Source organism: Falco biarmicus, chromosome 12, assembly GCF_023638135.1.
Source record: "Falco biarmicus isolate bFalBia1 chromosome 12, bFalBia1.pri, whole genome shotgun sequence".
Classification (NCBI taxonomy): Eukaryota; Metazoa; Chordata; class Aves; order Falconiformes; family Falconidae; genus Falco; species Falco biarmicus.
Genome location: NC_079299.1, coordinates 21,339,165 through 21,477,870, shown reverse-complemented (window position 1 = coordinate 21,477,870; position 138,706 = coordinate 21,339,165). Strand labels below are relative to the sequence as shown.

Below are 138,706 nucleotides of genomic sequence, written 5' to 3'. Positions count from 1 at the left end.
TCCAGGGCAAGAGATGTGCTTGCCCACAGCTGCCTGGCAGGGCTCAGCTCTGTGCTACGCAGCTAGCTGCCTGGAGCCCACCAGCCTCTGCCACAAGTGCTGCTGCCAATAATTTGAACTCCGCTCGTGGGGCAGGAGGAGGGAACGTGCCACGTCAAAGGCAGCACTGGGTGGGGTTTGGAAACACACTTTGCCGAGTTTCATCAGCTGCAGACTTCCCCTCCCTGACCAAGGGAGAGCGCCTTTCGGGCAGCAGATAATGATGCAAAGTGCAGCTGTATTCGCATGTGCCGTTTGCCCTTCTTTTCTGAACTACACCATCCTACTCACAGCCGTTGAGCTGCTCTCCTTCCAGCAAACAGCCTGTGCTGGGAAGGTCCTGCATTACTGTCAGTAGGGGTCTAATACTTGACAACACAGTTGTGACATTTCAGGAAGCACAAGCAGCTCATTCTGGTGCGTGCAGCTCTGCTGGTAAGCAGCAGAGGGAGGAATTACAGAGTCACTCCCATTAATGACAGTCCTCACGTTGCAAAGTGACAAAGTTTCCCAAGTCCTCACGCAAAGAGAAATAGCAACCAGTCTGGCAGGGTTGCCTTACGCTCCTGTGACAGTGGAACATCTGGTTTCCTAAGTGTCTGGCAACACTGGGCTCTACAGATGTCACTACCTGACACAAAACCATGTTGGTAACAGGCAAATCCCTTCAGTGACACAAGTCACCTCCACAGGGAAGCCTTTCTGCCTCTGCTTGTCCCAAGGGAACAACTTGTTCTCGTGGAGAGACGGCAGTTGTGAACCCCTTGGTAAGGTCAAAGCTATTATAAAAATAAACCACCAGTTAGATGCGTGCCCTAGAAAGCATCCCTTTAATTAGGCTCTGGGGGAATTTGTGGCTGAGGAGGCACTTGCCACAGCCTGTTCCGCCCACAACAGCCTGAAGTGCTGTGCTCAGGGTGACGTGGCTGCCTGTCACCCCAGGCTGCACACCCAGGCTTGCTCAGATAAGCTGGGAGAGCACAGTTGTAAACAGCAGCACGCGTGCATTCCTTCCACGCTACAGGGCAGTATTTATAGGGCTGAATGCAGGAAGCTTAGGAAGGGGTGAAGGGCAGCCATCTCCAACCATGACCCAGCTCCAAGGGCAGCAGGGCAAGAGCCCAACTCCACCCTCGCTCAGTGTACAATTCAGCCAGCGAGCTCAATAAAACATCTTTATTCTGTACATTTATATATAGATGCTTGGGGAATAGTGACAACCCCCAGCATTAGAAAAATTCAAGACAACAAAACAGCAATTATGAAGAGCATGGCACCAAGAACAGTCATGCCACAGATGGCAGGGATGAGGTGAGACCAGCCATCAGCTATTTCAGAGAAGGTCACAGCACCCATGCCCACTTTGGAGTAGAAAACATCAGGGCTGCTGCAAACAGCTGGAGTCCCCACCACACCCCAGGCAGCTTTCTTTGTGACCCACTAGCACCAAAGGGAAGAGCGTGCTGGCAGCTGGGGCTTGTCCTTCCTGCAGGCATGGGTGAAAGACCACGTCACCGTAACACCCAGACCACTGCCAGGATAGGAAAAGAAGAGGGATCCTGCTTGAGCAGTGACCCTGAGCCAGCAGCTCCTGTCTCACTGCTGGGCTGATGGGGGAGAAGCAGAAGAAGTCAGTGCTCCCCCCGAGGGACAGGCCACTCCTGTCACTACCAAGCTGCCTCTGAATCCCTTCATTGATATCACCATTTCACTGGTTTCCCCGTGCCTCAGCACGCTCTTTGCAGGGTGTAGCTGCCACCTCCCCACCTGCTAGAGCCCAGCCCAGCGGAGAGCACCACTTTGCGACATCCACAGATCAGCACGGGCCACGCAGCCCCGCAGGCACTGCCTGTGCCAGCAGCAGAACTTGCTCTCCCGGTAGTAGAACGGTTGTTTGGGTGCCCAAGTGCTATCACAGGCTCTCGCCCTTCTCTTCAGTCAGGGTTGGCAGGCCACCACACCATGCAACAGGGCTGGCTGAAGGCCTGTTGCTCACAGTAGACACATTTGGTCTAACAGTCAACAATAAAACCAAAAGCCTATGTACAGCCATACAGCCCCTGCTGCACCCTCCAGGCTACACAGCCGAGCTGCACAACAGCGAGTGGGAGACAAACGTGCTCCACTCTTTGTTCACAGAGTCCTTGCTGGCAACATCAGCTTTCTTCTGACAACAAACCCCAGTGGCAAGGGAAAGAAAAGAGTTCTTCCTCCAGGAGAAACAAATAAAATCACGCCACTGTCAAATCACATCTAAACAATACAAGTCACCTGATTTTGTGTTAGTGATGCAGCCTATCCTCCTCGCACATTAAGGCAAGCGTGTGAGGAGCAAGCTGGGCTGGGACCTGGAACAGCCACACCAGGAAGCCCACTGCAAACCACTGCTGCCAATGTGCAGATGACACCGTCAGCTGAACACCCATGGAAACAACCTGCACACGCCAGCACAGACCCAGGCCCCGCTCCGCTCCACAGAACGGCCTCCTGCCCAGCTGCTGCAAGGAACGGATGGAAGCGCAAACGCTGCCTTCACGACGTTACATCAGGAAGCTGCGCCACTCAGAGCAGCCACAGCTTCCCAGGAGTCAGAAAGTGGGATGCTGAAGGAGCATGTACATGTGAGTGGGGAACAGAACATTTGTCCAACACTAAGACACTCAGATTGGAGTAATGCAAAACCAACACACAAACGGACACACAGCAGATTAAAGCCAACCAAGATTAAAACGGTTAAAAAGTGTCCTGAATGCATTCTGAGAGGTTCAACCAAACCCCTGCTGTGGGTAGCAGGACCTCTTCCATCCCCTGCCCAGAAGGATGTGCTGCAGGATGATTCAAGAGAGGATTGTTGTCATCCCAGTGCTTCAGAGAGCAGAAATGGGACCAGAGATGGAAAACCATCTCTTTACTGCTAGTCTTCAAGGGTTCTGCTCCTCCCAACCAGTAATTTTCAAACAGTAAACAAAGCCACAACTTGCCTGCCCAGGTCTGCAGGTGCCTCTGATCTATTCTGAAGGAGGGCAGGGTCATGGAAGCTGCAGACAATGTGGAGAACATGCTTAACTTGCCCCATATACGGCACTGAATGCAAGAAACTCTCCCAGGCTCCATCTCACAGTGTGGAGGAGGGACACCCACACTAGAACGGGACAGCAGCAGCTCCAGGCATCACTCGGAGAACCACGGGAGCTTCCATCCTTCTCCCTGGGTGTTGGTGAGTGGAGATCTCTCTGACCTAGTGGTAGTCAGAAGCTCAGCTGTCCAGGCCCCAGGGACTCCTCCAGGCCATTTTCTTTGGTGATGATGGCTTGGAGGTCAGTGACATGCCCAATGCCTTTGGTGACTCCTTCACGGAAAAGCAGCTTGGCTCCAATCTTCAAGTATTCAGGATGCTTGATGAACCTGAAACGGACAACTGCCTTCTCTCCTGTCCGCAGCTTGTCCTGAAAAGAAAATGGAGAGAGCTGAGACCCATCCACCATACCAATGCACGCAGCAGAGGTGCATGTGGATGCTGAGAAGATAAGGCAAATGAGGAGGTTGCCTCCCTCAGACTGCAAGGTTTAAGCCCTTCCCATTATTGTATGCACAAGAGGACACAGGAAGACACAAGCTCTGGAGAACGGAGAGTTCACCTCTCTTCAGTCTTGCTGTAGTTCATTATGCTGCTTGTTTTGCAAGGAGGGAATTCTTTACCATGTTGGGAAGAAAAGCAACCAAATGGGCAGGAGAAGGGGACGGAGTGTGCTCCTAGGAAGGGACACAGCTACTCAAGATACCAGTAGCCCCTAGCCTTACTAGGGGGCCTGGTGGAATCCAAACAAACCCCACAGGGAAGTCCATCTTCCCTTTCCTCCCATGCCTACCTTTCCATGGATCTTCTCTACAATAGCAGTCTGTCGCACATTCCCCACGTGCACCGTCACCTGAAACCCTTTCCGGAAAGTCGTGGCATGGAACAACAGCACAATCTCAGCTTCAAACACGGAGCAGATGGTGGGGTTCATTTCTGGGCTCACCATGACCATGCCCTGCACAACAACCCAAAGCTCAGACCAGTTAGGACCAGTCCCCTTGCTTGGGAACAGCCCCCAGTGCCACAAACACATCACTCTGCAACCTGGGCTGCGCCCCATTCTCATCCTACTTTGTAGTCTGACCATTTCCTCCCCTTCCAGCAAGTTTCCTGCAAACATCTGTACTTCATTCCCACCCTACCAACGGGGGACCTACAGGGAAGCCTCCAGTCCTGCTCACTGGACCAGTGAGCAACCTGACAACAGCAGCACTCACCTTGCGCAGCAGGGAGCGGTCGAAGGGTCCAAGGGCCAGCGTGGCTGCCTGCCCAGCCCGCAGCACTCGGCAGGCAGAGCGGTTGCGCTGGATACTGCACACTTTCAGCCGGAGGAACTTTCCATCATCAGTGGGACCAACCACCAGGTTCTCCCCTTCTCGGCAGATCCCACTGCCCAGGGCAGAAGAGTAGGACAGAGCTCATCAGGAGACAAGGAAAAAAATTTACCCTCCAAGATCAATCCGCACAAACTCACCCAGGGCCAAGGAGGTGAGTGTCCTTAGACCCTTACCCTGGACCAACTAACAGGGAAGCAAAGCTGATGGGAACAGGGATTTCCTACAACATGAGCAGAAGCCACATTATCACTTCTAAGAATACCAGGTACAGACAGGGCCCATTCTGTCCCCAGCACTCCGCCACACTGCATTGTTTCTGCTGGAGAGACTGTAGCTGACACCTGTTCCGTGTGGATGCACTGGTGGCCTGCACCTGATCTGATCACTCCGAAACACTGAGGGCCAGCTGCCTTCTCACGGGGCAGCATGCAGATAACCTCTGCTGGGATCGGAGGAGTTGCCCTCTACATTTCCTCCCCCTGCTTGAGGAAGGAGGAAAGCGAGGCCTTGGGATCATGGCTAACCTCTGTCCACTCTGGGTCCCAGGATGCTTTTCTTCAGCATGCTACCGGTTACGTTCCTAATCCAGCAACTTTAGAGCAGACTCCTGCTTGCCACCACGGGACCAATGGTCTGCTCATGGCACCTCCCAGCACCCTGTAGGGCTTTACCCTCACTTGGCCCAGTCACCTGGCAGCAGTCAGGACTGAGCCTCGCGCTGCTTCCACATCTACAGCAGATGACTCTAACCTTGTGGGAACTTCAGCAACCATTCACACCCACACTGGTCTGTTTGGCCTCACTTACCTTGACAGAGTTCCTCCCACAACAGTCCCCACCTCTGGCACAGTATAAATTTCATCGACCTGCAGCAAGGCACAAGAATGAGCTCTCAGACAACTGAAATAGGTTCTCCAGAATGAGACAAGGTACCCACCCCTTGTGCGGAGGGAGGTGAGTTCTCTGCTGGTCATCAGACATCTCCCACTACCTCCCACTAGAGGAACCTCTGCCTTTGAAGCGGCAACCAGAGAAACAATCTTACCCCTGAGATGGGCATCCCTTGGTTAGGACAGAACCCTGCCTAACAGGCTTTTTTCAAGAACCAAGTCCTTTCTTTAATGTCTCCTAGTAGTCCAGGAGTTCACCAAGTCTCTGCCCATGGTGTCCAGATCCCCCAGATGTTTGTCACATGTCATAGCAAAGAGTGCAGTACCAGAACTAGAAACAAACCTCCCTTACACACCTGAAACTCTGTGAGTTGCTGCATTAGTTCTTCCTGCTCTTTACTGTTGGTCAGTGGAGGAAGGATGTTGAGGAAGACTTTTAGGAGATCCAGGTTCTCCCCAGAAACGCTGGACAGTGTGAAGATTGGGGTGATGCTGTCAGACACAAATAGGCAGGAATGAACAGAAGGCCAGAGTGCAGCTGAAGAAGATGGCTGGGATTCTGAATATCCTGAGTGCAGCAAGAGGACAGAGACTGCAAGCTAGAGCAGGAGGGCACACTGGCTAGGTACAACTCTGCAGTAAACCCCTGCCTCAGTGGTTGGTTGAGGTACCAGTCCCCTACACTTCTGTCATGGAGAAGTAACTCCAGTGAAGCCTCAGGCATCTTCTGCTCCCAGAGCCCAGAAAAAGGCCTGGGAGAAGAAAATGCCTTCTTGGAGAATGCAAAGGTAGGAAACTTGATGAGAAACCAAGATGTTCAAGATACAGTTGCCTCCCCTGTAGTTCCCCTTCCCCAGCTCCGCACAGCAGCCCAGTCTGAACTGCCTGCTCCCAGAAGAGAAAAGTAATGGTCCCTTACTTGGGAGACTGTGCAAACTGCTGCGCTGCTGTAACTGCATCATCATCTGAGTTCACAAGCAGCGGGAGCTTGTTGCAGCCTGGCTGCTTCAGGATTCGCTCCAGCTGCTTCACTGTCCGTTCCACGGTGGCCTTTGAACACAAGTCAACTTTGCTGATGACAATGAAGAAGGGGACCTTGAGGGCCATGGCCAAGCCTAAGTGCTCTCGTGTTGTGCCTGCTGCAGGAGACATGTGAGAGTGTAGGTACAGTAGCAGTCATCACTGTTGCTTGTTTACACGACGGCTGTGTCTCCTGGCTCTCCCACAGGCCCACTCTAGAGATTTCACCCTAACTGCTTAGTTCACCAGGCAATGAAAAAGCAAAATTATCTTTTAAATGAAACCAAACATCAGTCCAGAAAAATAAAAACCACCAAGAATTTTTGTGACTGATCTCTGTGCTTCAGAAAGATGCAGTAATTTTTATTCTTGGGCACGAGTTTGCCAGAAAACAGCCACAAAAATGTCAAGGAAAGATGTGGGAGAATTCCAGCTGCCTTTTTACAAGGCTTCAGCATTCAGCATCCCTAATATGTCAAAATTAGGGGGTTTTTCTGACAAACACAGCCTCAAATTCCAAACAAAGCATCTCTGTCCAGGGTACAGTTTAAGGCAGTCTAAGAGGATCCCAGCTCTGCTTCCACACTAGTATTTTTTTTTCTGACAGCTGTTCCCAGCTAACAAGGACCCACTGCCCCCATTCTCCATTTCTCTTCACACATTTCTGCCAGTCCATGCAGGCAGGGCAACACTCACCAATGCCAGTGTTGGCGCTAACCACCAGCATAGCAAAGTCCGGGCAGTAGCTGGTGAGACCAAAGATGGTTGTCTTAAGATACTTGTGGTGGCCAGCCAGGTCAATGAAAGTGATCATTTTGGAAGAACTCTCACAGATCTCTTCTGCTGTTCGGGAGTCACTGTAATTTACCACCTGAGGAACATAAGGACTTGGTAAGAGAAGGAGCCCCAGCAGGCAAATGAAGAAAACCCAGCTCTTCTATCCACTTTGACCTCAGAATTAGTGAGGAGAGATCATTCACCATGGGTGCAAGAAACAATGCCTGTTGCAAATGGACAAGTAGCACTCAGGTTCAGCTAAAGAGGCACAGAGCTGTGCCACTTCTCTCATGTCCCACTCACAGTTGTAACAGGAGGGTAGTCCTACTCTCCTCCAGCTTTCTGAGTTCAGCAGCCCACTCCCTCACCTCTCCTTTGCTGTTGAAACCGAGGATCTCAAAGCTGATGCTCGACGTTCTTCCTGACTGGATTTCATGGAGATGCCGGAAGAGGTTGAGGCGTGCTCTTCCCCGCCCGTTGTCCAGCTCTCCTTGTGTTAGGACACCCAACAGGGTTGATTTCCCTGAGTCCACATTCCCCAGCACAGCTACTCGCAGGTCTAGGAACTACAGGAAGAAGAACAGAGAAATCGGGAAACTCTGCTGCTGCTGTGCTGGGAGTGCATGAACATTACATGGCAGTGGAGATGTGCCTCAAAGAGCTTCTTTACATGATGGACACTGTGCAGTGTAATCTTGCTCATTCTGCTCTTGCTCCCAGCAAACTGCCCAGGAGTCCTGATACACTCCCTGGAGTTGTGATGTGACACATCAGGCTTTGACATCACAAAAAAGGCCGTCTGCTGCAGCAGGACCTCTAAATTTTTACTTGTTTGCACACTAGCCTGCACCAGAACTGTTGCCATAGAAGTGAAATAATTTTGCACCTCTGATCCTGGCAATCTCCCCTACTGGTATCTGCCTCAACCACAATCTTGGAGATTAAAAGTGTTATCAGGCCTCTCTCTGGAAGCTCTTCAAAGCATCTGCTATGGGCCAATCTATGACAAAGTGCCTCTAGGGTTTGGACTCCCATTCCAAAAGGAAGCTGCTTGTATGAAGCCTTTAAGTCTCCAGCAGGAGACAATGGTCAAGTCACAGGTCCCTACCTGCTGGTTATCAGGCACCTTTCGGACAAGGACCTCCGTTATCTTCCTTGGAACGTCGCTGTCATAATCGACCTCCCTCTCCCGCAGCACCGTAATGTCAGCCCCAACCCTGCCACAAACATGAAAGGAAGGACTGAGACACACTTGTACTTGGCAGCTCTTGCACCTCTAGAATCACAGCTGGCAAAGCAAATGGGATGGAAGCTGGGGATAGCAGGGAAGGAGCCTCAAGCTTCCAGTCAAAAGCCCCGTAACTGCCCTTGTATTTACAGAGCCTCATGATGAGGGAATTTCAGTCATACAGGGGCTTTGTAGAATGAAGCCACTGGCTCCTCAGGGGACTCCTGGGGCTGAGCCTCTCTACTGGAGGCTGTTTATGCCTGTGGGTCCTGCAGATGAAAGGGAACACTTACTTCTCTGCCATACGGCGCAGTGTCTTGAGTGAGGCACGCATCTCCTCCTCTGAGAGGCCCACCAGCAGCCCGTTGTCCTCCACACCAATCTGATAGACAGCCTCACCTCGGCCTTCCTGTAGTCGCCACTTCATCTGTGTCACCAGGTGCTCAAAGCGATATTGCGAGGGATTCACTAGCTTTAGCTGTTTAATGAAGGGGGTAGTTACAGTCACAGCCTGTATGCAGAGGGAATCCCAGTACCCAAGCCAGCAACTCCCTAACCCAACACCATGAAGGAATTCCCCCAGCTCTGACCCACCTCTAGAAAACACAACCCAAGTTAGTGTCTGCACAGAAGCCATAGGACAGATGAGAAAGGGTTTCATAAAGGTGTATACATATGGTAGAAGAACTTTCCTGCATCTTGCCAAAGGGATCTGTACCCTGCCTGCTGTGGGACTGATCTGTGACACAGGAGCCAGTAAGTGCAAATGGCAAAAAAGCCACAAGAAAGTGACAAATGATTTTCAGGGACACCTGCCGTTCTCTCTCAAAAGGAAGAAGATTTCAGGAAAAACACAGTGGCCCTCATCTCCTAAACCAGATTCCTCAAAATGAGTACTGGGATCAAATTCTTCCAGCTCAGCATACTGGGTATTGCTAGGCACAAATACAGAAGATGATTGATAGACCCTTAGTAGAGTGTCCACTTTTCTATCCTTTCCTTGGACATGTTTCCCATATGCTGTGTTTGGTAAAGTTACTCACTGCAAAATAACCCTCTGGGAGGAAGACCTCCTTCTGCAACTTCAAGAGGCTCACCTTGTACTCAATGTTCCCATCTTCTGCCTGGTCAGAGAATGAAACGAGACAGAAAGGTTAGATGCTGTGCCAGCAGGGACTTCTATAGGCATCAGATGCCCAGATACTCTGCAGCTCATGCTGACGGTTTCAGAGAGAGGGAAAGTGGCAGAAATATAGCGTTAGGTCATAGGCTCTTCTGCCATTCATTCCTACGCTCAACTGGAACTTACTTTAGGTTTGTTTCTGCTGTTTGCATCCCATATCATGGAAACCAGAGGACAAAACTAGAGAGGGACATGGGGGCTAATGCTGGTTTTGGGATATTTTTTTTACTGCCAGTGAAGAATAGGGCCGGTCTAACAGTCACAGAGAGAGAGTTCCAGTTTCAAAAAGGCACAGGCCAGCAGATGATTAAAAGTATTCTCCACCACCCATCCATGACCCACAATGCCACCCAGAGCATCCCACTCCCATCCTATCCAGCAGCTTCCATCCACCCAATGTGCACAGAAACAGGAGACTGGGAACAAAAGTCACTGCCTGCTCTCCTGCAGACTGATACCCTCCCTCACTAAATTAGTTTTTCACTGACTCCTTTCCATATCCTCGCATATCTTCTCTCTGCAAGAAAAAAAGGACTACATACATAAGGAAACAAGCTACTGAATTCTTTGCAGTACAGCCAGCTGGTCACTGGCCTGGCAGTTCTGGAGAACCAGAGCTGATTGGGACTGTCTGTCCACAACATGCTCAGAACTTTCCCAGGAAGGGCTGGAGCTGGACTGGGCTGTCACAGAAAGGCCCGGGTGCTCACCAAGCTCATTCCAACCACAACAGGCTCCAGTTTTACAAAGAGAACATTTAGCCAATATCAAAGTAATTTTCTTACTGATTCAGTCTAAGGACCGCTGAGAAGGTGCTGGAGCCCGCATGAAGCCAAGTACTGTGGCAGACTAAATGGGGCTGCCAACACTAAGCACTTCCTTTTCCTCTGGACACTGATTTGCATGTCAGGAGAGGCAAGAGCCCTCTCCTTGCCTTCTAGCTCAGTTCCTAACCACAGTGTTGTTTACAGTGGCAAAAGGCCAACAGAAGGAAGTTCTGAATTGTCAGCTCGGCTCTCGGGTAGCGGAGCTACGCAGTGAGAAAAGGGTACTTGCAGAAGGTCTTCCTCTCTTACCATCTACCAGCTTTCCAGCTCTAGGAAAAACACATTCACCTACTGTGCTGTCATCTAAATAAGGGGGTGGGTCTCCTTCAAGGCAGCTGAGACTAGGAAAGCAACAAGCCTAGACTTGCTGGGCCACATACTGCACAGGGTAGCCAGGGCCAGGAAGCTGTGCTGAAACCGCAGGGGGCTGTCCAGCCTCCAGCTCAAAAGACACAGAAACTAAACTGAGGCTGCAGGGGACAATCCTGCCCATGGAGAAGATCTAGCAGTAGCAAAGTGCTGTTTTCCTGTCTTGCCAAGAGTCACAGCCCTGCCTCCTGGAGGAATCGCTCCCTCCCAGCCAGCGCAGGCTCTTACAGATTTTACAGAAAGCTCACTGAGTAGGACCAAGCAGTTGACTCCAGGGCAATGTAATGCTCCCCACGGTGACAGTCCTATCAGCACGGTGCCAACTGCCTGAACTAACCAACATACTCACTACCAATGCCATTTTTTCCTGCTGCAAGAGGCAAGTGCCTCACACCGTCAGTACCATCTGCATCTCTGCGTAAGAAAAGTTGTCAAATTAGCCGTGAAGGGGAGTCACTAGAGCCTGCTGAGCAATGCCTATGAGTTTGGCAGCTGGAAAGGGACTTACACCCACCAGATTGGCTCTTGGGGAGAGATGCGAACAGGATGCTCGGGACTACGAGTTGAGCAAATCTTTATTTCTGAAGCTATTTAGTTCCCAGACGGCAAAGCACCCACAGACAGACACCAGGCAGCAAGATACTAATAACGGACAGGGCTTGGTGGGCCACGCAAGGAGCTTGCTGGCACCAGGGACACAAGCACAGTGTGCTGCCACGTCAAACCCCGGAGGAGAGAGCGGGGCAGGAGGGCACACCGCCCGCGGGCCCGGGGCTGCAGCACCGCCCGCAGGGCTGCCAGCCGACCCCGCACCGACCCCGCCGGGACCCCCGGCCGAGCCTCTCCAGAAGCAGCCCCCAACCTGACGAGCGACCAAACCCGCGACGGTGGGGGAGCTGCAGGCGCGGGTCGCACCGAGCTGCTCGGGGGGACACCCCACCCCTCCGCCCCCTCCAGCCCCGCAGCGGCGGCGCCCCCCGCCCCCGGGACCCGCCCGGCCCTGACAGGAGCGGCGCGGACCCCGCGACACCAGGCCTCGGGGCGGGGGGCGCCCCCTCCGCGGCTGACGGGACGCGGCGGCGGCCGCCGGCCCGGCCGGGGGAGCTCACCTCGGGCGGCAGGTACGGCGGGTTGTTGGCCTTCCCCCCCCGGCTCCGCCCGTTCTTCTTCTTCGCCTTCGAGCCGCTGCCGCCGCCGCCGGGCGCGGTACCCCCGCGCCCGCGCATCGCCCCGCCTGCCCCGCCGCCCGCCGGCCGGCAGCAGCCCCCGAACAGCTCCGACACCCGCGAGTCCATGGCAGCCGGCGCGGCCCCGCCGCCCCGGTGCGGCGCCCGCTCCCCCGCCCGGGCTCCCCGCCCCGGCCCCGCCGCCCCGGCGTCAGCAGCCGCCGCGCGGCGCCACGGGAAACAGAGTCCCGCTCGCCTACGGCTCCCAGAAGGCCCCGCGCCCCGCCCCCTCGGAACTGCAGCTCCCGGCGCGCCACGCGGCGCGCCCCCTCGCTCCCCTGTGGGCTCCCCCCGCGGGGGCGGATGGGAGCTGGAGTCCGAGAGAGGGCGCCGCCTGGCGGCCGCGGCGCACAACGCGAGGTGTGCTGCCGCTGCCCCGGGCCCGCCCGGCGGGACCCGCTCGTGCCCGCCGGTTTCCCCTCTCGCGGCTCACAGGCCTCGCGGCGGGGCGGGGCCTCGCTGAGCGACAACGGCCGACCGGCGCCCGCTTCTTACTGGCGTCGTTGGAACGTTACTGAGGGCGCTCGGCACAGGCGGTACCTCATCACCGCACAGCCCGGTCGCAGAGCTCCTGCCGCGGGGGGCGACAGCAAGACCCCCTTGCCGTGCTCCGCATCACCTCACCGAGCGTTTGGCCCGTCTCCCACCGCCGCCAAGCCTCGTTTTTCTCCACCGCATCCTCTGGCGAGGGCGGCGCCCGGTTAGTCTTTGCAACTTTAACACTCTTTGGGGCTTTTAGCATGCGCTGCCGCGGAGGAACCTCGCCCACCCTCCTCGCCGGGGAGCGGCTCCTCCCGCCCCCCGCCGGCAGCGACCGCCCTCGCCGCGCCGTGTCCTGGCGGCAGCACCCAATGGGGCTGCGGCCACGTTGTTTCCAAACACGGCGACTCCCACTCGCGGCACGCTCCCAGCCTCCCGGCCGCGGGAGGAGAGCCCGCCGCAGGCCAAAGGGAGTGCTGCCAGGGCCCGGAGCCAGCAAGGCTGCCAGGCCCCAGGGCGGCCAGCCTGGCTGGGCTCCAGCGCAGGGCGGGGGCCAAACCAGTCAGCCTGTTTCCCGGAGCCCCCCGGGCAGCCCTGCAAGGACGCAGCCGCACCTCACGGCGCCCGCGCCCGGGCACCCGGGCCTGCCGCAGCCGCCGCGGTGCCCCCTCAGCGCGGCGGCCGTTAGCCCCACCGAGCACTTCAGCAACGGCCCCTGGACCTGCTCCCCGCACAGCTACCAAGGCAGGAGAAGCGAGCCGGCCGGGTCAGCCCGCTCCGCTCCGCTGCCCGGGGCCGGGCTGGCCGCGGGCCCCCCTCCCGCCGGGCCGCGGCGAGCTGCGGGGCTGAAGGCGCGCCCGGCCCTGGCCGACATAACGCCAGCGCCGCCGCGGGCCGAGAGGGGCGAGTGCGCCGCCGCTCCCATGATGCCGTGCGGCGCACGCGGCCGTTCAAATCCCAGCTGGCCGTTCTCCGTTGGCCGGGAAATGGCGGCTCCTGGCGTTGCGGTGGCGCCTGTTCTCGCCCGAGCGGCCTCTTCGGCGTCCCCGCTTCTCATAGCTGAGGCGTTACCGGCCCTAGATCGTGGTGACGAGATGAGGACCCGGCAGAGCAGCCCTCCGGTCTCCTACCCCTCGGTATCCGTGGTGTTTCCGGGCGCTGTGAGCCGGGAGAGCTGCTGCCGCTTCGCCTGCGAACTGCTCAAGCACGTCCTGTACCAGCGGCACCAGCTCCCGCTGCCCTACGAGCAGCTCGCCCACTTCTGCTGGCGGGCGGCGCAGGTAAGGGACCCCCGGGCGGGACCCCTGGGTCTGGGGGCAGCCGTGCCACAGGGGCTGCGGCTTTTGGGGTTTTTCATGTCTGGTAACTGTTCTAGCTCAGGAAACTGTATTTTAATGTGCCAAACGCTTCTAAAATGAAGTGCGGTTGTACCTGTATCCTTAAGTGTTACCACAACTTCATTTAAAAAAAAAACAACCACCCACAAACAACGAAAAAACCCTTTAGGTTAGGTGGCTAAAGGTCTCAAAAAGTTGCTATTTGTCTCTTGTTGTTCCACTTTGTGCTCAAAGCATGCCACTGCTTTGTTTGTTACTCAAGCAACTTTAAGAAAAAAGCCTGGTAAGTGTTTTTGGAGTGATAGCTGATCTTTAAAAGATGGAGTTTGTAATTCTTGTGGGCGTTCCTCAGCAGCATGATTCAGATTTAAACTGAGTAGCTATAGGGCAGCCATTTGTGTTCATCTTGGATCTCCTGATTCTGTATGTGGGTATCTGTATCTCTTAAAAGGCACATAAACCCTTGAACCTTCCTTAACTTTCAGGGATGGGATGGGCCATGCTTTCTGAACCATGTGTTGGTACTAATGTTCCTAATAATGAAATGGGTTGATCTTTCTTCGCTTTGTTTTCCAGGGTGGAGAAGTGATGAAGAAGCCACCCTCCATGGACCTGGCAAGCAAGAAGTGCCAGCAGGTGCTGGTAGAACTGGAGGAAATGTTCCAGCACTTGGAAATAATGTTTAGTTTGACAGTGGTTCCTCGGGTTCTTATTCTGCTTGGAGGCAATGTCATGAGCCCCAAGGAGCTCTATGAGCTCAACTTTGAGGGTATCTGTGAGGGCAGCGCTGAGGAGAGCCTCAAAACTGGATCCTGTGTTCGCAAGCTCTTTCACTCACTCTTTGTTGCAGATGTCTTCAGTGAGCTGAAGGCTCTCCCTGTCATGGGCACTGTTGTTATGCTCCAGGGACACCGTGATTGTGGTGTTGATTGGTTCCGGCCCAAGCTCAACTATAAAGTGCCAACCCGAGGGAGGAAACTAACTGTTAACCTGTCCTGTGATGGAGACGTCAACGTAAATGCCTCGGCTCCTCAGCATGTGACTTCTGCTTGGGAGGACTATGTCTGGTTTCAAGCACCAGTGGCGCTGAAAGGCTTTCATGAATGACCTACACTCTGTAGAACTTTAATGGAATATTGAATAAAATTTGGTGTTGCTTTAAGTGATAACTTTATCAAATATAACCGTGTATTCTTGTCTGTCTGGATCCTTTTTTCAGGGCATCTACTAACTTCCTGTAGTTTAACTATGTCCCATCTGTTTTCATCTCCTGAATTGTTGAAAGCAAATACCCTTTAAGGCACAGCTGCACAAAGATACAGTGATTCTTTGGGGACCTGAGTTATGGTACAGGAGACTAACTGGTGTGTTGGGAGTAAAACTTTCCTGCTGTGTACCTGCTGAACTGGCAAATACTGGATAAATCTTTTCCCTCCTGAGTTTTAATGTGGCTGTTACTAAATTAGCTGATTGCTTGGGACTCTAGGTAATGTACATGACTATTAATACACTTGGCCTTTACTATAAAGGCTATAGCCATTCTTACCTGTAAAAGGAGACCTTTATAGTCTGATCAGGCTTGAGTGAGTACTCAAGTGTTTGCCTATCTATTTGATAAAATTAGACTTCTCCGTAACTCAATTTCAGTTACTTAATAATCCGAAGAGAGGGACTTCTGAGTAATTGGGAGGTCTTGTACTGGTGACAAAAAGAGGTTGATTGGTCCTGTGGAAGTGGGGAAGCAAGTCTTCCTATTTTTTACTAACCTTTAGTCCAACAGCCTTGACAATCAGATATACAGTTAAAACTAAAAGCAAGCAGTTTCTGCTCTAACCCTCTTCAGAGGAAGTTAGGACTCCTGTTCCAACATGCTAGCTTGTTCTCGCTTAAGACAACAATAAAAGTTAGTTTCTTGCTTGCTTTTACTTCTAAGTCTTAGAGTCTTAGACTCTTAAACGTTTATGAAATGTGAAGAGGCGGTGAGGCGAGTGTGATCAAGTTCAGCACTATCTTTACTTGTCAAATTCCTGTTCAAAGTCATAACGTGTTACTTGGGAGCAGAACTTGAGCCCTTTCTTCTGGCCTGGTGTCTAGTGCAGAATGGGAGAAGGAGGGAGGGTGAGCAACACTTAAGAGCTTTGAACAGTGTGTCAAAACTAGGTGTCTGCTGGACTTAACCTTCAGTCAGCTACTCAAGTATCTGTAATGTAATGAGCTAAACGGCTCTATCCCATTTGAAGAGAAACTCGAGCCTACTGGTAGCAAGGTTGCTTGCAGGTTCTTGCTAGCAAAAATTGCATGACGGTGTGATAATAATTTGAAATGAGAGTAAAGGTTGAAGTAACCTGCTACGCTTGGTGCATATTTTAACTTTACCATTTGGAATGGAATGATAAAGAACTAAGAGGAAATTAAGTTGATATTTTTGAGCTTGGAGCACGCTAGGAATGCTGTCTTTGCCTTATTATCCATTAAACATCTGTTTACATAGCGTGGTAATTGCTAAAGCTACCTATAGGGGAAAAACTGTTAGAATGAAGAAAGCTGCCTTATGTGCAGCTGCCCACTTGAATATGTAATTCCTGGTCTCTTGAATGAAATATAACTTGAATGTAGGACTGTTTGTGCTCAGGAGATCAAACCCCTTTACACTTCCACCAAAGCTGCTTGTAATGCATATTTAAGATGCTAGCACTCAAGTGTTTAAAGAAGTTTTTAAATAGAAGCCTTAGTTCTAAGGATCAAGGGGTTGGTTTCTTTCTACTTTCTTCCCCAGATGAGTGCAATGTTATTGCATTAAACTGTTCATATATTCTGTTATACTTGAACTATGAGTGCAGCAATGATATGGTGCCGGGAGTGAAAGAAGACTAGATGCTTATTTTTTGTTTTTTTCTTTTATTCTTTAGAAAAGCTTTAGAGCTTCATTAACAATTTTAGTACTGTAATGATTATCAAAATAAAGTGTTGTCTTCTCTATGTGACAACATTGGATTTATTTAATCCCTCAAAGTAAAGGTTCTGCTGGTGGCAGAACAACTTGCTTCTGTTCTATATATGTATATAAAGTGCATGTTCACAGCTGTTCCACCTTTCTGACAAAGTGCATGATGTCTTGTGCCAGAAGCTTTGGTTCCTCAAAGGCAGCAAAATGCCCTCCACGTGGCATGTAAGAGTAAGTGATGATGTTCTTGAAGACCTCCTTTGCCCAGACCCGTGGTGTATGTACTAGCTCCTGAGGAAAAGCTGCAATCCCTGTGGGAACATACACTGCAAACCTAGAAGACATTAATTAAGTGCATTTTTGAAAAAAAGTCCTGGGGAAATTGTATAAAAACCTCCTGACTAGTAATTGCCACAGTCAGCTGGCAGAGTTTCACCACAGCAACACATTTTGTGGTTTGTACTCTGCTGAAAAGCTTCGCTTGTATTTGGATCTCCTTGAGTATGAGAATATGATACCCAAAAATGTGAAGTAGAGCCAACTTCGCACACAGTTCAATCTTGAAATGTTTCATATTTTTAAACTTACCTTTTTTTATAGTTTTGCAATAAATGGCAAGACTCATCACCTCTTTGTGAAAGTCAGAAATGAGCATGCTCAAGTTTACTTTAGAATTTATAGTACCAGTGTAACAAATGGGTTGAGGAAAGTACAAAGAAAAAGACTCTTCTATTTGTTTGTATGACCAATCACATGGAATTCTGTTCTGCAGCATTTTCTGGTCAGCCTCTCTTATAGTCATCTTAAAGTCAGTGGCTGTTAGAAGGTGCTTTGTTTGTTAGAAGGTACTGCTCTCCAAATTGCTTCCCCAAGTCTGTGCTTAACACTTGTAGTCGTTAGTTTTATCCACCACTAAGCCATATCCTTCCTAATTCAGTTTAAACTTCTCTCTTTGAAATGCTCCTGATTTTCTGTTTTGTTTTAACTGAACTGAGCCACAGATCACAGTTGTTTGATGAATAAGACCTGTATTTTGAACACAAGACTGAATATACTTTGATAAGTCTGCTGCATCGTCTTGGCTACAAGCTACTTTGTGTGAATTACAGATTCAAAAGAAAAATGACTCAACTATTTTTATCAAAAGAAAATAAGAACTTGGATTGTTTTTTTTAACAAGTTAAGTTTGCTGTTGTAAGTGATCTAAATGTTTATACAGGCAAATGTGGTTCAATCTCATTTGCAAATCTTTCTTATGCCTACCACTTCCTTACCTGGCATCGCCTGTTAGACCAGGGTCCTTGGAGATGTTCTCCTTGTAGAATCGCATTGAGGACACAATGGAGGATGTCACCCAATAAATCATCACATTGGTCAAAAGCTCATCAAGAGTGTATTTGCTATTGATAGAAAAAGATGAAGACATTTCATTGGAAGCTGTTTCTCAATACGCTGTATTGGGCTCATGCCCTGAAGAACAGTTGTTCTTGTTCTCCACTTGTTTGCAAGCAGCAAATTAATTGGCACCCATGTGCCCAGAGCAAAACTGCCTGGTGCTGAAGCAGTAGCGTGCAGGCAGTCTGCTGTAAGTTTACACTAATGTGTCATCTTTCATGCTCAAAATTCAGCTTTGGCCAGTCTTTTACCTATCTCCTCATTAGTTACCATTGCTCATTTTTTTAATGAGTCCTCTCATGGAAGAGCACCTGTTTTCTTACCTTTCCAAGCCTCCATCATCTTTATGCAGAAATGATTTATCTGTCCAGGTAGAGAATTTTTCCAAAATATATGCAGCAAGCCCCACAGGGGAGTCATTCAGTCCACAACCTAATTCGGGAGAACAAGAGAACCATTGCAGTTGCCTGGCATTGCAAATACTTCAGTGGGAGTTAAACTGGACTTGCATCAGTTCTTCAGAGTTTTCTATGAGAATTCAGTAAAGAGTGCATTTTACTAGCCCTGGTAGTACTTTATTCTTGAAAAGTTCACCCCAATGGAATTTTGGCTATAACTGACAGCACTATAAAGTTGAGTAATTCCTATACAAAAGAAACCAGGAGTTAAGAAAATCCTCTGGGCTTCTTGGTAATGTGTGGCAGAAAGAGCAAATTCAGATGTAAAGGGATTACACTCTGAAAAGAAATTTCAGATAAACTGTTTGGGAGCACTGTCCTGCTTAGGATGGCTAACTGGGACCTGGAGTGCTGTTCACTTTCTATCTAATTTAAACAGTGGAGTGTTGTGTATCTGCTATCTGTTCCTGCCTTTGGGGAATGCTAACAAACATTATAAACACAGCATATTATATCTGTGGTTTAACCTGTAAAACGGGTAGGGATTACTTCAGCAGTGGTAGAGCTTGCCTTGGGAAAATTCTTGTACCACACTCTAGGCTGTAGTTTTACAGTATCCTTAGAATTGCCTACTCTCAAGTGTATTTTAGTGTGACTTTAGCACTGAATGACTTCGTAGAAGATGATGCACAATGTGATTTCAATTTAATAGTGGACATAGTTAATGCAAAGTAAGTTTGTGCAAGTTTCCCTGCGCTGTCAGGCCTAAAGTGATTTGCTACAAATCAAAGTCATGTAAATGCTTTGACCAGCAAAGGTAGGGCAGGCTAAAATGTGCCAGCTAGCATATGACCTGTCTGGAGGTGAGCATTTTCTGAGCTGAAAGCTGTCTCTGAATCACTGTATTCAACTTTCATGGATTGGATGCTCAGAAATACCAGTCTTGTTTGCAGCTTACTAATGATTCAACCTGTACACATCTTAGGTACCACAGCGTCTGGTGAGTGAAAATACTGTAGCTTTGCTTTAAACCTGCCTAATGAGAACTAAACTGATAATATAGATATTTTTTGAGACTAAGCAGGAAATATGTGGTTTTTCCCGCCTATTTATTTTCTACCTTTCACAATTTTAGTGTGCTACAAAATCCCTGCTCTTCTTTTTTTTCCAGGTTAAAGAGTCCTAGACTATGTACAGTGCTTGTATGGAAGTTGCTTGGTCACTTTAGGGTTCTTTTTCTCCCCTTCATGTATTCTTTTGATTATGAAATATATTAATGAAACAGGGGTGGAAGAGATTCTAAATATCATGGATTTAGTGTTTTATCTTACTCTCTTTTTGCTTTCTTTAAGAGTTTGTAAGATTCTCTTAAACTCTGAGCTGGCTGATGTTTCAAAGCACTGTCCTTGACTCTTGGATTCTCTTGCATAGCAGCAACCAAACTAGACCCCATTGGGATTTTCTTCCTCTGCTTAAATTGCTTTGGACTTTGTTGACATCAGTTTTTATCGGTCAGTTTAATCAACCAGTCACTTAACTGCAGAGAGTTACAAAAACATTTATCTTTAGATTAAACCAAACCCTGGATAGGTGTCAGATTTTCACTTAACCATTAACTTTTATCTGTAGGGAAACTAGGATCATACTGAAAGGTACAGGTGCCAGCACAGATTTTTGTGATACTCTCTCTCCCCTGGAACTTGCTTACTTATTTATATTCATGAATTCTCATGTTAACTGGTTATTAATCTATGAACTTAATCCTTTTCTTAATTCAGTTTAATGTCTTTAAGAACACTGGGGGAAGGAACCTCAACAAAACTTTTTTTTGAAATTAAATATGTTCCATTACTAGATCCACAGCTTCTTGATTCTGCCAGAGCTCTGATATTTGAAGCATGATTTCCCTGTGATATTATCACCTGTAAATCAATTCTCCTTTTAAAAACATTTCTGCTAGTTTTCTGATCAGACACTAGACATACTGGCCTTTGTTTTTCTGGGGGCTGTCTTCACTGTTTGGCTTTTGAAAAGAAAACCCAAAAAACCCCAACCTGGTATCTGGTTTGTCTCCTTTTATTTCTCTGATATTGCAATCAGTTCAAGCAACAGACTAGGCATTAGCTGACGTTTCACTTTGAGTTTCCTCTTTTCCAGTTAAATGCCAGGACGGGGTGCTATTCATTCTATGGTCTCCATACCTGATGCCAGTCTGAGACAGCTCTGCTGTCTTTCCTGATGAGGGTTTATTTCAATAAAGGCATACCCCATAATCTTTGATAATATTATAAAAATAAATCATTTAACTTTTCTGAGATGGCCATACCTTTCTTCAGACTCCTTATCTACTGGCCCCACTACATCATGCTTCTGGCTTCAGGTATTATGGCTGTGTCTACCTTTCTGCAAGTTTCACATTGCACTTGCTTATGGTATTTTTCTTGTTTTCACCCACATTTATTTCTAGAAGCTTCAATTTCAGGGTCCTGTGCTTTACTTTAAGGGGCTTTTTGCAAAAGGGTTCTTTGCCATAGAGAAGTGGTATGCCATTTAAAAGACCTTGAAAAGTGATATTTGTAGTCTCCATCTTTTTTTAAGCGGTTCCTTTTCACTTCCTTTTACACAGCTCTTGTCCCCATGTCTTGCATTCAGTCACCAGAATTCATTGCTTCTCAAACATGGTTGGCTTTTGTTCAACTATGTTTTTATACGCCTTAAGCAGTCAGTATACAAAGTTCATAGTGATATAGAGAAGGTTCATTACCTGCAGTGTCTGGTTTGGTGGCTTGGATGTGTAAGTATCCAGACTCTCGCAATAGTTCATGTATATTCTTCTGGATGAAAGGGTACATACGTCGAACATCTTCCCTAGTAAAGCCTACGAGCCATGGTATATAAGCCCCAAGCATCACAGAAATCATCCTTCTCAAACCTTGTCTGCCAGCGAAGATAAGATTCAGATGAAGCCCTTTCACAGATCTGAAATCAAGTTAATTAATAGAAGGTTAAATCAAGCAATTTTCTGTTTCCAAATTTTCTAGAAAATAAGTCTGACGGGAGCTGTAATAGAAGCATTTCACTGAGCCAATACATAAGATCTTCACATTTATCGTGATTTCAAAAAAAATTTAGGCGAGTTAAAAATGGTACAGCTGGTGCCATCTCCTTCCAGGAAAGTCCTATGCTTCATGGTACTGCTCAGTTGCTGAAAGGCTGAGCTCCTTCCTTTTCTCCCTGCCAATTTTAAATTTATCTCCTTCCTGATTTAGGATGATGATCCTTGAGGTCTCAAATCAAAATGCAGCAGAGCTTACTTCCACGCCTAGTGAAAGAGAAGCCAAACAGCACTCCATTTTTCTCTGTACAACTCTTCCCTAGATAAGGGAGGCCAACAGCATCCTGGCTTGTGTCAGAAATTGTGTGGCCAGCAGGACAAGGGCAGTGATGCTGTACCCAGCACTGGTGTGGCTGCACCTCGAATACTGTGTTCAGTTTTGGGCCTCTCACTACAAGAAAGATGTGTCCAAAGAAGAGCAACGGAGCTGGTGAAGGGTCTAGAGAACAAGTCCTGTGAGAAGCAGCTGAGGCAACTGGGCTTGTTTAGTCTGGAGGAAAGGGGGCTTGGGGGAGACCTTCTTGCTCTCTACAACTGCGTGAAAGGAGGTTTTAACAAGGTGGGTGTCGGTCACTTTTTCCCAGGTAACAAGTGATAGGATGAGAGGAAATGGCCTCAAGTTGTGCCAGGGGAGGTTTAGATGGGATATTAGGAAAAATTTCTTCACTAAAAGGGTTGTCAAGCATTGGAACAGGCTGCCCAGGGAAGTGGTTGAGGTATTTAAAAGATGTGTAGATGTGGCACTTAGGGACCTGGTTTAGCGGTGGACTTGGCAGTGTTAGGTTTATGGTTGGACTCAATGATCTTAAAGGTCTTTTCCAACCTAAATGCTTCTATGATTCTATGAAATTTAGAAAGCGTGAGAATGCAAATACCAGTATCAATGCAAAGCACATGAATATAACTGAATGCACAGGGGTGGGGATACCCCTGGAGAAAACAAAGCAGAAGGCGATGAGAGGCAGGGCAAACAGAAGGCAGGACCCAGACCATGGAGCAAGAAGGTAGGGTAAGAACTGGAGAAACCTTCTCTGCACTGATTCCCTTTGCTACTCACTGTGGCAGCATCTGGGCCATGTTTGTGGTAATATGAGATCCCCAGTCTCCTCCCTGTAGGTAGTATTCTTTGAAGCCCAATCTATTCATCAGCTTATGAAATATCCGAGCAGTTGCTTTGCTGTCAAAGCCTGTAGGTAAAGAGAAACAGAGGAAACCTGTTTGTCTTGGTGTATCATCCCCTGGCCAAAGATCATGGTCTGACAGAGGCACATGAGTATGCTGCTGTGTAAAGGCACAGTGTGCTATGCTGCTCTGCCTTGCTCCTTGGCAATACAGTGAACACAAGATAGAAATTCAGTGGAAAGTGGAGAAAGTGGAAAGCAGACCTGGTTTCCAGCTACCATTACCTTCCAGATCTCCACAGCCAGCCCCAGAGCCTCAGCCACGGGGGTGTTAGTGCAGAGCCAAGCATCTGCATTCACAAACTGCATTCCCTGGTGAGGGCCAGGGATGACTGAGGCTCCAAGAACCTAGCAATTCCAACTGCGCCTTTTCATCGCTCACCTTTCTGGTGTGGTGCCTCCGAGAAGCCATAGCCTGGGATGGACGGGCAGATGACCTCAAACACCATGTCACCCTCATTCAGGCCATGCTCAGCTGGCTCTGTGAGCAGAGGGATAATCTTGTAGAACTCGTAGAAGGAGCCAGGCCAGCCGTGGACCATCAGCAGAGGTTGAACAGCTCGACCGTGAGGGACATAGGAGGGCTTCACGTGGATAAAATGGATATCAATCCCTGCCACACATCCAAGACAGATAAATTAAAAAAAAAAAATCTGTTCTGAACTCTGAAGAAGGAGGGTGGCAAAACTGTGATTAGCATTCACAGCAGAAGGTACACAATCAACCCATGGCAAGAAGATGCCTAGCTGAAAGGACATGCCTGGTATTTTACCTGTGTCTCATCTTTTACTTACAGACAGAGGTATTGATCCCAGTCCCAGTTACTGGGGTCACAGGAGACTGAGCATCCACCTCCTGAGAAACTGGGTCTTACAGTATATAAGTACAGCTGCACTTCAGTGAATAGCATAATGCAGCTAAGACACGTGCAAAAACATGACTAAATTACAAAATGTGTGGGTGATAAAAAGAGAAACATGAAAAAAGTAAGTGCAGGATAGAAGTTTAACCTGCAGATCACTTATCTAAAGTCTGGCTAACCTCACCTGGCTAAACTGGGTGGGGGTGGTGGATATTCCAACCTCAGGGGCTGGGTAAATTTTACAGTTTTCAAAGGTGGCTTCAAGGCAATAGCAGAAGAAACCCTCATTGTTATTTAGTGCAGCTTCAGAGCCAGATGAAGCCCATCTTCAAGCAGATCTAACCTTATCACCACTGTGCAATAATCTTAATCTATAGAGGGTTATTAATAACATAGCCTCCACTACTGATCCTTCATTAAGCTGTTATGCATACTGTTGTCTTAAATATAGTAACCTCTTAAAGCCCCCCATTCTCTCTGTGCATTTCAGAGCGAGACCTGCTCAAGCCACAGAGACCCCCTCACCTTCAATGGTGGTTCGGAAATGGGGATATTTGTTCAGGATTTCCACTTGCTTGCGCCAGTCAAACTGGTTCCTCCAGTAGGCCACCACCTTCTGCAGGTAGCTGGAGTTGAAGCCGTAGTGGAAGGCAGCCCCTTCCAGCTGCGGTGTGTAGCGGGCCTGCTCCAGGCGGCGATGCAGGTCCTGCGGACAGGAGCTCTTGCAAGGCTGGCCAGATGCCTGCATGTGCCCTATGCTAAGGCAGGCATGAACAGGCCCTCCTGGCTCCACTGGCTTCTGTGTCTCTCTCTGGGACACCACAAGCCCCCCCTGAAGCAGTGCCATACTCTGTATAACTTCCTGAATCATTTATATGGGGAATATATTTTTCTACAGGTTAGCAGTTCCCCTAGGGCACCCAGGAGTAGCGGGTTCTACGCTTGCCTTACTGCTAACTCGCTTTAGGGGTTTTGGCACTAGGAACTTGCCAGCACTGCCAGCTGAGAGAAGAATAAGCAGCTCAGCCTGTGCTACCGACTGCTAGTTGGCCAGATAATTAGTGACAGGCTTGTAGGGACAGAAGGAAGAAGGACCCCATCCTTCTTCACCCTTCCAACCCTGTCCTCTGTGGAAGCCCCTCAGTCCTGCCTTACTGGTGCCATTGCTATCCCAGTGCCCTCCCACCCCATTCCACCACTGCAGACCTGCTGTCAAATTCTGCTGCTCAAAGCTTGGCCTTTCTGCAGGAGCAGCCCCAGGTTGCATGGAGAGTCTGTGGTCTCAGAAAGCATAAAGACATTGGAGTGAATCTGAGCTCAAATCCCATTCATAAAGGGCAGTGAGCCAGAGCATCATCTAATGGACCTGTACTGGCTATTGCCCCCAAGACATCACCTCGAAGCAGTAAGGTGGGTAATAAACCGGCTCCGCCTTGCAGCTTTCTGCCCCTCCTTACATCCCAGCCACGGGTACCTCAATTTCTTTGTCAGATGTTTCAATCTTGAAGGGACGGATACTTTCATCTTCTTTCCCTTTTAGAGGTCTTTCATCTGAGCCCCACCATCCATTGCCCATTTCAATAGTCTTGATCTTGTGTCTAGACCTCAGCCAGTAAACCAGCATCCCTCCAACCCCCAGAGCGGCCACAGGGACCAGGACTGCATTCCTCTGAGAACATTCAAATGACCTGGGGAGGCATAAAATTGTTTGTGCTCAACAGAAGTGTCAAGGGTAAAGGGACTATGCTGAGGCTTGTAGTCACATTTTTTGTGAGTAACAAACCCCATGTAGTCAGCAGGGGCTGGGCGTTTCTGTTATTTTTGAAGATTGCAGGCAGGATTTGTGGCAGGGTTACATCTACCGGTGTTTCTTAGGGACCTTAAGCCTTTGCTGATCAGGACTTGTTAATCACAAGGCTTCTCTGTCCCTCTCCTTATGAACCAGGTGTGCCCTGGGAGACAAGGATCAGTAGGATATGGATCTATCTGTTTTAAGGCAGGTACTGAAGTGAATGGGATAGTAGCACCTGGACAGCTTCAGGCATTAAAACTGCACAGAGTGGGCTGAGGAGCAGAGACAAGAGTTTTCAGCTGCTGGAGACAGCTGGATGTGCTAGACATGCCCCTTGACTGTGCTATATACATAGCTCCCCTACAGATTCAGTCATCTTTTAGGGCAACACTAGCCCTCCACCATAGCTTTCCATAGGTAAAGGTCTCAACTTGTCTGTCTGGTGCCTCTTTTTCTTACCTAGACAGCAAAGTTTCAGACTTTCTTGAGGTGTGGGAGCTAAGGCACCAGAGCTGGACTTAACAGACAGACAGCAATGTTTTAAAACTGTTCAAACCCTTCAGCAATCAGTCCTAAATGTAGTGTCCCTTCCCATCCCTCTGACCTGTGCCTCAAGCTCTCCAGCTTCCCTTGGGGATTAGCAGAGCTGTCTGGGGCTATTGCAGGGGGCTCAAAGAAGACTGTGAATGAAGATTTTTTGTCATACAGGGTATGGAAGGGACTATGCTGTGCCCCAACCAGGGTGCTAATGAAAAATGAACTCCTCAGCACAGAGCAGCTATTTCACTTACCTGATCCGGGACAAGATGCCATCCCTAGAAAATGGGGGGGGGAAAAAAAGATTCTTACAGTCTGATAGTGTTGTCTGAATGGTACCATCCCTTGGGGATGGTGCAAAGAACATCCCCTGCCAGCACCATTTACCGCGCAGCCATGGGATCACAAGCTGTTCAGCTATCTGGCAACAGAGACCGTGTTTCTGGGCTGTGTTTTAGCTAGATAGTTTGTCACCATAATATTCCCTCCTTCAGCACAATTTAGATAAAAGGCACTGAACAACTGGGTAGGTGTCCTTGCGGTGTTTCATCCTACAGAGGGCTGTGTTACTTCAGCCAAGTAAATAGTTTATTTAGGCAGCTGTGTAGCGATAGGTGCCCAGCCTTGGCAGGGGACTTCCAAGCTCAAGGGTTACTCTGCTGCCAGCCACGTGGTACTCATCCTGCCCAGGGCTGGCATGAGGAGCGGCTTGTGGGACCCTTCCCTGTTCAGGTTCAGTGAGCTGCTGTACCTTTGCTACTTCCAACTACTCCTGACTGGATACCAAGCTTTTACGTCTCATCTGCCCACAAGAAAAAGAAAACATCCTCCTTGGTTCTCTTTTAGCCTGGTAAATTCTCTTGCAAGAAAAGCAGAATCTAAAATCTACCAAAAACTTAGAAGCAACAGAGAAAGTCTTGTTACTCTGCCTTGTGGAAGGCAGCTAGATGAGGGAGCTGTTTGGTGTCATAATTACGATGCCTTGAGACAAAAAAAAATGAAAAGGACAGGAAACTCCATGAAAAACCAAGTCCACTGGGTGTTTCTTTTTGCCTAGTACCCTTTCCCACTGCTACCCGTGATGCAGAACACAGTGCCTGTACTGGACACCCCTGCAGTGGTGAAGGCAATTGGGTAATGATCTCTGAGACAGTCTATGTGATTTTTAAGGAAGTATCTCCTGAAACCACTCCCAGACAAAGAAGAACAAGAGCTCCTAAGAGTAAACAGTGTCAGCCCCCACCTCCCTGGAGGCTGAGTAGCTTATGCAACAAGTAATAACAACCTCCTGCACTTACATCCTGGAGTTTAGTGAGTCAGAGGCATGAAACCAGTTATCACGGCAACAGCACAAACTCGGCACTGCTAACAAAGCAAGCATGTCCCAGAAACAGCTCTCTGAGTGGCACAGAACAAGGCTCAGTCTTATAAAACCTCCTCCCTACCCATGCTCAGGAAAGCTCAGCTGCATGCTCCCACCCACCGATGGCCTGGTGGACCCCACAGGGGCTTTCTCCTGCCCCAACCCTGGGGACCCCTGTTTAGAGTCCCTCCTCCATGTGCCAAAGAGATCTCACCAGGTGTTTGGAAGCATCCTCTGCCACATATCTGCTCCTCCTTGCCTACCACAGCTCCCAGCGAAACAACCCAGGTGTCTCCTCTGCTGGCTTTCTCTTCCGCAGTGACGCTCTCTTGGTGACAATGCAAGCTACATCAACCGTGAGTGCCACCTATTGCCTAAATGTGCACTTGCAAATTAAGCTCAACAAGAGACAAATGCCAGGTCCTGCACGGGGAGGGAATAGCTCCGTGCATCAGCACAGGCTGGACGCCAAATGCATAGAAAGCAGCTCTGCAGAGCCTGGCCTGAGGTCCTCAGCTGAGCCTGAGTCCACAAGGTGCAGCAAAGGCCAGTGCGTACAGGGCTAGATAGCAAGCGTGTTAGCCAGCAGGCTGAGCGAGGTGATCCTTCGCTCTCTTCAGCACTTGTGGGACCACATCTGGAGTGCCATGTCCAGTTCTGGCCTTGCTGGCAGAGGAAAGACTGGAGTGAGCCTGCCCACCCTTGGTGGTCAGGGCCACCAGGCTGCTGGGGGGCTGGAGCCATGTGGTGTACAAGGAGAGACAGAGAGACCTGAGCTTGTTCAGCCTGAGAAGAGAAGGCAAAGGGTGGGGTCTTATTGCTGTCTACATCTACCTAGTGGAGAGTGTAGGAAAAATGGACCAAGAACAAAAGGCAATGGATGCAAATTGCAAGAAGGGAAATTCTGGTTAGATGTGAGGAAAAATTAGTTTACCATGGAGGTATCCAGACACTGGGACAGGGGCCCAGAGAGGATGTGGGATCTCCATCCTTAGAGGCAATCAAAATTTGACAGGAACAAGGCACTGAGCAACCTGATCTACCTGAACCTGCTCTGAGCAGAAGCTGCGATGAGCTGACCTCCATGTGCCCCTTCGGACCTGTGCATTGTGTGGCTCTATTCCATGTGCACCTGTGATCTGCAGCAGCCCAAACAAAAAGGAAAACTTGCTTTTCATTTTCCACAGAAATCAATGCTTTGTTTTAGCTCATTTTTAGACTTCATTTCCTTCATGGTTAGTAAAATCTTACTAGGTAAAGGCTCCTCTTTCCTAAATTGTGTCCTTGCTGTGCTTCAGTCCAGGAATAACTACATCTTACTGTCAGAGAAAATGATTCCTATCTCCATGCAATGCTCTAAGCAAAGTACCATCACCAGTGAGCTCTGTGATGGTTAGGTCTCATACTACTAATGTGACTTCATATGCAGCCACTATGCCATCAAAAAAGAGTCATCAGGAAGAAAAGCTTGTAAATCCTTCATTTGGTCAAAGTTCAGTTTATTGCTACACCACAGCTATTTCTGGTTACATCCGTCTGGGATTACTTAGCTTTAAGGTTCTATTTCCCAAACAAAACCAACTCTTTTGAGGCCTCTTGGAAGATGATATCCCTGATTGCAGAGGGACTATAGTCAGAAGACAAGAGAATTATTAACAACAAGGGGAAAGAACTGCAACCCATGTGGAAGGTAGCTGAGGGCCCTGTAAGGAGCCAGGTTGAGGTACTGCAGGCTGTGATGTCTTCAGTAGACAAAAGAGACCTCGAGGAAATTCTGTTTCTTACTTAGCACTGGGAAAAAACATAAAGGCTGGTGGAGGAAGGACTGGCTTAAACAGCTGTGAGTGAATTTATCTATACCAGGAATGTGGGAGAAGAGCCAGCAGAGCTAGTTAAAGCTACAAAGAAAAGACAGAAGTTGCTGCTCTCTGTGTAAAAGGCTTGGGAAAGTCAGAATGGCTTTTACTTAAGATGCAAGGTGACACACCAAGGCCACTAATACCCTGGGGCTAAAAGGCAACACCACACCACCACCTTCACCCCAGATAAATCTGAAACAGCTGGGATGCCAGGATCCCGTCTACTGACATGCAGGGTATGTGCAGGAGTTTTGTGTGGGTGCTGGTAGGCAGAGATCAAAGGGTTCCCAGAGGAAATTCCATCCTGGGATGCAGCAGCAGTGGAAAGCAAGGGTTTTTTCCCCTCCTCTCTTACAACCTCTAGAGGCCAAAATGCACAAATTCAGGCAGAAACTGCTTGCTGGAGACAGCAAGGCTGCCTCCCACGAGATTTTGATGCATGTCTCATAAATGGAAAGGGGAATCCCACAGGAAAGGACCTGCAAAAATGTCTCAGAGCATCTCCCTGCATTGGGGCAGGATCCCTTATTCTTAATGACAGACGTCTTAGCAAACCCATTTTTAAAAAGCCCCTTCGGAGCACTATTAGAAAAATTTCTGCCTCTGTCCCAGTGCTGTGATTTTGCTGGTTCAGCCGCTACTCTGGCATGGGAAAAAAAAAACCAAAAGGAGAGAGAATAAAATTTGATACGCTGTATCTTAGTATTGCATCTCTGTCTAAACTTCCAAATGCTGCCATCCCGCAGTCCCTGTGTGACAGGCATCATTTTATAAAGGGATTTCATATGTTCCCATTGCACAAATCACATACTATCAGAAAGCTTGTTTCCTACGCTTTTCTCTTGCTCTTGTCACTGATCTGCAGGATCACCCCTGCAGCAATGATAGAAAATACAGACATGGAAATGTTACCGTAATGTATTTTTTCAGTTGGTTTAACAGCTGGATACAAGCAGGAGGAGCGAAACACAACACAACCTGCCAGCTCTCCCAGACCCGTTCACTACTGCTGGTACAGTGTGACCTGCTGCTGGAGAAAGCACCCAAAGGCCAGGCAGTAGTTCTGCAAATACTGGGTGCCCTCTTGTGGGAAAGAGGAGCTCGCAGCACCCGTAATACCACTTTTTTTTCTATTTGGGCTTTTTTTCTCTTTTGGACTTTATGTGTTTCTCATTGCCAGTTTCACATAATCATAATCCAAGCCTCATCAATGCCATTAATACTGAAACCTGAAACACAGGGAGGAAAGCTGGTGACTTCTCATTATGAAATGGGCTATTGAACAGGGGTAAGAATGGAGCACAAAACCTTTGAAAGTAGCTCTTTTATAGCTTGAGATGCTGTGGCAACTTGGAAATGATTATTCTGACCTTTAGAGCCATTGCAAGGCCCTTGCTGGGATTTATGGCCCCAACTGTAATGCACTGCCATTCACAGAATCATAGATTCATAGAATTGTTGAGGTTGGAAAAGACCTTTTAAGATCATCAAGTCATCATCTTACAGTGTGAAGGCATTGCTGCATAATTTTCCTTTTGCATGCACAAAATCAGGTTCACTGTCTTAAGCATTACTAGAAAGCAAATGGTGCTCAGTAACAGGGGATCTTTGTGAATATGGTCTCCTGACTTATACCAGGGACCAGCTCTCTTCTTTTTTTCTGGTTGGTGGCCACTACCAGTAAGCTGCTGGCCAGTGATGTTGCAGGGCAGGGCAACTGGAAGCTTCAGATCTCTCCTGTGCTCTTCCAGGTTCCCGAAACCCTGCTTGCCCCATGGTATCACTCTGTCTTTGAACGTTATGTTCTTCCTTTGCTTTTAAGGAAGGTCCTTAAGGCTAACAAGGATTTCATTTGTTATGCTGGATCTTTGCTCCTACAGGCCAATGACACTGAATGCTGTATTTCCCTGCATGACTTCTAAAGGAAAATGGTCCACATGGTCCAACAGGTCCAAGCTGGGACTGTCCATGCACATGCAACTCTTTCCAACTGGTATTGTATGAAAAAAGCCATGCCCAGAGATGGGATTAGATGGGAAAAATTGGAGATCTTACCACGTGTGGCTGTGCCCTTGGGGTTAAGGAAAAGCCCCCAGCACATCACCTTACTTTCAATGGACAAGCAAAGTTTTCACCTTTCCAGTGAGGTCTCGGGACATTCAGCTGGTTGGTGGGAGATTTGTTTGGTACCAAAGTCTACTCTGGCACTGAATGGCAGGCTCTGTGCTCGGCCTCAATGATCACGTCCCTGGAGGAAACACTGAGCTCCTAAGCACCTCCAAGCTGTTAGTTCCTGAATCTTACTAATAAGAGCCAGCTCAAACATCTGAGAGCAGATGGCAGCAACACCTTGCTCCTGCCCTCACCAGTAGCCAGTCCATGAGGCCTCTGTGCTGCTCCATGGTATATTACATAAAAGTCGGATTGCAGGAGCAATGAACAGCTTGGGAGAGCCCAGGACAATCTCTCCAACCTCTGCCTCCCCCTCCACAAATGCTCCTTTCTTGCACAGAAAGCCCATCCTCATTTCTGCATATACCTTCCCCCTAACATCTCTTTAGTCCTCTGCTCTGCACTGTATGCTGAAGAAAAGTTACTGTTTTCCCAGCTGGAAATGGCCCCTTCTCTGTCTCCCTTATTGTCGGGAGACCTCACAAATGTTTCACTACTACCTCCAGCAAGGACTGGCCCCTTCTGTTGCTAATTAGGGAGCTAAGAGGTTCCTCCAGGCACTTCCCAGTGAAACTGAGCCCATTAAATGAATGGCAGGCAACATCTCTGGGGGTGGGGAGCAAAATTACACAACCGCTGCTTGGAAATAGGCAGTTTGTTACGTGTGCTGGTTTTAGAGACTCAGCAACATTAAAAACAAAAGCAACTTTCAAATCCAAAACAGTGTATTTAGGTCACTGATACCCCAGGGATAATCTTGGGGATATTGGTGATGGGAGGCAGGCAGCAGGCACTGGAAGCTTGTGCTCAGAGCCTGGATGCATGAAATGTGATAGTGCCTGCATGTGTGCCAGGCCATGGACTGAAAGTCGGGTGTACAAGACCTTTCTGTGCTCTAGGATATGGGTACTGCTGTGCTGCATGCTAGGAGTGTTAATCCTGGAACATAAAGTGAAGGATAGCCCTTTTGGGTTTGGACACATTGTGGAGTTTTGGTAGGTGAGTGTGGTGGAGGCTTGCAGACTTGGCTTAGCTAACCCAGGTGCCCAGCAGACATGAGGAATTTCTTATACAGAAGGGAACTTCATACAATCAGTACAGATATAACTTTAAACTCTGCTCAGTTATCCCATTTTTGTTGTTTTACAATCTTAGGATTGCATTGCATATCTCCTGCAACCATTGCTCCAAGCCATGTAAAATTACCATCTTGCAAAGAAAGCAAGAATCATTTTTTTAAAAAAAAGGATGCAGCTGACCAAAGGCACTTGAGAGAGGGACTAGTCTTAAGATTTGTAGGATAATATAGTTATAAATGTCTTATGGAAAAGAATATGCTGGGTGATTTGTCATTAATGTAGTGAAGAAACATTGGTGGCAGAAACAAAGGCCTTATCTTCAACAAAGGGTTGCATATAAATTAGTATGTGTAGAGGGTCTATACTCAATGATTTATTTAGTTTAACAAAAAAATCTCTAAAAAAGCAGTTAACAGCAAGTATTTGGCTGAGGCAGAAAGAAATGGTAAAGAACGATCTCCATCCTTCTCAATAACAATGATCGCTGCTGAGGATCCTGTAACAGTAGCTATTACGACAGGCCAGATCCCAAGTTGCTTTTCTCCATCCTTATCCTGGAAAACTCCTGTTCTTGCTTTCGGTGGGCATGAGTGCTCAGTGGCTGCGAGGGGTAGCTGTGTTGCAGAGTGGGGCAGGTTGTCTCTGTCCCACCGCTCTACTGTAGCTCTGCATAGCCACCTTCCTGAAACTAGCTCTTACAACGAAGGGCTTCGGAGGGAAAAGGAGAAGCCCAAATCTAAGCATGGGTTTTGCAGTGCCATCAGCTGAGCATTAGGCACTCACAGAGCTCCCACAGTCGGTATGGCAGGCAGCTGAAGGGCTGCTGGAGTGTGTGAGCTCCCCTTTGCAGGCCTGAAGAAACATGCAAGAAGAGATCTGGTTTGTGAGAGGTTGTATTCAGTTCACTGGAAATTTTGGAGAGTTTTCTGCTCTAATCCTGTGCGTTATTACCTTCCTTTTGGGGAACTGTGTTAGCTGTTTGGAAATATTTGTGGCCTCCTTTCCAAATTATTTATTTCTTTATGGTTTTTCCTACTGTCCATTATTAGTTGTTATGCCTACATTGTATAACAACAACAACAGTAATATGAGGAGACTCATCAGGTCCAGAGGCATTAAGAGAATGAAGACTGAATCAGCTGAACTTCTAACATAAGGATATGATTTTCATTTTTCATTAAAAACATCTAGTCTGGAAAACGAGTGATGTTTGAGTATAATGTAATAACAGCACTGCAGATATCTCACCTAAAGAAAGCAGCACTATGGACCTTAAGCATTATATCAGGACCCATAAATACAATTGGGAAAATAATTAGGTATTGTATTTTAAGATATTGGTCTGAATATGGTAAACAAGATTCTATCAACAAATCTGTAAGTGTAAATTTTTTTTCTCCTCCAGCTTTTCAGCATTCTTGGAAAGACTTCTTTAAGCAAAATCCCAGCATACGTAACTGACTGGCCCTTCCCAAAGGTACAAGGGTAAAGCCCTTTGCAAATGGCTATTAAGAAAACTGGGCAACAACAGCTGCAGGATTAATCCTTGCCAAAGATTAATAAGCAGTTCCAGTGTAACTAATGAAGCCTTGTTTCCTACACATATTTGCAAAATACAGCTACTATTTGGAAATACAAAGAATTTGTATTTTGCAAGTACAAACACAAAAACTATCTAACAACTGAATTGTTCTAAGATTTTGTTTCCTTTAGGTATGTTTATAAAATCCCCCCTGCACTTCCAAAGAAATCAGTTTTCATGAAATGTGTAGAAACACCTTTCAGAACTAATTTTGAAATGTCTGCTTGCCAAAGTTGGTGAAATCAGCAAACAGATCAAAAAGTTACTGAGAGGACACATCTATAGACATACCCAGTGATTGCACCAGCACTGGTTCTGCAGGAAGCAAGGAACAAAAATGAAGTTGTGAAAGAAAACATAGGAGAAAGCACCTATTTTTTAGCAGTGTTGCACTGAGAGGAGTTGCAATGCTCACAGAAGGAACATCCCCCATGATCAGTGCTGAGACATACGGTAGCCAAGAATGATCCAGTCCAGCTCGTTTGGTTTTAATGGTGAAATCTTCAGTGCCATTGACAAGACCACCGCTTGCTTTTGCACCACATCTAGAGGATGAAGTGTTTAGTGAGGCAGCCAAATCTATGTAAGATAGAGAACGACTGGGAAAAACTTCAAAAGGCCCTAGTAAAGGCTGCTGCTTTGAAATCTAATTCATGTTTTGGCATTTACATTCAGTGGGAGCAGGAAAGAACCAAAAGCTGGGTAAGTGGCACAAAGTGATTGCAGATGGAGCTCTCTGTATGTCAATATAAGTTAAGGGAAGCTGGAAAAAATATTTCACTGACCTAATATTTAAATGAAATATTTTGAGTTAGAGCTGATTTCAGGGAAAAACTCCAGGCACCTCTGTGGACAGCACAGTGCTGAGAGAGAAAACTCAGTGCAGAGCAAAGCAAAGCCAAAATAAGATGTCGTGTATTAAATAGGTCAGGAATGTATATATCACCATAATAATTCCAAAATAAATCAGCTATGCATCCCCACTTTGAAATCAGTGTTACGTATGGTCACTTCCATAACAAAGGGGCAGAGAGGAATAGAAAAGGCAGAAAAAAACTGGCACCATAATCACTGGGACAGTGGAGGCTGTAATGGGAGAAAGGAATGAGTAAGCAGGACAGTTTAGCTTTATGAAGAGTTGAGTCAGGGGAGAGACTATCATAATGAATATCTAATTTGACCTTTAATAAAGTCTCTTGTCACCTGCTGAACACCCTTCATGACTTGACATGGATTATAATCTGGGAGTTACACAACACCTGATGTAATAAAGAAAGGAAATGTAATTTTATGATGCATAGAATTCTGAGATAAAAAGAATTGCTGAAAAATGTCACCAAGGCAAGTAGCTGTAATCATAAAATTATTGTTAATAAAGTTGGTGATGGTGAAAATCTGTCAGTTCTTGTGCCTCTTGTTTTAGGATTTCCATTCAGCTTTGTGTGGCTCACTGAAGCTGAGATTATTCCTGCTGCTCTTTAAGCACAGCAGCATCCACATGGTGAAATACACTTTAAACACGGAGAGTTAGAGCTCAGGATGGAGAGCCAGAAAAAGCCAGTGTAATCCTGGTTTCTGTCACAAAGGCATCACTTAAAAGAGTGCAGTTATCCATGGCACAGCTCTCATGCAGTTACAAATCTCTGTCCTGAAGACACTGGAGTTTTTTTTTAAAGCTGCATCTTCTCTCTGGAGTAACCACCTGAGGGCAACATCACACACGCAACGGGACACACGGAGTTCCTGTGCCTGGAATATTGCGCTCACTTTGAGTAACATTACCAGAAAAATTGTGACGAATGGGAAACAGCTCAAAGAACAGCAACAAAGATGATTAGGAGGCTGGAGCTACTATGCAGAAAAAACATTACAAAAGCAAAATCTAGTTTGCCTAAGGGATGACTGATTAGGAGCAGGATCCTGGCCTCCAAATATGTGAAGAGTGAAGAGAAATTATTTAGCATAATAAAGGGAGATAAACTACCAGTAACTGGTGGAAATGAGGCAAGGAAAATGTGCCTGCTCTTCCTCTCACATTTTTCCTACCTGTGAGATACTGGGTTGTGAATTGGAAGTATTCATATTCTGACTCTCTAATGAAAGATCAGGGTGAGGACAGTACGAGCCAGGAACACAGATCCTTGGTCATGGAGATCAGCTCACAGTCTACGTGACAGTCAGGAGATGACTAGTGAGTAAAGCACACCACTGTTGTGTGGGCAGGAAGATAGGGATACCACGAAGTAAGAAATTCTTTACAAAAGAGAAGTCATTCCTTCAAGAAAGTCCCAAGAAATCCAAGCTGCTCTCTCCCATCCACAACTTTCAAAATACATATGGCCCCAAGAAGGATCTTTCTTCTTTGCCAGCCTGTGACATATTTGTGGGGGTGCTCTAGAGCAATACTGATTTCAGGACAGGGATACTTCACCTTCTCATGCCTTTCCAAGGAAGCAGGTGTTGGGGCCCTTGATCAGGCATGACAGTGGTTGGAGGCAGCCAGTGGAACACATCACCATATGCTCTGATTCTGGAGAATTATTTTTCTGGTGGAGAGGGTAGTGGAGGCATCCTGCCCTGTGCAAACACTGAGCTGGTGCCTAGAACATGGAGTGGAAGGGAGTGCTGAATTTATAGTATCGATGTGAAATGCCACCTATGTGTGCAGAGAGGTCTAGAGAGGAGACAGATAAGTCCTGCCTGCCCTGCAGTCCAGGTTTGGCTTCTTCACTGCATGGATTTGTGTACCATAGCACAACATTGGCAGAGCCTCATGGCAGTGGCTGATGAGGTGTCCAGGTGAACCAGAAGCGAGCTGTGGGCCGGAGGGACCCAAGGGGACTGGGAACTGGGCACTGTGCAGTGTGCACACAACTGAGCACCTCCAATGGTCCACAGGATGGCCATGATGGAAGTAGTCCAGCCTGGTCCCTCCTCAGGGGCAAGCAGCCCTCCCCAGCTGCCTGACCAGGTGGGAGGGAGGCACAAGGAGTCACAGTAAGGGGCTGAGAGGGATAAGACAGGGTGAGCTGGATGCACTGGGCAAGCTAGCAGAGCTGTGACACTGCAAGCCCTGGTGCTGCCTGAGCCTCTTCAAAGAGTGGATTTCGCAACCTGAGAACATACATAGTTGGCAGGATCATGCTGTGCCAGGGCTGAAGGCAGAGCTAAGCTGCAGAGCTAAAGCTGTGGCACTTGGGCATAGGTTAGTATCCATTCTTTGCTCAGGAAGGGAAAAGCTTAATGCAGCGTTCAGGGAGAGGGGAGGCTCTGAGTGTGCCTGTAAGCACAACATGAGAAAATGGTGCTAAGACAGAGGCATGACCCATCGTTTGGTAGGAGGTGCCAGCCTGCCCAGGTTAGCAGTGCTCAGTAAAGCAAGTGTTACAAACCAGGGCAGTGCAGGGGTGGCACCTCCTGTCTGCTTGTCCAAGCCCAGCCTGTACTTCTGCCATATCCTTCTGCCTTGTGGCACCAAGTGGGTGTTTTTGTGCAACCACCCCAGCTTTCCTGCTCTGTTCCCCTCTCAGTATCCCTTGCTGGTGAGGTCTGAGGGACACTGGTAGAGATGAGAGACATCTCTTCCCCTGCTTTTCCCTCTGCCAGCTGTCAATCACCCACCTGGCACTCAAATTCAAACCTCCCCATATCAGGCTCTCCTTTTCTTCCCTTTCTGTCTCTCCATCTACCTGCTTTAGCCAGTGATGGGACCACACTAGCCCCTGGAACATGCCAGCATGAAAATGAGCTTTTTGTGCAGAGCTCCCTGCGCGGGTTTGGGATTCATTTGCTTAAAAAGAACAGAGCCAAAAACTTCAGGGTGATCTGGGGCCACTGGAGAGCCCTGGAAAAGGAGCAATTCTGGACCTGTCCAGCATGTGGAGTGCCCTGTTATACATCAGGACTTTGCAGAAGGATCCACAAGATGTTTCTTATTTAAAATGCAATTGGTGAAGGGAATGCTACACCAGCAGACTCATCTAGCTCCAAGTCATTGGGATGCCAGCTGCAGTGAAGCTGCAGCAGTGTGGTCTAACAAGCTTGCTCAAGCCCCTGACTAGACTTGACTGGCCTTCCTGGAAGTCTGTCTTGCTGTTACTTCATCCTTGTTAAGAGTTTAAATACAGTTGCTACGCTGCAGTTAAACACTGATGCTGTGGTGGGCATGCCCTAAGTGTGATGGAGCCTGAAAATTTGGGAAGCAAATCAAGCTCAAGTAACTACTCCAAACAGAAAGCAGTAAAAGACAGCAACTCCTCCTTCCCTTCACAGATCCCCTACCTGAGAAAGAAAATCCTAATTCTTCTAACAGTCCCGTTATAGGACTGAACTGCACCAATGATGATAGGCCTTAAAAAAAAAAAAAAAAGAAAAAAAGATTGGCAAATCTATTGTCTCCTCTTAGAAGGCTTATTTGTAAATATGGCTAACCAGATCCTTTTCCTACAGTCTGCAGCAATATTTTTCCCTGAGATCGAGGAGTCAACACTCAAATACATCAGCCTATCTCAGACCCTGGAGGCAGACTAATGCACCATCTCTGCTAGAGCATTATCCCTACCATCCACTGTTTTCAGGTTCCTGTTAAAGATTAATAATCAAAGAGCAAACAGCTTTTGCTTTGACTAATTCTGATTCAAGCCTGGATCTCTGTTTAAGCAAAAGCAAACCAAGCGAGTGTTCATTTGTTTTGAGAACCACTGGTTCCCAGGAAAGAGGACAAATTTATCTTTCTGTCTTCTGGGTAGTTGGTGTGGGCAGCTCTGTGCCTCAAAGCTTTCCTGCCTCCATGGCACAGCAGCTGGGACCCGGTGGAGCACATAAACCCGTAAAACAGGTCCCTATTCTGCAAAGCGAGAAGATGTTAGGAAAAAAAAAAGACAAAGTGATTTTCCAATAGAGGGCACTAACTCGTGGCTTTTGTGGCAACATAAAGCCCTATCTGTTCTTTACCAGCACCCTCTGCAGGCTCCCAAATGGGGTATGTCTGAGCTGAGGATGAGAAGGGGAAAGGAGACCAGTACTGAAGTGCTTATTGCTCCGTGTTGGTTTCTAGTACCTTCTACTCATAGGTTCCACTGTTGCAAAGCAACATACAAAGGGTATCTGGCAACGCATTCAAGTACCTGACCTGTGCAGTGACATGAAGAGGGAGATGCAAACTATTTTGTTATGGAAGACATGGCAGAGGCTTCCCTAGCTGGAGGGGAAGTCACTGCTAGGAGACTTTTGTTTTTCCTGGCAGTTCCTTCCTGGCTTTGGTAGGGCCCTTGCCCATAGGCTGTTTTCCTGGGAGAAGCAGTCAGTGAGGTTCGTTTGATTTCATCATATCCTGTTTTCACTGGCTTCTGGAAAATAAAGCTGTTGTGAGGCTGAAAGGAAAAAAAGGATTGCGTCCTTGAACAGTGACCTGTGGAACAGCAATAGCTTCCACACCTATATGGGCTCCCCAGCCATAACAACCCCTCCCTGCTGCACAGACCATGAGGGAGGAAGTGTGAGAAAGTCCAGAATCCTCCCTCTAGCACAGAGATGGGGACAGGAAAAGGTGTCCAAATATCCGCTGGTGCATCACCAACAGGTCATGGCCATTGCTGGCTCCTGCCTCTTGGACCTCTGCTGGCAGCTCAGCCCCACACAGCTGCTCACTCTCCCGGCATCAGGATGGGAGAGAGAATTGGAAGAGTAAAAGTGAGAAAACCCGTGGGCTGATATAAAGACAGCTTAACAGGTAAAGCAAAAGCCACACACGCAGGCAAAGCAAATGGAGGAATTCATTCACCAGTTCCCGTCGCAGGCAGGTGTTCGGCCATCCCCAGGAAAGCCGGGCTCCATCACCCGTAATGGTTACTTGGGAAGATAAATGCCATAACTCCAAACATCCCCCCTTCCTTCTTCTTCCCCCAGCTTTACATGCTGAGCATGACGCCACATGGTATGTAGTGTCCCTCTGGCCAGTTGGGGTCAACTGTCCTGCCTGCGTCCCCCCCAGCTTCTTGTGCACTCCCAGCCTGCTCGCTGGTGGAGCAGTGTGAGGAGCGGAACAGCCCCTGACGCTGTGTAAGCCCTGATCAGCAGTAGCGAACACACCTCTGTATTTTCAACACTGTTTTCAGCACAAATACAAAACATAGCCCATGCTAGCTACTATAAAGAAAATTAACTCTATCCCAGCCAGAATCAGCACAGGAGGGCAGCAGCACAGCTTTCCAGGTGTTTTTTCACTCTTTTACTTTAGCTGCAGAGTGCTGTTATCCCACACTATCCCTTTTTGACTTCAAGAGGAGGAGAATGCGTCCACCAAAGCAAAGACACTTGCCAGTGTGAAATTATGTTGGTCTAGGAAATCTGAAAGAGCAGCCCCCTCTTAGGCTTGGAGGCCTCATGCTTCATTCATCCTCCCTTGCTCTGAGTTTTGGGAATATAGATCCAGCCAGCTTTGTCTTACAGCTGGACATGGAAAAGGGTCATTTCACAATCCTTTGGAGCTGCTCTGGGGTTGCTAGCCTCCAGTATCTGTCCCATTGTGTATTCCTGACATCCCTTTTCCATCTGAACTGCTCTTCCATGTGCAATATTGCCATCATTACTGCTCCTGAGTGCGGCATGCTGTCGTGCAGAAGCTGGTGCCTGACTGCTTCAGCTAAGTTCTGTTCTGTGTACGTTCCTCTTGCTGGTGATTTCCTGGATGACAGGCATTTGCACGGATCCTGGCCCTCATGTTTTGAAAGGCCCAGAGGTGGAAGACAATTAATACTATCCTCCTGTGCTTCCTGACCAGCAGGAGTTGCAGGACACCATCAAACACCGAGGCAGAAGGAAGTTATCTAGAGTTTCATACATTCTTTGGAGAGAAAAGCACCTCCCCTCCTGAAGTCTGTCTAAATCCTTTGTATCACAAGCCTTCACACTCCAGGCTGCTGCCCTGGATGCTGCTTTGTGAGTTCCTTCAGCAGGGGGTTAAATGGAGAAAGATGCCACAGAGTATCTGTGACTGCTTTTCTCAGCAGGAGAATGTCTTTGGCTCCCTTCCCAGGGTCACAGTGAACTTCTGGAGGCAGTGGTGGAAGCAAGACCTTTGTGGAAGACTGTTAGTATATTATTCCCCTCTTTCCATTTCTCCTAACACAATTGAGTATGTTCAATGCATAAGCATGAGGTTAAAAGTGTCAGTAGCTCCAGGCGAGCAGACCCTGCAGGTGCAGACACTAACTGCGTAATGGGGTGTGAGTGAAAGGAAGCCCTGGAGGTTGTCCTGACACGAACCCCTTGTAATCAAAACATCTGGAAGCGGTGACATGAAGGGGAACTGACTTACACAGTTCAGCCTCTTCCTCATGGGGTCTGGTAAGCCCTGGGACTCCTGCTGAATCTGGTGGGGCAGGAGGAGCTGGGCCATCAGGAACACACTTGAGTCTGTAGCCTGTGCTGTCTCCTGACGCATCCCAGCCTCTGAGAGCTCTTCACTCCCAGCAGCACTGCCTGCTGGAGGAACCACCGTCCAGGAGAGTGGCTGGGGATGTGCCAGAGCATGCAATTCATTTCATTACACACAAAAGTGCTACACCAAAACATAAAGGAACAAGAGATTAAAGGGGAACAGATGTTGGCTGATCTTGCCCACCCTGCTCCTGGGAGGCAGCCCTGTGCAGCTGCTGTCTGACTCAGGCTCTGCTAGCTCAGGGTAGCAAGGCTGGGATCTTTGCAGTCTTGCATTGCTCTTCAGAGGACAGTACTAAGTATGGCACTGCTGGTACCCTTTTCTGCTGTGGCAGCTTGTTTCATGGGGTCCCCTTTCTGTAAAAATTCATTTAAATGAATCCTTGTCATCATAAGGCATGAGCATTTAACTGTGGAATGCTGGGCCCTGCTGAGGTGAACCATCCAATCCATAATGAGAAAGGAGATCTGAACCACTGGATCATTAGTCCCAAACCAGGTTAAACCACCCGTGGTGCAAAGCTTTCCCATCAGAAAAGCCAGAATGGGTTACTGACACTGCCTGATTCTATACACAGTTCAGCTGCCAAAACTCATTTTTCTCACTTAGTGCATAAGCCACATTATTCCCCATTTTTGTATCTTTTTTCCTGCCTTCCTTTCATTGTCCATAACCTTCCTTTCAATACTCTCTCTATCCCTGCCTCCCTTACTCTGCACTCTGCTGTATCAAGCCACCACTTACTCATATAATGGCTGGACCCCCTCTCCTCATATCCTCCTTGCTCAGCCTCTCTTTTTTTCTGAATCTGCACAGAAACGCTGCCACCCACACTGACATCTCTAATAGATGTTTAAAGGTGCGTCAGTCAACTTCTGAGGAACTTATGCTCCTGTGTCACTTAGTACAAAAAGGCCCAGTCTTCAGTCATTTAAATTTCTTTCCCTAGAGGGATGAAAAAAAACACTAACCAAGAAGAAAGAGCCCAAATTGAACAGTTTATTCTTTTTTTAATATTCTCCCTCAATATTTCTAAGCCCTTTTCACTGTTTAGTGATTCCTTACTTCTGCCAGTACCCACCACTAGGAGCTATTGTCCACCTAATGCAGAGCAGAACATGCCAGCAAGCTCCAGCCAAATTCAAACGATTAATTGTAATGTGCCCACCACTACAGTATCTGCAAATAGCTGTGAAATCCCAGAGAATTAAGCTTGAAGACTTAATGGGTGAAACTGGCCTCTTGATTTTTATTTGCGTGTAATGGCTCACTCATACACGTTTGGTAACTGAGGAACTGCAGCTGTAACCGTGCAGTGGAGCTCATTGCCTTCCAGCTTTTTTTTTTTTTTTTCTCCTTAAATTGCCTTGCAGCTTTTCCTGCAAGTATGTCCTGTGTCCTCCCTTCCCCATCTCCTATATAATCAGAAACAGGAGAGGGGGTCAACCTTGCTGGTGCACCTCTTGGACTATCTGTCCCCTCTCCTTGCTGCACACTCCAGGCTTTTGCGCTCACAGGGCTATGCTGAAAGCCCAGCAACACGGCTACAGCTCTGAGATTGCACCGTGCCTCCCCTGCAGGGCCACCTTAATAGCTCACTGCGTACCCCTGCTCACAGCTGGGCCTTCCCCAGCACCCAACACCACCAACAGCACCTTTCTGTGTCTCTCCTGATACAACATCATATGCTACCTGATCCTTGCAAAAAAGAACATCTTTCTCAGCAGGTGTCCTGAGCCCCCCAGGAAGTGTTTGCTCTTTTCTGTTTGCAGATCTCTTCTCATTTATCAGGCCAGCCTGGTCACTCATCACCTCCTGATGTTAATGCTGGGAGATAGGGCCACTGAGTGCAAGAGTGGCAAAGCTGTCATGCTCCAGCTGGGCAGAAGTGGAGCCTCACTCAGTAAATATTGACACGTCTGCAAGCAAACAGAAGGCAGCTTTCAGCAAGCAGCTCTCTGGCTCCCTGAGCTGATGCTGGACCAGAGACACTTGGTGCTTTGTGGTTATGAGCTGCTGTTTACAGAGGGCAGGATACAGGAATGGATCTCCAGCAGCTGTGATGACAGTGGCAAATTGATGGGCTCACAGGAGCCACCAGCTGCGTGCCCACTGCCCACCTGCAACACAACAAGTAGCTGCAACCACTTCAGCCCGTGGAAAAACAAGCTGTCTTTTTCATTCCCCAGCAACTTCCAGATGGGATTTTTTCAAGAGGATATTCAGGACAATCTCCATTAAAAATAGATAGGATAGCACAAAACAGATTTTTGTTCCAAGTCTTTAGTTGTCTGGTTTTCCTGTTCTAAAACATTGTCCTTAGTATTTAGATGGTTATTGCACCTCCTGTAAGTTGTTAGATTTAGGCAAGTCACAGGTGCAAGTGAGTATAAACACAGAGATAATCTGATTGAGTCCTTCTTATGGGTCCATGGAATTGAGTAGCCAGCCATTAGCAGCATCAGTTCTTACAGAAATCCCAAAGTTTAGTTCTTATACCTTATTAAAACTAACTTGCATCCTAAAGTGGGAGATCTATGCCCCTTTCAGACAATTGCCTGGTAGCTAAGTGACCACATTCCCTACACAAGTAGAGTTCTTATGCAAAGAGATGGGATTGCAAGCGAGGGCTCATGATGGATTGGGTTCACTTCCTGGCCCACCCTCTCTATGACTTTGGGCAGGTTATTTGATCTCTTAATGCTCTAGTTCCTATCCATGAAAAGGAGGTGATAATGTTTTCCAGCTCTTTCTTTCATCTACTTAGACTAAAAGGGACTTTGCTTTTTCTGTGCTTCAGTGTTTTCTGTTTGTATTATTCCTAGAACAATTAGATTCTGATCCTCTGCAGAAGTTCCCTGGTACTGCAGTAAATGCAAGTAATTATCTGTTCTCATTTAGAGCCTGTGGGCACCATCAACAGCCAATAAACAAGAGGATGACTCAGATCCTTAACTGACACTGTGTGGGTCTTAGATAGAGAACTAAGGAGTGGGACAGTAATTTCAGCAGTAGATCCCACGAGTCACCATACCATTAGTCCCTAGTCCCTTTCACCTCCTTTTCTGAATGTCCAAGCTGTTTCTTTACATTTGTTTTCCACTCTTTGGTTTGTTTCTACTACCTGCCTCTCACTTGCAGAGTGAAGACAACAGTTAATCTCCATTTCCTTTCCCCTGCATCAAATAAACACTAAGTAATGTGCGTGCTTTGGAGACAGGGCAGATCCCTGCCATGAAGGACATCTCTCTTCTTCCCTGCTCTCTATTGCCATTTTTCATTTCTAAATCAGACTGACAGTTTCTTAGAGCAGGGACATTGTCTGTGTCAGGGCATAAGCACAGCATGCCTAACGCACTGCAGTATGCTTGACAGGCCGTTGGTGTAGACCGTGCTAGGAAGGGTTTCTTATGTATTAATTTCCTAGAGTAAATCAGTCACTGGAAGTTTTCTGTCAGACAGCTCCTTTGCTGAACCAGGTGTTGGGTGATGACAGGTACCAGAAGCGTGAAAGAGGATGGTGGGAACTGCAGCCTAGGGACAGTGGAAGAGCGACCAAGGATTTGGTTGGTGCAAGACCAAATGTCTCTGCTACAACTACAGCCCAAGCGCCATGCAGGGCCAGAAAGCACCTAGGCACTGCTTCAACAGCACTTGTCATCTGATCCAAACCTCAACTTGTACAAAGCAACTGTTTGATAGTAAATCATTTCAGCTGTTCCTCCCCTTCGGCCATCCCTGCTCTGTGGGGCCTCTGCAAAGCCCCATAAGGAAACCCACAGCTCTGGGATGGGGTCAGTTCTTTTGTCAAGATCACTGGAGATCATGCCAAAGCCAGTGCCAAAACTGCTGTGGGCCTCCAGCACTGGCAAGTCTACCAGTACAAATGAATTACAGGGAATGAACATAACAAGACACATTGATGGAGATCCAGGGGAGGGACAGAGAGAGGGGAGGGAAACACAGCAAAGGATGAAAAGAAAAAGAAGGGACATAGCAGACACAAAATGGACCTAAGGGTAAATGAGAAGGGCAAACTGGTGATACCTTTTGTTAAATATTCATTGAATAATGGTTTGCACAATTACAGCCAGAAGCAACATTAACAGCAGGCAGCGAAACTTCACTGTGCTGGCAAGCTGCATTCCTCTTCCAAAAGTCACTCATTCCAGCCACTGCAACAGTATCAGTGTAGAGCTGTCAGTACATGCGATGCCGAAAATTATCCCAGGCAAGTTTTTCCTACAAACTCCTTCCAGTATAAGAACATAGAGGTGGAGAAACTACACTGTATGTCACCTATGCATGGAAGACAAAATGAAGAATCCTGTTATTTGTGGCTGGTCTCCCCACTCAATGCTGGGAAAAGCTGGATTGGACTGCACCTCTGCCTTCCATGCTTAGAAGAGTATGAGCAGTAAATAACTTATCTGGAAGCTTTTTCTGGCACAGACAGATGTGTATAGACACAGAAAGGAAACACTGCTTGTTAGAAGGTCAGCATATATTGGTTATGAGCACGGGAATGTTCTCACAGGAAACACTGAAGGCTGTGCAGAAGTAAACATACCTCCAGTGTGGAGTGGCATGGTGATCCAGCTGAGACCCTCTCTGGGGACTAGATTCCCAGGGATGATGCACAAGGCCCTTGGGGTATTTACACAGCCTGTTCTCTAAAGACCAGCTGCCACTCAGAACAGTTTATCTTCTTTTCCTGATTATTCAGTCTGTGTTTTCTTTGCTCCTCCTGGCTGCTTTTTCCTCCAGTTCCTGGAACTGTGAGGAGCTCAGCCTCTATAGCACCTGTGTGTGCACGCCAGGCACAGCAGCTGCCGCATCCCCTGATGCTTAGTGCAGCCTGTCCACCACACACATTTCCACACCACTGAGCAATAGGCTACTTCCAGATCCTTCCCATGCAGGTTTGTTTCTACGACCAGAAACTTTGTATTTTCCTTGAGCACGAAAACTCTGATCTTAGCCCTAGGCACCTCTGCATTTTGTGTTTCATTAGATCAAGAGGGCACCCGAAAAGATCCACCTTCTTGCCGCCAAAATTAGGAGAGACAGTTCCAGCTTGTGACAAGCCTGGACGAACTCCAGTAGAGGCAGAGGGAATAAAAAGAGCGAGGGCCTCACTGGATTCCTGCATTTAGGTCCTGCAAAGGCTCCAAATTCCGAGAGCCTTTCAACAGAAATAGCATTTAAAGCGGACACAGTTCTAGTGCTTCTACAGAGGGTCAAAGCCCTTCTTTGTCTCTGCTGGCAAAGGCTTGTGTGTCCATATCTGCTAGATCTCCCTGCAGGGACACAAAAGATGCTCAGATACTTGTTGTGGTCTCCACTTGGGCTGGAGGAGCCCTGACTTCCACAGGATTTCCAAACACACAAAGATTAAGAAGGCCAGGCTAAACGGCTGGCATCTCTTCACATTTTGCTTACTTCTTGCAACAGCAAGGCTCAGAGGGGTGCATTATTCTTTGTGGAACAAAGAGGGCACTGTCTACCAAGCCTTTGCTGTATAAAATCAGTTCAGTTCAGCGAAATTCACATTTGCTGCTTGCGTGCTCCCTACTTCCACAGGCTTGCTGTCTCAACTGCCTTCATTAGTCCCATTATTTTTTGACCCAACTGCTGTAACAATAAAAAAATCAACATGAATTGGCCACAGAACACAATTCACATCTGTTTCTGGAACCCAGCACCTAAAAGGGAGATAGATTTCTTTATCCACCCAGGTCTTCTCTAGAGTCATAAGAAAAATGCACAGAAAGAATCCTTATAAAATATGATCTTCAAAAAGAGAAGTACTTACTAAATGTGCAAACAAAAGCTTCCCTTGCTACCTTCAAGTTCTATTAGCATCGAATATCTCCATTTAAAAACAGTGGAGGAGAGGAGAAATGATAATGTTACTATTCATGAGTTGTTCATAGCACCCAAGGATGTGCTGTTTAAACAGAAAAGAGATTTCTTGCATGCTGCCTTCTCCCGAACCAGTTCTTACAGGGTAGGAATGTGTGCCTTGATGTTCTTATTACTGAGGGACCAGGGGGGCTGCCTTGGTGGGTACGAAGTCTACGAATGTTTACAAGGTAGGATTTCTACAGCATATAAGGGAGCTAGTCATCAGCCAAGGTTACTTCTGGCTTAAGCAATCAGTTCAATGGACTTTAGCATTGTTATATAATTGTAACCAGAAGTCCTCTGGGAGTTTGAACCATGCTGTTGTGCTCTCACAACAAGTAATTTGTGAGGCATCTCTCCCCTTAGGAGTCCGTGTTAGTCAGTAATGTGAAGCAGCTGTGAGCTCTCTTTGGGAGAGAGGTACTCCCAATGACCAGAACCTAGGTCATACTCTCATCAACTCCATGATGTTATCTCACAGCTTTTCAACAAAGCATGTAGCCACCTCGTGACCACTTTAACTTTCTCATCAAGTTCATATTGTAGATTTATAATTTTGTTTCTCCACACAAAACATCCAGCATCATACCCAACTTTACCACAACTCTTTTACTGCCATTTCTGCTACTGCCGTTCCATTGGCTCCTCATTTGCGCTCTACAGATGAAATCCTGATCCAGCAAAATCAATGAAAGCTTTGCTACTGACTTCTGCCAGACCCAGCTTTCAACCAGTAGCCTCTGGCTGTCACAAAACCTGTATCTTAACCCAGATACTGTTTCTGATTTCAGATATTTTCACAGCACAATTCTTCTAACCACTCAGCAATACACACATCTAACAGCCCACCTGAGCTCCTATTTCTGCTTACATCAAGTAGATAATGTTTTGAAATAGGCTGCAGCTTTCACCTACCCTCAGCCAAGTTCATACAGCTGTGGCCCATCAGTTCAAAGATAAATGAACTCAAGCTGCCAAGATGTGATTCTGGGTTAACAGGGGCAAAAATAAAGCTATGGCCAAATGAAAAGGAAACATTAAGTTGTTTTGTATTTTGAAACTGATTAGGCATTTGTACAGACAGACCCACTTAAGTCCTAGAACTAGGCATCCAGATCAGTCAGTACTGACCCAAACAGCTTGCTCTCTCTCCCAAAATAATTACATCTTAACTCATCCCTGCTGGTAGTGTAAAAATAGCTGTAAAACAAACGGTGCTTGAGGTTGCCTCGTGGTGGTTCTCTGGGAAAGGAAATTTGGTTCACAAGCACCACCGTAGTCCAAGTCTGCATGTCTCAGGTGCTCAGAAGTTGGCAACAGCCCATCCCACAGCGATTCTATTGTGCCAGGTCAAGCTTTGCGATGTGTTATTAGTCTGAGGTGAACTGTAAGACACACTATGGCTGTCTAAACCAGCAGTACGCCACAACACCCACTCCCCTGCCCTCAGTCCCAGTTTTCTTTTGAATGGAAGGCTGGAAGCATGGCAGGGGAGAGAAGGCAGACCATTACACATCCAGGCTGCATCCTAACCAGGATGTGACTGCAGTGCGCATCTGGGCCTCTGAGCTGGAAAACGGACCCAGGACTCACAGTTCCGGTGTGCCTCTATGCCTCAAAGGTTGCTGTGAGCATGAAATTGCCCTGTGGCTGGCTATAAAGCCCGAACAACTGACTGTGTGAGACCCACCCCATTTTCCATTGGCATAGTGCTGTGCTGCTGCACTGACAAACTCACAGCGGGGGCTTGGGCATGTGATTTCTCCTATTGTTGTTGAGGAAACTTCCCAAGTTCAGATCTACAATGACCTCCAGCCCTTGCTGGACAAGCTCAAGGTTACTGTGTTGCAGGAAATTCAGAGATAGAGGCCAGCAGAACTAAAGGCACATCTAACAGCAGGAAAGCAAACTGGTAGTCATTATTATGTGTGACACCACTTGTATTCTCATACAGACTAAAGGCCACAAGTGAGACTGGGGGGAGGATTAATTCTCCTAGGTGCTGAACAAACCCAGAGTGACCCTCCACCCTTGCAGTTTACAGGTGTAAACCAGGCTTATGTAAAGGAAAATTTCTAAAGTTGCAGCATTTACTTGCTCGCTTTTTTTGCTCTAAATACTTTCACTTACTTAAAGACCAGAAAACTTGAAAAGAGATCAAACCAAGAAAGGCTGGAGTCTGCAAGGAACTGTGTGGCTCAAGCCTACAAATTATGATTTTATAGAGATAATCTGGTTTTGGGAGTGATGCAGACAATTATAAACAAATCAAGGCAAGAAGGAGAGAGGTAGGAAATAAATGTCAAAAGATCGTAACTTGGGTTATTAAGAGAAGTCTTCATGCATGCCCATGAAACCACAGACTGCATTCTCTCTTTAGATCAAGTAGGAGTCTCTAAGCAGACAAGAAAGAAAAATTTCTCCTACCGGAGCTCTGTCAATAAAGAAATGTCAATAAAGGTTCAGCTGATTAAAACAATTGCCCAACACAGAGGATAAAATAAATTCGACAGGGTGGTCTATTACTTCTTTCAGTGACAACCCTTCTCCTCTCAGTTACAAATAATTACTTAGCTTTTCATTAGCTATGTTGGAGACACGCATCCATTTAGTATTTGGAATTTTTCACATATAATTCCCTTCTGAATGAGCAGTGTGTGTTTAAGATTTTAATAAAGGAATAGGGACAAATTCTGCTCTTTGAAAATTTGATGTAAATCTGAAGTATCTGCCCTAATATAGACTTACGCTTGTCGTTAAATCAGAGTAAATGAGAGCACGCTTTGGCCTCATGATACCTAGCACAGGGCCAGGAATATAATACAAGAAAGGGTTACTTTCTAACTGCTTGTAAGATTTAAGTCAGATAAATAAATAATAATAGTAAGTCTTTGTTTCTGAAAGGAGATATTCAGTCTACCCAAAGCACCATCCAAGTCATTAAAGGATTCCCAGGTGCCAGTATTTGGAAAGGGTATTAGCTATTCAAACAGTTTAGGCAGAGGTCTCTGCTGTTCTCTCTCCTGGGTCATCTCAGATTTCCTCAGTCTCTGCCCAGAACTGAGTACAGGCAGCAAAGAAAGGCTGGAAATTTCAGAGGAGTAACATTTTCTCCAGAACTAGACAGAACATATTTTTCAGTCTTGCAGTAAAAAGGAGGAAACCCCTCCTTTTATTAGTGCTAAGCAACTGCAAGGCTGGCAGGGTGAGGACCATACAGTGCATATGGAGGGACAGACTCTGCAGCAGATGCTGTGCAGGGAGCCCTCTTTTCCTCCCCTTTTCAGATATAATTTACCTGGTTCCACTCTATTACTGGGAAAAGAAACCACATGAAAGTATCAGCATGATGCAGCTGGGTTGTTCAAACCAAGCAATTCAGCAGCAGATTGGAAGAGTGAATCCACACAAAGGCAAAAGGCTTGCTGAGGAGATGACTGAGCTCTGCTGACAAAAGTCAGTGCCTCAGAGACAGGGATGCAAACACAGCAGAGAGGTTTCTGCGTGTTTGATGCTTGAGGGTGCAGACAGTCATCTGAAGCCACCCACCCCACCTGAGTTGGTGTCTGGCTCCTGCACATTTTTAAAGATTAACAGTTCTAAGCAGGTGTCTGAGACTGAGCAGAAATTTCAGACTGGGAACTATTTTCCTGAGGAGAGAAAAAAAAAAGGTGTTGGAAATGGCAATCACTATAGAAAGTGACATGAGAAAAGGCCAGTGGTCTCTGACTATCTGGCAAAGGGAGAGATGCAGATATCTCCAACGGGAATAACCTCTGCCTAGATAAAAGCAAAGCTAACTAGAAGGAGCATGTTTTCTGAAAACGTCATCTTTAATTAATGAGATCTGCCTTGTTGATTACTCTGATCCCAGAGCTCCCCTGGATTCGCTTCCTTACTTCTGCTCTGGGCTCTCAGGCAGTAGGCCAGAAACACTTATCCCATCATCAGCTTGCTGCATGCTTTTCTCACGCATCACCCAGGTCTTTGTTGCCCCTGTGCTTAAATGGTTTACAGAGGTTCTGCCTGGAGCCATCTGCAAGCTGCAAACTTGTTGGGCTTTCTTCCAAGGACAAGTTGACTAAATGTTGTTATACCAAGACTGTGCTTACTGATGGCTGCCGATTCATTCCTCTCTGTCATAAGTAATCTTGGTCATGGCTCTGAAAAACCTAAATCATTCAGGTCCCTGCCACTATAAGTCATGCTCTTCCACCATTTTGCTGTAGCAACTGCAGCTTGTAGAGACAAGATGAGTGTCAGTCATAAAAACTGAACTTGCAAAGACCAGGGATCATTGTCAGCAAGCTGCTTCCAGGGAATCACTAAAACAATTTGGCAGTATTTCATGCAGTGCCTGTCCTTGCTTAGGATGTCTAAAACCCCCTTTATTATATTTGTGTATATATTAACTGCTAGTGCCAAGACACTAGGATGATGGGCAGCCTGAAATGCGGCTAATACCTATACCAATGCATTAAATCCTCTTGAAGCCTAATCACAGTCAGGACTACACTTACGTAGCAGTTTCTCACCGTCCTGTTTTGTCTTTCCCAGGGTTCCTCAACAGCATCCTCCTACTCAGACTGTTGGCAGTTTGACTGGCAGTATGGTGGCTGCAAGGTCAGAGGGCTGCATCTCACCCCTCTGGGTACCTGAAAAACACAGACGTGTGTGTGCAGCTGCCAGCTAGAAGAATCACAGCTGCTCATGTGATGCCTGGGCAAGATGATATAATCAGCACATTAGTACTTCTTACCCCAGTAAACTCTTTACCTGTCCCCTGTGCCAAGAGCAGTCAGGAAGACAGAGGCTATTAGGGGAATGATGAAAAATACGAAACGAACCTTAAAGACATAGAAAACTTATGTCACAAAATGACAAAGCTCTTTGGCTTTTGTGCCTTCTTCCTGAGTAGGGCAGTATAACCACTTTTTTGGACATAATGTCTGCCCAGGATTACGCCAAAGAGAATCTCCAGGGAAGACTTGTCACAGTCATCCCACAGGTTTCCTCTTTATCTCAGCACAGCTGTTCCCATCCTGACCTACTAGCCTGATTTCTTGCTGCCTTCTTACTGAGAATGCTACTGCAGGGATTCCAGATGTGGAGGAACAGCCCACAGCACACATTGTACCTTCACCCCTTCCTTTCCGAGTCTCCCAGTGACTGCACACAGCTAGCTCCGGTCTCAGTAATGGAGACAATGGCACTGGTCCCAGACAAGCCAAGTTTTTCTGTATTCAGTACGATCTCCAAGCCAGAGGAAAGCGTCTATATTATACCAGGTAGGGACATCCCTGGTCCCTTCCATTCCTGTTAAACTGTTACTTGGCTCCAGTTCCTTACTTCATGCTTAGCACAGCTCAAGGCTTCATTTTGCAGCTCTTAAAGTCTGTTCAACTGTCACCCACAATCTCCTCTCCTTCTGTCAAGCAGCCACCTATCATGCATTCCTTATTGAGAAAAACTGTACTTTTCTTTCTTGTTTCCTATCTTTTACTATCCTTACACAGTAATGACTTACACGCAGGAAAATGATTCAAAACCACACTGTTTTTGAAGCCAGACAGTCTGAACTTTTGAGATAACTGGAAGGAAAACCAGACCTTTTATTCAACACACCTGGGAGGAATAACCCCAATCTATCTCTTGGTGCATCAGAGCAAACTGCAGCCTGTCCCCACCACATTGAAGTGACCTGGATGATGGACAGCAGTGTAACTCGTGAGCAGTGTCAGTCTAATGGATGCCCAGGACAGTGAAACGTTTGTCCTGCAAGAGTATTTTGAGGGTAGCCTTCTTAATCTGTACCAGCAGAAATGGTGACATGGATTAATAACTATTTTTCTTTCTCTTGAGATGAGGTATACTAAAGAATGCAAAGGAAGGTGAGCTAGCTTCCTCCTAAATCACTGAAAGTTTTTTCAAATGTTTTATAAAGTTGTGCAAGCATACAGGAGTCACTGTGCACTCAGTAGTAACTTACAGGTACTTCAGGATTTTTAACTCTAATGCTGTAAACAGTTCTGTGAGCTTCAGTACCTTGCTCAAGATGAGCGGAAGGGAACCCGAGTTTGATTTCTCACCCAAAAGGATGCCAGCTCTAAAGGAGTGGAGCTGGGAGGAGCTAAAGCTGTTTGGCACACAGGTACACACATGTTCTGTGCAAAGGCAGGAGAGCTGTCCTCTGACTGGAGCTGCTGGGCACTGCTGGAGCGTGGCACCTTCCCTCCCTGAAGCAGGTGTCCACGCAAAGCCGCCTAGCCAGCAGCCGGCTGAATGATGCCTGGTGCCTCTCTCCCCTCCTGGCTGCCCTAGTGCTGCTCCAGCCTGGGATGGCAACCGATGGGAGAAACTGCTTTCAAACTGTTTAATAACAGTGATGGTAACCTTTGACCTTAGTGAATAGCAGCGCTTTTGACCTTTCATTTGTTAAATAATGCAACCACTTACTTCCCGATCCTTATCAGTGTTTAGTAATTGGGGTCAAGACAAAGCAAAGCAGAGTACAGTTACCCACCAGACTTCACTGAACCAGGAAGAATTTCCTTAAGCTATAGATTTCCTTTTTGATAATCTTCAGTCAGGACTGGCAAAAACTAGAGACTGGGTGGCTTAGAAGATCCGTAACAGGCTAAAGAGCCTCTCAGCTGTTAGCATCTGGTTTGACTCCAGCTGTGGTTGACAGTGGCAGAAATTCACTAGGATCTCAGGTTGACTCTGACTGGTTTGCAGTTCTGTTTACTAGCCAGATAGCCATAGCATATTAACATGTGATTCTAGAGACATCAGTGATTAAATGAGCTCACAAAGCCTGAAAATGCCTATTCCCATAGAGAAAATCAGACTATGGCACAGTGGTAGGTGACAGCATGGACAAAAAGTTTGCAGTCACTGCTGCAAGTTCTGCCTGATTCATGTCTAAGAGAGGTGGTTAATCTTCAGGAATCTGAGTTGCTTTTTGTGTGGCATACATAAAACTAATGGGTCAGATGGTGTGCTGCACAGCTCATTAAAGATTTCACGTGACAGATCAGCAGGTGACAATTGTTACAGGCAGCAGTTCCAGGATCACTGTTTTCCTTAGAAATGAACAGGAAACATATGAAAAAGAAACCCAAGAATTTATGATGTGACAATGGATTTAAATGTAAGTGCATACACATATATTTATTTATATACTGCACACATATAAAAGCTTAAACTTCCTGTAGATGTCAAACAAATTCTGTTTAAACAGCCACACAATCTCATTGTTTATTGCATTTTGTATTAAGTCAGATTGCAAGGGCAGGGACAGTTTCATGGCTGTCTGTATGGGATTCAGCAAAATGAGCCCCCAAAGAGTGACTTTCACAAAGAGTGAAAGCACAAAGAGTGCTGTCGTTTATAAACAAGACAATTGATTATAGATGTACACGAGCTAGATAAGAACTGTAAAAAAGACACTGCAAGTAGTGAGATTCAGAGGTTTGGAATTTTTTTTTTTTTTTGCTGCCGTTCATGTAACAAATGTGGAAGGTGGAGCCCTTTGTGGTATCCCAGCGAAGGTGCAGTGTAATTGTATGCCCTCCTACTTTTTGGACATACATTTGGATTTGGGCCTCTTGCAATGGAGGCCATTGACCTAGGCAGGGCAGCCACCCCACCTGCATTCCGAGCGGGCTGCTGCCCCTCAGGGCCGGGGCTGGCTCCCCACAGGCCCGGCGCAGCCTGCCCTGCCTGCCCAGGCTCGCCAGGGCCCTGCTTTCTCCGCCGTTGCCCCGAAGCCCGCGGTGCCCCAGGCCTGCGCACGGCCTCCGGCCCGCGGCCGCCCCGCTCCCCTCAGCCCCGCACCGCGCGGGAACGGCCGCCGCCTCCCGCCAGGCGCTGAGGTACACCGGGCCCTGAGCCCCGGCGCACCGGCCGCCTGCGCCCACCGGCGCCACCGGGGAGGTGGGACCCGCCGTTGCCGTGGCGGCGCCGTCCCCCCTCTCGTTACCAGGGCGCCGACACTGATTGACGCCCCGGGCCGCTCCCTCCGGCGGAAGCACGCTGTCACCTTTGACTCCAGCACCGCGGCAAGGCGCGGCGCCCGCACGCCCGACGGTTGCTTGGCAACGGCGACGCGGAGCCGCCATGGAGGCGGCGGCGCTGCCCGCCGCGCTGGAGCTGGTGGCCGGCGGCGGCGCGGGGCTGAGCCCGGAGAAGCGGGCGGTGCTGGGGGCCTCGCTGCTGCTCCTCCAGCGCGACTACCGCTTCGAGCGGGTCTGGTTCTGGGGCTGCATCCAGGGCGTGCGCGGCGCCTACTACATCGCCGAGGGGCTGGGCCCCGACCGCGCCGCGCCCCGCCGCCGCCTCTACAGGTGCGCAGGCCGGGCCTGGACGCCGCTCCCTGCGGGCGGGGGGGGGCACCGCTGCGGGGAGGTGGGACAGGGCAGGCCTGCACGACCTCGGGGGGCTGGTGTGAGGGCTGGGGAGAGAGGAGAGAGGACTGGGGACCCGGAGGGGGCTGCCCGGCTCTCCTGAAGGGAGCCTTGCTGCGCCCTGAGGGGCCAGGCTGGGCTGCACCGAGCCCTGTTCTTCAGCCGCTCGGGCCTGTGTCGTGCTTGTCGCTGGCAGCTTGAACTGCGTGGAATGGAGCCTCCTGCCACCAGCGACCCAGGAGGTGGTTGCCCAGGCTGAGCAGCTGAAGGGCCGCTTCCAGGGGGATCCTTCTTTTGAGTACGAGTATACCGAGATAAATACAGAAGATGCCAAAAGATTGTTTGGAGATGGTAAGGAGGTAAATACAGCAAAGCGCTTTTGAACTTTTTGCTACAGTTGTACACCTCAGGCTGGGCAGCTGGTAGCTCCTCCTCCTTTGTAGTAAGCAGCCTGAGCCTGTGCTCAGGCAGAGTATATACAATATCCTCGTTGCTGTCATTGCATAGAGACACCTTCTTGATTGAACTCATACTTCCATTGCTCCTGAAGTGAGACATGGCTCAGAAATACTGTATCTCCCTTACGGTTTACTTTGCCCCATTGGTACAGATCCTCATTGCAGTTTCTGAGGCTTTAATGGGAACCACAGGCACGATTCTCTATAAATGAATAGACAAGTCGTAAGTAACTTAATTGGGAGGGAGGAAAGGATGGATGATGGGAGAGATTGTTAGCTCTCTGGTGAGTCTAGACTGTTTGCTCCTAGCCACATTTTCTGTCATATCTTATGAAAAGAATGTCCGATTTGTGGTCGTCTTCTTAGTGCCGTTGGGCTCCAAGCTGATGAGTCCATTGTGGTTTCTACTGTCACCTCGAGTTTATTCCCAGAAATGACAAGGAAAGCCCTGCCTTTAACATTTGCCTATTTTTCTTTAAAGCCCATGATCAAGGAGGAGGCCCGCCTCGTAGCTACGATAGAACTGATAGACAGAGCAGTTGGTATCATCCCCCGGGGGGCATTTGTGAAGACTCCTCTTGGGTCTGTGCATGAAAACAGAAACTTTGAAGGTAAATTCTCATTGTCTTTATCAGGATCAACTGTGCTTTGATCATAAAGGCTGTAAATTAAGATTACTTTCTCTAGCTGATGTTTTGATTTCAGGTTTAGTTTTTCCTTGGCTAAGATGAACAGGGAGGAGAGAATCCAATGCCACTAATGTTCAGGTGCATGATTCAACTCTGGAAGGTGGGAGGAGAGTCAGTAATGGCTCTGAGTCATTAAACCTGTAGTTTCATTTGTCTGTACATAGTTTATATCAGTGGTTAGCACTTACAGCTGCAGTGAGTTCTCTAGATATAGGATGTAACCAAATGGGCACAGAGGGTTGGTCTCAACTCAGTGCCCATTGCTTATCTAGGACTGCAGTTAGTATGGCCTGCAAGGCACATCATTCATGACTGATGCCACCCATTTCCGGCAAGTCTTTGGTCTTCTGTGGAGTCCACTGAAGAAAGATTGTGATTCTTTCCTATGTTGTGGGCATTAGAGAAACTATATGATACTCTATGGTGTGACGAATGTTAGCCTAGCTCACTCTATTAATGGTCACCAATGGCTGTTTGCAGGTCTTTCTTTGATGGAGGCAAAAAAGTTAAGTTCCTATTTCCATTTCACTGAGCCTGTTAACCTGAAGAATAAAACCCTGCTGGAAAAGGCTGACCTGGACCCATCCACTGACTTTCTAGACTCTCTGGAGCATGATATCCCACAAGGTAAAGGTAGAAGAATCAACAGATGCAATGAAAGGGAAGGCAGTCTTGAGTAGTCTGGGAAATGCTGAGGTGACAGGATGCAGGTTACTATGGAGTTTGGTATGCTTGTGAGGAGCTCCTGCAAATCTGTAAAGGAATTGTATTCTTTACTAAATATTGTACTTAATTCCCTTCTTAAGCAAATCTAAATGCTTACAGTGGTAAGACGTAAGTGTACCAGAGCTGACACACACCAGCAGTTAACCCCTCTGCCTGAGTGGCATATTGTCTCTTGACTTCTGTAAAGCCTGTGACAGCTGGTGTCCCTACGGGGAGAGATAACTCCACCAGTGATAGAGGGAATATATGTGGTTTGAAGTATTGAAGAGACCTCTTGTCTCACCCAGTATTGCTGCTCTTTATCTAAATGGGCTCTCGTTAACACTAAGCTGGTATCTCTGAGAGGCTGAATTCAAACGTTCCTTTGATAAACTGTGTTAGAAATGCTGTAGTGTGGAATAATCTGTATTTTAGTAGGATTACACTGGAAGGAGAAAGGAAGATGTGCCTACTGGAATGTATTTTCAGTTCACATCTCTATTGTTCTGCTGGACAACTGTTAAGTATATTTAAAGCTTCTTCCTGTGGCAGGATATTTCTCTAAAGAGATGGGCATGATTTTTATTTGCTTCTAACTACCTTTTGCTGATTTGTTGCATTTTTTGGATTGGGACAAGTGTTTTCATGTCCTGCTGTCTAGAAAGAACAGAAAGAAAGATTCTTGGGTCATAGTCAGAACTTAAGTTTGCTATTCCTATCCTGGAGTAGCAGGATAGGATAGTAGGTGACCTGTGCCTGATGGATTTGGCTGGAAGGACAGTGAATTACCAGTGCTCTGACTTTCAGACTTTATGTGTGTGTGATTGGACAATATCTATCTATCTATCTATCTTGTCCAATCTTTCCTTTGACTGAGAAGGAACCTAGTGAGCTCCTTCCTGAATTCTGAACATTTCTGACTGTTCAGAGCATAAACAGTGCTAAAATGTAAACCATTGTTCAATTTACTGGGAGTGCCCTTGCTGCAGTCCTTTTACAAAGGTGTAGTCTGGAGGGACTGCACATTTTTATGTATGCTGGCCCATTGAGCTGGCCCTTTTGACTCAAAAAGGAGTATTGCAAGGGAGATTAGCTCCTAGATACCTCCTAAGAAAATTTTAGCTGCAGTTTTGTATGGTAGTTCAGGCATTGCTACTGTTTGCATTCCCTGCCCACCCTTTTTTTCCTAGGGTTTGTGGTAGGGAGACTTTTTAATTTTGTGAGGCCTGAAACCATAGAGCCACTGCAACAGGCGATAAATCTGGGGTGCTTTCTATGTTTCCACTAGAAAACAGGCACCAAGGGCTAAGAGCCTGGAGACTAATTTGCATCATAGAGCTGGTTTTAGCCACCTTCAGCTGTGATGAAGAATGGCACCTTTGAAAGATTACAGATATAATTCTGCAGTGTTTCACATCTAGTTCAAGGGACCAGGCAACTGGCAGGTCATGCTGTGTGTTAGACATGAAGATGGCGGTTTTATTGAAGTCTTTAAATCAAATTTGACTTGTAGTCAAATTTTACACAGTGGCAGATAGAAAGTGAGGCTCAGCTGTGCCACTGTCGTGTTTGTCTTCCTGTTGCAACCTGAGGTCTGAGTAAGTGTGAACCTTTGCCCCATTCCTGGGAGGTTGTTGCTGTTAGTGCAGATCTCTGTCTCCTCAAAAAAGTTATTTCTCAAAGACTACCTGAGCTCAAGTGCAGCTGAGTGCTTCTTAATGGAAGAAAAGAAGATTCATCATGGTGCCTGTGCAGCTCTGGCTGCTCTGTTCTGCTCCTTTTTGGACTGAACCTGAGGATTGATGGAATGAGCTTGTCAGGCGAAGGAAGTAAGACAGGAACTGGTTACAGGATCAGCAAGGCATGTAGCCTCTCTAATTGCACTCTATCACATGCAGATAGGAGCTCTGACATTAAAGAAAGATCAATCCACCCCCCTTTAACAAGCATTCAGGTTGCCCGAAGTACTGGTTGCTTGTGAAAATGTAGCGGAAAAAAAAGAACAGGAGGTAGACACGGGCTTTCTGCTGATTTTATCTGCACGGCTCTGCCGAAGTCCCTCACTCCAGGTTGCAAGGTACTCAAACTCTGGTTCTTGAATTACCCTCCTTCAATTCTGCTAGTTCATGTTGGTCCTGACCCAGCACAGACAGTGCCTTTTCTGTTTCCTGACATGTTGTTCGTAGCTCTGGCAAATCCCCTCATTTTGACCTGAAGCTTTTCTTGTCTTTCTTGGCTAGATCCACTTTTGAACAGTTATTGTCAGAGCAGAAGTAGGAATTCCCAAATATATTGACTCTAGAATTGTGACTGAAGCCAAAATCATCTCTGCTCTCAATAAATACACAAAAAATTGACCGGGTTGAGTAACATGTGAGTGATGCTCCCAGCATGCCTTAGAATTCTCCCTTAAAAGACCTAAAGAACAGGATTGAGAGATTAAGGGCTGATTTTAACCTGTCTAAAAGTAACAACTCTTTTGGAATAGTTTTCTTTATTAATTGGAAACTGAACATCTGTGATGGCTGTCAAGGGTGTAACTGTCATAAAATGTATGGGGTGTCATAATAGGAAAGCAGAGGTGTCTTACAGAATGGAAAATTGGAGGCAGAGAGAACATTTTATATGACAGCTGAGAGGTGGGAAGAAAGGAAGTTAAACCAGATTGAATAAAGGAAACAATGGTAAAAGCAGAGTTTAGTGCAAGATTGGAGAACCTGGAGTTTTGTAACAAAACTGTCTGCCACCCTTATCTTTATCAGTGATATCTCTGGTGATTGCAGGTTCCAGATTCTGTCTGTGTGTCTGTCTATTGGGTTATCTGTGCACTTTAAGAGTTCAGACTATGTTGCTGCTCCTCCCCTAATCATACTGTGAGTCTGTCTGTTTTTTCTTGGTGTCTCAGCTCCCAGAGACAAGTGACTGTGTAACTTAGATTTTACTTTAAAAATACATTTTTTAAATGATTGTAGAGAAAAGTGGGAGAATGCAAACCCTGTCTCAAAAGCAAATTCAATTGGCTTATCCCCTCTAAAGTCGCCAGCTCTCTGAGCCGAACTCATGAATTTGAGTGGCCCGACTCATGATTTTTGAACATGGAGGGGCTGTGATACTGATCTTCTGTCACCACAGTATCAGATCATGTAATGCTTCATTCTGATCCAAATGGCCAGCTGGCCATAATGTTGCATGCTGGGATCTGTAGGTTTTGCTGGCCATATGTCTGCATTAAAGATAAGCTTGTTTGCTCTAGTCTAAGCAGACAATCTGCTCAACTTTATGCACAATTAGATATAGCCTTTCAGCTGCTGGCAGATTGCCAGTGTGGTCCTTTCTGTTGCATGGAGTTTGGCACCCTGGGTGATAGCATCTCGGGAACTAGAGTTGTGGCAGTTTTACATGTGCTTGTAGGTAATGGAATGGTGAAATAAATAGCAGTAATTCCTAGCGTGCCTACAGCATTTTCACTTGATGACCTAATGTTGCATAGGTATGAAATAATAGTCACTTGTCAAGCATTGACATGATGGGAAAAGTGAAAATGGAGGGGGAAGGATGATTTTACTGTCACCATAGTATCAGATCAGGCTATGCTACATTCTGCAAGGACAAATGAAAGGGGATGGGAGAAAGCCTAAGGTACTAGCATAGACTGGAAAGCTTGGGAGGAAGTAAAACAGGGGATGCAGAATTCAGGTCTTTGGTGCTTTCAAAGTACAGTTCAGAAAAGCAATAAATCAACTCTGAGTTTTGTTACAGATTACTGACTCAGATCACTTTGATATGGAGATAAGGGACAGCAACAGCTTAAAAAACTGATGCAGTTAAAAACTGATGCGGGAGGGGAGGTATGTTGGAGGCAAAGGAAAAGAAAAATGTGGATAGGAAAAGATATGAGTGGAAATAGGATTTATAAAAGAAGACTTTATTCACAAGTCATGACTCCCAGTCAATAAAGAGCTGCTTCTGGCTGAAAGCCTACCACAGTTCACTGGTGGAATAAGGGTAGGAATTAGAATTAAAAAAGCAATATAAAAGGAAATACAGAAAGTTGGGAACAATTAATGATTGATATAAATTGGAATTTATATTGAGTAGAAAATGACAAGGAAGCCAGGATAACCTGCAGTAGTCCCTGACAACTATAAGGAGGACTTTTTCAACTATATTGATAGGAAAAGAAAGCATAGTAATGGTACTGGAAACTGTCACTAAATGGTGAAGGTAAAAAGGCTGATAAGAAATGTGGAAGAGCAGAAATGCTCAATTTTTTTTTTTCTGGTTTGTTTTGGGGAAGAATATGGACTCACATGAAATGAAGACAATAAAATACTCTTTCAGACAGTTTTCAGACTGTTTGCTATGGGAGGGTAGTTAGACAACCTTTACTGTGTGTCAAAAAATGAAAATGGCTGAGCTAGATAAGTTACTGCTGGAGACTTGTGGCATACTTACGATGCTAACCTTTAATAAATCCCAGCATTGCAGAAATATTCCCTAAACTTATCTTAATTAGTAGCTGTGATCGCTATGTGATCTGAATCACTGAATGGGCGTATTTCTGGAGAGGGTCAGAAGGGGATTCAGCTGGGACTAGTGCCAGTACCGATATTCTTCAACTTATTTATAAATGATCTAGAAGTAAAGAATTGGTGGAGAGGCAAATAATGACAAGGGCAGGACAGCTACAGAGATCTGGTAAACTGGGCTTGCTTAAAGAAAGTACATTTTGTTGTAGCTACTTGCAAAGTCACAGACCTAAGAGCAGGGACTGGAAACCAGACTTTGAGAGTTGTATTCTGGAAGCTGTGGCTCTGAAAGGAAGTCCAGGCACAACCCACTGAACATCAGCTCCCAGTCTGATCCTGAGACTTAAAAGGCTAATTTGATCTGTAGATGTATAAACAAGGGTGTAGCAAATAGGAACAGGGAGGTGATTTTTTTTCTGCTTATACTGTTAGTGGAATCAGGACTGGATTACTGCACATTGCAAAACTGGAGTTACAGAAAAGAGCCACAAAAGGATTCAAGGGCTGGTGAGAGACACAAACAGTTCAATCTGTTTATCTTGCAGGAAGGAACATGAGAATGACTTTATTACACTGTGTAAATACTCCATGGAGTTTAAGTATTGATTATTGAAGATCTGTTTAGTATAGCCGAGAAAGGCATAACAGGAATCAGCAGCTGAATATTATAGCCAGAAAAATGAAAATGAGAAACTAGGTACAAATTTTAACAGTAAAATTATTACTGGCTAACAAGGATAATGGAGGAATTTGTGTCTCTTGGTATCTTAGCATCATGCTGGATGTCTTCCTGGGAATTGTGTTTTAGCCAAAGGCAAATAGAAGTTGCTAGTCCCAGACATGAGTAACTGAGTTAAGTTTAATGTAGGAGTACAGAACAGGTGATTTCCTGATATGCCTGGCTGTAAACTTGATGACAGCCATGGAGGGTGATTTTTAGTTTGGGCTTCTTCATTGTCAGTGACATTAACGCAAAAGTGGCAATGTGTCCCTGAGACAGCAACTCTAAGCACAGGACTCTCAGTACAGCTGGCTTTACACTCTGAACTATGATGCATGAGGGCTCAAAAAGAGGACTTAGGAGATTCCTGACTTATTGCCATGCATTGTGTAGGGTAGACTGGGGAGCTGAGACCTCTCAGATGTAATTGCTGACTCCGTAATGCTGGGATTTCGTAGCGTCATTCTAAATGGGTATACAGTGGCAGGGTGGATCATAGTTGCTGTTTCATGATTCAGCCAGAGAAGTGCCTAGAGAGATCGTTTCAGCTCCTTTACCATTTTGACTGTGGAAGAAGTGACAGCCACTCAGTCTGTAGCTCCGTTTCTTCACCTGAAAGTGCAGTGATTTTGAGGCATTCCTTACACAGCGTTACAGGCAATGGGATTTGTGGCTGTTTCCTTGGCTGAATACTTTGGGCACTAGCCTTTTTGTAAACTTGCTGAACAGTAGCCTGGGTTAGAACACTCATAACCTCCTGTTCTCTGAGCTTCATTAGCACGCTTTTTACCAGTTTAGCAAAAGCTGGTGCTTAATGGGCCCTTGAAGATAGAGAGGCCGCATTTCTAAGTGGGAGATAATTTCCTTTGGCCACTCTCAAGGCCCATTTTGGTAGCTCCATCTTGGTTGCCCCAAAAGTCCAGGTGCTGGAAGTAAGGCGTCCAGGAGGCATGAACCTGCTTTATCTCCATGCATTAACACAGCTAATTAACTCCCTTTCGACCCACCCTCCAGGCGATTAATCCTCTATCAGCCTAGTCTCCAGCCATTTGAAGAGTCTGTGTCTGCAGAGGTATTTACAACCCCCAGCTAGCTAGCAGAGAGCAAGCCTGCCCGTTATCAGGGCTCTAAGACAAATGGCTATCTCCCCAGTGGCCCTGCAAAATCCAGCAGTGCTATGCTGTGCTGGCCACCTACTTTCACCCAGCCTCCCTTCTCCCCTAACATTTCACAGATGTGACCTGAGCCCTCCCCTTTCATTGCTTAACAATAAGCAGCACCTCCCCAGCTCTGTGAAAACTGAGAGCAAAAGCACTTTACTTCTTAGCCTGCCAAGAGCCACACGGGGACAAGGCTTTTCAAGCTGTCTTGCTGAAATTCAAACTAAAAGACCCATAATGAATGAGAGGGCAGGGCTTCATATTAGGGAGGATAAAAAGAGGTAGCCAAAACATAGACCAAAATACCTAGTGTGGCTCACAGCTATCCTCATTCCTGGTTAGGAGAGGTGATCTGTAGGTTTGGCAAATGTGTGAAACAGCTACAGCATCCCATGGAGTTACCTGACATTTATAGAAGTGTTTTTGACAAACTTCATCACACAGTAGTACAGAAGGAGTAAACAGATTAGCGTGCATCAGAACAGTCGGCTTTTGGATGTAAGAATCGAACCAAACAGTTAGGTCAGTGGGTTAATACTTAAAGCATTGGTACCTGAAGTTCTCTGTTAAAACTGAAGTCGTCCATCCCTAGAAATAGTTCCAGGCTGGCCGTAGCTGCGGCTTTCCAGCAGGGCGCACTGTGGTCCAGGCGTTGTCACTGCTGAGCACAGAAAAGGAGACTATAGAAAAGTAAAATGAGAAAGAAAAGCACCGAGAGCAGCATCAAATTGAGGAGAAGGTATGGCCTGAGTTTCCAGGCTGTGTGTGGTATATTGACCTTCTGAACTGTAGGTATGGAGAAGCTACTCTGTCCCTTCCAAGCTTAGGCAATTTCTGGAACGGTCCTGGGGCTTTTCAATAGCTTTCTTTGCATCCTTAGTGATTACAGGCATGCAATGGATGTACACAAATACATAAGCATGTCTCCTACATCCTTTAAAAGTAGAGACGCTCTTCATTTTTTTGGACTGAGGAGCCTTTAAAGGCTGTTAAGGCTACGCCTGCAGCCACCCAAGAGCATTGCCTGGGAGCAATACAAGATGTCCCTCTTACAAGCTGGGGTGCTGCCAGCTCAGGAGTTCAAGATCGGACTGGAACCTCTCCTGCTATGTTGCCACGTGAGGACTCCAGAGCGAGCTAGTATTATAGCTTTTGACTGGCTGGCTGTGGTCTGCTTTGATTTCTGGAAAGGAGTCTGTTTTCCTTGGGCTTTGTGTCTATGGGTAATAAAGCAGTGCATTCACTGCTTTTGGGTCCTAGGTCTATATCACCTCAGGGGTCTTGTTTAGTCAGAGGCATTGGATGAGTCTATACTGGAGCAGGGCTGCCCATCAACCGAGAGCTGTGGTGGAGTCCTTCACTCTCCTGACTGCTGCAGTGAAAGGAGGAGGACAGAAGCAGCGTCTTCGTAGCAACTTTCCAGGGATTGTATTTGAAGTTTTTTCGTTCTCAGTAAAAGAAATCATGGCCCACCCCTGTCTCCATTTCAGCTCCTGGTTCATTGGACATGAAAAGGAGATGAACTTCTTGCTGAACTGATGGGAAATGCGGGTGAAGCCTCTTAGAACCGGAAGTTGTAGTTTTATCACCACATCAGTCAGCCTTGGCCTAGCCCTTTCTCTAGGGAATGATGAAAAATTACTTGCAGGGGAAAGCCCAGGGCAGTCTGTATGTCACTGAAGTCACAACAAGGTCAGCTTTTGCTAGGAGTGATCTCTTTCTGAGTGGCAGCTCCTGCCTGCACAGCAGCTGGCATTGGTGCCAGCCCTGTTTATAGCTTTGCTTTGCTGTTTGCTGCCCCTTTGGCCATACAACTTTTGCAGGGGGGAAGTAATGGGCGTTGTCTTGCTTTACTGTACACAAATGTCATATAGATTGAAATTCTGCATGCTGAATGGGTGTGTGGCTGTGTGTAGAGGGAAAAGGATGAGACAGTTCATCTATGGATATATTTGTATGGCAGTTGTGCTGTGCAGGTTGTGCTGTGCAGAGACAGCTAAGATATCCCAGGCATTAGAAGATGCTTAGCCATCTTTAGTGTTCAGAATTAGCTTGAATATCAACACAACTGCACTGTGCTGTGTGGATATGCTCAGAGTGACAGTCTTCTCAGAAACTGGTAAGCTCTTCAGGTAATTCGGGCCAGAATTTAGTATCTAGTTTAGTATGAAAACATCAACAGTTAATAATCCATGCCATCTGTTCCTCACCCTAAGCCCTTTTAACTAGTCCTGCTAATTTGATGATGAGGTAAGAAGTACAACTTGGGGACTGACAGGGCTTGTAGCCTTGCCCCTCCTGCAGGAGAGCGAATTGGATGTCCTCTAAACATTCGATGGGTTTTGAATCCCAGCATCTGGGTTTTGAATCCCAGCATCGACTGCTTTGTGTTCTCTCAGAATTCAGAGATCAATGTGAGGTTCTTTGCCCCTAATCCAGCCCCTGTTCATCATTATCACCTCCTCAAAGTGGCCAGTGCTTTGTTATCAGGAGAGGCAAAATCTTACAAGGTGGCCATAATCTCCTCTGAGAGTCAGACAGATATTCTCCCGTGGGTAAGAAAGTGACAGTGACCGAAAGCTCTAGGGGGAAGCAGGCTAGAACAAAGCTGTCCATTGCATCCTTTCATCAAACTGTTAATCTTTCTTTCAAAGACATCACATTTGTTTGGTGACAAAAGCCCCAAAGAAGCTGAATTGAGCCTGAAATCCTGTAGCAAGATTTAGAGGAAGCGTCTTTCATTCAGAGCAGGGAGGGGCGAGAGACTCCTTCTTTTTCTTCCTTCCAACCAATGGGCTCACAGAAGCCCACGAAGGTGACGGATTAATGCAGGGGCTCCCCAGGTAGATGCTACGTGACTCCTGGCACGCTCCAAAAACGTTTCCACAGCGACCAGCTGAACAAGAAATATGGAGTGTGACAAGATCCAGCGTAAACTTGTGCTTTGGAAGGAGGGTGCTTTGCCTCTCTGAGAGATTTGTAAATTTACTACAGAAGACCCAAGATACAATGATCAGTATTACAGTTGTCAGAATCCAAATAGCACAGATTTTAACCAGTTTTTCTACTCCTAAGTTTTGATTGTATATTGTCTTGCTATTTCCTCTAGTGCACAGCCCCGTTCCAAATCTTTGTTCTGGATGCTTTCTGTGCAAAGTCTGCATCTTTTTCTCAAGAACAACAAATGTTAAAAGGATTCTAGCTCTATTCTAATTATCAGGTGGATTTAGGACTAAAGGGCAAACTAACTGGGCTATAAGGGAGGCTGTAATTTGATGTGTATTACTTCTGTGCTAGCTTTTTCAGTCTTTCCCATCCTTTGCTGCTCATTTATGTCTGTGTATTGTCCCTTCTTTTGTGTTGGCATTGCTGGCTGTGCAGCCAGATTCCAGCTGGAAAAATAACTTTATTTTTGGCTAAACTATTTTTCAGCCAGATCATTTCCCTGCCCTGGTTCACTGAGCAGTAAATAAACACTTTTGTGGTCTCTGTGATGGAAGAGTGATGAGGAGGGGAATAAGGGTTTGGGGGCAGAGGCTGCTTCAACTGGATTAAGCAGCACTGTTGTCAGATGTCTAAGTACGGCCTCATTTCAGCCAGTACTCGGAGGCACCTGAATACTGTGCTTCTGGGACAACACTGCAATCCCTGGGTCTTCCTTGTCAGCAGGAAACAGGTACTTTGTGCGTAAATGGAAGGCCCAGGGCTGTCTTAATCATTTGTGCTGCAGCGGCATCCCCTGTGGGAGAGGATAATGGAGAGAAAAACCCTCTGAAGCAAGATCATTTTACTTTGAGGTTTGGGCATAGTTATATTTGTGTCTCAAAGATGTGGCAGGCATTAGGACCACGCAAGAGCCACTTGGAAGCATCTGACTGTTTGTAAGCTGTGCTTTCCTGGCTCTGGAGGCTTTTAAAAATAGTACCGAACCTGCAACCAGTCTCTGTTTTTATTTAATTATTATTAAATAGTTATATGGGGAATTGGAAATATTGACAGCAGTGTTAACATATGGGGTGCAGGTGGTGTGTCAAGCAAATGAAAAAGATTTAGTTTGTAGCCAGTAAGTGGCATGAAGGAGTCTGAGCCCCACATATAAGAGCGTTTGGATGTGTGTCCTTATGGCTGGTAGGCTGTGCGTCAAATGTCCGTGCAGCAAAATTTCCTTACAGCTGCTCTGCTTTGCAGTTTGTCTTTGTTTCCTATCGACAGCAAATTAGAAGTAGGAAGCTCTTTGCAGTGCTGGATTTTCTGTTGGAGGGAAATGGAAGCTAAATCCCATGGGTGTAGTGTAGCTTTGTCAGAGCTAAGTGCCTGGGGTCACGCAGCCAAGCAGTGGCTGCTTTTGCAAAGGGAAACAGTTATGTTACCCCTCTCTGGGTGTTAATATTTGTGCTATAACTCCATACTTCACTCTCACTCAGAACTGAACTGCAGCAAGGTAGGTTATAACCTGCTCATGTGGCAGCATATTGCGTTAATGGTAAGTGCAACCATGCTGTAGCTGCTTTTCCCTTGAGACATTTCCTGCTTTGAAGAGGAATTGATAATGTCACTTTTATGACCCTCTGTGAGCTTTTGTGACATGGAGCCTCTCTATCAGGCTGTCTAGCTCTTAAAGCTGTTTCTTCTCAAGCTTGTACTGAAACGAGGCATTGCTGAATCACCTCCAAAGCAGCAATGTTATGAGAGGTCATACTGAAAGTGGACCAGTTACCACAGGAAAGTTCTGCAAACAGCCTTCTTAAAAGGTTTTTGTTTAAAAGCTAATGTCTCACGCACCCTATTGCCTCTGTGAATTAGAAGATCCAGCCCATAGCTGAGACACATGGGGGATGAGACAGTGATTTCTATTGGCGACTGGAAAGGAAGAAGAAGCTGAGAAGTAGGTTGACTTTTGAAATTCAGCTCTGGTGTCCTGGCAGCTGTTGAAGGGCCATAAAAAAGGCAGTGGTTTAACACTGGGTGAGCATCAGAATCTTCAAAGCACTTTCTTGTTTGGGAAAGATGTAAGGAACTCCTCAGAATTCCTGTCTGTGTTTGGAGGGGTGGAGGCTGCAGCCTGCTCTAAAGAGGGAATAGGAAGCTCCAGATCTTCATCCAGCGGATATTTTTCCCATGCTCTTTCCTCCCACACAGCAGCTCCCTCCCTTCCCTTCTGGAGCAGCAACAGGCAATAGTTTCAACACAGACAGTGCTTGGCTTCCTTAGGTTTGCTGGGTGCAGCTTCAGAATTAATTTGCTCTTTTAAAAAATGTATTTTGAAGAATGGAAATCTTACCAGAGCGGTGTTAGTTAGAAATCTCTGGCATGAGAGCAATGACCTCTGGTTCCCTGTACCTCAGCAAGCATGATGAGTGAAGTTAACTCTGCTGCCTGATTTAGGGATAACATAGGCTACAGCTCACACGTAGATGCAAGTAAAAATCAGTATTTAACTCTAGGAAAGCCAGCTTTTACTTGCTGTCTCTTAGTTCTATTTGTATTCCCTCCAATGCAAATAATAATTCGTAAATTTTTTTCCTGACAACTTTTATCTAGGAGTCTTGGTGTACCTTACAGACTGATGCTCTGAGTTTCTCAGCCTCCCAGCAAGAGACATGTTGTCTGACACAGGGGCAATGAACAGTACGGGGACTGCCATGGGGTATTCTGAGCCAATATTAGAAAGGATTTGAACCCAGCATCCCACTTATGCATTTTTATAGTAATAGAGACCTACAGCTACCTATGCAATGATTTTACTCCAAGAACCATTTGTAATAGCAGGGAGGTTTAAAAGAAAAGAAAAAGGATAAAAGCAAAAAAAAGAAGGATAAAAGCAGCATTTAATTTTCGCAGTCCTCAGCCCTTTTTATATTTTATTATGAAATGCATTTCTAAGGCATTTTCTTGAAGGAGGAAAGAAGGCATATTCATTTTAAGCTATTATTTCATGCTGTTCATTAGCTTCTGATTAAAGTACTTTTAGAGTGATTTATGACATCATTATTTCAAACTCCTACAAGAAAGGTGGGCCTGAAAAAGCATTTTTTATTAATATAGTGAGATTTGAGCTGTGATGGAAAACACAATTGTCTTGGAGCTTTCAAGGAGAATAACTTGCTCCATGTCTTATGAGTTCAAATAATTTTGTCTTCTGGACTATCTCCTCAAATGCTGCTAACATGGTGAGGTATGGGAAAAAACAGACTGAGATAATGGGCTCTAAAAGGACCAAAATAAGTGGTTAGGTTTCACAACTTTAATGCACTGCCTTCTTAGAAGGCAAACACCAGCACTGTGTATCAGTGCAGTTTCTGAATTGATTTTGTGTGTTGCAAAGGTCCAGCCTGGAAAAGTATACCCAATAAATCACCTTTGATTGCTGTGTTAGAAATATGTCCCCAGTGATCTGGTTAGTAAAAGGTAGAAGGTGGCACGGCTGCTGCTGTTTTGGCTCTGCAGAATAAAGAGCAGCTCTATGACTAATTCTTGGTGAAAACAGGATCTGAGTGAAAATGACATTACAGTTTCAGACAGTTTCATGTAATTTTTTTCCTGTCTTCAACCAGTGCTATGTCAGTCCTGGTGGGATTGCCCTGAAGTAACCTGCTTGTTTTGTTCAGGTCCTTATTTCACAGGAAGACTTATGCAGCATCAGCAAAACTTTATTGTCCCTATTTGCATAGAGTTAGATGCAGAATCAAGTATCAGAGAAGAGCTAGAAAGCTGTAACAATTTAATATTCCCCAAAGGTCTCACATTTGTGAAATGACAAATCTGAGCCCTTTGGGAGTTTGCAGCTTGGACAGACAGTAGGGAAATGAAACAGCTGCACATCACAGCCTTCAGAGATCAAGCATAAAAGTGAATGGAGCTGTCTTCAATTACATCTGTCCATTTCTGCCGGGTGTGAAGGTACATGGGAAGTTCCTTTGATCAGCAGAGTTAACTGCTGATGAATACTCTGCAGAGATAGATAAGCCTGTGTGACACTGGGGAAACGTTGTGAGGAGATCATGGATCCACGTACTGTATTGCCCCAGAGCATAGATAAGGGGATTAAATCAAGTTGAACTCTATTTACTCTACCTTCTCTGTGAATTTGTCCAGCAAAAAGAAGTCTGAATCCAGATACAGTTCATGAGAGCATTAACATACCTGTTTTCCTTCTTACCTTTCCCACTTGTCATGCTCCAGGCATTTCTTTTTGTTCTTTGTAAATAGTTTTGGGCAGAGGATTCATCTGTGTACATGAACATACACACACACACAAGCTATCACATGTACCCAGGCTGCTGGATGCTTCCAGTATGTTGGGAGACATTTACCAAACCAGATAATCCCTAGAGGCTCTCGCCAGCCAGCAAGGCAAGGCACAGTCCTATTCTTGACAGACTTGCTTCTCAGAGGACTGGTCCTAAATCAAAGACAATGAGAATTCCTCATTCCATTAGCTTTTTGTCAGAGAAACTCTCTCAAAAGTTTACAGTCCCCCCCTGCAAACCCATGTGTAAAGCTGCAGCAAGAACCACCAGTACGTGATAAAGGGCTTGCAGATCATTTCTGCAAGCGCAAGCTGCAAGAACTCTGCGCTGAAAGCAGAGTCGGTGTTCAAAGGAGAAATGGAAAAAGTTATTTGTCACATATTCAGACCTATTTGCTTGCTACTTGTTGCTCAACTCCCCTATGCATAGTCTAGCTACCGCCACCAGCAAATGGTGAAAATTTTTAGAGGCAAAGTTCAATAAACTGTTTGAAAGCTTGTCCTTTGACAGCAGATGGCTGTAGTGCTTCAGCCACTGGATGATCTGCCTCGTCATGAAATGTTCTTCACCTGGGTTTCCATGCTGTTCAAGTAGTGAAGTTTCTTAAGAACATGCAGATTTTGTCAGAGACCCAGTCAGTCAGAATTTGTAATCCCAGTGGTTGAACCATTAATATGTGGCTTTACTCCAGCTATGACCAAGGTCCAGTCCAGTTTGTGTCCATATGAGTAGCACTGGAGAGACTGCATGGGAGACTGGGGTTGCCTTGTCTGTGAAACCACTGTGTGTGAAGACACTAGCTCATGGTTTAACTAGGACGTGTGCAAGGAATGTTACAGTGCAAGGAAGATGGCACACACCTGTACTGATCCTGCTCTGTATTAAGTAGCGCTTTGCTTTACTGAGATTCCAGCTGTTTCTCTTTAGTGGCAACATGGAGCTGAGTGAGTCAGAAGTAAGATCTCCAGTATGGAAATCTCCCGAGTCCTTAAAGACTGTGAATGTCTCTTTTGTACTTCTATCCTGCAGCCAGAGTCACTTTGTTAGAAAGTTCAGTGACTGCCATGGAAGGCAGGTGTTGCTGTCCATTTAGTTCCATGTTTGCACGTAACTGAAGAGGGTACTTTGAAAGGTAACAGATCAAAGACGACACAGTGCATATTATGATAAAACCAACCTGTGGAACTTGCTGCTGAAGGAGACAGGGGAAACAGTGGTGTCCAAGAAACTTTTGAAAGTACAGAAATACAAAGAGAAGAGAGAGGAGGTAACAGGTGAGCGGCAGAACTCATGACACCTGGTTTTACAGGGCTTTGAATTGTGGTGTTCCTTTCTGATTCTGCAGCCACCATATATATTGTTTCCTCTCAACTTCCCCCCTCCATCAAGCCCTCAACTACTGCAGTTTGCCATGAACTGCTTAAGAGACTACAAGTGAGTGTGCAAGAGCCCAAAGCTACAAGCACTGATTGCCCAGATAGCTGCTGCTGGGCGAGCCAAACAGCCTGTGCTTCCTCACAGCTGCTGGCAGATAAACAAATAGCTTCAGGAGCTGCAGTCAACCCTTGGGCCATGTCCTGTGGAGACCTGTTGTAGGAACTTGTGGTGTTAAAACGCTTCAACCCTTTGTCGGATGTCACTAAAATTGGCCAAGAGTCAGAAGTGAGTGGGAAGGGGAGGACTGGCAGCTGACAGCAATCACAGAAGCCCTTCCCCAGGCTAACCATGACATGAGTAAGCATGAGTCACAGCATAAATTGATGAGCCTAAAATTATCTACAAGGATGAATACCGTCTAACTGGCCCAACACATTATGGGCTTTCTGCTTACTCTGGAATTGGCAGATTTTGACTTTGGGTGCAGCCAGCCTGACCACTTGACTCCAGGCCCGTAGTAGTATGACAGCTCCAACTGCACTTTTTTATTTGGGCCTGCTGCTTTTGCTTTTAGATGAAGATTTGGCAGGAACCTTCTTCCTTACATTGTAGCCTCTAGGTGTTACTGATTTGGTGCTGAAGCTGGTATTTTCTTCTTTTGGCAGTTCCTTGCCCTCTGGCATTGAATCCAAGCTGATGCTCCAGCCCCCTCCCCTCCTGTGTTGTTCCCAGGCTGTCGTGTCAGATGCAAAACAAACACTCAGTGGCTCAGAGCTCCTTGCATCCAGGAGAAATTGCATTTTCACACTGGCTCTGAACCTCCTCTGCAGAGCCAAAGCAAAATTAATGCGGAAACTAATCCCTTTGCCCCTACCACGCACATCCTCTTCAATGATGGAGCCAGGAAAGACTGAGGAGAATTAACCTTTTCTGCAAAATTCTCTGAGCTAAGAAATACCGTGCTTTTCATGCTGTCTTCTTCTTTCCCAGTTGCTGCATCAGGGAAACCAGTCTTCTCTGGAGCTGAAGTGTCTTCTTCTTCTCACTACTAATGCTACAAGTTTATTTTAAAAAGAAATTTCATACCTATGCAGGATTGCTATAGCTAGTCTTGGCTCTCTATAGCTAGCAGCTAGACCAAGTAGGTGGCAGCTTGGTAGAGTAACTGCTGCCCACTCAGAAGCATCCAAGAATAGCTCTAGCCTCTCCTAGGGATCAAGTATACAAGTCTGGAGCTCCAGGGGTCCCTTCCTGTGATGCATATGACGTTACTATCATAGCCATGGAATATGCTACTGTGTGAAGCTAGACACAGACATCTGGAATTGAGGGCAGCCTGTAATGCTGAACTGACAAAAGAAAAAAAGGTATCAAGGTTTCTGGTCTCCCTCACTTCCCTTTTCTCAGGTGTCACAAACTCCAGTGCAGCCTTGTGCACTGTTAACTGGTCAGGCAGAATGCACTGCAGTCCCCCTCTCAGCTTAGGGACAGCTTGCTCCGGGAATGCTGCCTTTTGCTCCTTTTCAGTGACTGTACTTGTGACATACTGACAAATGGCATTTTCTTGCACAGGCTCCTGGACTGTCCAGCTAGAGAAGGGAGGCACTGTGGTGGTGCTGCGGAGCCTGCTGTGGCTGGGACTGACGTTCTACCATGTCCCAATGACCAAGCAATACGGCTATGTCTACTTCGGCACTGGCGAGAAGAACTTGGATCTGCCCTTCATGCTGTGACTCTCCTGTCTGGGATGAGGACTCGAGAACATTTAGATTTTATATTTAGGAGACACTTGTTTACTGCTTGTTCTAATAAATGTGTGAAACCTCTGCACTTTGAGCAGGATTCTTTTGTGCCTGGATTCTGGCCCCAGTTCTTTTCTTAGGACTTTGCTGTGTGTGATCCTCCTTCAGCTCCAGGTTGAATTCCCTGTTATGTGTCACTGAAGATCCTTTAGATACTGACAAATGGCATTTTCTTCCACGATGGGTGAAGCCCCAGGTTAGAAATCAAACCTAGGCCATCTGGTTACACATGCTTATACAACCATGACACTTACTTGACACCATGCTTACACAAAAACTAATTTGGAGACAGCATGAATGAATGCCTACTATCACCCATGAATGACAAACAGAACAGGGCTGCACTCAGAGTAGAAAGCTCATGCATACTATAAGGGATCTGTACTAAACCCTGAACTCCAGAAAGGCATATTGAAGAAAGTATTTTGTTTTTCAAATGTTAGGTTTCATGAAAATTAGAGAGGTCTTTCCAGCTCGTGGCACTAAACTGTAGAAAACATTAACTGTGGGCATCACCTGGTCTTTTGCAAAATGTGCTCATTCAGGTTCATCTCAAGGCAGTGGTTTAATCCAGTGACTTTTCCATTAGTAAAGCTCACTGAGCAGAGCTACCTAGGCTAGAAGACATAGTAACTTGTGTACGCAGGAGAAGAAAGAAAAATCTTTTCCTTTCTGAAGGGCTGTAAGTTTCAAAGCTCCATAAAATAGATGGTCAGCCAGAGATTTTATCTCAGTATAGTTAATGAAGTCTTAGCTCTGCCTCCCAAAGCAAAAAAATCTTGGCCAGCTCAAGGGGCTGAATGTAGGGCTTCCATTTCACAAAGTAAGGCTAAGAAGAACCATTATAACTTGGTTTCCTGTGTAAAACGTGTTTATCCTTACTCTCTGTTCCTGTCCATGCTGACAGGTATTAGCAAAAGCAGTACAAGGTTAAGTGGCATAGTAGTATATAAATAAGCTGTGTTGATCTGTAGCCCCCAGACAAATATCAAAGAAACGTAGCCAAAGCCATAATGACCCTGATAAATGTAATGACCTTTTCATACCAGGCCCATAAGTAGCACATCTCGAGTAGCAGTGGTCAGCAGGTGGAAGGTACATGCATGTACTACTATACAAGGAGAGAAATGGTGCCACCTTTTAGTTAGAGCATGGAAAATTATGCGCATCTATCAGGCCCAAACTATCCCAGGAAGCAGCCATACCACCGATATGGAAGACTTAAGGCAAATGTATTTCCATGGGCAAAAAATCACAGGCCAAGTCATCAAGGATGTCAACATTCTGTATTTTCTAGATCCAGGAGTGAAGCACAAGCCAGAAATCCTTAAGGGGACGTGTAAGATACACATGTCTGTTTACCACTGCCATAGGTGTTCTGCTGCAAATTATGGATAGTACAGATAATTAAAAAAATTAATTTTGGTAGTCATAACAATTTCTGTTACTGCCAAGGAAATACAGTTCTGCAGGAGACTTTTACTTCCATTAGTGTCACAGGTATAAAAGCCCAAATGAGGCAGATCTGAGCTGAAACACAGGTTAATGGGGAATCACCATTCATTGTTGGAAAAAGTGGGAAACATGCTTTTCCAAACCCAGTCGTGAACCACGATGAAACAAAAGCCTTCAGATCCTTTCCAGCTTTGAGGTAAAAGTCTTTGCCCCTCCTTTCTCCAAATCATTCTGCACACTGAACTTTGCTTTGCTAAATCTTGTATTCTGCTAGAGGAGCAGGTTGCAGCTCATTCACTGGAGACAGTATAGAGTACTAATGAGAGTTTTGGCATAAGAAAACTGGGGATACTGACAACCTTGCAAAAAAAGCAGAACAGTGGGAAACAGCTGTGCTTACTGACTATGCCAGTTCTGTCCACTAGTGGTTTAAACAGAGAGGCTTGTGTGTATATTTGACATTATCCTTCAGCAAAGGGTGTCCCACTGGCAGAGGTTTTTTGCACCACTTAGGGCCCCTCTTCCAGATAGGCTTTGCAGATCTGACGGACCAGCGGGTCAGATACCTGTCAAAAAAACACAAATGCATTTCAGCTTGAGAGTGATCACAGAGAAGAGGTTCCAACTGAAGCAGGAGCAGGCACTGTAGCCTTTGCCTCCACACATGCCTCTTTATAAAAGGAATAACGATGAGCAGAGCCCCCTCAATTCAGAAAGGGCCACTGGAAAGGAATCTTTCTTTGTTTTGGAACTTCTAAGCTGCACCTCTGCACTGAACCCCCTGGCACCTGCTTGACTTCCAGTCTTACAAATCAGGTGTAGTCTCCAGGCTGCTGGCAAGTTGTCCACCTGTAGCGAAACTGGAGTGCCAAACCCCTTCATTGCAACTAAGTCCAAGACTGAATGCATCCAGCCTCTATGGGAGGTGTTATTTCAACAGCTGGCCTCAATAAGGTAAACAAATTACAAAGGCTAAACTCTGTGAGAAATAAAGTCTCTAAAAAGGGATTAGTTTACTTCTGGTGGATAATCGGTTATTTCTTCTGCATGTGATGGGTTTCTGTCCTAGTCTTGTATTTTCATACATCCAACTTTGCTTTAGTGTTCTCTGTACAATACTACTGCAGCTTGCTGGTGCAGGAAGTCAGAACCTACAGTGTAAGAGGTACTAGAATGGAATTATCATCACAAAACTACAAATCTCTGTGAAGAGCAACGTCTGGCAAATATGCTCTGTTTTTTACCATTTGAAGTTTTAGACTTGGCTTTGCAAACAGGCAGGGGATTTCAGATCCAGAATCAGTTACTGGAAATCTTACCCTGTGGCTGGGTGGCCTAGAGTTTTGTTAGGTTTTAAATCTTTTGCTACCAGTAGAGAGGGGAATAGAGGTCCTGAGAGAAAGAGGAGTCTTTTCAGACAATAAAGATCCAAAGTAAAACCCTAGCATAATCTGCACAAACAATGCTCTAACAAATTAGAATTTGGAACAGACTGATAAACTTTGTCCAGCGATGTTTGCATGCCTCTGGTTGAGTAATCCCATGGTCTTAATGTAACCTCAATCAGTCATCCTCTCCCCAGACAGCTTTGTTACCTTTTATTTTGCATCGTGCAAATTCGAGATATTAGGAACTTTGGACAGAGACCATGTAGTGCATTTGTTTGAAGGCATTTGGCACATTCCTGAGAACTACAAAGCAAGCTTGCTATGCCAGGCAGCCACAGACTATGTAACAGCAAGCCCGTTTTCCTAGCACTTTTCTTCCTCAGCAATCCTGAACAGCACAAATTGAAAAAAGAATCATATTTGGAAGTACCTGCTACTGAAACGAAGCCACTTCCAAAAGGCTTTTCTTTTGCTTTGAAAAGTTTATGTTAGTTAACTAAACACCTAGAAGCAACAGCAGGAGGGAATCTGGGAAAAGGTATCGAGCAAGATACAGCCACTTCTTCTCCTATGTATGCATTATATTAGTCTCTTTTGACCTTCAATGTTATGCTAGTGCATTAGTGGAATCCCTTACATAACAACATCAGGACAGGACTCTAATTTCTCTTGCCTTTCATTTCACATGCAAGGGGAGTTCAGTGAGACCAAACAGGTCCCCAGTTTGGAATCTGGCAAAGAACCATGGCAAGGCAGCTCCTTTGGGAGAAGCTGCAGGGGTATTAGATGGGCACATGGGGCTCGGCCCTTCTTTTCATATTCCCCTTGCTGCAGGGGGAGGTCTATAGCACAAGTTTTGGTATTGCAAGACTGCACTTACAGTGAAAGAGGAAAAAAAAAATCCCAAATTGTTTTAATGCATCAGCGTGCCAAGTGCAGTTCTGGTCACGTGTCCACATGCTTATGGGAAAGTGCTCCCGTGATAATAAATGATCTCACTGGGAGAGAAGTGAATGTGTGAATGTGAGACAGATACACATCAATGCTGTGTGCAGGTTTAGACAGACAGTAGCTTTTTAAGAAATCCCTCTGTTTCTGTGTGGGGGCTGGAAGTGCACACCCCAATTCTGCATAGGAAGGAGGATTTAGTAATGGCCTGATTTTAAAGCTTTTGTTGTTTCTCTTTTGAGCAGGTCTAATCCAGCCCTCTGGTCCAGGCTTTTGGCTTCCTTTGGGGACTGCAGGCTGGGGCTTTTCATTGTTAGCTGAAACAGACATTTGGACGCTTTCCCTTCCTGGAGCACATTTGCTTTTAGCGCTTTTAATACTTGCTTTGTCCCAAACTCAAACTTGTCCTATTTTGTTTGCTGCCTTTTTTTTTTTTTTTTTTTTTTTTTACCACCTTGATTCAGCAGTGGCAAAAGCCTGATGCCTGGGAGCAGTCAGTCTACAAAATTCCTTTTTCTCTTTGACTAACCCCAGTTCCTACTGTTTCACAGATATTTTTTTTTTTCTGAGACTAAAAACAATCCACAAAACTCACATATGAGAGCTTCAAAGCCCAGCACACAGGATGTTTCTGCAAACTCTGCTGTCCATTTAAGGTAGTGTACCCTCTTTTCCAGCCAAGTCACCCAACCTTCCATTGTATCCAACCACACGGTTTGCCTTGAGGAGTTTTTATAATAACCTACAAACACACACTGGCAGATGGTCTGAATTTTCTCAACCAGCCAAGGGTTGTCAGGACACAGCCTCCATGTGGATGCCAAATGCAGCTGGTCGGCAGCCTCCTAACCCGTTATCTCAGAGTGCAGAGCTCTCAGTATGGACAAAGGGGGGCAGAACTGCCAATCTTGGGGACTGGCTACTCACCTCAGGGCTCTGCTTGCCCCCTTCAGTATGGCAGGATCCTGGACAAAAAACAGAATCCCTAGACTCCAGCTGCATAAATGAGTAGTTTGGATAAAGCATGATGGGAATCTTGGTGGGATTTCCCTGATGGGAAAAGGCAAGATATAAAGAGGATGGAAACAACTGCGGTTAGTCACCTGCAGCCACTGCAATCACCTAAAATCTCTGTGGCATAAGGAGGCCTGTTTCCATGGATTTTACTCAGTCGGCAGGTGAGGCCCCAAAGCCTTCCCACTCAGAGGCTGCCACTTAACACCCAGGAGCAGGCAAAGGGCTTCCAGGTGCTGGGTAAGGGAAATGATCTACCCATGGGGCAAATGCAGTCCTGCACACAGCCCAAGCAAAGGCCACGTTGGTGCAGTTCAAGGCTGAACTTCTGAACCCTCACTGAACTTTTTCAATCTGGCTTTTGTTTGGATTAAGAGCAGAAGGCAGAGGGCTACAGACTGCAGGAAGCACTCGATCAAAGTGCTGGCAAGACTGCCTCCTCCCTGCCACATCCCTTCCCGTGACACCTCTTGGCTTTGCTCACCTGCAGCCACTCTGGCTCTTTGCTTTTGAATTCTCATGCTATGCACAGAAGAGTTTCCATGCAGATGAGAGAAACCACATGCTGCTGGAGTGAAATGCTGATAGCAGTGAAACCAGATTCTGCTCCCAGGGACGAGAGGTGTCCACAGAGCCCGAGAACTTTGTAATTCATGAGGAGTTCATATGGAACCTGCCTCTTTCCTACCACATAGCAACTTCTTCAGTTCAGGTGATGGAGGAAGGATTGACTTGGATATTATCTGTGCCAACTTCTGTTCTGCCAGTAGGAAGCTGAAAATGGAGTGGCAGCTGAGCACTCAAAATCAAGTACTCCCTCATCTACAGCATCTCTTGCTGACAAAGCCCAGCCTCAGGGAACCTGTGACATCCTTTAGTCCTTTTGGAATGGGAACAACTTCACAGTGTTGTACTTCAATCAGTATTTTGGACCTGCCAGAGGAAAATGAGTGCTATATTCTCATTAAGAGTGCATCTACACGCTGGCTTGAACTTCGTGACTGTTCTGGATAGAGTGTTAGTGCACACTATCCATGTAACAACCTCCATGCTGGAAAGAAAACTGCTGAGCTATTCAAGTTTCCATTCCTGAAACCAAGGACAGAAGTCTGACCTGCAGCTGTGTTTGACCATTTTCCAAACAGTTCTGGTGTGTGGTGGCCTGCGCTGACAAGACTCTGGAATACCAGAACAGTCAGTCACTCCATGCAGTGCTGGTGAAACTCCTGAGAACTTCCTTGGCTTCATGGGCTAGTGAAAATATTTTGTTTCTGCAGCATGCCAGGCTGGAGCCCAAATGGATGCAGAAATCACAGCAGGAAGTTATGAAAGTGAGAATTCAGGCAAAGGATGGGGGGACAATCCTTCGCTGCAAGACAAATTTGCTTGTGGAATCATCCCTTGGAAACAGTGAAAGCCCCAGACTAGGCCAAACATGAGAAAATGAACTACAGGGAGTAATTCTACATCGACAGGGGTAAACTTCATTGGTTTTACATGTCCGGGTTCTGCAGACAAATAATATGGAAGAGAAGGGGAAGGACAGTAGACTCAAGAGTTGATGATGTAGGTACTCCCATGGCTGTATTTCTTCAAAAGCACCCACTGCTAGTAAAGCAGTCAAGTGATAACGTTCATGAGCTTCTGCTGTCAAAAATAAATTAGGCAGAAAGCAGAAAGGCAAAGAACTGAAGTCCAAGGAATATGAAATATCATGGTAAGTCTCACCTGGACAGTGTCCCAACTGCAGTGGGTAGAAGAGAGCGCTGTGGAGCACTCCCCAGTTGAATTCTAACCACAAGGTGTTCTCCTACATCTCCTACCACACCCAGGACCACACAGCTTGGCTCAAACTGGCATTTCACTTTCACGTTATACCTTCTGCAGTTCCCAGTCTCCTCCTCTACATTATATTACATCCTGGATGGCTGATTGCATACTCTGTCAGAAAGTTGGCTAACCAAGAACAAGGCGGGATCTGCAAGCCGCTACTTCCCAAAGCATTCTGCTCTTCCTCTTGCATTCCAGTAGTAGAAACAAGGTTGGGAGATGGGGTGGGTAGGCAGAGGCCAGCTGCCAAGTGACCCAGTGCAAAGCAGGGAAATTCTCACCTCTCTGCAGAGAAAGCTGGGGCATGTAGGAGGGAATGTCCAAAGTTCGTACAACGGAGACAATAAAAACACTTCAGAAAATAGAGCAGGAATTCTGCTTTTTGGAGAACATCACTGAATAAGCACCAGAACACCTTCTGGAGAGGCAGAGCACGTAGAGGGGTTCTGGATGATAAATCCATACTTCACATGATTAGATCAACAGCAGGGAAGCACCCCTGACCCTTGTTAAAAGAAGACAGTTTGCCGATAGTTCCATACAGTGGCATGTTACATTTTAATCTCAGCTAGGTGCTAGCCAGTGCATGCCAGACACTTTGTATTTTAAGGGCGCTCATTTTATACAGGGTGACTGTGATATGGGCCAAACATTCTGGCCAAGATGGCCACAAGTGCAGCCAAGGAAAAGCTGAAGAGCAGCTTTTCTGGCACTCTCAAAAGTATACATTAACACAGCTCCTCAACCCTTTTTTATGTACTTCCTTAGCACCTTTGCCCAGGTGCCACAGGGTTTGTCCCATGCAGCTGGCCTGTATGTTGCCTCAGGGGCAAAGAGCAAGGCAAAGCAGTTTTTCATCAAGCTGGTCTGTCCCTCTTTCGGCAGCAGATGAAGCTGCTCTCAAAAATACTGACACAACCTTGGAAAAAGCCTGGCCAAAGGGAGCATCAACAAGAGCTTTGCAAGACTGGAGAGAAATGAAAGGGATTGCTCATCCAAATGAAGTAATCTGCCAGACTTCAGCCAGGCAGGGCTTGCTGCTCTGAGTCTACATGCAGTAAGTGAATGCTCAGGTCTGTATTATGGTAGAGGTGTTGGGTTCTGACTCCTGCTTCAAGTTACACTCCCCATCATGCATCTCCTTCAGTCTCAGGTGGTGTGAGTGACATCAGTCCCCAAGGTTATCTTAGGCTTTCATCTTGGTCCTGTCATTCTAGCAGCTGATGGTGCAAGTCTAATGTCAAGAGCCCTACCATCAGCAAAACATTCTTCAGCTCAGCGTAAGATTCTTCTGTCCCCAGACGGTAGGAATTCTCACAGAAGTATGTGGGGTAACATCTGGAGTAGCCAGTGACTTCTTGTAAGTCCCCTCTTCAAAAAAGTGAAAGATGTCTAAATTCAGAGTGAAGAGTTGGATTGATTACAGGGGTAATGAGAGGGAATTCAGAGCAGAAGGGATGAGCACACAAAAGTACAGATAAGACTCTGAGAGAAATGCTGTCCTTCATCAGGGCAAAGCTTATTGTCACAGTCTTGAGACAGACTATATGCCTTTACAGTGCTCTGTTCTTTTCACCTTGCACCTTCCTATTTTAAGACAGCAGGAACTGTCTTCTGTATACAAAGCTTTCTTCTATGTGCAATGCAAACTCCTGATGGCAAGAGAGTAAGTGCAGGTGAGCAAGCAGGAGTCAGCAGGAATGGAGGCCATGTGACTGGGAATGGACTAAAATCTCAGTATACTGGATACTATTAGCCACCTGTGTGAACTATCCATCTCAATTTGCAGCCTTGATACAAGTTTGTCTCTGTTCGCTGGCTTGTTGCTGCATGACTACTTTCTTCTGATCAAGGAGGACCAGATTCCTGCAGAGCCAAGAAAGTGATGCCTCTTTCACCTCTGCCAGCATCAGTGCACAGCAATGGGCAAGCTGCTGTGCCAGGATCCCTGGTTCCTTCACAGAACAGGTTAAAAGTCCCTCAAGGAGCTGATAGCAATTCAATAGTTCCAGCACCTGCAATATTGGCACTTCAGTCTGCTCCTGAAGTGTGGCTGGTCAGGGTTATTTTGGAGGGGATGGGGTACAGAAAAGCCTATTTCAACACCACACTCAGAGTTGACCCACTGGCAGAGCAAGGAAAAAGCCATCACTGCAGGCGGAGCTAGAGACCACAAGGACTGGTTAAACTGACATTAAGGAATGTACATTACCTGTGTTTCTGTCTTGGAAGAGCTTTTACAAGGGGCCCAAGCATATTATGAGGCACCTCAGTTTCTTCCTGTTGGCATTCCTAGGGCTACAGCAGCAGTGCAAAAAGGCACTATTACCTCTCATTTAAGCAGGGAGGTAAAAACAACTAGAGCAGTCAATACAGTGATCTCAAGAAGAGTTTAAGCTCAAGGATTTGAAAAATATATTACTTAACTGTGTAATGTACTGCCTGCTGTAATAGGCTCTACCTAGATCCTGTTGATCCCTTCTTGAACTAGCACTTACAAACACAGCAGACACAAACACAGTGAAGGAACAGATTAAGTTAGGTGTGCGGCCCTGACATTATACCAGACAGGATTAGAGGATGACCTGGTCATGTTCGCATGGCACTGAACAAGGCAGCTTGTTCCACTCAAAAGTCCCAGCCCAGTTCTGCCCCTGTCCTTCCCTGTCAGCTCACTTGCATCTGGCAGCACCACAGGCTGAGTGCTTCCCAAATTACTACAGACTTACAGAAAGCCTTAGAAACAAGTACAGACGCAAAGACAAGGTAAGATTAGACAATTCATTTATGTGGGAAACTTTTGATGAGGTGCTAGAGGAAGGAATAAATTTGTATCCCCTGCCTTATGTGGTTCCAGAGAGCCATGCAGGAGGTGCAGGCAGGGGTACACACAGTCAAAACTCTCACATAACCGCAATGGCAAAGATTTTGCAAGGGTCCAACATGAAGAGCTTTCCCCTTCCAGTATGCTGAGAAGACAGTATCATGAGAGACCAGGAGAGCACTTCTGAAGTGCCCCTGCACTCTATCCTGGCTCTGGGACTCATTTGTTTAGTTCCAGCCCCACCATCAAAATGCTCAATCCAATTTCTTGATCTCATTCTCCTGTCTCCACCCAGACTCCAAAGCCTGCCTGTTTCAATGCTGTTCCACCTCCTCAGCAACAGCTCTGCTCTCTTTTTCTAAACTCTGCTTCCACCCTGCTTGCTACGTTCCCTTGCTGGGACAAAAAAACCACAAGGGTGGTGTAGGGAAGGACTAGCAATGCAATAGGGAGGGCTTTGATACTAATCTCCAATTTAAATCTCTTAATTTTAGAGGTGCAGCACATCTACTTGCATGTAGAACGTATCCAGAGGTATCCATTCTTTGTTCTCACTATACCAGTCTATGGAACAATTCTAAGAGTCAGGGCATTAATCTGGAGTCCTGGTGTGATTCTAGCAAGATAAAGGATTTACCATTTCCTGTCTCAACCTGCTCTGCAGGGTTGCTATGTGAATGTGAACTAGATAATGTGCTCCACCCCACAGCTGCTAAATAGACACAGCCTCTAAAGAATCCCAAAGATTTGTAAGACACAGGAAAGAGGTTTTCAGAGTTGAAATATCTGATGGCTACAAGGCTACATCAAATGTGGAGTCCTCTTATTTGATCCTCACTGATACCCAGTACACAGCCTGCCAGCATCCAAGGGACATTTCCAAGAGCTTAAGACCTGAAATGTAGGAGTCTCCAGCCATCCCTAGCCCTGCAGCCTAAGCTCTCCCAGCAACAGCCCCATGGCCTCTGGTAACCCCACAGCTTGCTAATGCGAGGTTCATAAACCGCTCTGGCATTCCCATGGAAACAGAGTGTGAGGTCATAAACAGGGGATTAGCACCTCTGAGCGCCCAGCACCGAGCAGGAGGCAGCCACAGGCTTTCCCTTCGCCCACCAAAGGCCAGGGGCCATTCAGGCCAGGAAGGGGGACGAGACCCTGTTGCATAGCAAGGGCAGGCAAAGAGCAAATCACTGACTGGGGGAAGCAGGGATGGGGCAGAGGGGAACAGGCTTGTCATGGGACCCTGCTGGCTGCTCAGCCCCCTGCTCACTGCTGATACCGCTCCTGGGCACCCTCCTGCTGTCAGGGGCCAGACACCAAAAGCCTAAGAGAGAACAACTGTTCAGCCTGGAGAAAAGATGACTCAGAGGGGTCTTACCAATGTTCACAAATACTTCAAGGGAGGGTGTAAAGAAGCAGAGCCAGGCTCTTCCCAGTGGAGCCCAGTAACAGAATAAGAGGCAATGGGCACAAACTGAAACACAAGAAATTCTGTCTGAACATAAGGAAACTGTTTCACTATGAGGGTGGTTCTTCAGAACAAGCTGCCCAAAGAGACTGCAGAAGGTCCATCCTTGGAGATATTAAAAACCTGACTGGATGTAGACCTACGTAACCTGTTCTAGGTGATCCTGCTTGAGCAGGGGGCTTGGCCTAGACTATGTCCAGAGGCTCCTTCCAACCTCAACTACTCTGTGAGGCTGGGACTCCATCTCAGTGGCATCCTCCTGCAACTGCCTACTGAGTGTGAGTTATAAGGAGGGTGAGCACAGCTGAAGAAGGGAGGGCAGACTCTCAACACGTGTGGCAGTTTTAAGCCTGTGGGGATAAATGCTTTGAATGAGATGTGGTTTGTCCTTAAAAGACTGACAAGAGAATATCATGACAGACTCTCCTTCTCCGAAATACTGTGAGTACTCTTTATAAGCCCTGCTGCCTGAGGCATGTTTTACCTAGTTATAAGGAACTGCTTTTCCTCTTCCAATCTACTCCTGAAAAAAAAGATGTGGAAAGACAAGACTATTCACCTGTTCAACTTGTGTTTCTTGGGAATATGCCCTTCAGGAAGTGGAGGCCTGTGGTTTGGCAACAAACCTGAAACAAAAAAAAGAAAGGCGTGAGAATATTTTGCAGTGTCTCCTTGCCTCTACAGCATCTAGAAATTACATTACACTTCATAAGCCAGGCAACCCAGGTCCGTATTAGAAGAGCACAGCAAAAACTCAAAAAACTACAGTAGAAAGGGTATTTTATGTCATTGCTTGAACCTGCACTCCAGCCAAAGAGATGCTAGAAGGTTCTGCTGGGTACAGAGAGGAAATACACACCGAAGACACAGCCACTTGGGCTCAATGAAGAGGCTTTTTGAGATGGCACAGGCCACTGGTGTCCAATCAGATTCTATCTCCAGGATGAAAATCTGACCATTAAAATCCTCAGTCTATTTAACCTGGATACAACTCAGGTACCACACACAAAGATCAGCTCAACACTCCAACTATGTCAACCTTGGTCCCACTCCTAGGGTATAGCAAAAAAATTCTTCACATGGCAGATGGTAGACTGTGCATGTTATTAATGGGGTTGGTCAAGCTTACGCTAAATTGAGTGATTTCAGAAGCTGGTATTAATCATCAGTTACTAGAGACTGAGCCACTTCCCAGATCTTTCTGCAATGGCAGTGTCATCTAAAGGGATAAATGTCTGCTGCCAAGGCAGGAGCCAAGACACATAGAAAGCGGAAGGAGTAGCCTCTAGTCCATCATCCTGTCCCAGCACTTGGACTATAACAAGTTTGCTGGGTGACTGGACAATGACATCTCACTGAGCTATACCAATTGGGTTGGAGACCCCTCTCAAGGGGTTCTATAGGTACCCCACAGTAAGGGGTTGTCTCAGGAGGAGGCTAGGTACCTGCACGGTGAGCCATCTGCACACAGACAGCAATCTTCTTGTGCTCCTCCAAACAGAGGCCTGTGATCCTTCGTGGCAGCATCCCTCCATCAGAACGGATAAACTGACTCAGCAGCAAGACGTCCTGAAGGAGCAAGAGAAGGGCAAATCCATCAGTGCTATAGCTACTTTAGCTGCTGTGATTCTTAGGTGTTGGGCTGACCCTCGTGCTGTCTACAGAACTCAAAACAAAGCAAAACAAAACAATGACTCCTTCCTACGCATTTTGGCTGCAGCTTCACAACAAGGGGCTTTTGCTTGCTGTCACTATGCCTGCCAGCTTAGCGCAGTAAGGTCACTCAGATGGTCTGAGTCTTCCCTTGACTTCACTAGTGTAAACACATGATGTCAGCTGCAATCCCTGCTACTTTACTGTTGCTTGCTCCAAGATTCTAGCTAAGATAATGTGTCCTAGGTAGTCAGGCAGTTACACAAGACCTACAGATGGATAGTGTTTACACAACTTGAAATGCCGTCACAGCTGCTATCCTAAAGGTCACAGATCTGTTAGATCACCTCTGGCCCCCTCCTTGTTCCCTCAGAGCAGGACTGTTCTCTGCTATCTACTCCTCAAACTTTTATCCAGTTTCCCATGGTGGAACTTCTCTCATGTCTCTTTGGAGGGGTGGAGAGCAGGGAAATGATCCAAGATCTTGCATGAAGAAGCTTTTTGTATGAAAAGAATGTGTGCTGATGAGAAAGACCTAACAGGATAAATTGCTGCCTTCAGTTCTTCAACTGCATGCATTAGGTGGGGCTGTTACAGCCATGCTGGATGGAAGGAGCATTCAGAGCATGCCGAGGGTTTGTCTGTGGTTCAAGAATCATTGAAATTACACTGCTGTTGACCTTTCCAATGGTCACAGCTCTGGAAATGTAAAGCATTCTTAATAAAAACAATTAAAGGGACCTCTAGGATCAGATAGTATCACAGGCCTGGGATGAAAAATTTTTAAACACAGCAGCAACAGCTGTTGCACAAGTGTCCCATTAACTGTTAACAGTATAGCAGCGCAGTATTTTGATACATGCTCTCCATTTCCACATACAGCACCAGTGCAAAGCTACCCCTCAGGCCGATATAGACAGCTCCCCCTGACATGCTGACATCAGCATAAGTTGGCCCAAAAGGCCCCTGGAGACTCTGTGCTCGTTTCTTCCCCTACCTGTTGACAGACTTGTTGCTGGTAGAGTTTACTTCTCCGCTGCTGTTGTAAGCATGTTCAGCAAGCTGCCAGCAAGCACCCTGACAGAATGAGAATTCATACGAGGTACGACAGCACTTTACACACTCTCTGTCAACAGCAACAGGCAAGAACAAAGAGTACTTGTTGCTTTTCATGTTGGGTGACCCTGACTCTGCCTGTTACAGATTCACAGACCTACTCCCACCCCCATATGTTTGTTCTTTTATGAAGAGCTCCATGGACCACTCCTAGCTTCATCCTAGCCTTGCAAAATCAAACAATCACAAGTGGATATAAAATGAATCTAGCTATCTAGGAATTATACATCCACTTCCACTGCACAAGACCAGCTCAGCTCTGAAGGGGGCTGCTGGAATTCAACATGGCTTTCTGGTAATGACCGATTCTGACAGATGCTGTCTTACAAGTGCTGCAGTCAAAATTTAGAGGTTTTTTTGTTGGTTTGGGTTTTTCAGTTTTTTTGTCCCCCACCCCTCCCCACCTTCAATCCCACCCTCACTAATACCACAACACAATCAATAACACAATTTCCGTCTTCCCTTATCTGGCTTCCTTTCTACAACGGATGTGTTCAGACTGACTTTCAGATCCAGCTCCTTTGAAAACATGGCAGGTTAGGCAACTTCTCACTGATACAGAATGACTTATCAACCACCATACAGAGTGATGCTGTACCCGAAGAACAAGAAAAGCATAGCTGAGCAACTAGCAGCAAGTTCCTGAGAGGCCTTCTGTGGTTAAAACGGAAGCGAAGTGTCCTCAGCCCAGCTAATACATGGCCTTGCCAATGAGAACAGTAACCAGGGGAACAGTTGGTGCCAGCTGCATTGGAAACTGGACGGAGGCCAGCCAAACAGTCCAAGGGCACTGACTTTCAGCCCCTCCTGAAATGCACTGGACTGGATTCAGGAAGCCAGAGCAAGACTCCATCCCCCTTTTGCTGCTTCTTTAGCCATCCAGTTCTCCAAATCACCCACAGCTCAATTTGCCATTTAGCGCAAACATACCACTTCCTTAAGTGAAGAAGGGCTGTTTAGCTCCAAGTGCCTAGAAAGAGAAAAACTTACGAGACTTTTCTACTAGTCTGCTGCATTACTCTGTAGGGAAGAGGAAAAAGGGATCTGATGGCAAATTTGAGGCTGTTCCAGTCTTTGAATCTGTGAAAGTCTAAGCAGGCTACAGAATCTTGTGAAGGGTGTGTGTGGTCCAACTGATTTTTCATATTACCACCACGCCTCATGGAGTCACAGGCTTGTTATCAAGTGTTTCCATGCAAAGGGGGGTGGTGGGAAGCAAAGGGAGGTAGCCTTTCTTTTTCCCCTCTGTGGAAAAACATCAGGAAAATCTGCTCTCTGTTATCATCTCTGATCAACAGTGTCACCAACTGACCAACACCCTTGTGTGGCAGTCATTTCTTAACTGAAATCATCTATGTCCCAGCCGCTGCAGCTCCAGGTTATGCTCACACTGTTTGGCTTAAAATTCTGCATGCTTGACAGACGATTTGTCCATTTCTGAAGATCCCCACAGTTAACAGGCCAGGTGCCTCTCCCAGAATACTTGCACAGATGCATCTTACCACAGGGAGAAAGCAAACAGGTACAGCCAACTTTATGGGGCAGCTGTGGAGGGAAGCAAGTATGTAGAGCGGCCAAAGAAAAAAATATGCCTGGCAAGTTCTCATGGTGCCGTCATGTTCCATGAAATTCACATTTTGTGCTAGTGGACAGCCAAGCCTGTAACCACGGATTTGCTTTAATCACTGGACAGCTCCCATGAGGCTGGACCCAGAATCCCACCCCTGTAATCTGCAGCATTTGATGAAAACAACTTGGATTGAATTAATCTAGGGCAAAGCTTGCAGTTTGGTTTCCTCTCATTGCTGCCAAAGCAAGATGACATATTTACTGCCTACTCAGACTAATGATATTTGAAGTGGATAAGGGGGAAAACGAAAAACAAGTTTAGCCTTCACCTCTAAAAGGGCTGGATAAACTTGCTAAACGAAACACTATGTACAGCACGTTCCTGTGAATGGATGGCAACCAAAATGCAGATGCATCTCTGCATTTTAATATCTGCAGACACTCTGAAAAGCAGGATCCTTGACTGCTTACATGCGATTCATTAAAACCTTCATTTACCACAAGAAGAGTTCTGTCTGTGTAGCCAAATTACTACTGAGCTGTATCACGCAAGTCTGCCAGTCATTATTTCCAGTTATACAAGAGTCTAGTTTTTCTTTTCTCCCTTACTCCTGGGAGCTGTACACCATTCTCCAGGCATTTCATAACAGGACTGCAGGTTTCAATCCAGCTGCATCCTAACAATGACCAAAATAATTTTTTATCTCCAATGGATGTGAAAAAAATCAACTGAGGTCTCAGATTCAATGGACAGACACACACAGACCACAAACTGTGGGAATTTATACCTTAGGCTCTGTTATCCTGAGCCTCAGCAGAGACTAAGGACAGAACTGGCAAAGACAACTACAGCCCTCCACACCACAGCGGAGGCAGGTTGGAATCATGAACTGCTAGTGCTCACAATGCCTGTTCAGTTGATTAATAACTTTGGAGACATTGGTCCCCCAGTTCTCTGACAGCCAAAGTAACTCATTATGCCACTACTTTAGACTGTGCTAGCTGCACATGACAAAAGAAAAGTCCTGTGAGGTCATATTACTCAGCTCCCTCAGGGGCTAATTCAACACTTCCCTTTTCATAGGGCCTCATTCAGTCCAATTACAAGCCTCCCAAGCAAAAAAGCTCACACTTTCCCTTCTGTGCAACTGACTGATCTCAGCTTATCAATCTCAAAGGAATCACTGTGATCCATCCATTCTGATCTCTTACCAAGACAGATTATAGGTTATATGCTGTATGAACTGGGCTATATCTTTAACAAAAATAGCTGTTCTCAATTTACAGACTTTTAGGACAATTAACCACCAGTAAGTAAATGGTGCCACTGTTTAATTACCCACAGAGTTAAATACTTGCACTTTATTATTTAAGCATTTAAAGATTCTGCTGCTCATCACTGCTGCAGCAAAGAAAAATAGCAGACTGCTTTTGTGCAGAAAAGGGAGATTTTATTCACCTTGACATTTAGAAGCATGAAAATCCATGACTGGTACAAAGCATCCAAACATATAAGGGAGTTATTCAAGAAGAAGAGGTGGTCTGCTCCAGAACTGAAATTTCTCCCAGTTCTCATCAGCCCCACAGAGGAACGCTTCTACATGCTGAGGTAAGAAACGTCTACAATTCTGAAATGCCAGTTCACACTGCTCTCTCTAGCTTTTTGTCCAGGTTTTCCTCTGCTCTACAGCGGGAGTACTGGATATACATACATCAGAAGCATATGCACTTAAAAACCTACATGACAGCCAGGATGGACATGTTCCTAGTTTGTCTCTCAGGACCACAATTTCTTAGGAATGATCTCAGGCAATGATTTTCAAGACTGTGGCTGAAGGATTTCCCCTCACATTTGGTTTCTCTCTTGCCTCAATACTGACCAGTAGAAATCAAGATCTGAGAATCAAACTGAAGTGTGGAAGAAATCTCATAACCTTAGTTCAGTCTACAAACACACCTAAGACTCGTGCTTTACGTTGCCTGTTGAGATCAACAACCTACTTATAATCCTGGAAATCAGGCTCTACAGCATCACACTGTCTAAAAACCTGCTTCTTTAGTTCTTGATGGCACTGTTATCTCTACATGCCAACAGAGCCTTCTACCAGACAGCAGCAGAAAGTGAGCCTATACATGAATTGCCAAGATTTAATCTGCTCCCATGGCTCCTTTCATCCCTGAGCATCAGTTTATAGTTTCTCTGGAGTTGCTGATGTGTGACTGATGGAATGCTTGCTGGAAATCTGTAGAACTACCCAATTTAATGATGCTCTTGACTCCTCGCATTTAAAAGTCAAATAAAACTTATATTAACCTTAAAGCATTTTCCAGTTTAAGCAATTGGTCTGTTTTTGATCACAACACAATTCAGCAACCATGAAGAAGAGTTGCAAGAAATCACTGCATTCAAAGAAGGCAACACAAACCAAATGTGATCTGTTTTTGTAGTACTTTCCATACCTTAATGGTATTTGCCATTTCTCCTAATTTACTATCACCTGCAAATTCACTGTATATTTTATCTTTCCAGATTGTCGAGACTAGAGAACACTAAATACTCCCCTGCCCCAAACATATTTCACTGTTTAATACTGCATCCAGTCCGAATCACACTGACAACACTCAGATCCTAAACGATTTCTGCAACACAGGCTTTGAAAGATACTGAATTGATATTTCATTTACATCTCACATCTGTTGTTTCACCTGCCTGTAGTCTGGCACTATTGCTGTACTCATAATTCGTAATTCATGAGTCATAATTCATCCTATCCAATAGGTTATTGTTTTTACTCCTAGTTGGTACCATTTTACTTGGTTATTTGCAGTGTTTGATTTACCAAGTAATAATCATCAGCAACATTCTCCTTCCTCTCTCAGCTACTTAGTATTTCAGCTGCTATTTTCAAACCATTTGGTGATTCCTTAGGATTTTTTTAATGCTTTCAAAAAATCCTGCAAGTGAAATGATACATTTGCTAACTACTTCCCTTAAGATCCTGGGGCTACATGCAATCCAGGCCTGCTGATCTGTACCTAATTCAATGCTTAAGTTATTTCTGTACCTGTTTTTTCCTGTTGTTTCACATTTGCAAGATTGCCGTTACTATCTAGATATTAAAACATAATTTTCCTTTTGTGTGTGTGCACTAGGACTGCATGTGAGCAGCTTAGTCATTCTGCAGCCAACATGGCTTTCAGTCCACTTGTCTCATTAATGCACTTTCTCAGAAAGATTTCTTTTCCTCCAGAAGCATTTGTATCTCCCTCGCTCTAATCCTAATGACATTAACTTATTCTGAGTTTTCTGTGGCTTTATCTTAGTATCAGCATGTTCCTGTCTGGTCTTCTTCTTTTCTAATTCTAGTACTGGGTTTTTAGCTTGCAAGGGGAGCACTTAGTCCTTTTGTAAACTCTCATGTTTGAATGACCTCTTGTAAAGTTACATTCTGCATCTTCTGTCTTACACTTCTTAATCTAAAGTGTTCTTGACTGCTGTTCTTTTGTTTAAAAGCATTACAGGATTTCCCTGCCATCTTCTACATTTCGTGTTAGTAATTGTCTCATTAACTAATAAACTTCTCATCAGCATTTCCTGCAAAAAGCTTTAATCAAACCTATTTTTTCCTGTTGCAAGAGATGTAAACACATATACTCTCCTTCATGCCCATCGAGAGTTTTGAAAGTTATATATAACAGTCATTACCTTAGTGAAAATGACCCAATGAGAAATTGTAGTGCTTCAAGACATGCAATTGATCTAGCCAAGCCTTTTGGCCTCTCTGGAGGCAGAACAGGCCTGAATCAGTTGATTAATGTTGCGTTCTAGTTTGAGTCTCCTGGAAATACAATGCTGAAAGGCACCTGGGCACAAAAGAGATATATATGGCCGCCTCAGATCAGATGGCCATGTGTACAATTCCAAACCTCCTATTTTATATGAGCTCATCCTTTTTGCCAGGAACACTATCAGCCAAGGGAAACAATTACTATGTGGGAAGCCCTTGCTACACTCAAGAGAAGCAGAGATGGAGTTGTATCTTTACTACACCCAGCAAAAGACAAGAAGGGCAGGCTGTGTAGTATGTAGATCTGACAGCAGTATTTACCTAGCTATGAGGATGAGGGAATGCTCCTTCATGGAACTTACCACGTAATCGTACTTATGCTTCAGGTTCCAGCGACAGATGGGACACTGGCCAGAGGGGTTTGGAGGAGCTGGTGCTTGAGCATCCTCTATAATTCTCCCTTCAATCTAGAAAACAATGCAAAGGATATAAAGATCAGGCGTAGTTTAGTCTTCTACCTGCACCTGTGACTTGAGGAATACTTATCATCAAGTCCACATCACATTGGTCAGTACTGAGCAGATTTAAGGGGAACAGCATCTGCATCATGCCAACTCACTTACATATAAATTTAACAACCACTTTGGATGTACACAGAATATGGGGGAAGAACAAATCCAAAGGGCGGAGAGAACCATTTGGTAAATTCTTGTATGTTTTACTAAATGTAAACTAGTTCACAGTCAGTGTGAAGTTCTCATATTTGCCTGAATTCCATTTATTGTAGTAGTCTTTTGAAAGACCATGCCTTGAAATTGTAGAGGCCCTTTAGCCAAAAGCTTTAGAACATTTTTTTTATGAGCATAAAAGAGTGTCACAGAATAGCAGATGCATGTTGTAAATGAAAACGTGCAGCGGCTTGCTATAAATCACGAACAGGGAAAATTCTGAGCAAAAGTTAAATTTACAAAAGAACTGTTAGGAGATGTCTGTGGGTTTGTGGTTTTCTTTTTTTGTTTGTTTTGTTTTGTTTATTTGGTTTTTTTTATTTTTAAAATACACCAATGTTTTATCCAGTTTAATTCCCTGAAAAATTCCTTCAGGAGATCATTTTATAATCTTTTCTATATTACTACAAAGTGGTGACATCTAACACTTTTCCTCAAAAGTAACATACAAAGAGATGTAGAAGGGGTGTGTGTGAAGAACTTGAGAAATTTGTTTTCTAAATGTAGATATGTTAGGAACATGAAGTCTATCTACATGCACGCTTGTCATTTTTGAGGACTTACAAATAGAAGCAAGAGCTATCTCAAATTGCAGCTGAAGAGACAAAAGAGACAATAAAACTAAGCCATTTTTTCCTCCAAAGTATTTTGGAAGTTTCCTCTGGTCAAATTAGGATTAAAACCAGATTTTGAACACCAACTGACAGCCTCAAATAGTGCAAACATCAGAGTTTAAAAAGAAACCATGCGTGGAATGCAATGTTATTCTGAAGAAAAAAGTGGACTGATTTAGACTGCACCATCAGGTTCAGTGCCGGAAAACCTGGGAAAAGAAAAGCATGGTATTTTTCTGTTAAGTGTACATGGGAAACTGACATCCAGCTGAACCGTCAGAACTATTTTACACCATGGATTTGTGTCTTCCTTGTCTAGTGATGGCAAAATTGAAGTTATTTGTAGTTCAAGCATCTCAGTACCTCAAAGAGAGAGAATATTGTCAATTTTTAAGTAAGATTCCTCCCCCCACAAGTAGAACAGCCAGTTTGAATACAAAACATAGGCCAGTATCTAATTTTCTATTCATTGGTAAAGTTATATTTTGGGAAGCTAGTGTATCTGGTCTTGATTCTTGCCAGTCTGGCTTCAGACTGTAATTCCATCTTGGAAACTAATACAGATTCAGAATGCTATGTCAGTATCAGTTTTTCTTCAGATAAATTTCAGTATACAGATTTTGGCAATTACTCCCCCAACTACTGAGTGCTTTCATATTATTAACCCGCTCAGTTATTACTCTTCCCTTAAAGAACTAAGAGGGAATACAGGGGCTGTACACTCTCAGTGTGCTGATGAAATCCAGATTTCTCTGGGATTCATTCCTCTGGTTCATATCAAACACCTCCTTCAATACTGATAAAAGCAAGCATGCACAGAACAATGAGAATAGAAAGATCGATTCAGGAAAGACTAATGCAGAGCAGGATAAATGGAGTGACCAAAGGACATGCCAAGAAATGTATCGCCTCTTTGGTTGGTCAATTTACACCATTTGTTACAAGATTTTCATCTAGGGGCACTGACGGGTCCTAGATTGATACTAGGATATCATACAGTAGAAATATCTGTATGATATGATAAGATATAAGGAATATATATAATATTCCTTATGCTTCTACAATGGGCCTGGAAAATTTATTTTTCTGAAGTGCTCTGCTACTGTAATTGCATACTGTTTTTACTTCAAGCCTCAGTTAATGTACTTTGCAATTATAATTTACATCCCACTGGAAACTGACAGCAAAGTGCAGCACTCCACTGTATGTGTTGTGTCGGTGTGCACACTCCCCCCTTGTTTTGGTTACAACAACTTCAGGACATTCTTACAAGCTCTTCTTTCCAGGTCTCTGGGCAAAGATTAGTCTGTCACTTGAAGAAAAAGAGACTTTCCATCACACCTACTATCACACTTTAAACTTACTTTTGTTGACAGTCCTAGAGGTCTTGTTAACTGCCATATTCTATTTGATATTATATACCTAAAATGTAAGTAACCTGCTCCATCCAGGTTTCAAACCTGATAACATCCACTAACACAAATACAACAAGAAGGAATCTCAGAATTTTAAAGGCATGAAAAAACAGGTTTTGTCTGTTTCATTAGCAAGCAAAAAGGTCTGTCCCCTCTTTATTACTTATGTTCATAGACATTAGCATTTAGGCGCACTGTCTTCTAGCTATTACCAAATAATTCCTGCTCCACTCTCACTGTATTTACACATTCCAAGATACCTGTGCCACCTATCTCCAGCTAATGCATAGATTGCTACTGAAATATGTGAGCAGAATAATGCAATCTCCTTTCCTCCCCAGTAATTTCAGTGCTTCTTCTAAAAAATGACAATTCTCTTCATGAAGTACAATAGATCACATGGTGTTAATTAAGTAAAAGCCTAATTCTGCTCCTTTGGTCTCTTCCATCCTGTCTTGAACTGCAGCTGAGAAAATGGTTGTTTTTATCAGTTCCTTCAGAACTTCTGTTTTATTTTCAGGAGCAGTTTTCATTTAGTATTTAAGATCTTCCTTTCACTGAAAATGTTTTCTTACAAAGAGTGTTACAAGATGCAAACTTTGTATTACCTGTAGTCACTACGGCAGATAGTGATTAGCAAACATGACACAGATCAAAGGCGAGTGACGTGCGTGGCATGCAGCTAGCACAGAGCCATCCTGTGATGCCACATTGTGTTGCTGGCCTAGGCTGAAGTGACAAAGCCACTAGGCAAACCTCCTTCTTGTCCGCCCACATTCAAGATGATGCCAAATACTTTAAGAAACAAACCCACCTGAAGAATCACCTCTTGCGCGTTGGGTCCCAACCAGTCGGGGCTGCCAGCTCTACCAGCGGTGCAGCGAGGGCTTTCGCGCCCATGGGTGGCTCTGACTGGAGGCACTCAACAGCAACAGGTGATGATCAGACCTTCGGCAGCCAAACCCTCCACCATTTACCTGCACTCACAAGGCACACTCACCCTAGTTTTGCCTTCACACCCTGAGATGTCTTTCAGGAAGAAAAGCGACCCTTTTGCCCGTTTTTTTCCCCTTGGGGCAGGGGGCTGGGGGTCGGACATGGACACACAGGCACAACGGGAGGCTGAAGGATGGAGAAGCAACGGCAAAGCAGCTACCAAGTACAAGGGGTGCAGGGACTTACTGTGGTCGTGTTGCCTTCAGTCACCTCCACGACTGCAAAAAAAGAGATGTGAGGACAAAATGAGACCCATTAGCCTAAAAACCCCAGGATTTTCGGTGGGGGAAGATGGTGAAATACACTGAACGCAACCGTGTCTACCGACAGCGGTAAGGCAGTGGGGCAGCACTGGGCGGCCCGAGGCCAGCCCCGGACTCACCCTCCCGGAGAGCTCGGGTAGGCGGTGAGGCCCAACCGGTTCCAAAGAGTCCGGTGAACAACCGCCTCAAGCCCCCTCGCAGCAGGCTGGGCGCCGCCATCTTGCCGTCGCCAGCCGTGCCGTCACTCCCGCTTCCGCCGGCGGGGGGGCGGGCTCTGCTGGCGCCATTTTGATGCGCGCCTCTTCCCCGCCCCTGTCGCCTGAGAGGAGGGCGGAGGCGGGAGGCTGTTGTTCCCCCGCCCAGCATATTCCCCTGCCCAGCATATTCCCCCGCTGGAGTGGTTTTCCTTATTTTTTTCATTTGTTTGTCCGTTTGTTTTCAGGGTTTTTTTGTTGTTACTGTTTTGGGGTTTGAGTTTTTTAGGGTTTTTCTTTGAGCTTGTGTCAGCTTGGGGTGGAGGTGAATCTAGAGGTAGTGCTGGCTTCCTGTTACAGAGGCCTAAGCTACAGTCCTGGAACAGCTCCTGAGTCCTGACTCTAGTGAGAGGAAGAGCACGGGGTGATTTAGCTTAAACTATGTGGTGGAGAGGCCTCTTTGTTTGGATAGGCTCCAGGATGACTCCTGTATCTGGGGTGTTTCAGGCCAGCTGTGGGGTGCAGGGAAGGGGCTTGTTTCAAATCTGCTAGTTTCACATCTCTCTCTGCCAGGGATGCTGAGGTCAGTGCATGTTCCTGCACTGGCTTGTGTAATTTGGCAGGTGAAGATTGGAAACGGCATGTTGCCAGGCTTTAAACTTGTAACCAGTCAGGCCAGTTTAGATGCTTTCCATTTTTGTTTTAATGTCACTTGCCTTTGGCATGTCTTGGGCAGCTTGTAGGCTGCTGAGTGATAACTTTTCCCATCACCTTTCTTAGCATGCCTCATCTCTTAGCTGCTTCCACCTGCCTTTGGTGGAAGGTAGTCTAGAGGTGCCTGTTGAGGGGGTGTGTCAGATAGTTGGGACTTTAGATACCAATAAACCATTCAATGCTGCGTCTTCATGAAGAGTGTACTTAAGGTTGTACTCAACAGCAAAGGTCATTCATGGGATTTCTCCAAGTGCTTATTTGCATTCTCTTTGTCATCTCTAAAAAATCCAGGAAGCAAACCTAACAGAGTGAGATAAAATCCCTTGGAAGTTCATGTGCATTGATGGATATTCATGCTATTTTATTCCATCACTGGTCAACAGTACTTGTTGGAGATGTTCCGTATGTTTTTCTGAGTTTCTAGCTAAAATGTGATGTAAAATATAAAATGTGACATAAAATAAAATTTGATCTTCCTGTTTCAGGAGTTCTTCCACCTCCTTGTGTGTTACAGTTACTTCTGCTTCTTGTAACAGTTTAGTTTGCAAATCTCTTTCTGTGGCAGACCTAAGCAGTCAACTTTGGGACTTTCCGAAGAAGCCAGAATGAAGGCAGGGCTTCTGTCCAGACTCTTGTGCTCTATGCCAAGCAATGAAAACAGGGCCATCCCAGTTATTCAGAGTACAAATTGACTAAGAATGTTTGCCGGAAGAGATCTTTTCCTCTCTCGCCGCATTATGCTATATAATGATTTCTAGAATCAGGGTGATCTTTAGCTTGTCCAAAAGCTTAAAAGTAAGAGCCAAACAAAATATTTACTGCCATCCAGCCGAGGGATAACTTCCTTATGAGGAGAAGGAACATTGCTAGGCACAGTGGTATAACGATGTCACATTTTTTATGAGATTATTTGTTTTCTTTTTTTCTTTATATAGAGGCTTTTATCCTAGTGGAAGGAGTTTGGCTGCAATAATCTAATAGGAGAGTTTATTCAATGGGTTAAATTAAATGCAATCTCTTCTGCTGGCTTCCTTGGCTCTTGTGATGTGGAAAACTGAAGGGGTGACTCTCTTCATGGGATAGAAACCAACAGTTGGTAAGAACAGCACTAGCTCACCATAGTGAGCTACACAGAGATATGTAGACAGAGGGTTATGTGCTTTTCAAGAGTTTCCACATGTCATAGGATTTTTGATGCAGATACTTCAGCAGCACTATGGCTGTTGGTTGGACAGAAAGGCCAACATGGTGATAGTTCAGATGATACAGTTAGTACTCCTCTTGCTCGCCTCACCTTAAAACAAATCCTCTCTAAAGGAATTTAAGTGGCACATAATTTAATGCAAAGAAGGAAAATAATTGCTTTCTTAAAAACCTGCAGCCTCTGCATTGAGCGAACGGTTTCTTCTCCCAAGATGTTTTCTTTGTGTTCTGACTATTTCCTACAACTGTTAGCAATGCAGCCCATCGAGTCCCAAGGAGACAAACAAAGCATGTGCCAATTTGAGTTGAAGCCCATCACCTCTTTCCAAGTTTGGAAATTTGACATATTTCTGATTTCTTGGAGATAATTTTTGAATGTGTTTATTTCATCAAGCCCTTGTATTCAGGGGAAAAGAAAAATAGCCCTGAGTGCTGTGTCCATGCACACAGAGAGAGAAGACAGTTATTTTCTTTCTGTAAATTGCTTCAGCCATGCTCTGTGATCTGTTAGCACTGTGGAGGGTCGTCCAGTTTAGATAGAACTGGACGTTTCCAAGGAACGGAATGGGATGTCACCGGCCGTTAAAGAACGACTCCTTTTCCTTTTGAATTAAAATTAAACCTGTGCTCCCAAGTGTGGGTCTGGTCAGGAGCAGGGAAGTATCATCTTTTAGATAAGAAACTTATGTCCTAATTGCTTATGTCCTCTAGAGGTTTTGCGGGACTGTTCTCAAAGAAATGATATTCCCTTGTTTGAACTGCTTTGTGATTAGACATTGTAGATGTTCTGTAAGGCTTCATTTTTCTTTTCATACTAATTTGTGTTCGGTTCTTGTCTGAAAAATGGAATATGTTTTGTCTTTTTTATTATTTCCTATAATGTATTACTGGTTTCTGCTTCCAACTGCAAGGAAACTTTTCAGGTCCTTTGGGCCTTTTCTGGTCCATCGGATGCTAATGGATGACATGTATATCTGCTCCAGAGCCTTACCCGTGCAAATAGCTTATGAAGACTGAGGCTGTTCCAACCAAACATGATTAAAAGTCATAGAAATCGAGATGGAAAAAGCTATTAGGTCACGTAGTTCCCACACGCACCCCCTGGACCAGTACAGGTTTGTTTCCAATGGTACATTTTTGGTGCTTTCCAGAAGGGGTCAGTGCAGGTCAGCGTTCACTTTCCATCCAACAGCATGTCTCCCTTCCCCCTTCTTGAAAAATCAGGAAACCTGAATCTGGTGTCGAGTAGGTTGGAAATGTCTAGAATTTATATTATAGCTTGTAATTTGATGTTGGGTGATGAAAAGCAGAAGAAATGTGTTTAAGTCTAACAATTGATAATCCAAGATTTTAAATGAGGAAATGTAGTGAGCTCTTCAGAATGACTTGTTAGCTATGTACGTATATCAAATGCTACAGATCCTGAGAACTGTTCAGTTGTAGTAAGAAAGACACAGAGTCACAGGTTTATCCTGTTGGGTAGTCCATACTGAGAAAAATAATATTACAATAATATTTTATAGTTACATGAAAAATATCTGGATAATTCAAATTATATTTCTGATTGTAAAAACCAAAAGTGACAGAAACCCTCTTGAGACTGAATAAGGGAAGAGAATAACAATCATGTGCACCAAAAATGCAGTTCATCCTACTCAACCACTGTGATACAGAAACCTTTCTGAAGATTGTCCAGCATCATGAGTCTGTTAGGGCTTGGAGGCTCCGGCAGCGTTCATCTTGTGTATGTGAAGCAGGTGTCCTGGTCAAGAGTGGCCACGTCCTCGTCAGCAGGAAAGCCCTGCCTGTTCCACACAACAGCAGCTTACCCCAAATGTCTGTGACTGTGAAGAAGTGACAACCAGCTTCTGAAATAGACTTTAGAGGCTGGAAGAGAATGATATTGGGACAGAAATTAATAATTTGAAGTGCAAAGGGGGATGAAAAGGTAGCAGAAAATGGTAAGAAGGAAATGCCGCAAAGAGAGCAGGGAGAGATGGCACTCTGGTAGAAGAATCAGCGACTCACTTGAAAATAACTTGTTTATATTTTTAAGGTTTTCTTATTTTCCCAGTGGATACGGTTATTTTTCAAAGTAAAATAACCAAGTAATAATTTCATTACATTTCCTTCCAAGATTTCAAGTTAAGTGTAAACAAGAAAAATCCAGTGGGAAAATTAATCTAACTTCCTTTCTTGAGAGCACTTCAGTTCTGTTTCTCCCCCCACCCCTCTTCTTGTATATTTTCACTGCTACTGTTCTTATACCCTGTATCTGCGGCATTGCTGACACCAGCTGAAATACCTCATTGATGGCATTTGTTAGAGGGAGAAACCTTTAGGATCACTGAAAATCACTTCTGATACAGAAATGATAAGTTCTGAGATTTTCAGTGTTTAAAAAATATTAATGACTTTTGACATTTTGGAAATGTTCCATATGGGCAAGTCAAAATGATGGAAAACAACTGAACCACTTGTACTGAGATTTGATCTCTGGTAATTAATATTTGGGCTGCATGGGAGAATCATAAGAAAAAACCCTCTGTAACAACACCATGGCAATCAGACCGGCAAACTTCCAAAGCTTTAATTTTTCCAGATGTTAAGTGCCTTTTTTTTTCCAACCCAGGTGAAGGAGGAACTTCAGAAAAACAGTGAAAAACATTGAATTTATAAAGGATGGTTGGTGTAAAGATCACCACATCCTTAAATGTCCAGATACCAGTGCACTGAAATACAAGCAGTATTAATTCGCATGAAATGAAGTTAGAGTTTTTTTTCTGGGATATAAAAATGATATGGTTTATAAGTTTTAAAATATGTTTGTATGTTTTTACAGTAAAAATGATGTGTCTTCAGACCTTTCCACACTGCTTTGTCACTAATGCAGTTTGCCTTCAATGACAGGTGTGCTTGTAAATGGTAAGGATGAGCAGGAGACATGAAGTCCTCTGGTTCATTCACATGAGGCAAGCCTTGGGGTGCTCTTTCACTGGGGAGTCATGAGAACCTGAAGTCATCTGTCTGTGTCAGTGTTTTTTGCCGTTGGCTGAAGCATGTATAGCCTTGACTCAGTTTCTTTCTTGTTGCCATCAGAGCCTGAGGTTTACCAGAGAGGCGTTGGAACTGCGTAGACAAAACCAGTGATGCCCAGTCCTTCCTTCTAGCAAACTGCTTTGTTGCTGTAGAAACTGCTTCATTATTTGGTGTGGACAGCTGCAAGCTTCACATCCCTGTCTCTGGGTGCAGGAGGATCCACAAGCTCAGCTTCAGATCATTCCAGTCAAGATTTGCACAAGGCTGGCTGAACACAGAGCAGGCTCTGCAGCATGTTCCAGTCAGGAATCAAACACCTAGATTTTAAGTGAAGTGGGATTTTTGTAGCAAGGCATAGAGTCAAGACAGAAATAGTTTGCAGAAGAGAGTGCCAGCTGGGTTTATAGTTTGTGAGAAGAGTAGAGGCTCTGTCATAACGAGGAACTTTGCAGTCCTCTTCTTGCTCTTCTTCCCATATTTAGCTCCATGAGATTGGAGTGGGGGAAACCCATGCTGTGCTCTGATGTTGGACCATGATGGGACACGATGGGGAGATCTCCAGCAGGGTTTTACTCTTATGGCTCCTTCAGCCAGATGGCTTCAATCTACTGACCAATTCTCTGTGCTTTGTGTGAGGTCTGTATGCAATTTAAATGGAGCCTGTTCTCAGCTAGTTTTGCCTTTTCTTTGCCCCCCTCCCCCACATGCACTTATATTCCCAGCTGACCCTTTTCATGCTTCCCCTTTTCTCTAGCCATTCGGGGAAATTGTGCTGGCACCATATAACAAATATATCAGCTGGATTCACCTCAAATCCCTTCACTTCTGGAGGCTGTCAGTCATGTAACTCCTCTCAGTATTTCTGAGAAGAACGCTCACTTAGACAACTGTGCTGTTGGTGTAGCTCTCAGAGTGGTGTTTCTTTGTGATGCTGCTGTTTTCCAGCTGGTTAGGAGTTCAGAATGTGACACTTTTTGTACACACCGATGTTTGGTGCCACCCTGAGTCCTAGCAGATTTGTCTGATCAACAGAGCACAGTTATCTGAACCTTGATTTGTGTTTGCATTTTGCAAATCTGGAAAGAACATAATTTCTCTCTAGGTTATTTTTTTGCGTTTTCTGATATTGTTCAGCATGAAAAACATCAAATATAATGAAAAATAAAAGCAGGGACTGCCCTTCTCACTGCATATTTATCACTTAGCACCAAAATTACATGAAGTAGACAATAGGGGACAGTCTTATTAGATGGTCTTCTGAATAGAAGACAGTAGAAGACAATAGAAGAGTGATAACAGCACAAGACAGTAGGACATGTCTGTTTGTTTAGTGTCTGTCATCATCAAGCTTGCTTTCTGGACTGACATGTTGGAAAAAAGATCAGATGGGCTGCAGTGATGGTTGTTGGTCTGTTAAAATCAGTTTTACTTATCCCTAACTGTATGTGCTTTCTGCTTTGCAATCTGTTGCATTGCATTTTTTAGTGAATTCTTTACTTTCATGAATCAGTGGCCTGGAAGAGCCTTAGAAGCTGCTGGAAAATAATAGTGTTGGCTTCCTTGCCAGTCAGGTGAAAATGCTCTTTTGCTCTTGCATTTCTTATGGCTTCCTAATGTGAGTCACAGCTGGCTGGATACCTTATCTATTTAGAGATAGGTAAGGGAAAAGATAATTTCCCTTGGGGAAAGAAGAGGATGGGAGTACTTTTATGACACTTTCCAGTTCTCCTGGTACGCTGTAGGGTCTGCATGGGCTTCTGCTATGTTGTGCAGCTCAGAGGGCTATTCCACTGTTGAGGATTTCCAAAGTTTATCGCAGTGCAGTGCTGCTTCTCTTTTAATTTAATTTCTGTCAGTTTTTTTCTGGGAAAGGCATTCAGTGTCTGCTTCTGTGAGTGATAATGACACGCAATTCCCATTTTGATATTTGAGACATGGAAATAAACTCCTCTCCTGACCCCAAAGATACTTGTTCTTGGTACCCTGCGGATCTAGTATACAAACAAGAAGGACTCTGCTTTCATACCCCCCAAACAACAGAACAAAACTGTTAACTGTAATCTCACTGAGTGAATCACAGACGAATATGAGCTTGGCATGCAACAAGAAAGCTGAGACAGTGCTCAGCGGAGATGAAAGTGAGATACTGATGGCCAGAGTTTAATTGGGTTTTCATAAAACATGCTGTTCTTCACAATTTGGCTAGCGCTTGATAGTTTCTTTTTATGAGTCTGGCAAGACAATGAAACTTCAAACCGTTTGCTTTGCAACTGGAAAAATGAACCAGAGAGATATTCAGAGGAGCACTAGAACTCTTTGTCTCTTGTATTGAGAAGAAGCAATCCAGCAGCAAGGGAATGAGAGCCTCCTGCAGCCCTACATGCACAGTTTAGCAGTAAATCAGCTCAGCTGCAGTCCTCACCGCATGATATTCTTTAGTTTCCACTGGGGAGAATTCTGCTCATCTCCAGACAAGATTTTGACTTGAGTTAATATTTATTTCCATTTTTACAGTTGTGCTGTTCAGTGATGGATGGGGTGTGTTAACCTTCTACTTTTTCACACCTGGTCCACACCTGTTTGGGATCTCATTCCCTGCCCTACTGGGCAGCAGCTCTTGAACTTTGTTGGATCCTGGATCTCAAGCCAACTGAGGGTGGTTGAAACTCTTGGCCAGAGGGCTTTTTGTTTTTAAAATCGGAGAGGTTGATAGGTTTTGTTTTGTTCTTCAGTGAATATTCATTCTCATGACAAAAACATTTCACAATAAGCTGTTTCCATCTGACAGCCCTTTGGCAGCACATGTGTGAAATAAGTTGGTTTTTTGTAGTCCAATTCCTAGTGGGGAAGAATATCCCTGTCTCAAATAAGGCATTGGGATTTCATTGCACTCATTGATAGCTTAATCAAAGAAGTTGTGGACTAATATTCCTCACAGTCTAAACTCGTTAGGGAACATACAAGTTGATCCTCCCGCACACTGTGAAGAAACTTGTTCTTGTCTTGCCTGTGCAGCTCCTTTTGGGTAGGAAGGGAGCTTTGGTCTCCAGGGCTGTGGATTCAAGAGCATGAAATTCAATACAAAAATTTTAAAACAAAAAACAAATGGCATTGTTTAGAATCCTGTTATAGCATGTTTTTTTCATTTGCACTGTGGGAGCTTTAAATATTACTATGTGAGCACTAGCCAAATTTATGTTGGTCAAGACAAGAGAGGAACTGGGAGGGAGTTCAGAGAGACCCAGCTAAACTTACTGAAAAGGCAGCTCAATGGCAAATTAAGTTCCTTGTATAATGCCAGAAGATAATGCATGATTGGGAGAAAACTCGTTTACTCAGACATCTTGAAGTGCTCTAATTTAATTCTTTTAGTTTAGGAAAAGACCTGAGCACCGCTACTCAGTGTGCTCATCAATATTACTGAGAATATACTTGACTGGACAGTGTGTGGATGGCAAGTATGTGGAGAGTCACTGTAATTATTAATAACAAAATTGAAAACGAGAATAAACATGATGCTGCAGACTTTTAAACTAATATCAGTTCAAATTTGGATGGTGGACAGATTAGTAAGTGGATTTTACATCCTCTCCTGACTTGTCTGATAGCTTTTTCTGGAGGGGAAATACTGAACTGTAGAGGCCTTGGGACTGGTCTAGCAGAGTGACTGACATGATCCGTATCTGCTGGCTTCTGTCTTTATGGGGTAAATGAGGTGGAAAGTCAGGACTGATGTGCACGGAAGGAGCTGTGCTGTGAATCGGGCAAGAACAGTTGGGGTGTCATAAGCGAAGGCTAAGGTGTGCCAGCAGAGATGGGTTATGGTATCACAGAGCTGAGTTGTGATGAACTTGTGAGTAGACCAGCAGGTAACTGACACTGGGGCTATTGATGAAGGCTCAGAGACAACTACCGGGCAGTATGTTGTGGTCCCAGAGCTGGAATAGTAGGAGACCTGTATGACAGTATGAGGAGCATCTGCAGAGTCTGCTGTGGTGACACCGGGGAACAACAGAGAAAGGAGGGCAATTGCCAGTCAGGAATGAGGGATGTTGGCAAAGCTCAGTATTTGGAGTAACTGGTTAGTGCTGGGTGCTTTCTTCTTCCTTGGTTGCCACTATGTGTCAATCTTTCCTGGTGGGTGGTTTTTTTTTTTTTTTTCATTTTCCTTTAAGAATCTGGATCCCCTTGAGCAGCAGGTCATCTTGACTATAACATAGAGGAATAAGCTTGGGAAAGTTTTGTTAAAAGAAAGTGGGTTATAAAAATAACCCTCTCTGCATGGCTTGAACCTGTCAGCATGAAGCTGCCAATGATGCAGCTGGAGGGGAACACGGCAGGCTCCTCGGCCCTGAAGCAGAGCAGCCCACACAGCCTGCAAATGTTACGGGCCTGGCGTGGGTTTGGGGGAGGTGTGCCTGCCTTGCCAGGTGGGCCATGCATGGAAGTCAGATGCTTAAGTGGCCGTAAGCCTCTAATCAAAGCAATCATTTTGAATCCCAGTTCTGCCAAGGGCTTGAGATGGGTAAAGGAAGTGCCTGAAAGTCCTGCTGGGCTCACCTCCAAAGTACGGGGTGCTTCTGTATGTCCTTTTTGGGATGAAATTATTGGCCCCTTGCAAGATGAAACAACTCTTCGTAAGGATAATTCTCTCTGCAAGTGGCTGCAGCATGAAGTTGTGCTGGTGTCCAGGCCTGGAAGAGTCAAAACAAGCTAGAAAGAAAGTGGCTGAGGGGCTGGGGAAGCTTTTGTCGCTGAGGCCTGAGATGCTGGCTTGCCCAGGGTGTGTTGGTGTCCTGCTTAGGGTCAGTAGTCCTAGCTGCAAACATTTTCATCCAGACAAATTGACTCTGTTTGTTCCTGTTGGCTTTGCTCCTGTCTCCTTTGTGTTCCAGCAAGGGAGAATTTACCCTCTGCAAATGCAGGGCTTACATGCAATTTTCCTGGAGTGCTCTGATAGTCAGCCAAATCAGCAGGAGCTTTTTGGAAACAACAGGAGCCAGCTGAGGTCAGTTTTGATCTGGGTAGGAACTTTACTAAACCAGTCTTGTGAGGAGCCACTTTCATTAGGCCAAGTCAGTAGGAACTGCAGAGAGCTGGCTGAAAAGGTATAATTCCTGGTGAGGAGCTCTTGGATGGAAGTCACCTCCTAGATGAAGAAGTCAAGGCCATGCTGAGTTATTTGCTGCTAGAAGGGACTTTGGTTTTGATCAGATGAACTAGATGAGGCTCTTTAAGTTTTTTCTCATTGTATACTAAGAGTCTTTCCAAACAGGCAGCAATGGACCTATAGTTTGGAGCAGCAGAATTTACTATGTCCTTCGTCGGTGCCCTGAGGCCAGGCTGGAATCTTCTCTGCCTACAGCTGCTGTCTAATTCCACTGTGTGTAGTCCTCACCCCAGCTGTATGGAGGCTTCTCTTGATCTTCAGACATACTGCAGGAAACTATTTAATCTCATTGTCCTCAGAGCCATCTATTTAGAGAAGAGCATATCATAGCACGACATGTTAATTTATGTGGTGCTGTGTTGTGGGATATTCGTCGTGCCATGTCTCTAGCCATGCAGTAGCATATGTGAGCATGTCCTTGTGTCTACCTATCAAGGTAGCTCACCCTTTCTCCCAGCATTATTTTGCTTCCTGTGTTCTGGGTTGCTGCATCTTGATGATAGCAGAAATTTTCTCAGGATGCTTCCAGGCTGTCCGGCTTCTAATGCAGCATCTGATCCATTTTCTTAGGTGACTAGCTGAGGATGCAGGCCACATGGTTTAATTCTCAGCTTTACCCCAGACTTTCTGCATGACCTTGGCAAGTCATGAAGTGATTTCTTCAACATGTAGAAGCAAAAGTCAAACTCCAAGAGAACAGCAAGAATAAACTTTTGCATGCTGGCCATTCATGAAGTACAGAGTACCTGCATGTGGTCTATGTGGTTGTGCTTGAGAAATAACTTACAGTAATTACTGAACGCTCAAGAGCATAACTATTGGCAGAGCCACCTAGTGGGAATATGGTCTGCATGTCTAGAAGTCTTTCTGCTGGACTGGGCATCATTTACTGCCTCCTCTCTTCCCAGCCTCTAGGGCCATTTCCTTGTTTACCCAGTGACAAAAATGGGGACAGTATAGGGTTGCATCAGGTTAAATGCATCTACATGAGAGTTTTTACTGGCACAGTTACATTGGCAGCCCTCTTTGGCTGCTTGAGCTTTACAGTATGGGACAAACCTTAGTCTTTGGGTTCCTCAGGGACTTAACTGTAACTGGGACATAACTGGGCCTTGCTTTCTTGTAGGTCTGTATGAAGATGAACACATTAAAGTTAAGAGCTGCACAAGCTGTAGCTGAAGGGACCATTGAAAAACTTTCATAGATACAGTATCATTCAACCAAGTTTTCATAAGATGTTCAGTTCAGAAGATGACTTGAAATGTGTGCATTTGGTAAGTGGAAGTGAGAACATGCACGAGGTGGAGAGGTAGATCAGTTCAACATTTCCCTAATTCTAAATATCCTTTGCAATGCTACTAAACATACCCATGTTTATATACAAGGAAGGAAAATGTAAACCAGGAGACCATTAAGGTGATCTGTTTACTTTTACCTGCTCACCTGGCTTACACAGTGTTTTGGTCATTGGTTCTCAGTCTTGACTCTCAAAAGGAGTGAAATCATTGAATCGGGGATTCTCAAGGGGCAAGTGTGGATAATGGCACTTTACTGCAAATTTGAGGCCTTTCAGCTGATCTTTGGTATTTTCTCCCTAGCAGTTCTAAGATTTAGTGCGCAGTAAAGTCTCTTTCAAAACAAAATTTTGAAATGGATCCACCTCTACCCTTGGATGTTTCTGCTGGTGAAAGCTCTGTGACCTGATCCATTCCTCCCCAGATCAGACTCTGTTACAGGAACTTTTTCCAGTGTGGCCTGTAAAAGCATCTCCTTCTCTTGGCCTGAAAACTGATGGCCCAGTTGACCTACCACTTTTGGCTTCAGGAAGAGGCCCTGATCCCACTGCTTTCAGAAACAAACATTCCTTGTGGCTGCTTCTCTAAAGTCAGCATTTCACATCAGTGCATACTTGGCCTTTATACTTTTAAAGCAGCTTTGTGTTTTTTGGTGTTGGGTTTTTGGTTTTTGTTTTTTTTTTCCTTCCCAGATACTGGGGAACAAGAGGTTCAGAATGTCTGGTAATGCAAGAGCAGTGTGATGCCAGGAGTTGTATTGCTGGCAGGATAGTGTAAACATGCTTGTCTTACAAGCTGGTGGCAAAGATAGTTCTTAGAAAGCTCTTGAAAGACTACCTGGAAAATCAACAAAGGTGTTACATGTGAATAACCCACCTTCCTTTTGGCAGGTCTCAAAATGAATCCTTCTCCTGCAAGGTGGTTTGGGCATTTTAGGGAGTGGTAAGTGAACCACACCTCTTCTTCCAAATTCTTCTCACCGACCCACCACTGGGCCTTAATTCTGCCAAGGAAATTTTTTTTAAAGTTCAGTGTCAACAGGCAAGTGCTGTCTGTTCTCTGTAAGGACAACATGTATCTGAGGGATCTAAAAATACCATTCTATGTTGAGAACTAGAGAATCTGTGTTGTCTGTAGGGACTTAAGTTACAGAGAGTAACTAAAATACAAGATTTATTAACTTTGTCCAGTAATTAATTGATGGTAGCATGTGAGGACAGCTTTCATAAGAGACTAACTTTCATTCTTGGTTTCCTGAGTTGATCTGTCTCTCTGTCTGTTTACCTGCCTACCTCTACCAGGCATGCACAAGGTGATGGTGAAGAATACGGAACCTCAGCTAGATTTTGGGCAAGATTCTTTGCATATAATCTGTGTCTGGCACAGATGGCTGGGGGCAGATCATCAGAAAGCCAAATGTAACTTCCTTGTCATATGGGGCAGTCATAGTGTGAGTTAGAGTATGCTAAGGGAAGTTTTCTCTTATGCTGCTGATGGATAAACTCCATGGAACCTTAATCTGATGAGCAATCAGATAATAAAACAGAATTCTGTTGAGAGCTCTGCCCCTGTTAAGACACCTTTCCCACTGGTAAACTCGCCACTGTCCCTTTGCACTCACAGGCCTGAAAATATACATTGCATTTTGCAAAATGGCGGGGGTGGAAAACAGACTGGTGAGTGGTACCTAGTTTCCAGGCCATTTCTTCCAGCCCAGGAATCTTTCCATCCCATCTCACTCCCTTTGTTTTTATATATGGCAGAGGAGAACTGGACTGTAGCATACAAGTGATGCTGCTTTTGGTTTTGGTTGTTTGTTTGCTATTTTTTTTAAATAATGTGCATTATACATTGGATTGTGACATGAACTGCAAATGCTCTGTAAAGGGCTTTTTGCACTTCAATACAAAGATTTCAGTCTGTGCCCCGGTGCAGCTCTGCCTCTTTCTTCTAATGGGAGGCCTCAGCACGGGGAAACACGTCCTAGGAAGGCAGAACAACAGGGCGGGAATTAGTCAGATGCAGAGGAGAGCAGCTCGATACTAATGGCCAGATAGGCTCTGACAGCCTCACACCAACGGGCCACTCTCCTCTACAGGGAGTTTACGAGGCCTTGGCTTGTGTGGCCACCTCCACTTATGAAAGAAAATCAAAACCAGATTGATGTCCCCCTCCCAACAGCAGCTGCCTGTTTTTTTGCATAAATTGTGCTCCCCTGCCCCTCTCCAGGGGAGCTCCATAAAATAAATGGATTCATTACATGCGGATTTCCTTTTCCTTCTTCTCTGGAGAAACAAAGAGCCTATTAGACACAATATGGAAATGCATATACACATGCACACACGTGCAGACAACATGAAAATGTGCACGTGCACATGCAGTGCACAGGCTTCCTCCCATCTCTGTACCCAGACAGTGCCATAAAATAAGTGCAGAAACCCCTTCTTTACGTGCACAGCTCTGCTGAACACACAAGCCTGTATTCATTCGCACAGATCTGCAACTTAAATTCTAAACTAACAAGGACAGGAAAGCCCAGGGCAAGTTGCCTCCTCCCAGAAGGTGCAGCACTGAGAGTGCGCTGAGTGGGGGTTGCTTTCTTTCACCAAAGCCTCCCCTAGTACCCAGGAGCTGTGTTTTTACCAAGAGTGTAAGGGCCCCATCCTTCTCAGAGCAGGACTTACAACAGGCTGCATGCATGGGACATCATAACCACAGGACCTGGGAGGCTGCCAGCTCTCCTTCCAGCTGAAATAGAGGAGGGTGCTTGGTGGCTGAGAAAAGGCAGAGGGATGAAGGTAGGGAAATGGCTGGGAGCCCTTCATTCCTCTCATCTCCAGGTGGCGGCAATCCTGGCACAGGAAAGAGCTGGAAAACACACCTTCCCTGGAGAGCTCTGACCTGTGCAGAAGCCACAGATGCAAATCTCACACACCTGCATACCAGGGTGAGGGACACTCTGGAAACCCCTTGCTGAGCAGGTTGCACAAAGTTAGGAGATGCGTACATTCACTTTCAAGATGCTGCCATAAGACTTTGGCCCCAGGACAAGACTGTAGTATGTGGGTACGTTCACATTGTATGCTAAACCTGGGTCAGAGCCTGGGTTTGAGCACTAACTTGCTTCCCGTGCAAACCGTGAATGCCCTAACCCTCAGGTCCAACTCCTTCCATCTTCCGTCAGAAAGCCTTTGGGGCTCTGAAAGCCCAGCTTTGACTGGGTGCTGTGCTGCAGAAACAAGAGCCAAATTACAACAGCACTGGGAAACTGGTTGTAATCTTTACCAGCTCCTAGTTAACTGCTCAACTGATTGGGGAGCCAGCAATGGAGCAGAGGTGGGAGAGCTGCTTTCTCTCTGTGGCACCAGGGGATGCTGTGCCTTGGGATGAGGGAGAGGGACACAGCTCAGCTGGAGGGTGGGTGGCGGGCATGATGGTGACATTTACTGGGTCAAGGCTCAGGACCGTGCTAAGGACATGCCACTAGTGCCTGAGCTGGACTGAACTCTGCCAGAGCTCTGGCATTCAAAGGAAGAAACTGAACATCAATCTCCTTTTCATTCAGAATCCATACTACTGCGGAGCCCTTTTTAGCCTTTTTAGGAAGTGGTAGCGTAAGTTTGGGAGGGCATAAGCAGCAGGCTGGAGGCAAGAGAGACCCATTCAAAATCAAGGGGTGGGGAAAGCAATGTTGCCAGGAGAAGGAGTTCAGATGCACGATCCAAGACCCAAACCTCTCAAATCATAAATGTCTCGGTAGTGTAAGAAGATACGGGTGTTTTTCTCAGCCCTGCAATATTGGGCTTTTAGGTTACAGTCAGGCTCCATTGCTAGCTTTTCCTGGCAGCTATGGAGAGTAGGAACTTTCCCTTATAAGACGTATGTTTTCACATAATTGAGTGAGTCTGAGAGCTGGAGCTTTAAGAAAAACAGTGACTCAAATGGGATGTCTGGTGAAATCTAGAAAGTCAGCAGCACAGGGGAGACAGACCCTGCTGAGGAGGGCTTCTGAAGAGCTACTGAGCAGAAGTCCTGGAACTGAGAGAAGCTGGCAAGAACTGAGATATGAGGGAGCTTACAACAGTTCATATTGCCTTAAATTCGGTATTCTAAACCCCAAGGTTTTAGACATTTCAAGCTGGACCACAAAAATTTGTGATAACTTTAAAATAATGAGCTTTTGTAAGAGAATAAATGCTGCATTTTCACTCTTTGCCTCTTGCTTTCTGAGCCTTAGAGTTGCCTTCAAATCACATTTTGTAGTTTTTCCCACAGTGAAGAGCGCTAGAAATGTCTCTCATGTAGAAAACATGCTGCATTGGGGTCATAATCAGTTTTCCTCACAAACAAGAGGACTAGAAACTTGTCTTATGTAAAAAATATGTTTCTCACCTAATCATCTGTCGTCAGGATCTGGAGCTTTAAGGAAAGACAGGAACAGTATAATGAGATCCACAACCTATCACAAGCACTAGCAATAGCAATACTACTTCAAATGGCTTCACTTCACTGGTGTCTGCAAGGACTTTATATACGCAAATATGGAGATTGCAATCATAACCCTGGAAGTGCTGGAGCCTTGAAATGGTCAATCTAGGTGAGCCCCCAAATCCATTTATTCCTGGATCCTGTCTCTAATGCTCTGATACTTTCTCTGATGCCTTTGCCAGATGCTTCAGGGGAAGATGCAAGATCTTTGCAGTAGGCAGATGTAACAATCTATTCCACACTTAACATTGCTTTCTTACCCATTAGAGATGGGATTGGGACCAGGAATATGAATTTTAACATATTTTCCAAAAGTGTTATTAGCTAGCAGCTTTTTTTTTTTTTTTTTTTCCTTTTCATCCACATCATTGTCCAATCTTTTTCTAACGTTTGCTAAGTTCTTGGCTTCCCCAGCTTCTTGTGTTAGGGATGGCTTAGTCCAGTTACAGATGATGTGAAGGAAATTATTCACTTTGATGAAGTTTGGACTGGTTGCTTTTTCATCTTATTGAGTATCTGTTCACCCTTGTGTGTCCAAGGACAACAGCAACACCCAGTTGTCTTTAGCTCTGTATTTTGTATGCTTTCATCAGGATGCCTTCTGGTTGCAAGAATGCATGGGGCTGGGGATTTGTGCCAGTGAATCACTTTGCTTGAGTCTCCCACGTACTTTACCTGCTTACTTTTACAGACCCTGCTTCCCTTCAGTGTTTTTCCCTCCCTACATGTGTTACGTGATAGCTGAGGCACTCAGCTTGGACTGAGACATCCTCTGGTCTGTCTCCTGCTGTGACCTTTTTCATCAGCATCTGCTCCTCTTTAGACTATAAGCTCTGTGGCAGGGATGAGCTTTTGTGTATATATGTTTGTGCCTGCAAACCATGATTTCAACTGGAACCTCTACGTTCTGCTTTAGTGCATACCGCAATTGGCAATAATTCACACTTAAATAAACCCTGCTCTGCAATTCACAGGGCTGAGCTGAGAGCTCCTTCTTGGTGACCTGGTGCCCAGGCTTGGTGTGGGGCTCATCCCCAGAGCACAACCGGGCCAGTGCCTTGGAAGGGATGCAGTGCTCCTGATTCTCTATGGGAAAGCAGAGGGCACACCATTCCCTCTAGAAACAATCCTGCCTCTGTCTCTTTCCTTTGCCCCTTATCTTCGAGGACATTTGTATGCAAATAGGATCAAAGGCTCAGAGATACGAGATAGACTGCCTGTATATTTGCCTCAGGCAGTGACAGGGGATGGACTTCAGAGCAACCCATCCTCAGCTCACAAGTGAGTGAGGAGGAGAGATGGATGCAGGGAATCCAGCCCTGACCCTTCTCTGACAGTCACCCCTCATTCTTACACTTGGGAGGCACTTTCTGCTGTTTGTTGAACCAATACCTTCCCTCTGAATGGAAAATCCAGCTGGAGATATGCTTGTGATATCTGACACTTGTAATTCATGGTATGTTGGCCAGTTCTGCAGATTGGAGCGGGAGCACAAACAGACCCTCATGACTTGCCAGCCACGTGTGGGGTTCACTAGTCACACCGTGTGTGGGCTCCTTGCAGAGGAGAAACCTTTCCAAGCAGCAGTGGAACTGTGATGAAGGTGAGAGGTGGTAGCAGGGAGGGTGATGGCTCCCCAGATTGGTTCTGAGCAAAGAGGCAGGTGAGGTTTGATAAATTGTGGATTTGCTTAGATCTAGGAGCTGGTGGGGATCTGGAGGTGAGGAGCTGAGCAGCTGGCAGGGCAGCAGGTCTGCTGGAAGGAGGGAGGAAGATTTTGTCTGTGCTCATGTGTGGGGCTTTTTTTGGCTTCCTCCTCACTATGGTCTGCCTTCAGGGACCGGGACTGCAGCTGCCGCTGCAGAGTTCAGCCTGGGCTTCCTTTTGGAGAACCGCTTGTGGCTTTGATCAGCCATAGCCATGTGCCTCCATACCTCCTCCTCCTTGAGTGTGGAGTAGGACTGTTCAGACAAGTGGAGGCTCATCTGGGAGTGGACACAAGCCCTGCTGCTGAGACAGCCCTGCCAGAACCAAGACTTGCTCTCAGGTCAAAGGGAAAGATGCTGCCAGGCCCAGTTGCTTCTGGTGTGCCGTAGGCGTTCAGATTCAGTATATCAACTTTGCTGCCCAGACCACCCCTCAAGTCCCTGCATGGGAAGAAAGGGCCAAAGGAGCCTTGGAGACAGCAGTGTCTTGTCTCTCAGGGGGGACCTGGTTCTCGGGGGCAGGATGGAGACACAAAGGACCAAGGCAGCGGGAAGGGAGCGTGCTGCGTCTGCCAACCTCTGTCTTCTATGCCTGGCTCATTGAAGGAAGCATAAGGCTCCTCCTGTGTTTGTCATGTCTTGGAAAATTACCTGTGTCTAGTCACTCTTTTCTCAGCAGCTGGGGCATACAGCAGTAAAACCTGCCTGCATTCCAGGCAGTGCTGTTTTCAGGTTCATCTATTCCCTGTCCCAGCTGGTGATCCCCTGGAGAGGGAGGATATACCAATGACGAGAGGGTAATATTTAGGCTGTGTACAGTCTATGAAGGTCTTTCTTGCCCATCACATACACCATGCCGTGGGTTAGCAGATCCCAGGAGTGCATGCTGAAAACCACCCCCGGGTTGTCTTCTTTGGGCTGCAGTGCCCATCACTGTGATAAAGCTCAGAGCTCTTACTGGCCTCTGCATGGGCCCACTGGCCCTGCCTGCATCCAGACACAAAGACCCAGCTATCCTCTGGTTTACAGACAGGACGTTTTTTCCCAGTAGTAGAAGTTTGAAGGTAGACTCAGGTCTGGCAGCCTGCAAGGCTTATTAAAAACCAGCCTTATAAAATATGAGCTAGGAAGCAAAATGCAGTGACATAAGAGAAAAAGGAGGAAACCACCAATTAGGAACAGCCCCCGAGGGGATGCTTTCTCAGGAGCCAGGAGGAACTCTGCCAACAGGGCTTTTGGAGCAGGATGGGGCTGCCTTAGGGGGCAGGGTCCGGGGTAGCTGCCTTGCACAGAGCCTTTCTGCAGTCAGGAGGGCTGGTCCTCCAGCTCAGGAGGGCTGGTCCTGCAGACCAGGAGTTGCTGTCCCTGAAGAAGAGCAGCAAGTGATTGCTTCCCAGCTGGGTGAGGGCTAGCACCCAGGAGTGGGAAGGAAGAACAGGAGGAATGCCGGGAAGGTACAGCCCTCCTTAGCCTATGGCAACCAGCTAGTGATGGGGAATTCCTTCCTCCAGAAAGCAGCTTTGCCAAGGAGCAGCTTGAAAAGCTCTCCTGATAGCCAAGTTTCCCACAGAATGGCAAACACGTGCCCAACCGCAGGGCTGCTGCAGGCAGGCAGAGGCTCTAAGTCCCTGCAGCGAGCAGAGGACGCTTGCTTTCCCCTTGTGAAAAACAAACCTGCAGCTGGTGTCCGGCTCCAGAGGTGGCCTCTTACACCATCAGGTGTAGGTTGGTAGAGAAAAAGGACACAAGGTCTGAGCTTTGTTGTTTTGTTTGATTATTGTTTTGTTCTTGGTCTGTCAGGCTGTTGCGGCTCACTGGGGGTCAGAGTTACTGTCCATCAGTGACGACAGAATGTGGTCTGTGGTGGGGGCCATGCTCCCGATAAGGAGCGCTGAGACACTGGGGGCTGAATGACCAGGATGTGGCTTGTGGACTCATACCGTGGGCTTTCTGCTGGAGAGGAGTAGGTGTGCAGTGTGGCTTTTATTTGCTCTGGTCTGTCTTGTTTTTCAGTCTTCCTGGAGGTGCCAGCTTCTTACCAGTTTAGGGAGCTGCTCAGGCAAGGGGGTCTGGGGGGAGGATGAGGTAAAATACTTGCCTGGGGCCACTGTGTGCTGCCTGCAGGGGCTGTCCAGGACCTGTAAGGAGAAGGGCCTCCAGTAAGCAGCCTGAAGAACCTGAAATCCCATCTGCTTTTTGGGGTGCCAGTGGGAACTTTGTAGGAGACTTAGGCCTCGCTGTTTTCCTGGCAATGAGTTGGCTCATCAGCTGGCTGCCCAGACAGTGTTTAACCTCTCCTGTGGTCACCATTTACTACCCTTGTAGTAGGTACTTGGCTGATCTCTGCCAGGGTTCAGGCCTTTGCTTCAGCTCTTTAACAGCGAGGTTTGTGCTTTGGGAGCAGCTCAGCTGTCCTCACTGATCTCCCTGAGTGAAAGGACACAAGTGGTGCTTCAGGTCAGATCTGCCAGATGAGGATCGCTGCAGTAGCAGTGAGCACAGTAGCCACCCAGAGCACCGTGGGCAATGTGGCACAAAGTATTTTGAAGATGCTGTAAGTGAGAGCTGCTTAAATATTTGCTTGCTAAAATTGAAGCAGGGACCTAGATCTCAGTCTCTAGCGTCCCAGACATTTTCCCCATCTTGCAAGTTTTTGTTTGGAGGTGCTCTCCTTCTTCCCAAGGAGCTGTTTCATGTTGTGTAAGGGATTCAGTATTCATTAGGTGAGGGATCTGAGCACAGGCCTCATCCTGCCAGAGGAACCACAGCAGTGTAAATGAATCAGTCTCTCTGGTCCATTTGATGCAGACCATGAATCTGGGTCTCCCACATCCTACTTGAGTACCTAACCTTGGCCTGTGTGATCTGGTAGCGCTGATAAGTTTCCACAAGGAGGTTCATTTCCAATCAAATAATAAAAAAAAAAAGCTTGCTGAGAAATATCAAATAAAATCTAGTCCAGACACGTCAATCTTCTTCCCAGAAGAAAATCTGCACCAGAAATCATTTTGCACCAGCTCAATCTCATAGAAAAAAAAAATGCACTGTAAACCTACCAGTAAGCATTTTGCCTACTAGTATATGCAAGTGAAAAAACATAAGGGAGCTTTACTTTTACACACCAGGTAACAGAAATCAGGCTGTGTAATATTTTCTGCCTGACTACCCATATTTAATATGAACATGGTGAAAAGGGAAACAAGAAGTGGGTAGATGTCAGAAAGGTATCTTCTGAGTCATTGCAGTGAACAGGAAGCCCTGATGATTCAAGATTTGGCACTTTCTCTCGCTGAACCCGATGTCACATCCTAGTGCCAGGAGAAACTGTAGGCTGTAGGAAGTGCTATCTTCCGGCAGAGATAACAGACCTGTCATCTTCCTCTTCATCAGTGAAGAGTCCAGTGGTATTTTTCGTGAGAAAGTAAAACCCTGTTTATAGTATCCTGACCAAGACTGTGTGTGGAAGTCTTGTGTGTGTGTGTGTGTGTGTGTAAGAAACCATCTCAGTTTCCAAAGTGCAGTGGAATCTCTCCTCAGTTCAGACACATTGCTTTGTGCACATACATTAATTTGTTAGTGTATTTGAGGAGCTAGTTCTCTTGCTCATTAGGACAAGATATGTTTATTCTTTTTGTTATAATTCTTACAGCCCTTTTTTTCCTCTCTTTGAAGTGCTGAGGTGCAGTCACTCTTATTGGCTGTTTGTGGACAACATCGTGGTTTGGTTTGTGCTTTTTGCTCCAGATGAGGTCAATTTCCTTTTGGGGAAAAATATTACTGGGAGGAAGCTTCTTGTGACGCTTTATGGATGCTGTGGACCTCAACTGTTGGGATGTAATGATGTTCAATAATAACAGCAACCATTATTCTTCTTCTGCTGATCATTTTTGGAGCGGTGCTCTGCTATTGTGCTTCTCCAGCTGTCCCTCCTCCTCTCCCCTTCCCCTCTGCCCATCCCTTGGCTTGCACCTTTACGTCCCACTTGCCCACTGTCCAGGTACCTTTGGGGAAGCACAGATATGTCTATAGTCCAAAATCCTACTGTGACTTGTTGAAAGTATTCCAGCAGTGGTGAAAATGCTACATTTCATAGCCAACTCAACAAAAAGAAAGGGCTTTGCATGGATGACTCAGTTAATTTCCCTTTGCCTACCGCAGAAGCAGCTAAAGGATTTCCAGTTGGTTGCCCCATTAGCCAGGGCGTCTCGCTGCAGGTCTTTTGAAATTGCATACATAGCAGCAGCCATGGTTGTTGCACCAGTGAGCTAAAGAGGGCACTTGAGGCTTTTGAGCAGCAAAGACAGAGTCCCGAGAATAACATATGGAAACCATGCAAACCATCCCTGGCCTGCTGGCTGTTGTGGACCTCATCCCCACTGCCTCTGCCAAGTCCAGCCATAGGAATGATGTCAGTGAGTCGCTCTGTGGGGTTCTGGAGTACAGTGAAATGTACCCAGTGAAGTCAATGATGATATTTCCAGTCCTGGGGGGTTACACGACCATGGATCGCCCCCATGCCTATTCTGTTGGACACAGATCTGGCAGCAGGACCCTTCAGCTCCTTGAGTACAACTCATTATATCTGGGAACAGAGCCAAGGGGGAATGAAGGAGACTTCAACTGGTGTGAATCCCAGCTGCATGTCTGCTTAGCAACACAGGTTTTCATAAATACATTGTCCATGGCTCTGTACTCTGCTGTGATTTTTTTTCCTGCATGCAAAGGCCTGTGTGAGAGCTGGGGCCACCCCTAGGACCACTGACCCACTGTAGCCAAGAAAGTTGTGGAAATGCTGAAGCTATCAGCCACTAGGCTCTACCAGCCACCTCCTGGGTGCTGCTCCTTACAACTGAACAGTGGGAGCAATGGTTGTTGTGATCCTTCAGCAAAGCAGGCAACAAGCTTCTGCTCATCTTCCTAAGCAGTCAGCCAGTGTCTGATGCACTCTGGTTGCACCTGCTGGGGATCTGTGCTGCAACATGTAAATGCCAGATGATGAAGAACCTTAAGACGAGACAAAGATTTGAGGAGAAAAAACCTTACATGAGAAAATGTTGTTGTAGATTCAGTTTGGGTCAAAGGCTTTTCCTGCATCCTTCTGAGATGTACCCGACCTCAGATCCAACCGGCATTGAGCTGGGCATGATCTGAGGATCCTACATCCATGTTTTGAAGGGTCGATGTGTGTAGATGAAGTCATCCCTGCTTTATGCTTTATCCCTAGGCACCTCCACAGCTCCTGCTGGATTCAGTGGGTGGAACAAGAGCTCTTCGAAATACCCATGCCAAATAACTGGAGCAGGACTCCAGGGCTTCCCTTCCAGCTCCACAGACTAATTGACCTAATGGATGAAGCAGGCCCCCAGGAGGCAAGCTGGCTGAAATCATGTCCTAGAACTGGGAGGGGGTGAGGTTGGGTGGGCAGAAAGATGAGGAGCCAGGATTCGTAGGCTGTAGCCCTGTCCATAACAGAGAGTCTTTTTTTGATTGTGGTGGCAGAGAACATGGGTCAGGCTTATCAGTATTATGGACAAGCCACCCAGAAGCTTTGTTTGCCTTTGATTCTGGTCTGGGTTCATTCAACTTCTGTCTGAGGCCAGATCCAAACCCACTCCTTTTCCTTTGAAATGGTTTTCCGCTATTGGCTTAAACGAGACAAAAATTACTTCATTGCCTCCCTGAGTAAACAGATCCCACTCCATCCTCACAAAACAAAAGCTGAGGATTCATTTTCCTCAGGACTCATGGCAGATGAATCAGAAAGCTGTACTTTTTTGTGTGTGTGAGGCTGAGGTGGGCTGACGAGCAAGTGAGCTGAATGGGAATAGTGGAAGTGGCGTCAGAAGCTGGCACCTCCACGCGCCAGGAAAGCGGTGTGTGCTGGACGTGAACGTGGCCGAGGAGGGGGGAGACCTCCAGCTCTGGGCCTCTGGATAGTTCAGCTGTTGAGTCAGCTGGGTCTGGGGCTTTGCAAAACAGCAAGGGGGCAAGGGTGAGCAAAGAGCCAAGAGCGTGCATGTGTGAGAAAGACGTTTCACCTCTGGCAGTGCGCCAAAGGAGCGGTTAGTGCAGCCCTTGGAGACACACTTGCAAACACAGATGCTGGCTTGCACACGCACGCTCTTGCTCACACACATGTACCACTAACAGCACATGGAGGCTGCTCCCAGAGGCCAGCCCTGCTTCAGGCTGGTCCCTGTTAATGGCCAACATCTGGCAAGGTAGCTGGGGTGGGGAGACAGCTGGGGCTGGTGGGCCCTTTCCCTGGCTGTGAGTGAAGGGGAGGGCTAGGGTGGGCTGGACTAGGCTAGTCTTCTCTAAAAGCAGCCTGCAAACACTCACTTCTCCTTCCTCTGTAGAGAGCAGAGGTTGAGCAGCTTTCTGCTTTTATGTTTTGTGTGTTAAGGAGCCATTGAAAGGCAACAGTGTGAAACCCCCAAACCACTGTGCCAGGCCGTAATAGCCAAGCAGGTTTTGCCAGCCCAGCCTGGCTTTGCCAGGAGGCCTTGGCTCTGATACGGAGCATGGAAGCACAGATACCCTTGATATATGTTGTTAGGAAGGATTCGTTATGCTGATGAAGGGATTTTTCAAAATGGATGCAGGCAGTTTACAGATTTGGATGTCTTACCCTCCCTTTGGCAGAACTGGGGAGGGGGAAGCATCCATCCCATGGCCCTGAGCAGCCCTCCGTGTAGAAAATCGGTTGTGTTTTGGCCCCTGAGGAGGAATATTCACTGGTGTGAACTGGTGGGTGATAGTGACTCTGCCAGAGGGTGTGTGGGTTTTCCACTGCTGCCTGCAATGGTCCTGCTCCTTGCATGTTGCTGGAGATCTGATGTTAAGTGAGGTGGGGTAGAGAGTGCACTGGTAAGAAAATATGGGAAAACTTTATATTTCTTAAGTTACAGCCATCCTTCATCTGGAAGGATTCCCCTGCAGAGCTGGGTAGCTTCCCCCCCCCCCCCCCCCCCCCCCCCCCCCGCACTTCCCAGCAGCTGCACCCTGTCTCACCCCTGGTGTTTATCTGCAGGGGCCAGGGTGATGATGCTCACACCTTCACCTAGCCTGGAGAATGCCTGTCCTCACCTTCTGAGTTGTGGGCAGCAGAAAACCTCCCCTGTGCCTCAGCCTGCCTGAGCCCGGGCTGGAGCTACCCTGAGACAGCTCTTAGCAAACATACAAAGGTTTTCTGGGCATCAGAGAAGTGATATTATCCAGCTCTGCTGTTATCATAGCCTCCTCCTTGGGAGTACAGGTAGGAGGGCTCCCAGTGGTGGGGAGAGAGAGATGGGGTGTGAGGAAAGGAAAGGGTCTTTTACAAATATGGAGCAAATTTTTGTGGATGTCATCTCTGCATGTCCAGCATGGGACTCCTGAGGAATGGGGCCTCATCTCCCATAGCTGCGCGTGCCTGTCCTTCCCACCGGCTGTGCCTGCTGGAAGATGCCCTGCCTGACATGCTGCTGAGCTGAGGGTCTGTGTGGAGTGACGGGGGTGGTCGGGGCTGGGAACGGTGCACCTGGGGGGTGTGCACTGCAGGATGTGGTGCTGGGCCTTGGGAACCGAGAGCCTCGCCAGCACCCTTCCCCCTTTCATCACCTTGCTGCCATTCACCCTGCCTGTAAGGCACTGGGTAGCGAGGGCTGAAGTGAACACTGGAGTATCTTTCACCCCAGCCACGTCCTCAAACCAGAAGTCTCCCTGACCTGGGGTCAGAGGGCCCAGATTCTGCCCTGGGTCTCTGGCTTTCAGGTTGAGTGTGGGACCACAGAGGAGGGCTGAGGTTAGAGCGTGGCCATGCATCTAATTACTGTCCCAGACATGCGTGCGCATGGCACACCATCACCAGACACAGCCCACATGTCCCCACTTGCTCACCCCTGACTCACAACAGACTGGAAAAATACAACCCCACTCTGATGCTGTGATGAAGATGTAAATGCTCTCTAATAATACATGAGTAGTGTACGTGAGCAGCCAATTGGGACATTTGGCGTCTGACATTGCTGCACTGAAGACTGGGATGTTTACTCTATGACTCTGTTGAATTCAACAGAGAATGACTCTGGGCAGACCTTCACGACAAGCTTGAGGCAGTTTTAGGATGATACTCATCAGTTCTGAGGATGTTAGCTGGACCTTCCTCCCCCTCCCTTTAAGCCCATCAGATGAATGTTGGGCAATCAAAGCTCTAAATCTCAGGTATTGAGGAAACAAGGGAAGTCTTGTTGCATTGTGAGACATTTCTGCTAAGATGGAAGGAATTAACACTGGTGGGTGTTCGGGGTGGGGAAGCAATCACTAGAGACCAACTGTCTGGGTCACCATGACAAGGTGGTGAGTGATCTGGAGGTGACCAGGGAACAGGCAAGGCCTTGCCACCATCCTCCTTCCTCACTGGATATTCCTGTGTGGTGACATCTGGACACAAAGCCCTGCTGAGGAGAATCCTCCACGGGGTACCAGCCAGCTCCCGCTTCAAAGGCTGGTAGCAGGGTACTGGGCCCTTGCTCAGAGTCAGAGGAACAGTCCATGCAGCACACATGGGTTGGCAATTCCTCTCCCCTTGGGAAGGCTCTGGATGCTGCCAGTGCTGCCAGCTGTGTGCAGCTGGGTCACAGATGTGCTGCTGTGGGGCACACTCACAACATGCCCATGTCGCTTTGTGGCCCTTTCTTTGAAGGCCCATCTGTTGAAGGAGCTGGTGCTGGCCCAGCCATGGGATCAACAGGGGTGTCCTTTATGCCTTTACACCTCACCCCTTTCCACTACCACATTTAAGGGCTTAGGGGCTGGATGGCAAGGGAGAGATGTCTGGTCTCTGTGTCAGACGTGTCAGACTGGGAGGACTGGAGAGGCAGAGCCTCTGCCTGGTGAAGGGATGGATCCCAACCACGATCCCCCAAGAACTGGTGGAAGCCCATAGCATTTAGACAGCATAGTTAGGAGGCTGCAGGGTGTCACTGCAGTATGGTACTGTGGCTGTGGCTGCTGCACCACTGTCTTCTCCCCTTGGACTTTCACAGGCAGAGGAGAGGCAAGACCTCAGTGAAGGAAAAGGGCAAGGACCCATGTGAACATTCTGACACAGGGAAGAACCCTGTGTTGATGCCTGTCCTTCATGGGGCTGGAGCCCTGCATGTTTGCTGTCACCTAAGGGCTTTGGTCCATGAGTGATCCCAGGTTACCAACACCTCTCTGCCGTGTGAATGTGCTCCCTGCTATTTGCACAAACAGGAGTCTCAGCCAGAATGATGGTCTGATCTGATGTGGTGTTTATGCAGTCAGAGCTACCATAGGCGTCTGTGATACAGCTGCCAGGCCCTGCTTTATGTTTGCCTACAAGCCTACCTGACTTTCAAATCCTTGGTGGCACTGGGCTGCTGTGCAGCTGGAGCAGCAGGGAGGAGTTTGTTGTTGTGCTGTGTTCCTTTGAGGTGGGACAGACTAACCCTCTGGCTCTGCACTTCTGACCAGCTTGACCACAGGTGCCAACTGTTTGTCTTCAACCAGCGTGTCGCACCACCTGCTGCTGCTTCCTTGCCACTGACTCCCATCTCTTATTTGGATTCATCCACGGCCAAATGCAGGTCCCCATAGGCTAAGTCTTTGTGAGCTGCAAGAAATTCCAGGCTGAGAGCTTGAGTATTGTGTCTAGAGCAAAGCTCCAGCTGGGGGGTAGAGCCACAAGGGAGTTTGGCATCTAAACTGCTATTGAAACTAACTTGCTTGTCTCTGAGGTGGAGCACTGGTATCTGGTCTGCTCAGGTCTGCTACTGGAGGACAAGACCAGCTGAGACTGGGTCCAGTTTCAGAGAAATGGTGGGAGACAGAAGAGTGTAGCAGAAACACTGAAGCCTACAGGGATCAAAAGAAGCTTAGAAGCACCTGGGTCCAAAAAGCTGGCCCCTCAAATAAAAAAAAAACCTACGTGACAGCATAGCAAGAGACATGTTCCCAGGTCAGCTCCTGACCCACCTGTTTTGGGTAAGGGCTTTCTGTGGCTTGCCACATTGCTGAGGTGCTGAGCTGTTGGCTGCTGGCTCAGAGGTGAATTTTACTCTAGTCTCAAATGATTTCTCAGACGGCCAGTGTAAAAATGTCTGTCTTCCTCAGGATTATGACACCTCACCTTGTGGGGCTGCAGTCACAGGTCTGAGGGTTTGGTGGCTGTATAAGCCACCAGCAAGAATAAGCCCCTGAGTGAGACCCAGATTGATGCTGATGGGATCCAGGGAATGACCTGACCAGTGTTTTTTCTCCTTTGGTATGCAGGTCTATCCTGAGCATCTGGACCAGGCAGTGGTAAGTGAGGAAAGAGGAGCCTAGGAAATTGGAGAGGGGGAAAAATGGGTGAAAGGAGGCATGGGTGACAACTGATAGCAGCGTTTTTCCTTGCTGGGTTTTTACTTAGCAAAAGGGACAGGAGCTTGCAATGCTGAAATGTCTTCCTCCCATCATGGCCTCAGGCTCAGGCCAGAGGATGTGCTAGGGCTGTTTGTAGCCTGAAAGCCTTGGTGTAAACGGTTGTCTGCATCATGGATGGGTGTCCAGGTGTGTGACTGAGTAGGGGTGAATCTGGCTGCTGGGCCGGAGCAGTTGGTTTAATGATCTCTCCACTGGTTATTAGCTTGTTGCAGAGTCAAGCTGGTGTGTCAGGCTCTGGCTTTGGTGAGAGCACTTGTGAGGGCAGGGGGCTGCGTTTAACCCTGCAGGTGGCAAGAGTGTGCTGGGAGGCTGGAATCCGCAGGCACAGCTCCATTCCCAACTCCAAACTGCCTGTGGTTTTCTGCCAGCATGAATGGGTCTGTGTCTGCACAGGGAGGAAGGAGGAGGGGACAGTGTGATGCTACTCCTTACGCCTCGTAAGGAAAGGACAAGACAGGCAGAGGTTTCCCCTGTGTCTGTGATGCTGGTGGGCTCTCCAGCTGCAGCCCGAGCCTGACGTTGGGCTGGTGAGAGTGCTCTGAGTCATGGGCTGTCTGCATGCTGTACAGCCCGGCTTCTTCCCGAGGCACACAGCAGAGCTAGCAGGGTGCCTGCACGACTTTATCAGCATCTGCACGTAAACTGTCCCTCCGGCCACTCAGCCTCTGAATCACAGGGGTCAGGTCCTGGCTGTGAGCAGGGGGATTTCCCAGCACCCAGCACAAGGGTTTGCGTGCGGAGAAGCCTCCTTGCAGACAGCTGGAAATTGTCTCCAAGGGCATGTTTCTGGACAAGACAGGGCTAAGAATGTCCTGAGTGGGTGGAATTCCCTGAGAGGCTTTGCTGTGTTTTGTGGGGTCTGTCCCCACATTAAGCACGGGGACAGAGGGTGCTGGCTGTCCTTTACCCCCTGGTGTAGTGTCCTTCACCCAGGTGCATCCTTACTTCTTCTTGCAGTTCAGGATATCTCCAAAGCCATTCCCCTCCACAGGGCGGATAAGCCCTGACACTGCTCCCCTGCTGAGCAGGTGCATGAAAAACTCCTGGGTGACTGGGGCTGTGTGGGGCTGTGACACCCTGGTGATGGCCACTGCAACCCCTTTGATGGAGGATTTGCTCCTCCAGGTGCTGTCAGCATGGGCTGGGTGCAGGGGCTGCAGGACAAATGGAGTGAGTGGTGCTTGCTGCTTGCAGCCTTGTGGTGCTGCGGAAGGGCCTTACTGGCTGCCCTGTCCCCACCATGGATGCTTCTTTTCCAGCCTCATGCTCATTCCACCCAGCGCTGGACTCTTTTCCTCTGCATTTCCAAGGGGAGAAACTCCTTTCTCATTTCCCATTCTTCCACAGCACATAGCCAGCAAGGGAGATGCTAGCGTAGCAGTTGAGACATGATGGCAGCAGGGACCCAGCTGAGTTTGGTTTTTTGGGTATGTGAATGGAGGGTGCCCACTGCACCCCCTGAGCTGCTTCTCACTCACTGCGGGTGGGAGGAAAGAATATTTTAGCATCAGCCAGGCGTGGGTGCCAAACAAGCAGCCAGCAGAAAGGCAAATATTTTGGCTACCCCAACACATCTGTTTAGAAGCAGTTCAACCCCAATTTTAAACAAAATGGGGAAGAAAAGACATTAATTGAAGACATGTCTTAGGAACGCGATCCCTTGGCTGGGGCCCAGCCTTGGCAGCCTTGTTGGGAGATCATATGTCACACAGACGAGATGGTCACCCAGGCTCTGTTGTGAGCCCCTCGTGCTGCTTTTGGGCAGGTCACACATGCCCTGCAGAAGCTGAGGGAGGCTGTACTTTGTCATGTGAATGTGCAGCACTGTTGTAGGGGTACATACTCGCCCAGCATCACACCTCCCCACTGCCCTCCCCACCTCCCTGTGTAGCAGCATCCTTGTTTTGGGAAGGACTCTATGTCAAAGTTGTCTGCTCCTGTCCTGCTTCATCTTTTGTAGGAAGGATTCAGCCCTGGGAGATCCTAAAACAGATGAGCTGTTTTCCCAGCAGCCTCTGGCTGCATGTGTGGGACTGGGATTATCAGATTGGGAACAGCTGATCCCAAGTCTGTTGACAAATCCACAAAGATTCAGTGAAGCTTAGACACTGCTCTCCTGATAGTCTCCTTTGATTGACCCGAGACCTTGTTAATCTCCGCTACATCCAGAGGCAAGGCTGCAGAAACAGCTTCAGATGGGGAACTGGAGTGTGGTGTGGAAAAGGGAGGTCCCTGAGCTTCCCATATGCTTCTCCAGTGAGCTGTGCAGCCCCTCCTGAGTTTAGTAGTGTCGCAGCTATCTGGGATATTTAGGTTGAACTCACAGGTGAGGGATGCTTGAGCTGTGGTCACAGCAGGGTGCACATCCCCACCCAATACACTGCTGCCAGCATGCTTGCTGGTGTGGTTACCCTGTGCTTAGTGTGCCCCGCAACACCAGTGTGCCCCTCCCCATCCGCTTCCTTAGAGTGGAGGCAGCACGACCTGCCCAGCCACCCCAGTCTGGCATGTGGAGATCTGAGGGAAGGGCTGGAGGAAGGCCAGCCCCCCCGGCCACTGCAGTAGGGGGGGTCTCCTCCTTCCTCCTCTGCCAGCAGAAAAAAAAGCAGGAGCTCAGGGGGTTGCTGGGGCCTGGGAAGGGGGCTGGAGGGGAAATGGGGCTGGGGAAGGAACTGGATGCTCCAAAATGGATGGGACCCATGCAGCAGCACTCGGCATGCCATTAAGTCCCCAAGGGACAGGCTCTGGCTTCCCAGCAGGGTTGCACCAAAGCCCCACTGGGTGCCACTTGGGCAACGAGGCTTGGTGGTGTCACTGGGGCTGTCCCGGTGTTAGCCAGGGGTGACGCAGTCCGTGCTATCGTATGCAGCCAGCCTCCGGGATGTAATACGTACTAATGTTGGCGGCCAGGGCAGAGGCAATGGGGGCAGGGAGAACCTTGGAGGAAACCCTCGGCTTGTGTCAATCAGCACAACTTTTTATTTTACAGATCACGCTGCAGAGCACTTCCAAGTATGAACAAACCTAAACGAAGACAGCTGGCAGAGGCTCTTGTCATCTAACTCCTTCCAGATGTGTGGTCACATGCCACAGTTTCTGACTAATGACATCCCTGAGGAAAGCCCTGGGGATGCAGCAGTGACGGAGCGGGCGAGGGGCGCGCCAGAAACCTGTTGGTGGGCTGACAGCACTGACTCCCCAGGGGCTTCTGCCTGGAGACCCTGGTTGGGGAGGGACCCTCCACCGTCTCTGTCTTCCCCTTGCGATCAGTAGGGCTCAGGGGGTGGCACGGGGCTGCCTCTGCCATGCTGGGCACCCAGGCAGCTCTCCACGGGTGGGTAAAGCTACTTAATCCAAGAGTGGTGTCCTGTGGAGATAGCTACTTCACAGCTTGGAAGCCAGAAAACCGCACTTAGTGGGGTTGTGCTGGAGCAAATTAGCAATGTTTTCTGATAATGAATTGAGGCTGAAGCGTTTACGCTGCTTCCCGCTTGGGAGCCCATTCAGGTCTCCCTGCGTGATGCCTCTCTCTGCCGCAAAGATGTGTGAGAAGTCAATCTGGGTGGGAAGATTTGTAAATCCTGCCACCTCCCCCTGAAATAATCTGCCCTGCATGTCCCCATTTTACGTTCCTGCGTGGCCTGGGTTGTATTAGAGCTGTGCACAGTCTCCACTGGGTTTAGTTTCCGCACCTCCCTGTGGGTGGGACTGTGCTAGTTTTATAAGCTGGGGCCTGAAGGATGCTCGGTGTCTCAGAGATGGGTCAGGGATTTGGTGGGGGGACTGGCTTGTCTGACCCCAGGTGGGAGATCATGTCCTCCCAGAGTACTGCCTCCTTCATGCTGTCTTTCAGAAACTGCAGGCAACCGGGGTTCAGTCTTGCTGCTTAGGCAGAGGAGTAATTTTGGATCTTCCTGTGGTCCCTGCTCTCTCCCTCTTCCTCTCCACACCTTTGTAATTAACCTCTGAACTCTGGCTGATCCCAGGATTAGCACATCATGGGCTATCAGTTAGGGCTGCCAGCACCCCTTCTGTGTCCCAGCATCCCTGACAAACTTGCAGGGGGGTCTGGAAAGCCAGGTTGCCCCTGAGGAGGGAGGAGGCTCGTAATGGATGGGAGATGGCAGGAGCCTGGTGGGTGGTGAGAGCTTATCCAGGGGTCACCTGTGACTGATAATAATCTCCCAAGATGAGCCCAGGAGCAGGGAGGAGGGATGCAAGGAGCCCAAGGGGACTGGGGTAGCCACTTCAGCATCCCTGCTTTGGCCCCTTTGCCGGAGTAGGCTGTAGAGGGAACGGGAAAACCTGGTAGGCTTTCAGCGAAAGGTGTAAATATTTCCTCTGCCTGCAGGTGAAGGCAAAGGATTAGCTCATGGCTTTTGGTGCAGTGTCTCCTCCAGGACCTAGCTATGCATGTGTTTTCCCTTGGGAGGGTGTCCTCAGGCAAAGGGAGACCTTGCTCATGGGGTTTATTCTATCTCAGTGCTTGAGGTGCACTCCAGGTCAGTGGGTGAGCTCTCTGCTCCCATCTCAGCCTTCGCAGCTCCTAGGTAACTAGTTTTCCGGAAGACCCCCAGACAAATTCACATTTAACCTAACAGATGCGGTGCCGTGACCTCTGTCACTTCTGCCTCAAGATAAAAACTCCCAGCCCTGATGAAGCATGCAGCAATACGGCCAATTTAGCCATGAGAGCTGCTTTTTACCTCCAAGACATCCAGCTGTGTGATGGACTGCACAGTGGAAATAAGAGAAGTAGCAATGGACTCATGCTGGGATTGTGACTTTAAAAATGTGGGGACTGGCCCAAAGGAAAACAGAGACTGCAAGGGAAAACCTCATAGATAGTGGCCAACACAGGCAGAATGGACCCCGGTGCCAATTTCCCCTAGCTAAGGTGTTTGTCTGTGACCTTCAGTGGCTGTTAAACCCCTTGCCCTAATTGCCCGTGCCCAGTCCTTCTGGTGTAACTCCATGGGCCGCTCTGGTGCACCCCTGGGGCTGGTGAGAAGGATGAGCCTAGAGGCTGGAGCAATACCTTGCCATGCCAGCAAGGCACTGGGGGTGAGCCTGGTTGGTGTTCCCTGGAGGAGAACAAACCCCAGGGAGGAAGGCACACGGTTTTGCAAAGGTGCAGGCTGCAGCTTTCCTTCCTCCTGGGAGTGGAGGAGCAGCACTTTCTCCTGCTTTCACTGTGCCCCAAGGAGGGGAAGGTTGCTGCTCTCGGGAGGGCACCTTGAAAGTGAAGAGGTCAGCATGAGCTGGCAGCTTGTTTGCACCTCTCATTATACGAAGCTGGGAGTGGGGCTGAGCCCTGAGAGGTACAGGCAGGCTCGCAGAGGAAGTGGGCAATAAGCTCCCATCCCCACTGCATGATTCGCTGTGTGTGTACAGGATGTTTGGTTTCCTATCGGTCCAGTCCAGAGGTGGCAGGGATGGGGAGACACAGACAGGTTTTGTGGTTTCTCTAATCTGATGGCTTCCCTGCCTCTTCTACTTGCAGGCAAGTTCGTGCTTGAGGCACCCGAAATGACAAACCAATGCACTGTGCCCTGGCACCGGCTGTGTTTGCAGGGAGGTGGTCTGCTGGCTGTTTGTTTCAGCAGTGACTCAGGCTGACGAACCCAGTCGCAGCCAGGCACAGGAGGACCTTGCTGGAAGGTGCTTTTGGCTCCTGGGAGCTGGTCTGGCCCTGCTGCTGGTGAGCACTCTTGGGACAGCTGCATGCAGAGAGGCAGAGGAAAGGGGCTGATAGGCAGGATCAATGTGAAGGGCAACATGTATTAACCGGATGCAGGAAAGTGATTCCCATCTCCAGTGGCCACAGCATCACCTTGTCTGGGATGTTTCAACCAAACCCAGTGCAATGGTGATGGCCCTCAGCCATGGTTCTAACATGCAGCAGACTGAGCTCTGGAGGCCCCAGCCACCCATAGGCCATGGCAGTGTTTCTTTCTCTAGTAGCTCTGCTGCCTGTGGTGGCTTTGCCTCTTCTGTCCCTGAGCTCCCCATTGAGCTCCTGCCTCTTGCCTGGGTCTCCCTCATTCCTGGAGTGAGAAAATCCTCCCTGGAGGAGCACATCATCCTGCCTAGAGTTTATCTTCTGCCACAGGGGCTTCACCTGCATGAAATGCCCATTATAACCATCAGCTGCTAGTGATGGAACATTCAGGGTGAATCTGTATGAGGACAGGACCGTCTCTGGGGCTAATGCTGATGGTACTGTCCCTGCATGGGGGCATGCTGAATTGCCTTTGTCTGCCTGGAGGATTTCACTGATGGGGTGGTGTACTCCAGGTGTGACGGAAAATGAAGCATCATGCTTTGCTGAAACAACATTTCTCCTGTGAGAGATGCAAACTGTGAGCATTGGAAGGATGAAGACTGTGGTGTGAAGAGACGTGAGAAATGTGCTGGAGTGCTCTTTCCACTGTGACCTGGGGGCACCTGCCAGAGTGGGAAGGATAAATCAGGGGAGCCCTTCCCTCAAGTCAAGAAAGCTTACCCAGGGAGGGAGAGGTTAGGAAATACAACTACAAGGTACAGGTACCTCTGGGGACATCAGGTGCTGCCCCACCTGATTTCTGTGATATCAGGGGGGAGCCCCAGGTGTGTACCCTGAGCCTCTGAGTGATGCTTTGTTTATAAACACTATTTAAAAAAAATAAATTTAAAAAGAGGCTTTTGAGATGGTCCTGGTCCTGCCCCATCAGTGAGTGCTGGGAGAGCTCCGGGCTGCCCACAGAGCAGGACCTGGGTAAGCCTCAGGCACGCTGTGGGGAATCCCCAGCTGCAGAGAGGAAAACTGCTGGGAAGAGATGCCGCCAGCTTCTGTGAAATGCTTTCATTCATTGCTGTCCAGGCGGGAACTGATCCTGGCAAAAGGCAGTGAGGGGATGTGTTTCATTCCCAGCAGAGCCAGCGGGGGCTGGTTTTGATCAGAAGTGATCTGGCGGTGGACCTCAGCGTGGCTGATAACTGCAACCTGCTGCCCCAAAATGCCGCTTGGCCTGGAAGAGGCTCGCTTGTGTTTGCATTTGAAAGGACCTCCCATGCTCCCTGTGCTTGCATTTGAACAGCTTCCAAAGCAGCTTGTGTTTCTCCCTTTTTGTCACCATTATTATTTTTTAATAAAGTTCCCTGATTAACTTCTCAGGCTTTGTGGCAGAGGGGCCTGGGAATTCATTTCCTCTCCTTGGCCACTTGCAGGGGTTTCCAGGCCAGCTCTTCGGTGCTGCTGCAAGGGGGGACTCGGCAAGGCAGCTCCCAGTGGGGCAAGGGGAAACCCAGGACATGGGCTTTGTCCTGATGCCACAAGTGCTCTTTGGGAGATGCCAGAGGGGCCATGGGGTGGTGGGAATTGGTGGCATGGGGACCAAGCTTGGTGTGGGGAGTGCAGGCGGGGGGTATCCACCTGTGAAGCAGAGCTTGCCATGCTCAGGATGGGGAAGATGTTCATCAGAAGAGCTGTGTGTGAGCAGCCTTGGTCTACTGAGTCAAGACTCAGAGGCTTCGGCAGTTTTTTGAGAGGAGTCTTGCACTGTGGGTTAAATAAAACCAGAGGAACAGGGGGAAGTATAGATATTCCTGTATGTAATATGGGTAGGGGGAGGGTTTCTATTCCTCTCCTTGACTTCATTCTCCTCTGGATCTGCTCTGAGGCTTTTCTGCAGCAGTGTTTATTAATATCAGTTACGTTATTAGTAACCATAATTAAAACATTAGCATCAATATAAATGCATCATATCTGTTGCTATTTGCAGAACTGAGAGCAGAAGGAACCCAAGCCTGCATAGAGAGATAACACAGCAAATGCCATCAGCTCTTCTCTTTTTACCACCTTCTCCATTTTTTCCCCTCTCCAAAACCAAGCAAAAACTTTTCCTGCCCTCCTCAGTGTCGTGGGGCTGCTGGAAGCCAGCAATGTGGGGTCCCATGGGGAGGCAGGTGGATTGTGGGAGCCCAGGCTGGGTTGCACTCGGGTCCTGGCTTGGCAAAACGCCACAGTGGCAAACACAGCTGACCTGGGGAGGCACTTCCAGCATATGCTGGGGGAATTCGGTCACGGCAGGAGGACAGGACAAGTTCAAGGCTCGTTTGCCCAGAGTTCAGACCAAGGCGGGGGGTGTGGAGGGCAATGGCATGAGTGGATTGGAGACTGGGAAGACATGAGCAGAAGAGGCTTTGGGTTCCTCGCAGAGGAGCCTCAGCCAGCCTGACTCACCTAGAGACCCTGGCAGACAGAGGGGGCATCCTAGACCAGGGTGAGCAATGGCTGGGGAACTGAAAGGACAGGCATGTCCCCAGCCTTGGCAGCCTGTTGGGGCACATGGAGCATGGGTACATCTCTGCTGGCATTTTTCTTTGCAGAATGGTGAGGCAGAGGCACAGTCAGGAAGGGAACATGCCTTGACTGGAAAACGTTGTGTATTAGGGCCATGCGTTCTAGTGGCTGGGCTTCCCAGAGGGCAGGCCAGTGCTATCTGGAGCTGCAACAGGGCTTTTGCATTTATGAGCTTTGGTGATCAGCAAGCTCCTTGCAAACATGCAATATTGAGAAATAATCATCTGAGTTGCCCTGGCCACCTGACCTCCACTGACTCTTAATCCTCATTAATTCACTTGTCTAGAGCCTGAAGGCTCCTTAGATAGATGGTCCTGAGTACTAGGACCCTGCGGGGAGGATGGAGATGCTTACACCCTTATTAACCTTTTCCCTGTTTTCCTCTGCCTTCCCCATTGGGGTCCTTTGCTCTTTGGCTGTGTTTCTTTCTTGCTGTAGCTCCTCACCTCCCTGCCCAGCTTTGGTTCTTAGCTGGCCTGCAGGAGAAGCCACCCATTGCTAGTACACATTGCTTTGCTTGCCTTCATTTGCTCAGGCTCTTCTCTCCCTAGCTGAAACTCAGAAGATAACATATCTCTTCTTCCCTTTGTCTCCCTCCCCTTTCCCCTTCATTGCATGTATTTCTCTCTCTTTCCATCCTGTGACTGAAACTTGGCAGGAAATTCAGAGACGTGCTCAGTCATTAAAATGACTACCCCGAGGAAAGGCCAGAGCACAGCCTGAAGCAGTGGAGGGGGTGGGGATGGGCTTTCAGCTGATCACCATCATTTCCACATCAGCTGGGAATGAGATTCCTTCTCCCCTTGCTAGCAATGGCCCCTGGCTGGCCCCAGCGAACTGGCAGTGCTTGCATGCAGGAGCGGGAGATAGAATCTGCTGGGACAACCTCCCTGATGCTCCTGCCCTGACTTTTGGGTTGGAAGATGGGTGGCAGCACGTGCTTTGGGGCATCCCTGGGAGGAGGGATAAATGGGAAGCAGTGTCTGGAGGTTCAGAGGCAGATCCCTTGACCTGGGCTCTGGAACCAGTGTGTTTATGTCAAACAGTGATGCTGGGGTATGTGTGTGTGTTGCTGGTATATTTGCATGTGCATGTCTGTTAACAGAGTAGGATGCTTCTGAGGCCAAGTTACCTGTAGCCACTGTGTGTGCTCTCCGTAGGCAGAGGTTTTGTCTTTCCTTGCTACTCCATCCTTCCCCATCTTGGTGCTGCATCCCTGTTCAGAGCCTCATGACCAGCTCTGAGCCCCAAAATGACAGGAAAGGAGGCAAAACGGGGAGCAATTTGAAAAGTGTATGGCCTCAAGCAAGGGAGCACTGTGGCCTTGCTGGTAGCTCAAAGAGGAAATAGGGGCAATGTGGTACTGGAATGAACGATGCAGAGAAACCCAGAGAGGCTCTGGCGTGTCACAGCTTTCACTCTCAGGTGAAGGGGGCACAGGCTGAAATGCAAAGGGGCCAGACTCCAGACAGATAAAAGGGGTGACTGTGCAATCCTCGAACCCAGCCGAATAATAGAGTGCAAAACACATGTGGTATTTTTAATCACCAAGAAGCAGCATTAGCCGATGGCTTTATAAAGTGCCCCAGGTGGTGCTGTTTAGCCACTGGAGGCAGGATCTGCAGAGACTTTTGTCAGGGTCAAGCTTTCAGGGCTGGAGTGACTGGCTGTGGCAAAGGTGAGGAGCTGGACACACACAGCCAGGAGAAACCCCACACGGAGCAAGAGGTGCTGTGGGAAGCAGAGGTGACGCTTTGCATAGAGGTGCCTTGCTGGAGGTGGTGCTCTGATTGTGACCCTGTGGCTGTTTTCCAGTGTGACAGGAAGGCAGGACACCATGGCAGCTGAGACCTACTGTTTCTGTTTGGTGAGAAGCAGGTTAGCAATCAGTGATTGGGTCTGGCATGACAAGAGAAGGGTTTGTGGTAGCTGGCTGGACCATATCCTCTTCAGCTTCACTTCACCTTGGTGCAGCTCTGGTGGCATTTTTACAGCATGGAGTCACTGGATCTGGTTGTATAGCAGGTCTGGGCAAAGCTGGGCTTTCATGTGCTGTGGTTTTGTTCCTGAAGCTCCCCATGAAATGTCTTTCAGGTAACATCCCAGCTTCCCCATGGGACAGTGTAGATTCAAGACATCATTAGGTCTAGAGCAGATGCGAGGCAAAGCCACAGCTGTTCCTAGCTAAGACTGCCCTGTCTTGGGCTCGGTGGGAGTGAGGTTATGTGAGCAACCTGTTCAGAGCAGGTCTTTGGGAGTCCCTGCCTGGATAAGGCAGATCTTAGGAATGACAGGAACAGGCAGTCTTCATAAGCCATCCTGTCCCCTTGTTCTCCAAACACGTGGATGCTGGCCAGACCATATGAGGTTGGCTCATCACTACTCATAGTGTAAAAGTGCCTCGTGGGTTCTGTTAGGAAATCTCTGGTGTCCCCTGCATGGGATCTTGGGCAGCTTCAGCTCCCGCATTGACTCCAGCCTACCCTACCACCAGCATGCTTTAAAGGAAGCCAAACTGAAATGCTAGCTGTGATGGCCCTTGGAAGACACCATCTCCCGAGCGGAAAGGAGCTTTATGAGCGTTACTGGAAGCTGCTGTGGCTGAGTTACCAGAAATAAACCACTTCGATTTGAGGCCAAGTGCTTGCAGACCACTGCATTTCCCACTCTGGTAGCTGGGCCACTTTCCTAGTGCCTTTGCTTCTCAGCAGGGAGATATTCTGTAAATGCCACCCACTGCTCTTGGTGATTTGGGTGGGTGGCAATGAGGCAGGAAGACAAAAGGTGGGTGCCTTGCTGAAGGTTCCTGTTAACATAGATTATTTTTTTTTCTTTTCCTTTTTTTTTTTTTTTCTTTTTGCTAGAAGTGCCCTTTCTGGGAACTTTTGGGTTTCAAAAGGAGTAGCAAGAATAGCTCTTTTTAATTCACGGGCAATTGCAGGGCTGGGGGGCAGGAGGTAGCTGGAATGAGAGGGCTCTGCCCACAGTCCAGGAGCAGAGGATGTGTCCCTGGAGAGGCACAGATGCCTCAAATGGAGGCTTTGCACACATGGGGGTGGCACGATAAGTGTCCCTTAGCTGTTCCGCTTCCTGTCTTTGATTTTAATCAAACTGCAAATATGATGCAGAAGCTACGTATTAACCTGCTCCCCATCAGAAAGCATGAGGGCTGATGTCTACACAGCCCTCAGCAGCTTTCTTTTCCCACTGCCTCAGAAGAAGGGGGCAGCGACCTGTCAGCTCCGGCTCCCAGAGAGGGGGACTGAGGCAAGGAAGGATGTGCCTGCTGCATGCAGAGGAGAGAGTCCTGAGCCCAGTGCTTTAATCAAAATCTGTGTTTTCTCCTCCATGGGAATACCTGGTGAAGAGGCAAAGGCTGAGAATGATGCACGGACATGCAAAGTTTCTGTGGGGCTCAGGGGAAAAGTTGTGACAGGTATCACCTCTATGTTAGTATGGAGCATCGTCTGACAATTCAGGACTCCTGATAATTTCCCTTGCTGAGCCTTTGAGCTTTGCGGAGGTAAAGAGCCCACCACCAGATCCTCTTGGCCAGTTCTGTGAGCTGCCTTCTCCACCAGCCTTCTCCCTCAAGGGCAGGGTTTTTTGATGGAAAGAGTGCCAAGAGCCCTCCAGGGCTGAGGCTGGGGACCTGTTAGCTGTGCTGCAAACACAGCCAGCCCTGCCTGTAGTGTGGCCAACGCACCAAACCCACCAATTTGGTCAGAATCCTAACCCCAAATTCACAGCTAGTTGCCAGGCAGTGCCTGGTTTTCTGCCTGGAGTCAGGGGGAAGGAATGTGGACAGCTCTTCGTGCTGAGGCTATTGATGCTGCGGTGGTGGTCAGCCCCTCTCAGTGCTGACTGCCAGCCTTACTGGGAGTTGGGAACCAGTACGAACCCTTCCCTGGGGTGCCATGTGGTCCTGGCTTGGATGCGCAGCGCAGTGGCTCTGGGTTGGGACAATGCCCGGCTCTGGAGTGGGTCAAGGAGGTGCTGGAGGGTATGACTGTGCGAACTTTTGTTTCATGCTTAGTGTAACATCTGGCAGCTTACCGTACATATGGGGCTGTCGTACCCCATCCTGTCATCTTGTGGAGCTGGGATGACAGTCCCCAGCCTGGGGTTTGCCAGGCCACATTGTCTAGAACAGGACTGGCTCCTTCTTGTGTTCCCCCTTTCCTGAAGCACTCAAGAGGCCTGTGAGGAGCAGGTTGTGGGTTCTGCAAACCATTCGTGCAACTGACAGCCTGCTTTTTGCTGTCCCCCAGCCTCTTCCTTGTGATACAGCCAGCAGTGTCTTTGGTGCATGATCAGAGGGCTGGTTTTCTCCATTGCCTGGACAGTGCAAGCCTCTCTGTGTGGTGAGAATGGCCGCCGGTGCTGGGATGGAGGTCACCTTCTTGTCACAGAGCAAGCGAGAGGCCAGGGCAAGGAGGGATTTCTCTACCCTTGAACAAGCAGAAGGCAGCAGATGTTTTATCTTCATCCCGAAAGATCTCAGGACAGACCCAGTTATCTCTCGGCAGAGGACA

The 138,706-nt window shown here is 46.8% G+C and overlaps 5 protein-coding genes across 10 annotated transcripts; 2 read left to right on the top strand and 3 right to left on the bottom strand.

Annotated features, from left to right (window-relative positions):
• Positions 1-1,200: 1,200 nt before the first annotated feature.
• GTPBP2 (GTP binding protein 2) lies at positions 1,201-12,706 on the bottom strand. 4 transcript variants are annotated; one of them, XM_056356858.1, is made up of 12 exons: positions 12,600-12,706; positions 9,468-9,494; positions 8,664-8,848; positions 8,251-8,359; positions 7,511-7,708; positions 7,062-7,236; positions 6,265-6,484; positions 5,702-5,837; positions 5,263-5,321; positions 4,336-4,507; positions 3,909-4,073; positions 1,201-3,485 (listed from the first exon to the last, which is right to left on the bottom strand). In XM_056356858.1, the coding sequence occupies exons 1-12, from the start codon at positions 12,651-12,653 to the stop codon at positions 3,288-3,290; spliced, it is 1,698 nt and encodes a 565-aa protein (XP_056212833.1). In that variant the 5' UTR covers positions 12,654-12,706; the 3' UTR covers positions 1,201-3,287. The 4 variants fall into 4 exon arrangements, with proteins under 4 accessions (XP_056212833.1, XP_056212832.1, XP_056212831.1 ...); XM_056356857.1 differs by lacking the exon at positions 12,600-12,706 and adding an exon at positions 11,859-12,105 and having other exon boundaries at positions 6,265-6,481; XM_056356856.1 differs by lacking the exon at positions 12,600-12,706 and adding an exon at positions 11,859-12,104.
• Positions 12,707-12,715: 9 nt separating this feature from the next.
• Positions 12,716-14,981, top strand: MAD2L1BP (MAD2L1 binding protein). The gene is made up of 2 exons (XM_056356861.1): positions 12,716-13,735; positions 14,369-14,981. The coding sequence occupies exons 1-2, from the start codon at positions 12,716-12,718 to the stop codon at positions 14,897-14,899; spliced, it is 1,551 nt and encodes a 516-aa protein (XP_056212836.1). The 3' UTR covers positions 14,900-14,981.
• Positions 14,982-16,670: 1,689 nt separating this feature from the next.
• LOC130157393 (epoxide hydrolase 1-like) lies at positions 16,671-27,748 on the bottom strand. 2 transcript variants are annotated; one of them, XM_056356862.1, is made up of 10 exons: positions 27,594-27,748; positions 26,271-26,294; positions 25,162-25,375; positions 24,213-24,393; positions 23,208-23,438; positions 22,702-22,831; positions 21,294-21,508; positions 18,455-18,563; positions 18,011-18,136; positions 16,671-17,070 (listed from the first exon to the last, which is right to left on the bottom strand). In XM_056356862.1, the coding sequence occupies exons 1-10, from the start codon at positions 27,620-27,622 to the stop codon at positions 16,869-16,871; spliced, it is 1,461 nt and encodes a 486-aa protein (XP_056212837.1). In that variant the 5' UTR covers positions 27,623-27,748; the 3' UTR covers positions 16,671-16,868. The 2 variants fall into 2 exon arrangements, with proteins under 2 accessions (XP_056212837.1, XP_056212838.1); XM_056356863.1 differs by lacking the exon at positions 26,271-26,294 and having other exon boundaries at positions 27,594-27,736.
• A 27,700-nt stretch (positions 27,749-55,448) lies between these two features.
• Positions 55,449-74,542, top strand: RSPH9 (radial spoke head component 9). The gene is made up of 5 exons (XM_056357298.1): positions 55,449-55,767; positions 56,024-56,186; positions 56,767-56,896; positions 57,455-57,601; positions 74,289-74,542. The coding sequence occupies exons 1-5, from the start codon at positions 55,541-55,543 to the stop codon at positions 74,447-74,449; spliced, it is 828 nt and encodes a 275-aa protein (XP_056213273.1). The 5' UTR covers positions 55,449-55,540; the 3' UTR covers positions 74,450-74,542.
• Positions 64,663-97,861, bottom strand: MRPS18A (mitochondrial ribosomal protein S18A). 2 transcript variants are annotated; one of them, XM_056357300.1, is made up of 6 exons: positions 97,707-97,861; positions 97,511-97,542; positions 93,934-94,038; positions 86,891-87,014; positions 86,005-86,071; positions 64,663-64,750 (listed from the first exon to the last, which is right to left on the bottom strand). In XM_056357300.1, the coding sequence occupies exons 1-6, from the start codon at positions 97,804-97,806 to the stop codon at positions 64,678-64,680; spliced, it is 501 nt and encodes a 166-aa protein (XP_056213275.1). In that variant the 5' UTR covers positions 97,807-97,861; the 3' UTR covers positions 64,663-64,677. The 2 variants fall into 2 exon arrangements, with proteins under 2 accessions (XP_056213275.1, XP_056213274.1); XM_056357299.1 differs by lacking the exon at positions 64,663-64,750 and adding an exon at positions 75,786-76,539 and having other exon boundaries at positions 97,707-97,860.
• Positions 97,862-138,706: the final 40,845 nt, after the last annotated feature.

Coding starts and splice junctions, on each gene's coding strand:
- LOC130157393 (XM_056356862.1), bottom strand. CDS start 27,622: ATGTGGCAGAGGATGCTTCCAAACACCTG. Junction 24,394..25,161: donor CATCTGACAAAGAAATTGAG/GTACCCGTGGCT, acceptor TCCTGTCCGCAG/GACCTGCATCGCCGCCTGGA. Junction 18,564..21,293: donor CACCAAACCAGACACTGCAG/GTAATGAACCTT, acceptor CTCCCGAATTAG/GTTGTGGACTGAATGACTCC.
- RSPH9 (XM_056357298.1), top strand. CDS start 55,541: ATGGAGGCGGCGGCGCTGCCCGCCGCGCTGGAGCTGGTGGCCGGCGGC. Junction 56,187..56,766: donor TGTTTGGAGATGGTAAGGAG/GTAAATACAGCA, acceptor TTTTCTTTAAAG/CCCATGATCAAGGAGGAGGC. Junction 56,897..57,454: donor TGAAAACAGAAACTTTGAAG/GTAAATTCTCAT, acceptor GGCTGTTTGCAG/GTCTTTCTTTGATGGAGGCA.
- GTPBP2 (XM_056356856.1), bottom strand. CDS start 12,044: ATGGACTCGCGGGTGTCGGAGCTGTTCGGGGGCTGCTGCCGGCCGGCG. Junction 7,709..8,250: donor AGGTGCCTGATAACCAGCAG/GTAGGGACCTGT, acceptor TTCTTCCTGTAG/TTCCTAGACCTGCGAGTAGC. Junction 4,508..5,262: donor GTGGGAGGAACTCTGTCAAG/GTAAGTGAGGCC, acceptor TGCCCTGGGCAG/TGGGATCTGCCGAGAAGGGG.
- MRPS18A (XM_056357299.1), bottom strand. CDS start 97,806: ATGGCGGCGCCCAGCCTGCTGCGAGGGGGCTTGAGGCGGTTGTTCACC. Junction 97,543..97,706: donor TACCCGAGCTCTCCGGGAGG/GTGAGTCCGGGG, acceptor CTTTTTTTGCAG/TCGTGGAGGTGACTGAAGGC. Junction 76,540..86,004: donor AAGAAACACAAGTTGAACAG/GTGAATAGTCTT, acceptor TTTTTTTGACAG/GTATCTGACCCGCTGGTCCG.
- MAD2L1BP (XM_056356861.1), top strand. CDS start 12,716: ATGCGCTGCCGCGGAGGAACCTCGCCCACCCTCCTCGCCGGGGAGCGG. Junction 13,736..14,368: donor TCTGCTGGCGGGCGGCGCAG/GTAAGGGACCCC, acceptor TTTGTTTTCCAG/GGTGGAGAAGTGATGAAGAA.